Here is a 144,179-nt window from a genome sequence, read left to right on the forward strand (position 1 = left end):
ATTGGCCTATTAGGTAACTTAGGCAAGTGTGGAGGACGCACTGGAAGGGAAGGAGACTAGAGTCAAGGGGACCAGCAAAAAGGCTATTCTGGTGCAATAGCCTCAGACAGAATTGATGAGAACCTGAGCAAAGGCAGTTCTAGTGGGAAGAAAAAAAAGATGGGAATACATATTTACTTAGTATCCATTCATTGAGCAATTTATTTGTTTTTACATATCAAAAAATTCTGTTTTATTTAAGACTTCTAATTATAGAAATAAGTACACAGTAGAGCAAATAATAAAAAGAACTCCCTCTGTACATTAACCAGCTTAAACAATGATACAACTGGGCTGTTGTTGTTTCATCTATTCCTCACTGTTTTTCTGTAGTACTTGAAAACAAATCACAGACACCTTATCATTTTACCCTTACATGCCTCCCTACGGCTCTCTAACAGATAAGGGCTTATTCATTGTAACAAAACCACCATGCTATGATCACAACTGTTTTAGTTTTCCTTGGCCGCTTGAGCAAATCCCATGCATTGGGTTGGCTTAAACAATAGGAGTTTATTGGCTCATGGTTTTGAGCTTAAGAAAAGTCCAAATCAAGGCATCAAAAAGGTGATGCTTTATCCCCAAAGACTCTGGCCTTCTGGGGCTGGCTGCTGGTGATCACTGGTCTTGACTCCTCTTATCACACGGTAATGCACATGGCAGCCTCTCCTGGCCTCTCCCTTCTCTTCTGGGTTCTCTTGACCTTCAGCTTCTTGCTTCCCATAGCTTTCTCACTGTCTGAATTTCATTCTGCTTGTAAAGGACTCACTGTAATAGGATTAGACTCATACTGATTGAGTTGGGCCACACCTCAACTGAAATAACCTCATCAAAAGGTCCTACTTACAATAGGTTCAAACCCACAGGAATGGATTAAGTTTAAGGGCATGTTCTTCTGGGGGTACATACAGCTCCAAACTACCAAAACATTCAACAAAATTAATAACAGTTCTTTAATATTATCTAATGCCCAGTAATATTCAGTTTCCCTGATTGTTACAGCTGATTTTTTTCATATCAGATCAAAATAGGGTCCACATGCATGTTATTGATATGTCTCTTAAGTCTCTTTTAATCTACCATAGGTCTTAGGGGAGATAGTCGGGTGGGAGAATCAACAGGACTTGGTGATTATTTTGCCATTGGCAACAAGTTTTTCCTACTTGCTTCCTCCATTCTCATCCACTCTTCTCAGGAATTCAAGTGCTTTGCCCAAAATACATTGACGCTATTTTCAAGGAGTTTGAAAAGAAATCCTAGCAAAACCAATCCCTAAGACCTGTGCTAAGTTTAAGGAGAGAAGACATTTTCTCAGTGGTGAATTTGCAATGGCAGATTTGCTGCTCCTTCCTCTGGAAATTTCTTCCCATCTGCTTGTATCTGTCATACATAACAAAGTTTTTCATTTACTTAGAAAAAAAGCCTGAAATGCCAATATCTCCTGAGTATACTTAAGTTTATTCTAAGGTCTCAGGGTCAGAGGGCATGAGTGTCCCTGCACCTACGGTAAGAAGAAAGGGGAGCAATCCCGCAGCTAGAAACAGGAGTCTAGGTTGGTCAAAGACTGACTTGACCTGCTTTCCAGTTTTGCCACAGCTGGATCAGTCCAACAGTCATTTAGGGAAATTGCACTGGCAAATAAAAAGCCTAGACTTGTGGCTTGAGAATCACGAATATTTGAATTAGAATTACGAGTCAAGCATGTTAAAATGCAGATCCCTGGGCCTCACTCCAGACCTGCTCAAGCAAACTCCCCAGCTGGCTGTGTTGCACCACTGAGTTCGAAAACCACTGCCTTGAGACTTAGAACTCGGTCCTAAAAGACTGTTGTAGGACCAGTGATTTTATCAATTTGAAACTATGAAGATCAAAGTCATTCGATGAGGACTGGAACTCTGGGTTCCTTGAAAATGAGGTGTTCACATCAGGGTCTGGGGCTTGGAGATCAGTCAGCTTGTGGGCTTCCCCATTGCCCACCAAGGTGGAAAATGCATGAACGGTTTTTGTATTATTGCATGTGTCTGGGGTCACCAGAACACGGCTGTCAATTGGAGACTCTGCAAAGAAACTTCTCTCTGGCTCCTGCCAGCAGCAGCTTTAAAAGAAAGGTGTAGCTGGCCAAATCTCCCATAAGAGAGTAGTATTGAAGAAAGGAAGAGCTATAACTGGCTTGAAAAAGGACACAACAGGAGCAAAAAACTGAACAACGTTGAGGAAGCATGGGAGTGTCTACAAAGCCCCACGTGAACAGATGTTCAAGGACTTCACCTTGAAATAGTTCTTGATTTCTTTGATCAGCTTTACTTTGTCCACAGGTTTTGCCTCTGCCAAGCATACGGTGAAGTGTGTCCATTGTATTTGTTTTGTGGATTTCTCCTTTTTCTGCCACCCCAGGCGCACCTCTGTTTGCAGCCTTCCTTTGCACTCCAGCAAGCTGCTCTCTGTTTTCCTTCCTCCAGGAGTCTTGTTCGGGTGTCTCTAAACCAGTAATCAGAATCATTTTGGCGTATTTAATGTCACCATGAAACTATTTGTGATTGACTAGCTCAGCAGGGTGACTTGGAGTAAAGTTCTTTGATTTTCTCAATTAGGGAAAAGAATTTTGTTTCTGGAAGCAATCTTGTGGAAAAGATACTGTGATCAGAAAGAATGAGGAAATGTTTTTTCAAGTATACAGGAGGTCAGATAGTGCCTGTGTGTATATATATATAACTATATACATATTTTTAAAAATATTTTTTCTATCAATTATAGCTTCCCACACTCCTAGACAGCAATTCTCAAGGTATCAATCTGAGATCCTGGGGAAGAATATTATCTGATATGTCTCCAAGAATTCAGGAGGTAAGTGGCCTGATGATGATAATTATCATTTCATTACATATTTTCCAACCATGTTACCACATTTGTTATGTCAAATAATGAAATGTACTTCAAACCTGTTCAAGGAGAAATACATTTGATCTTTATGTCTAACAATTTCAAAGCACACGGTCATATCTTAAATTATCTGTGCTTCTGCATGGAGGGCAAAAAGAAAGGAACCATGCTGCTGAAATTCCACCACAAGTAAGCAACTTGCAAATGTGGCACAAAGTATCAGTGGACTTACAATCAGATCTAAGTCTTTCCAGTGCTTAGGTGGTCCTTTATTCTGCTATGCTCTTAAAATACACATAAATATATGCCACTAATAATAATAGCGTGTATTTATATAGTGCTTACAGGCACTATTCAAAGTGTTTTACATACATCAACTAATTTCATCACAAAGAAAATAATTGACATTTTGGTGGTGGTCTGTAAAAGATACACATTTTAATTAACATCTGGCTGCACGAACATTCTCCCAGATAGAAATTTACTCTTCCACTCGGTGGAAGAGAGGCCTTGGGGATATGATGACAAACAAGGCAGACACGGTCACCTCCCTGGTGGAACTTACAGTCCATTGGGGAAGAAAGGTGTGAACTAAGCAATACCTTAAAGTGTGATGCGGCCATGAAATGGAGTGATGTGATGAAACATCATGTTCCCCAAGCTTTTATCCCTGCAGTATTTTCTGCTAATGTGGGCTTAGCTAACTTGGAAAAACATGTTGTTGAAACAAGTCCTTATAAGACTTAGCTCAACCAGGGCAGAGAAGGAGCACTACTGTGCAGGGCAAGTCGTACTCATGTTCACCTGCTGCAGCGAGGGTCTCTGTTTAGCATTCTTCCCTTCATCAGCATTTTGAAAATTCATAAGTAAATGTATAAGAGGATTGAAGTTGGTAGAGAATGTGAAAAGATCCCCATAGCCTGTCAACACTCTTAATTCTGCGTGGCAGTTCCAGAAAGTTCCTCGCCTATCTAGATGACAAGTCTAAGCCTTTGTGAATGAGGTTGAAGCAGATGGCCCAGTTTATATTAATTGATACTGGGCCATTTGATCCTGGAATGGCCCCCTTCATCTCCGAGTGCTTTGATTAAATGAACAACATAATAATGGTAATAACCCCTTACAAGACTGTCATAAGGCTCACTGTTGTTGAAGCACTTGGAGAATCTGACTTTATTATTGAAGCATGGACTGTGATTATAGGCTTGACTCACTGTGTGGATTCTGCATGGTGCTCATCAGTTTCAGAGGGCAAGTAATGCCATGTGGACAAAGAGAGGGGTGACAGGTAAACACCCCTGACTGCAGAAGGAGAACTGATTTTAGTCTCACCTGCTTGAATCCTGATGGTTTATAAAATTCCAAAGTGCTTCTGAAAATGAGTAATAAGGTATGTTTGGGGAATAAAAGTAGCATTGTTTTTTTTTTTTTTTATTTTCCCCCAAAGTAAAGCCAAATGATTTTATGGGAGCTGAGATACTGGCTGCTCTGGCACCTCTAAACTTATTTCTCAGTGTTACAGATATGCCTTCAAAGAACGGGGCCAGTGAGTGTCAGAGGCACCATGTGGAGAAGAAAGACCACCAGCCTCTTCACAGACTGGCACAGAACTTGAAGTATTTTTCCAAGAATGGAGATTTCATCTGTTCTATATTTGCTTGAATCTTAAAGTACACACACACACAAACACACACACACAGAGAAACCACAAACCATACATTTCAGGGAAATGGAGGAGTTCACATTTAGTAAAATTAATAAAATAAAAAGATACTTTTCCAAATATAAGAAGATAAATTCTAAACTATTTGGCCAAAGTAATTTGCTCTGACCTTGTCTTTCTTGGACAGAGCCATTCCCCATCAATTTAATTCCCAGTTCCTTCCAGTATCTCCATCTTGGTGAGATAACAGAACCCAAGAACTTGCTTCTAACAAAATATTCTCTGGATTTCCCCAAGGATACATTCCCAAGGAATTCGAATAAAGGGAAATGGAAGAAGAGAAGTGGAAGTAAAATGTTTTGAGGTTCACTTTTTAATTTTCTTTAAGGTGCATCTGGGTTTTCTCATAAGCCCTGAATAGATGGCAGCAGGTTTATTTTCAAACTGGATTAAGGATTGCTGAAAAAATGGATATTTTCTTTTAAATGTGGTAGTCAAACATATATATGGAGGTCTTCCCAGACTTTGGAGCTTTGACTTGACTGCAGATTATGATTCTGGATGCCTTAAATTAATCCAAAGCCTTTGTCTTGCCCTAGTTTGTCCATCGGCCGAGTGTTCAAGACTTGCTGTGGGTGACCAGGCCTCTCATGCAAAATGGCGGCCCACAGTCCTTCACACAGCTGATGGGTATCCTTTCGGACCTCGTGTGTGGCTACCCAGAGGGAGGAGGCTCTCGAGTGTTCTCCTTCAACTGGTATGAAGATAATAACTACAAGGCGTTCCTGGGGATTGACTCCACAAGGAAAGAGCCTCTCTCTTCTTATGACAAAACAACAAGTACGTTCTCTGAGTCGCACGTAAACCGCCTCTGATGAGCTCAGGGTTAACACTTCAGGTTAAACCAACCCTGGGGTTGACTCTACTTTGATTTTGTTGAGTGGCCTTGGGCAAAGGGGCTTTTTCTCCCAGAAAGTCCATTTCCTCTTCTAGAAAGGGGGCAGCACTCATAAAGAATTTTGGATGTAAGCCATGGAAAAATTGAGTCCCACTTGGAAAGGGAACAGAGGGGACTTTTCCCACGGATCTAATTGAACTAGGGTTAAGTTCTAGAGGAAGAGAAGAAAGATAAATGAGGAGGCAACCTAGAGCTGCAAGCAAAGCTCAGGTCAGAAAGGCCCTGGCAAGTAAACAAGACTATGGGATGTTTTTACAAACACAACACAGTGAAAATTGTGTGTGTGTGGTACTGAATTACTTTCTAAATGGCAAGTCCCTGGCAAGTAATGTTTCCCAGCTTTTGCCTCTTTTTTTCTTTTTGCTCCTGTTGGGCGAAGGGGGTGGGCTGGGGAAGAAATGCAAGTGGGAGACCCTATAGTTAAAAAAAAAAAAAATGAAAAGAGGCTCACCAAAAGTGGTTGGGTTGTGAGACAGCCACACACAACAGAGAAGTTAAGCAGCTAATTGAAGAGAAATTATATCGAGGTTAAAGCTGAGATTCCAACGGGAGGCCTTATTTGGCCTCTCCATCCCTTTCATCTGCAAATGACCTCTGTTCCATGCAATAATTACCAGTAGGCTTCACCAGCCCTCTTCTTCTAAAGCAGAAAAAAACACAGGGCAAGCCCCCTCCTTTGTTTCCTCGATGAAGCCATTATTGAGATGCACTGTGGCATTTTGTTACTTACTAATGACGAGCTCGTTATTGGTGGGGTACAGCCTCTTAATTTAGGTTATTCGTTAAATCTTCCAGGGTGGAGTTGAATGAGACATGTGATTTGGGCACGCTAATGACTATGTTTAGCTGTGAGCAGTCAGGGAGTTTCTATAAAACCTGTCCCTTCTCTCCTGGCAGCACCATTTTGTAATGCATTGATCCAGAGCCTGGAGTCAAATCCTTTAACGAAAATAGCCTGGAGGGCAGCGAAGCCTCTGCTGATGGGAAAAATCCTCTTTACTCCTGATTCCCCTGCAGCTCGCAGGATAGTGAAGAACGTAAGATCCCTGCTGCTCTTGTCCCTTAGACCTCGGACCTCCCAGAAGTGTGAATGTGTGTGTGCATGTGTGTGTGTGTATTTTAATGTGCCCTCCAGGTAGCAAGACTTGCGTTTGTGTTTTGCTAAGTGGACTCGTTTCCTCCCCATCCAGTCATCACTGGAATGCATTGCCCAGTGCCCTTGCCTGGGCCCTCCCCTCCACCGCAGCCTACACTGAAGTTTTCACCCCACTGCTTGAATTAGATCCCTGATGGAAGGGCTCACAGTTCTCTGAATCTTGGCTCCATGGAATGGATACAGATAGGGAGGAAGGGAAGAAGAGTATTTGTTCCCAGGGAGTCCAAATCTAGCTTTAATGAAGCCCTCAGACAATAGCATCATCAATATCGCATGCACTTCTAGAGATATTAAGAAATTGGATTATGTTGATCCAGGAGGCTTGGAAATGACAGTTTGTTCTGGGAAATATCAATAGACTGAGACTGTTGATAAACACTTCCTTGAGAAGCCTTTCCCAAATATTGAGGGTGTGTGACGGGCGCAGGAAAGATATAACCAAAGGTTCTCTCTCACTTTTGTCTCTGTTCTTGCCTCTGGTTTCAGGCCAACTCGACTTTTGAAGAACTGGAGCGCTTTAGGAAGTTGGTCAAAGCCTGGGAAGAAGTAGGGCCCCAGCTCTGGTACTTCTTTGACAAGAGCACCCAGATGGCCATGATCAGGGTACGGAGGCCTTAGAAGATGTCTGGGCAGGGGAAGAAGGTCCAGGAAAGCTCCTCTGGTTTCCTTTTCCCAGGAAAGGGTTAATCATTCAGTGTTAGATCAAAACGTAACAAGTGAAGCCCAAAGGCACTGGTCTTGGAAGGTGTCACAAAGAGGAGTCACTGACTCTGGGTGGGAAATTTGCTTCTTGAATTCTGGAGGGAAATCTAAAAGATGTACCAGTGGCTTCTTGAGGTTTCTTTCTTTTATGAATTCACTTGAGAGCCTCAGATTCTTTGCAGAGGCATCTCCCAGAGGTGCAAGCTCTGTAATTGCAAAGATGAATGAGACTGGATGGCTGGTCTCATTTCCAGCTTTGCAAAACTGGGAGACAAGAATCTTATATAACAGGAATAATTAAGAAAGAGAAAAAATCCATAAGAAAAAGAAAGCTTCATATATACCAACAGACCCTCCTGTACCCAATGCACACATGTATACATCTCCCTCCATTGGAGAGATTCCTGTATTTGGTGAAATGGGATATGTACAGGTCTGCCTTGTAACAGAACAAAACCCACTAGCATTTTAGGGAGCCTTAGAGCGTCTGTCTGTAATCATTAGAAATGAGGAATGCCCTAGAACAAAACCAAAGATCCTGTGGAATTTCTAAATGCTGTGACTATACTGTTTCTTTCTAAGGACACCCTGGAGAACCCAACAGTGAAAGGTTTTATAAATAGTCAGCTTGGTGAAGAAGGTATTACTGCTGAAGCTGTGCTGAACTTCGTCTATAAGGGTCCTCGAGAGAGCCAGGCTGATGACGTGGCCAGCTTGGACTGGAGGGACGTGTTGAACTTCACTGATCGCACCCTACACCTGGTTAATCAATACCTGGAGGTAAGGAGCAGCAAGTCACCTGAAGGCCACAGTGGGCCCCTTGGAGACAGCCCAGGGGTGGAACCAGAGGTGCCTTCCAAGTCAAGTGGTCTTAGGTTTAAGCTGTCATTTTCCGCACTAAAGAAACAAGGCTCCAAAACAGAGAGGGATCCTGTCCTATAACAGCTCATCCACAGTTAAAATAGTCTGCTCCTCACATCTCCTGCTCTCGCCTGCTCCCTCACTTCTCCTTGGCTGGTTCCTCTTCCCTTGTAGCCCATAAAATATCAGTGTCTGTTATCAGCCCGCTCCTGTCTGCCATTGCTTCAGGGACCATATATCGACCTATATCCGCCCAACCTCTAGTTCTGAGACCCACTGCTTCCTGGACATCCCACTCCCAGGTTTTACAGGTACATGAGACTCAAACATGTCCAAAAAACAAATTTATGTTCTCCCTCCCCATAAAACCTATCCTCCTCAGCATTTCTTTCTTTTTATTTCTTTTCTTTTGTTTATTTTTTATTAGAGCAGTTGTAGGTTTATAGAAAAGTAATGCAGAAAGTATAAAGTTCCCATATAATGCACAGTTTTCTCAGTTATTAGCATTTTGCATTAGTGTCCTACCTTTGTTACAATTGATGAAACAATATTATTATTGTTATACTATTAACTATAGCCCATCGTTTATAGTAGGGGTGACACTTTGTATTATACAATTCAATGGATTTTTTTTCCTGGTAACTTATATGCAACGTAATATTTCCAATTTTATCCACTTTCAAATATACAATTCAACGGTGTTAAGTACTTTCACAAAATTGTGCCTCCATCACTATCATCCATTGCCATAAATTTTCATCATCCCAAATAAAAACTCTACCAATTGCACATTAACTTTCCATTCCCCACTCCTACCCATCCCCTGGAAATCTGTATTCTAGTTTCTGACTCTCTGAATTTACATATTCTGCTTATTTCCTGTAAGTGAGATCATACAATATTCGTCCTTGCATGTCTTGCTTTTTTCAGTCAATATGATGTCTTCAAGGGTCATCCATGTTGCCACATGCATCAAAATGTTATTCCTTTTCGCAGCCAAATAATATTCCATTGTATATATACCACATTTTGTTTATCCACTCATCTGTTGATGGACACTTGGGTTAGTTACACCTTTTGGCAATTGCAAGTAATGCCACTATGAACATCGGTGTGCAAATATCTGTTCAATCCCTTCTTTCAATTATTTTGAAATAATTGCTGGGTCATATGGTAATTTTATAATGAACTTTCTGCAGAACTGCCAAACCGTTTTCCACAATGGCTGCCCCACTTTACATTCCTACCGACAGTCAACAAATGTTCTTATGTCTCCATATCCTCTCCATTACTTGTTCTTTTCCTTCTTTTTTTTTTTTTTAAGGGTAGACATTCTAGTGGGTATCAAATGGCATCTCATTGCAGTTTTGATTTCCACTTCCCTGATAGCTAATGACATAGGACATCTGTCCATGTGTTTATTGGCCATCTGTATATCTACTGAACAAATGTCTGTTAAAATTTTTTGCTCATTTCTTAATTGGATTGTTTGTCCTTTTTTTGCTAAGTTGTAGGATTTCTTTATATATTCTGGATATTAAACATTTATCAGCTATATATGATCTCCAAATGTTTTCTCCCATTCTGTAGGTTGTCTTTTTACTTTCTTGATAAAGTCCTTTGATGCACAAAAGTTTTTAATTTTGATGAAGTCCAATTTATCTTTTTTAAATTCTGTCAATTATGCTTTCAGTGTAAAGTATAAGAAACCATGCCTAACACAAGGTCCTGAAGATGTTTCCCTACAGTTTTTTTCTAGGAGTTTTATAGTTTCGGTTCTTATATTTAGGTCTTCGATCCATTTTCGGTGTGAAGTAGGGGTTTACCTTCATTCTTTTGCATATGGCTATCCAGTTCTCCCAGCACCATTTGTTGAACAGACTATTCTTTCCCCACTGAATGGACTTGGCATCCTTATCAAAAATCAGTTGGCCATAGATGTGAGGGTTTATTTCTGAACTCTTAAGTCCATTGGTCTATATGTCTGTCTTTGAGTCAGTACCACACTGTTTTGCTTACTGTAGCTTTGAAATAAGTTTTAAAATCAGTAAATGTGAGTCTTCCAACTTCATTCTTCTTTTTCAAGATGGTTTTGGTTATTCAGGGCCCCTTACCCTTCCATATGAATTTGATGGTTGGCCTTTCCATTTCTTCGAAGAAGGCTGTTGGAATTTTGGTTGGGATTGCATTGAATCTGTAAATCACTTTGTGTAGAATTGACAACAATATTTATTCTTCCAATCTGTAAACATGGAATGTCTTCCCATCTCTTTAGGTCTTCTTTAATTTCTTACCAGCAATGTTTTATAGTTTTCCATGAACAAGTCCTTTAAATCCTTGGTTAAGTTTATTTCTAGATATTTGATTGTTTTAGTTGCTATTGTAAATAAAATTTTTTAATTGATTTACTCTTTGGATTGTTCATAACTAGTGTATAGAAACACCACTGATTTTTGCATGTTTATCTTGTACCCCATCACTTTGCTAAATTTATTTATTAGCTCTAGGAGCTCTGTTGTGAATTTTTTGGGATTTTCCATACATAGAATCATGTCATCTACAAATAGGGAAAGCTTTATTTCTTCCTGACCAATGTAGATGCCCATTATTTCTTTTCCTTGTCTAACTGCTCTGGCTAGAACTTCAAGTATGATGTTGAATAAGAGTGGTGAGAGTGGATATTCTTTTCTTGTTCCTAATCTTAGGCAGAAAGCTGCCAGTCTTTCACCATTGAGTATGATGTTAGCTGTGGGTTTTTTATATATGCCCTTTATCATGTTACAGAAGCTTCCTTCTATTCCTAGTTTTCTGAGTGTTTTTATCAGAAAGGAGTGTTAGATTTTGCCAAATGCTTTTCTACATCAATTGAGATGATCATGAAGTATGAATTATCATTCCCATTTTACAGATCCATAAGCTAAGGCTTAAAGCGTTTAAATAAGCTCACATTCCACACCTCTTAGGTACAGCAGACAGGATTCAAATCTGGGTCTGCCTGAATTCCGAGCCTGCCCTTCTGATCTCTATACTGCCTCTGTCACATCCGGTCACTGAGATTTATCAACTTTATCTCCTAATTAACCTTCAACTCTGCCCCTTGCTTTCTGGTCGCCTGAAAATAGAGAGCTTATCTCTCAACTAGTTTAACATTTGTCCCTGATGACTCAGGCATTTCTCCAGACTGACACCAGAGTTACATTCCCAAACACACACCTGCTACATCACTCTCATGTTTAAAACATAATGACTCAATCCCCAAAGAACATAGGTCCCTTCAAAATCTGCCCCAGCCCACCTTTCCAGCCACTGCTTGCTCATACTCCTTGCACCCTTGCTGCCCTTTCACATCCTCCAGACATACCCTGATCCCTCATAATCCCATTCCTTTGCTCTTTTCTCTGCCCATGTATTAGAGCCTTTTGGTCACCGATCTCATGCTTTAACATAAAAGGGAATTTATTGATTGACATAACCTTGAAGTTCAGCTGGATCTGGACGTGAATGCCAGCACCATGAGACTCTCTTGTGCCTCCATCTCACCTTTCTGCTTGCCTCTCCTTGGCTTCATTCTTGGTCTGGTCTCTCCATTTGGTGATGAGACAGCTGCTCACAGCCCTCAGCAATACCCACAAGGACTTCTCCTATTGCCCTGGCTCATATACTGTTCCCCAAATCCCCCATGCTCAGAGTGATGGTGTACTCTGATTGGTCAGGCCTGGGTCCTGTGCCCACCAGGAAGGGTAAGGGAAGCAAAGTTATCTTCCTGTGAACCTCATGGACTGAGCAGGATTACTGAGAAATGGGAGACGAGGTTTCCCCAAGTGAAGAAATGCCAAGCAGAAAAATATGTGGCCACTGAAGCCTGAAATGATTTTTCCTTTCCCCAACTTTTTTTTTTTTTTTTAAATTCAGTTTTATTGAAATACATTCACACATCATACAATCATCCATGATATGCAATCCACTGTCCACAGTATGATAACATAGTTATGCGTTCATCACCACAATCTATCTCTGAACATTTTCCTTACATCAGAAAGAACCAGAACAAGAATAAAAAATAAAAGTGAAAAAAAAACACCCAAATCATCCCCCCATCCCACCCCATTTGTCCTTTAGTTTTTATCCCCATTCCTCCACTCATCCATACACTAGATAAAGGGGGTGTGATCCACAAGGTCTTCAAAATCACACTGTCACCCCTTGTAATCTACATTATTATATAATTGTCTTCAGGAGTCCAGGCTGCTGGGTTGGAGTTTGGTAGTGTCAGGTATTTACTTCTAGCTATTCCAATACATTAAAACCTAAAAAGGGTTATCTATATAGTGCATAAGAATGTCCACCAGAGTGACCTCTCGACTCCATTTGGAATCTCTCAGCCACTGAAACCATTTTGTCTCATTTTGCATCCCCCTTTTGGTCAAGAAGATACTCTCAGTCCCACGATGCCGGGTCTACATTTATCCCCGGGAGTCATACTCTGCGTTGCCAGGGAGATTTACACCCCTGGGAGTTGGGTCCCACGTAGGGCCTTTCCCCAACTTTTGATTCTCTACTTATTCAGCCTTTGAGACTGAGCTCTCAAGTGTCACCCTTCTTCTTCAAAATTAGTTACTCCCTCCTCAGTACGTTGCTGGCCCTCTTTTGACACCTCTCTTATGCCCCTGACCAAGTTATAGTAGAGTTAGCTGCTGATGTGTCCATCTCTGACTGAACTGCTAGACTGGGGTTATTCAGGGTCAGGGTACACGTCTTAGTCATTTTTTAATTCTCTGTCTTAAACCTCTAGGGAATATCTCCATCTAAGGGCTTATCACACCCACTAATGGTTCAGGTCGGGGCCTCATTATTTCATTTAGAACCATTAGAAGGTAGATGAGACACTCTAGGCAATAGGAGAGGGAATTAAGCCAGGGACCGCAGGAACTAGCCCCTGCCCCAGATTGACTAGTGAGGAAAGCCTGGCTCTGACGGTCACTTGGATGCTCCTGGTGTCTCCTGCTACCCCTGGCACCACCAGGATTTCCCCAGCGTGTGTGACCCTCCCTCTCCAGAACTATGGAAATGGCAGCACAGGTCCCCGAGGTGGGCTTTCAGCAGTGCTCGGTGTGGCGGCAGCAGCACCAAGGCTCAGGCAATTCTGATTCCCAAGTGTCAAGAAGACAAGATGAGCCGGGTGCTTGTTACAAAGCAGATTCCTGGGCACCAACCCAGATGGACCAACTCAAAATATACCTGGTATATCTGTGTATTTACTGCGACCTATTAGATGTATAGGGTCTGGGAATCCCCTTGTGCAATTACTCAGTTGACATTGCCATCTTCCCACGGTGCTTCTACCAGCTGACTCCACGTCCCAGGCCATGCCCAACACCATTCACCCAGCTATCGTTATAATATAAGCAAAACCCTTGGAAGGGATGTGGATCAGGAGAAGGACTTTATCCCTTTGTTCTTGCAGAACAGATTTCAGTGCTTCTCACAATGTTTTTGTGAGGTCCTATCAGTGAGTATTCTTTATATTGTCTTTTGTTTGAGATGACATTCACATCATGTACATAAAGTTTTTGTTGGTTATTTTTACTATGCGGCTTGTTCTTAATACAGTACCGTGCATCCAACAGGTAGTTAATATATATCAACTGCTTAAATGGTTAAGAATTCAGCCTCTGGAGCCAGACTTCCTGGGTTCAAGTCCTTACCAGTTTTGCCTCCATTTCCTCAACTGCAAAATGGAGATTTTAATTGTACTTATCTAATAGGCTTATTATGAAATGTAAGTAAATTATGCAAAGCACATGGATTAGTGTCTGACATGTACTAAGTACTTAATAAACATTAGCTTTTTAACCAAAAAAAAAAAAAAAAAAATTCTGTTTAGTTGGAGGAGGGTGGCACCTCATATAAATCAGGCCCAGTCACTGAGCCACTCACCTGAAGCTCCTCTAGGGATTATGAATCTGCTAATCACATCCTGCCTGAGCCACCAAGACTTCCCCAGGGCCTTGCAATTGCATTAGATGAGCTGTGTGTTCCCAAGTAAAGAAGATGGTAGCCACAGGTCAGTTTTCTCTCCCAGGGGTACCTAGGAGGGAATTTGATGGTGGTAGAAGCCTTGCAGATAATAAATGTGCAATTTCTGATCTTCCTGCCCTGGGCAGGGAGGAAAGCAAGGGAGTAGAAATGAAAGGAGAAGATAGCAGGGGGGAATGTGCTATAAGAAAGAAACAAATCTCAGGCAATTTGTCCTGAAATTTCCCACCTTTGTTCTTGTATTTTGGGATGTTTTGAAGACCCCATCCTGAGGACTTCTCAGGAGCAGACAGAGCATGAAAAACTCTCCAGATGGCTTTAAGGGTGTCCCCAAGACAGGGAAACATGGATGATATTTCAGAGACTGTTTAAGACCAGCCTCAGGCTCTCTATTTCAATAACATGACTTGTGAAGAAGTTTGACTACATCCTCCTTGGCCAACCTCTACGTCTTTTTCCCTGCCTATTCCAAAACCAGAAAAAATAAAATAAAATAAGGAAAATTAAGCAAAAACACTTTTTAATATGTAAATTATGTCTATCTGGGTCAGTGTAGCACCTAGACGTGAAACTGGACAATGACAGAAGCTCCAAGAACTAAAAGCAAAGCTTTAAGCCTTTTGCCATTCTAGGAAATGGGAGTGATTCTGTAGGTTTTCTCTTCATTCAATAGAAAAGCTAAAATCAATTCCTCTCTGCTTAGGACGAGGCCCTAGTGACCTCATGTTCCATTGAGTAACGAGGAGTGAGAGGATCCTGTTCCCCTGGATCTGCCTTGCTGGGTCACTTGGGTGCAATATCCCCCTGCTGCTCAGGGAACCTTTTCACCTGCCCTTTGAGGAAAAATGGGCCTGGGTCTCGCTACTTATTAGCTGTGTGACTCTGAGAAAGTTGCTACACCCCTCTAAGACTCCATTTTCTCATCTGTAAAATCAAAATAATAATACAACTGACCTTATAGGGCAGTTGTGAGGGCAAAGTGAGACAGGTGTGCAAAACACTTAGCAGATGCATGCCATTTCTCTGCCCTCGGCCTCTCTTCTGTTAGATGGAGGGGGGAATGTCCTCCTTCCAGGAGGTTGTGAGGATGGAATCAGGAAGTGCTGGGTTCATAGGAGAGCCGCTGGATTAATGATGGCCATTACTAAGAGCAACGTGGTTGTCTGTCCCTGAACCACAGACCCAGTGAAGAATGTACATTTTTCTCAGATTCAAAACCTCTGTATAAACGTTAAGTGGGAACCCTTAGCCTGAGTGAGTTAGCTTAGAATCAGGACTGTGCAGGATCATTCCTGAGACCCTGGATGATCATTCTGGGGCCGTCCTGGCACATCTTGGTCTAGTGGCTCTGGAACTTTCCTTGTCCTCAGAGCACCTCCTCAGTAAGGGGCTTCCACCTCATGCAGCCCATAACCACCTTCTGCCTTTCCCCCAGCGCCCTGCCCCAAGCCAGGAAAAATAAAGAAATAAATAAAAGCTAGACTTCCTGGGTAGTGGGGTGGGCAGCAGCGAGCTAAAGGGGTGATGGTCAGAGAGCTGCAGATCTCCTAATGTGGGGAGGGTTTCTTTTTACAGGCCTTCTGATCACCTTCTCTCCAAATCTAAGGAGAGTGAGGGCAAATGAGTTCTCCTATAGGTAAATGTATTTTTATGTATATATCCTGGTATGTATATACCTTTATGGTCATGATTTACATGGGTCTTTATTCACATATATTTTTGCTTTTGGAAAAAAGCACAATTGGGGATATTAATAAATTATTCCTCTGATTACCGTTTAGTTAAAACAAACACAAACACACTCCTTCCTTTCGATGTCTTTGTTTAGTTAAAGGTTGTGCCTGGCATAGATGAAATACTATTAGAATTCACAGTGTATTTGAATTTCGTAGTATATTTATTTATTTATTTATTTATTTTATTTTTAATATAAATTGTTTTTATTAGAGAAGTTGTAGGTTTACAGGAAAATCATGCAGAAAATATAAGTTCCCATATACCCCCCACACCCCCCAAATTAGCACCTTGCATTTTAGTGTGGTATCCTTGGGTACTTCTTTTTTTTTTTTTTTTTTTTTTTTAAATTCAGTTTTATTGAAATATATTCACAAACCATACAGTCATCCATGGTATACAATCAACTGTTCACAGTATGATCATATAGTTATGCGTTCATCACCACAATCTATTTCTGAACATTTTCCTTACATCAGAAAGAATCAGAATAAGAATAAAAAATAAAAGTGAAAAGAGAATACCCAAACCATCCCCCCATCCCACCCTATTTGTCATTTAGTTTTTACTCCCATTTTTCTACTGATTTTTTTTCAATTTTTTAACTTGGTTTATCAAAAAATTAAAAACAAACAGGCAAACAACAACCAATAAAACCCCACAAAATTTCAAACAAAGCAATGGATTAAGGAAAACAAATAACCTAAAATAACTACTTTGCTTCCAATATGTTCCTATCATACCCCAAGAAAATTAATAAACCATGTCCAAACAGAGGAGTAAGAAAAACAAATAATCTAAAATAACTACATTGCTTCCAACATGTTCCTACCATACCCCAAGAAAATTGACAACCCCTAAGAAAACAAAGCAATAAGAGAAAAAAAAAAACCTAAAATAACTCTATTGCTTCCAACATGATCTTACTATATCCAAGAAAGTTTACAAACCATAATCATTCCTGAGCATTCCCATAACATTGAGATTACCCTCCATAGTTTATCTGTTCTTATTAGATTATCATTCCCCCTCCACTAATTGGTATCTCTAGGTCCCATACATTCTACAGTATAAAACATTGTACATTTTTCACAGAATTCACATTAGTGGTAACATACAATATCTCTCTTTTTGTGCTTGGCTTATTTTGCACAGCATTATGTCTTTTTTTTTTTTTTTTTTTTTAATCTTCATTTTATTGAGATATATTCATATACCACGCAGTCATACAAAACAAATCGTACTTTCGATTGTTCACAGTACCATTACATAGTTGTACATTCATCACCCAAATCAATCCCTGACACCTTCATTAGCACACACACAAGAATAACAAGAATAATAATTAGAGTGAAAAAGAGCAATTGAAGTAAAAAAGAACACTGGGTACCTTTGTCTGTTTGTTTCCTTCCCCTATTTTTCTACTCATCCATCCATAAACTAGACAAAGTGGAGTGTAGTCCTTATGGCTTTCCCAATCCCCTTCTCACCCCTCATAAGCTACATTTTTATACAACTGTCTTCGAGATTCATGGGTTCTGGGTTGTAGTTTGATAGTTTCAGGTATCCACCACCAGCTACCCCAATTCTTTAGAACCTAAAAAGGGTTGTCTAAAGTGTGCGTAAGAGTGCCCACCAAAGTGACCTCTCGGCTCCTTTTGGATTCTCTCTGCCACTGAAGCTTATTTCATTTCCTTTCACATCCCCCTTTTGGTCAAGAAGGTGTTCTCCGTCCCACGATGCCGGGTCTACATTCCTCCCCGGGAGTCATATTCCACGTTGCCAGGGAGATTCACTCCCCTGGGTGTCTGATCCCACGTAGGGGGGAGGGCAGTGATTTCACCTTTCAAGTTGGCTTAGCTAGAGAAACAGGGCCACATCTGAGCAACAAAGAGGCATTCGGGAGGAGGCTCTTAGGCACAACCATAGGGAGGCCTAGCCTCTCCTTTGCAGCAACCGTCTTCCCAAGGGTAAAACCTGTGGTAGAGGGCTCAACCCATCAAACCACCAGTCCCCTATGTCTGTGGTCATGTTAGCAACCATGGAGGTGGGGTAGGCGAATACCCCTGCATTCTCCACAGGCTCCTCAAGGGAGCACTACATCTTTTTTTTTTCCTTGTTTTTCTTTTCTTTTTTTTTTTTTTTAACTTTTCCTTCTTTTTTAAATCAACTGTATGAAAAAAAAAAGTTAAAAAGAAAACAAACATACAATAAAAGAACATTTCAAAGAGACCATAACAAGGGAGTAAGAAAAAGACAACTAACCTAAGATAACTGCTTAACTTCCAACATGTTCCTACTTTACCCCAAGAAAGTTACCTAATATAGCAACATTTCTGTGAACTTGCTCCTACTATATCCATCAGAAATTAACAGACCATAGTCATTCCTGGGCATCCCCAGAACGTTAAATAGCTTATCTGTTCTTCTTGGATTATTGTTCCCCCTTCCTTAATTGCTCCCTACTGCTAGTTCCCCTACATTCTACAATATAAACCATTTGTTCTACATTTTTCAAAGTTCACATTAGTGGTAGCATATAATATTTCTCTTTTTGTGCCTGGCTTATTTCGCTCAGCATTATGTCTTCAAGGTTCATCCATGTTGTCATATGTTTCACGAGATCGTTCCTTCTTACTGCCGTGTAGTATTCCATCGTGTGTATATACCACATTTTATTTATCCACTCATCTGTTGAAGGACATTTGGGTTGTTTCCATCTTTTGGCAATTGTGAATAATGCTGCTATGAACATTGGCGTGCAGATATCTGTTCGTGTCACTGCTTTCCGATCTTCCGGGTATATACCGAGAAGTGCAATCGCTGGATCGAATGGTAGCTCTATATCTAGTTTTCTAAGGAACTGCCAGACTGACTTCCAGAGTGGCTGAACCATTATACAGTCCCACCAATAGTGAATAAGAGTTCCAATTTCTCCACATCCCCTCCAGCATTTGTAGTTTCCTGTTTGTTTAATGGCAGCCATTCTAATCGGTGTTAGATGGTATCTCATTGTGGTCTTAATTTGCATCTCTCTAATAGCTAGTGAAGCTGAACATTTTTTCATGTGTTTCTTGGCCATTTGTATTTCCTCTTCAGAGAACTGTCTTTTCATATCTTTTGCCCATTTTATAATTGGGCCAACTGTACTATTGTCATTGAGTTGTAGGATTTCTTTATATATGCAAGATATCAGTCTTTTGTCAGATACATGATTTCCAAAAATTTTTTCCCATTGAGTTGGCTGCCTCTTTACCTTTTTGAGAAATTCCTTTGAGGTGCAGAAACTTATAAGCTTGAGGAGTTCCCATTTATCTATTTTCTCTTTTGTTGCTTGTGCTTTGGGTGTAAAATCTAGGAAGTGGCTGCCTAATACAAGGTCTTGAAGATGTTTTCCTACATTATCTTCTAGGAGTTTTATGGTACTTTCTTTTATATTGAGATCTTTCGTCCATTTTGAGTTAATTTTTGTGTAGGGGGTGAGGTAGGGGTCCTCTTTCATTCTTTTGGATATGGATATCCAACTCTCCCAGCCCCATTTGTTGAAACGACCATTATGACTCAGTTCAGTGACTTTGGGGGCCTTATCAAAGATCAGTCGGCCATAGATCTGAGGGTCTATCTCCGAATTCTCAATTCAATTCCATTGATCTATATGTCTATCTTTGTGCCAGTACCATGCTGTTTTGGCAACTGTGGCTTTATAATAAGCTTCAAAGTCAGGAAGTGTAAGTCCTCCCACTTCGTTTTTCTTTTTTAGAGTGTCTTTAGCAATTCGAGGCATCTTCCCTTTCCAAATAAATTTGATAACTAGCTTTTCCAGTCTGCAAAGTAGGTTGTTGGAATTTTGATTGGGATTGCATTGAATCTGTAGATGAGTTTGGGTAGAATTGACATCTTAATGACATTTAGTCTTCCTATCCATGAACATGGAATATTTTTCCATCTTTTAAGGTCCCCTTCTATTTCTTTTAGTAGAGTTATGTAGTTTTCTTTGTATAGGTCTTTTACATCTTTGGTTAAGTTTATTCCTAGGTACTTGATTTTTTAGTTGCTATTGAAAATGGTATCTTTTTCTTGAGTGTCTCTTCAGTTTGTTCATTTCTAGCATATAGAAACATTACTGACTTATGTGCATTAACCTTGTATCCCGCTACTTTGCTAAATTTGTTTATTAGCTCTAGTAGCTGTATCGTCGATTTCTCAGGGTTTTCTAGATATAAGATCATATCATCTGCAAACAATGACAGTTTTACTTCTTCTTTTCCAATTTGGATGCCTTTTATTTCTTTGTCTTGCCGGATTGCCCTGGCTAGCACTTCCAGCACAATGTTGAATAACAGTGGTGATAGCGGGCATCCTTGTCTTGTTCCTGATCTTAGAGGGAAGGCTTTCAGTCTCTCACCATTGAGTACTATGCTGGCTGTGGGTTTTTCATATATGCTCTTTATCATGTTGAGGAAGTTTCCTTCAATTCCTACCTTTTGAAGTGTTTTTATCAAAAAGGGATGTTGGATTTTGTCAAATGCTTTTTCAGCATCTATTGAGATGATCAATTGATTTTTCCCTTTTGACTTGTTAATGTGTTGTAATACATTGATTGATTTTCTTATGTTGAACCATCCTTGCATGCCTGGAATAAACCCCACTTGGTCATGGTGTATGATTTTTTTAATGTGTCTTTGGATTCAATTTGCAAGTATTTTGTTGAGGATTTTTGCATCTATATTCATTAGGGAGATTGGCCGGTAGTTTTCATTTTATGTAACATCTTTGCCTGGTTTTGGTATTAGATTGATGTTAGCTTCATAAAATGAGTTAGGTAGTGTTCCATTTTCTTCAATGTTTTGAAAGAGTTTGAGTAAGATTGGTGTCAGTTCTTTCTGGAAAGTTTGGTAGAATTCCCCTGTGAAGCCATCTGGCCCTGGACATTTATTTGTGGGAAGATTTTTGATGACTGATTGGATCTCTTTGCTTGTGATGGGTTGGTTGAGGTCTTCTATTTCTTCTCTGGTCAGTCTAGGTTGTTCATATGTTTCCAGGAAATTGTCCATTTCCTCTACATTATCCAGTTTGTTGCCATACAGTTGTTCATAGTATCCTCTTATAATTTTTTTAATTTCTTCAGGATCTGCAGTTATGTCACCTTTTTCATTCATTATTTTGTTTATATGGGTCTTCTCTCTTTTTGATTTTGTCAGCCTAGCTAGGGGCTTGTCAATCTTGTTGATCTTCTCAAAGAACCAAGTTTTGGTGATATTTATCCTCTCTATTGTTTTTTTGTTCTCTATGTCATTTATTTCTGCTTTAATCCTTGTTATTTCTTTTCTTGTACTTGGTTTAGGATTGGTTTGCTGTTCATTTTCTAGCTTCTTCAGTTGATCCATTAGTTCTTTGATTTTGGCTCTTTCTTCCTTTTTAATATATGCGTTTAGTGCTATAAATTTCCCCCTTAGCACTGCTTTTGCTGCATCCCATAGGTTTTGGTATGTTGTGTTCTCATTTTCATTCGTCTCTATATATTTAGCAATTTCTCTTGCTATTTCTTCTTTAACCCACTGATTGTTTAGGAGTGTGTTGTTTAACCTCCAGGTATTTGTGAATTTTCTAAGTCTCTGATGGTTATTGACTTCTAATTGTATTCCATTGTGGTCAGAGAATGTGCTTTGAATAATTTCAATCTTTTTAAATTTATTGAGGCTTGTTTTATGTCCCAGCATATGATCTATTCAGGAGAAAGTTCCATGAGCACTAGAAAAGTATGTGTATCCTGGTGATTTGGGATGTAATGTCCTGTATATGTCTGTTAAATCTAATTCATTTATCAGATTGTTTAGGTTTTCAATTTCCTTATTGGTCTTTTGTCTGGTTGATCTATCTATAGGAGAGAGTGATGTGTTGAAGTCTCCCAGAATTATTGTGGAAACATCAATTGCTTCCTTTAGTTTTGCCAGTGTTTCTCTCATGTATTTTGTGGCACCTTGGTTGGGTGCATAGACATTTACGATTGTTATTTCTTCTTGCTGAATTGCCCCTTTTATTAGTACGTAGTGGCCTTCTTTGTCTCTCAAAACATCCCTGCATTTGAAGTCTATTTTATCTGAGATTAATATTGCTACACCTGCTTTCTTTTGGCTGTAGCTTGCATGAAATATTTTTTTCCATCCTTTCACTTTCAGTTTCTTTGTGTCCCTGTGTCTAAGATGAGTCTCTTGTATGCAACATATTGATGGTTCATTTTTTTTGATCCATTCTGAGAATCTATATCTTTTAATTGGGGAGTTTAATCCATTTACATTCAACGTTATAACCGTGAAGGCATTTCTTGAATCGGCCATCTTATCCTTTGGTTTATGTTTGTCATATTTTTCCCCTCTCTCTATTAATATCCTTTATTGTACCCATACCGAATCTCTTTAGTACTGAACCTTTCTCCAAGTCTCTCTGTCCTTTCTTTGTTTCTCTGTCTGTAGGGCTGCCTTGAGTATCTCCAGTAGGGCAGGTCTCTTGTTAGCAAATTCTCTCAACATTTGTTTGTCTGTGAAAAATTTAAGCTCTCCCTCAAATTTGAAGGAGAGCTTTGCTGGATAAAGTATTCTTGGCTGGAAATTTTTCTCACTCAGAATTTTAAATATATCGTGCCACTGCCTTCTTGCCTCCATGGTGGCTGCTGAGTAGTCACTACTTACTCTTATGCTGTTTCCTTTGTATGTGGTGAATTGCTTTTCTCTTGCTGCTTTCAGAACTTGCTCCTTCTCTTCTGTGTTTGATAGTGTGATCAGTATATGTCTCGGAGTGGGTTTATTTGGATTTATTCTATTTGGAGTTCGCTGAGCATTTATGATTTGTGTATTTATGTTGTTTAGAAGATTTGGGAAGTTTTCCCCAACAATTTCTTTGAATACTCTTCCTAGACCTTTACCCTTTTCTTCCCCTTCTGGGACACCAATGAGTCTTATATTTGGACGTTTCATATTATCTATCATATCCCTGAGGTCCATTTCGATTTTTTCAATTTTTTTCCCCATTCTTTCTTTTATGCTTTCATTTTCCATTCTGTCATCTTCGAGGTCACTGATTCATTGTTCAACTTCCTCTAGTCTTGTGCTATGAGTGTCCAGAATCTTTTTAATTTGGTCAACAGTTTTTTTAATTTCCATAAGATCATCCATTTTTTTATTTAGTCTTGCAATGTCTGCTTTATGCTCTTCTAGGGTCTTCTTGATTTCCTTTATCTCTCGTACTATGGTCTCATTGTTCATCTTTAGTTCTTTGAGTAGCTGCTCTAGGTGCTGTGTCTCTTCTGGTCTTTTGATTTGGGTGCTTGGGCTTGGGTTATCCATATCGTCTCGTTTTTTCATATGCTTTATAATTTTCTGTTGTTTTTGGCCTTGTGGCATTTGCTGAACTTGATAGGGTTCTTTTAGGATTTGTAGACCAATTGAAGTCCTTATCTCTAATTTATCAGATCTACAGCTCCGTGGAGTACACTTTCTCTAACTAACCAGCAGGTGGCATCCACGAGCCACCTGTTCTCCACAAGCCAGTTCTCTCCTGCTTACCCTTTTTGGTGAGTGGGGGAGTGAGTCTTGTGGGGTCCAATTGGTGTACCAAGCTTGCGTGTGTAGTTGGTGTTGCCTGCCCTGTATATGGGGCGTGTTTCTGGGCAGTCAGGGAGGGGGGGGTGGCTCTAACAATCAAATCTCCCTGGTGATCCTAGAGTTTTAAAGCTGCTGCAATAGTCTAATCCTTCAGTTCAGTCCTGCCACAGTTTGTCTCTGCCGCTGACCCACAAGTCCTTGGTATTGGCGTATGGCTCCTGAGACTTGCAAGTGGGCCCCTCTTCCAGGCCATGCACCCCAGGTCCTCTGTTGAGGGATGACTGTGCTATGTCACAGGTGAGTGCCGTCCCCCCAGGGCAGTTCTGGGCTGCTGGGCTGTGTAGGGAGGCTCCCAGTCTGCTCAAATGATGGCTGAATGGGGCTTTGTTAATTCACACTGCTCTACCTTCCCAACTCTGGGACAATCAGCTGAGGTTGCAGGGAAGGCTAATGTCCACGCCCAGTTTTGTGGTGTGTGCCTGTTATTTGAAGCACTTCCGTCACACTGGGTTGTCTGGGGCAGCTCTGGGCTATGGGGCTGGCGATGGGCAGGAGTGTTTCCTGTCCACCAGGATGATGGCTGTGAGCGGACACCCCCCTTTTCTTGGGAAGTTGTGGTGTTTAGTGAATTTTCTCAGCCACTGGATTATTGCGTTTTGTCTCAGAGCTCTCCTAGTTCTGGTCTTGACTTGACCTGCCCAAATAGTAAGTCTTTGAAGCTTTCTGTATTGGGCTTCTTAGAGTAATTGTTTTAGAAAAAGAAAAAAGGATTAAAAACAAACAAACCAAAAAAAAAAAAAAAACAAAAAACGGGCCCTCCTCAGAGATCTAATGGGTTATTGAAATGCTAAGAGACAAAGCAACCAGGGCCATTAAGGAAAGGTCCACAGGGCAGAGAGATCAGCTTTTCTTCGGGATTTGCATATGCGCCTCAGGGCCCTTCCCCTTTCTATGTTCACCAGAACTCCAAAAATCCTCCGCTTTTATTTTGGAGTTTTTCGTGTTGTTTTTTTTCTATGTCTGTCTTCTCTCTGCTGGGCTGGCTGCTCTCAGATTCTCTGGTGTCTGGTCTCAGTCTATCTATGTTTGGAGTTTGGATCAGTAGAATGAGTTTCCAATAAGGGCTGCCACTGCAGTTCTCCCTTCTCCTTCCCGGAGCTGACAGCCCCTCCTCCCCCGGGACTGAGCCTGGCAGGGAGGGGCGCGGGTCCCCTGGCCGCAAAAACTTACAGATTTCGCTGATCTCAGCAGTTCCACGTTTTCATGAGTGTTGTATGAAGTATGCCCAAAGTCAGATTGCTCTGTGGTGTCCAGTCCACGCAGTTCCTGGCTTTGTACCTACTTTCCTGGAGGAGTAACTAAAACATACAGCTCACCAGTCTGCCATCTTCTCGTAGTATATTTAAATCTCAGGTCTTGAATTTCATATCAGGAGGCTGAATTCAGCCAAACTTTAATATGAAAATACCCCCAATCAAGGCACAAAATTGTACTTTAACTAGTAACACCTACCTTTCACTGAGTTGTTTTAAAACATGTATGCATTAACTGCTTTTCCCTCTGCTATCAATACAGTCAATATATGTGCATAACTCTTTATTATCTACATGGTGATTTTCTTGTTGAATAATGATCAGTAGCAGGATTTTTTGAACTACTTTCCCTCTCTACCTTGTCTGCTCTTGGCCACATGCCACCACCACCCAACTGAAATGTGCTCAGGGAGTATATTTTTAAGGTCAGCCTAAGAAAAAATAGGATTAGGAAGACAAAGCTACTGACCATGTAATATACTTTAGAGTCAGATATATAGGCATTTATGGATTATCTGTCCTTTTGCTTTCTTCTGTTATTTCATTGACTCAAGATATGCATTGAGAGGCTAGGGAGAAAAGGGGAGAGAGATAGGAAGGGTACAATCTAAACCACTAGAGCTAGTATTCATTGCAAGGGCCATGAGCTAGATCATAAGCAACTCATGGACAATGGCCTTATTTTACGCCTCTTCCATGTCTTAGAAAAATAGAACTGGTCTGAGGAAGGTGAATCCAGGTAGGGGGTGGGCTGGGGATCATGAGTGGAGGGAAGGGACTTACATTGGTTGGTATCTTGTGCAGACTGAGCTCTGCCCTCCCCACTCCTTGACTGCCTGGCCAACACCTGCGTTCATCCTTCAGGACTCAGCTCCTGTGTTTCAAGTCTTCTTCTATACGCCACATTCCCTTCATCATGGCCCTTGATCAATGTGTGTTCATATACCTCCCCATCCCCACAGGCTATGAACCTCTTAGAGACCAAAACCCTTTTTGATCTCCTGTCTTACCCCAGTGGAGTGTCAGTGGCATAAAATAGATAGCGAAAAATGCCAAATTAAAACTGAAAATAACATTTGTGCTGGACCTTGAAGACTAAGTAGCGTTTGCTAGCTAAGCAAGGCAGAAAGGCATTTTCAGGCAGAAAGAAAGAGGTGTGAATGTGCAAGACAAGTTCAAGTGAAGCAGATAGTCTGGGTAGAGGTGTGGCTGTAGCCTCTGGGAGGAATAGCGGTGTCCAGATGAGAAATGTCAACCAGGCAAGGCCCCTGAGAGACTTTTTGAGCTTCATCCTATAGGTGAGGGGACAGTAGCACTGATTTATGGTCTCTGTGGTTTGGGGCAGTATCACTGTTCCATTATAAATGAGGATGATAACTCAAGTTGCAGTTCGGGTTGTGTTCACCAGCACGGCTGAACCAAGTGTTTTGGCCAGAATCTGTTTCTATTGGTCAGTGCCCAGCTCTATTGATTTTTAAATATTTTGAGTATAATAAATACTACCTCCTGGAGCTGTTGGAATGATTAAACAAGAAAGGTTTGAGAACTAAAGTCCTCTGCAGTCATCAACAAGGTTTCTATACCTTCCATTGCACTCAACTAGACAGCAAGTATTTGGTCCAATGTGAATCTTTGTGCTCTAGCTTGACCTTTTTATTTGTTTCATTATTGTATTTGGTTTATTTATTGTAGAAACAGACAGGGCATTTTTTAGCAGCTGTGCATTTCCTGTCCCTTTGTCTTCCAGTTGCAGGGCATTTCCTTACCCTTTCTGGTTGAACCTTTCAGATGTCAGTTCACAGCACCCAACATGCAAGACAAAATTTATTGCAGTGCCTCAACCAACTCAAATAGCCCAAAGCTATTCAATCCAGGGGCTTTTTCCATATAGTGGGAAATGAATCGCATGTGTTATCTTCTAGATCTGCCAGGAAAATCCTTCTGGGATGTTTGCCCACTCCATTGGCATTTTTCAAAAGGAGCCCCAGTTGTCTACATTAACACCAGCAGGACCACTTCAGGCCTCCATTGTCATCCATCAGCCTCTTTGTTCTCTGCCTGAACTTGGAAGTTAAAGATGTGGGAGGCAGGATTATAAAGCCAACGTCTCCAAGGGCACGGGGCTGCCTTTATCCCTGAAGACCTCACCCCTGACACATCCTGGGTGAATTAGCCAAACTATGGCTGCTTACGCCGTGGCATCAGCAGAGGATGCCAGGCCTGTTTGATTATCAAGTTCAAGCAAAAAGAGAGCTTTAGAGATTTCTTTCTTTGGTTGCCGCCACTGGGCAGCATTTCCCACTTAATAGACAGTTTAATTTATCTATTAGTTAATGTGTTTGAATTAGAGTTGGAAAGGTCACAGTTTGAAGAAGGAAGCCTGCTGCTACTGCGGCTTCTCCTCCCAAGTGGTGTTTGATTTAGCTGTGTAAACAAATGACTCCATTCCCGAGAGGTCTTGGAACACAGCTGCCTGCCCTGGATTGAGTTCTAACCCCCTCCACCAGGGCAAACTCTGCTTCCTGGTGAGTATCAGCAAAACAACTGACAAGGAACCAGGACTTCAGACAAATGGTGGTGGCCCAGCCACACAGGTTAAGCTGCAGCAGTTGGAGACTGAAGAGGACAAAGAAATCCCTTTCCTTTTATTACTGCCATTAGCTGTCATAGAGTATTCTGAAATCTGGTTGCAGCATTTGCCCCAAATCTACCTCTGAGGACATAAGGCACTGTCATTTTCTTCGCTGAAGATGCCCTTTAAATTATTTCCCCAATAGTGGTGATATTTTTATGTCAAGCCGGATCTTGTCTACCTACATTCTTCCTCAACATCTCTGATCAGTATAGTTTCTCTCCATATAGAGCCATATGGCGTTTATGGTCTCAGCCTCATTAGAATCTGTGTTCCAACTTGAGTTAATCAGATGAGACCAAAGATATAAAAATCAAGGACCTTTGCTTCCCAAACACATAAACACATGCGTGCACAGACACACACATGGCATGTGCGCACACACACACACACACACACACATCCATCTTCATGCCCATTAGCCAAGATTCTAACTTCAGGGACCAAAGCAAATACCAATAGGAAATGAGGCCACTGGCTGTGAGGCAGGTGGCATTCTTATGAGAATTCAAGGGTGCATCATGAGTCATACCTTAGATGATGACCCAGGGAGCTCTGACTTGTGTCCAAGTGCTCTGCTTTGAACTTGGGGAGATTTGGTGAAGATGACATTCTGGATTAGCTTTAGGAGACCTTCTGGATAGAGGTTGTCTGATTTTCACCTCAAATAATGATCGGCCAGTGAACACCAGTGAGTGGGTTAGGATCCTCCCCATCCCAGGTGGGGCTTTGGCCTCTGTCCATCACATTGTTTTAATCAGATGAGTTGCTATAGATAAGCTGAGGACAGTTTTGTTCCCAGATGTATTGTTTAAAGAAAATAACTGCCCCCCCCCCATGATAAACAGCTGTCATGAACGAAAGGTGGCCTGGCAGCGATTTAAAAGTCAATAAACTCTATTGTCTTTTAAGATATTTTGCAAAATCACTAATAATACTGGCATTTATTGAGTCTTCATTATTTAGGAGACAGTAACTTAGTATACAGAGTGGTTAATAACAGACTCTGGAGCCAGATTGCCTGGGTTATGGTTGAAGACCTTAAACAAGTGACTAACTTGCTATGCCTCATAAATGAATTTGGAGTGACAAAATAATGACCTCATTAGGTGGTCATGAGGATTAGATGGGTTAATATGAGTAAAGCCCTTGGACCAATTTTGGGCACACTGTAAGCCTTTAATAGACATTGGCTTTTATTCTTACTGTGAGGCACTGGTTGAGCCCTATGCAAACCCTGTTTCATGTGATCCTGAGAACAAACCTATGAGATAGGTCCTATTTCCATTTTACAGATAGGAAAGTAGAGGCCACACAGGAAATGGCAGAGCTGAGCTGGCATTCGGGACCGTTTGATTCTTAAACACTATGCTATACCATTTTCCAAGAAGGGAATGATAAACCAACTTTTAAAATGGGTCATAAGGTCCAAGGTAGAACAGGAGTGTTTGACAACCTTTTAAGTTTTGTTTTTCCAGAGAGTATCAGAGTCCCAGTCTAGAGGGACACCGCAGGAAACATGACTGTGAATCAGCTGCCTGTTTAAACAGCCAGGATGGAGCCCACGTCACTACAGGAGTCAACAATGTCACTGAAAGCATCAGCTGTTTATTCCAAGATAGATTTCCCTTTAAGACATGAAAGGAGCGTTCAAAGAGAATGAGCTAGATTGCTCTGAAAGCCACATTATTAACATGTATTTTTTAAAAAATTTTTATTGTGGTAACAAATATACAACATAAAACATGCCATTTTAGAGCAAAGTCATGGAGTTAAACTCTAGAGTATAGCTTACCAGGAGATAGAATGAGGGTAGAGAATGGGGAGCTGATGCTTAATTTTGCAAAATTTTTAATAAGGGTGATTGTGAATGTTTGGAAATGGATAGAGGTGATGGTAGTACATTATTTTGAGTGTAATTAACAGCACTGAAATATGGGGGTGATTGTGGTTGAAAGGGAAAGTTTAGTGTCATTTATGTTACTAGAAGGAAAGTTAGAGGATAAACCATGGACTGTATTTATAGTGAACCCTGTGGTGGACGATGACTGTGGTTAATAGTGCAAATATAAGAACGTTCTTCCATGAACTAGAACAAACGTATGTCACTATTACAAGGTGATAATAACTGGGTGGTATATGGGGAAAATACAACTAATGCAAACTATGGAGTACAGTTAACAGTAATATTGTAATATTCTTTCATCAGTTGTAACAAAGATACCATACCAAAGCTAAGTGTCAATAACAGGGGGTATAAGGGGTATGGGATTTTTCTTTTTGGAGCAGTGAGAATGTTCTCTAATTGATAGTGGTGATGAAAGTACAACTCTGTGATCATACTGAAAGCCACTGATTGTACACTTTGGATGGATTGTATGGTAGGTGAATAAAACTGTTTAAATATATATATGCCATTTTAACCATTTTTGAGTGTATGATTCAGTAGCATCAGTGTACAATGTTGTGCTACCATCAACACCATCCATCACCAAAACTTTTTCATCACCCCAAACGGACTCTCTGTACCCATTAAGCAATAATTCCCCATTCCCCTCTCCCACTGGTCCCTGGTAAAAATGTATTTGTTTTTATTAGTTTTTTTTTATTTCAATGTATAATCAGTTATACTCTGATTAGCATCATAACACAAATTCATTTTACACTGATTTTTCCTAGTTTATTGTCTTAATGCAGGGCACACAGGATTATGTTCAAACCACACGGTAGTAAAGGGATTCTTCATGTGGCATTCAGGACTTAAATTTAAATCAATTCGACTCAATAAACACTCATTGAGTCCCTGTCATGGGCAAATACTATTCCAGAGACCACAACAAACAAGACATGGCTCCTGAGCTCGAGGAATTTACAATCTCTAGAGCTGTTCTGTCCAACACAGCAACCAGTAGGCACATGTGGCTATTTCAATTTAAATTAATGAAAATAAAAAAGTCAGTGCCTCAATTTTGCTACCCACCAGAGCTCAATAGCCACATGTGACTCCTAGCTAATATATTGGACAGGGCAGATATAGAATATTCCCATCATTGCATAAAGTTCTCCTGGACAGTACAACTCCAGGACCAGAAAAGTTCTAGTCCAGGACAACCTGCTTTGTGGTTGGAGTGTGCCTTATCTTATAGAATAATGTGTGGGGAACACCACTGCCCTTTAGGCTTGACGCTTATGCCGGTTTGGATATATTATGTCCCCCTGAAAAGCCATATTCTTTAATGCAATCTTGTGGCGGCAGACATTAATCTTTTTGATTAGTGTGTGACCTCTTGCTTAAATGTTTCCATGGAGATTTGACCCTGCCCGTTCAGGGTGGGTCTTGATTTGTTCACTGGAGTATTTAAGAGAGAAGCTAAGAACCAACACATACCCAGATGCTTGCTGATGCTTGGAGATGTTTGGAGATGCAGACAGAAGGACATTTGGATATGCTAAGAGATGAAGCCCAGCGTTTGCCCCAGAGAATCTAAGACAGGGCTCACAGATGCTTAGAGAGAAAGCCACTGGAATCAGAAGCTGAAAGCAATGCAGCCTGGGAGAAAGGACCACCAGACCCCAGCCACATGCCTTCCCAGCTAACAGAGGTGTTCCAGATATCATCGGCCATTCTTCAGTGAAGGTATCCTCTTGTTGATGCCTTAGTCTGGACACTTTTATGGCCTTAGAACTGTTACTTTGTAACCTAATAAATCCCCTTTATAAAAGCCAATCCATTTCTGGTATTTTGCCTAATGGCTGCCTTAGAAAACAGGAATAACGCTTGAAGACATAGATCAGATTCTGCTTCTGCATCTGTTGACCTTGGATAAGGGCCCTTTGCCCTCTGATCCCAGTTGCCTCACCAGTAAAGCAAGGACATCAGACCATCAACCTCTAAGATTCCTTCCATTCAAATGTCCTGTGAATTTTTGAGTGAATTGGTATAACATTCTTTGTGTGTCACAACGTACCACTAAGAAGAAACTGCTAAGAACTTTCATCTCCCAACATAATTTTGTTTTTCATTTTAGAAATTTATTTTCAGAGTTACAGTAGTGTTCAATATTAAAACTCTGTATATGCAGTTCTTATCTTGCCGAACTGACAATGTAAAATTATTACTCATTTTTATAGAATGTTGAGATCCCCTGGAAGAAAACATTTTATATCTATGAAATATATGTATGTATGACAAGGAGGCATCAGAACTAAACTGCTAGAGTACATGAATATATATATATATCAAATAAATATATTTAAGACTATCTCTTCCCTGCCCAAGCAGCAGACTGGCAATTCTGTGTCCCCTTAGAACTATTGCTGGATTAAGTACTGTCAAACATGGGATGCAGGTGTTTGGTTTCTGGCTGTGGTGAAAGTCTACATATGAAATTTACACCATTTATATAGCAAACCATACATTATTTCTGTCCAGGGGAAATGAAAATGAACATTTATTGAGAACTTTCAGTGTATGAGGGGCTTATATCCTTCACCTCATTTAAGGACGGGCCAATGTTTGCCTGGGCAATGCCTGTGAGAGAATGGCTGACTAAAGAAAATTCCGTTTCTCTTAACTTCATGATGTCTAACTATGCTTACTGCTGTTTCTTAAAGAAAAACCAGTTCAATTTTCTTTAAAAATAACTGTCTTCTCAGTATGACGTCACTTAAGCCTTGGTCTCTAGGTCTTCTCGTGCACCTGTGTTTCTCTTTCCCACGTGAGCTGGAAAGTTCAGTCTCCCTTTGTTTCCTTTCTTTTCATGGAGCAGACTGAGAAAATTACATGGGGCCCACTCCCAGGCCATGGGGTATGGCCTGGACAGTTTCGTTTGGGAGGCTGTGTGGGACAGGTCTGTAACACCGTGTTCAAACACAGCTACTGGGTGATAAGCAGCTTCTGCTCTCGGTGAGGGGCTCTCATGCCCCTGGAGTGGGATTCATGGGGAGCAAGCAAAAGGGTTCCGGTGAATGAGCTGGTTTACCTGTCTCGGTGGTGGCTTGTCTCTCCGGTCAGGTCCTTAGGTTTAGGTCATCTTTCTTGTTTTTTTTTATTTCTCCTGATAATAATTGTGGAATCAGATGAACTCGGACTTGATATCTAACCTGCTACCTTGGGGGATTTCCTCAGCCACTTTGAGCCTAAGTTTCCTGGGCTGCAAAATGAGGATAAATAAATAAACAGTTATAATTCCTGCTCTGCCTACTTTATGAAACAGTGCTGCACACGTGAAAGGGCTTTGTGTTACCGTACAATTCTGGGCACGTGAAGGGGGCTAGGCCTGCTCTTCTGAGTGGGAGGAACTCTGGGCTAGAAGTTGGGAAACGGGAAAAGAACCCAGGTCTGCCACTTTCTAGCTGCGTGACCTCAGCCAGTTTCCTCTTCCGGAAAGTTAGGATTCTGGGTAACTCACAGGCTCTCTGTCAGGATTCATTTTTTTTCCTTTGAGCCCACCTTGCATCAATTGCTAACTTCCAACCAGCCTTCCTGCTTTCCCCTTTGCCTGCTCCACCCCTTCCTGCCCGTCCCCCACCAGTGATCTTTCTAAAACATAATCAGATTCCATAAGCCCATATCCCTGCTTAAAACCCCACTGTAGCTCCTTATGGCTTTTTAAGAGTTTGTGTAGGACTCTACTGGTTTTTGCTCTGCATCCTGGGAAAACTCTTAGTCAGTTTGTCACCCTACAAAATCCAGAAGGGCAAACACAATCTGCTTCCCATTCGTCTTTCTAGTGCTCATCTCTGACCACTCAACTCCACCCACCCTAAGCCCGTCCTACTCAGGAGTCTCTCCCTCCAGGCAGCCTTCCCTGATCTCTCCAGGTAGACTTAGGTGTGTCCTTCCCCTGGGATTCCAGAGCATCCTGGGCTTACTTTCATCAGAACTGGATCATTCTTTATAACAATTGTTGATTTACTCCAAACCTCTCCCTCATTAGGTCTTGAGTTCCTTTCAGGAAAAGATTTTTATCTCTCCTTCCATGTATCCCTGGAGCCAAGCAGCCTCTGGCACACTGCAGACTCTCCCTAAGTATTTAGTGAACAAATTAATCAGGACAAGGCTATCTGACCTCTTATGAGTTACATTCTAAGAAAGAAACATCGACGCAAATGCCTGTCATGTATTACAGGAATGAGAGGTTAAGGAAAAACCAAGTACAAGGATAATATAGTGCTTTAATAAATCAACAAAAGTGGACTACCTCTAACGTTCAAATTAAAATAAATTCTTAGGTTTATTTTATAATAAATTGGATAATGTTTTGACTCTTCTGAGGTAGCAAGTGACATTTCAGGAAATTCCTCCTCCACCAGCATTACCTGTCAAAAAATTGGGACTGGACATTATTCCTCTGAGTAAATAAGTTTGGCTCTATTATTATTCTCTTTCTTCCTCCTTGTTCTTCCCTGTGTTAGTGTGTGTGGAGGCAGGAAGGTTCACCACTAGGAATGTTTCTCTCTCTTTTTAAAATTGTTTTATCATCAGGCTTTCTGATCTTCAAAGCCGCCTCTATGCAACGTGACCCCACTCCTTCACCTCCCCATGCTGAGGAGTGAGAGCAGGGAGTATTTTTGTCATTTTGAGGGATTGCATATTTAAAAGTCTTGGACAGCTGGATAGTGCGGTTCTTACTAAATCTGTTGGGCTAAGAGCAAGTCAGCATTTCCAAGCCCCCTTTCACCCTTAAATCTGGAGACATTGAAAAATTGGCACCAGACTCTGGAGTTAAGCAAACATGAAGTTTATAGGTCTTCTTACATTTGACCCACCTTCTGGCACAGCAGCCCTTATCCTCGGCCATCTTTGCAGTTGAAGCTTTGCTGTTGGTGCTCCTCAATATCTCTCAATCTTTGTGATTATCTGCAGTGCTTGATCCTGGATAAGTTTGAAAGTTATGATGATGAATTTCAGCTTACTCAACGAGCCCTGTCACTGTTGGAGGAAAACAGGTTCTGGGCTGGCGTGGTCTTCCCCGACATGTATCCCTGGACCAGCTCCCTGCCACCCCACGTGAAGTACAAGATCCGGATGGATATAGATGTGGTGGAGAAAACCAATAAGATCAAAGACAGGTGATGTCTCAGGCAGCCTCAGAAAGTCCTGTTCATCTAGGAATGTATAAAGCAAAGAGAGGGGCTCCTCTGGGCTCAGGCCACCTGTCTCCTGCTGGGGCACGAGGTTTCCCTGGAAAGGCATAAAACACTTGGATCAAAGAACTAAGCTAACCAGTTGGCACTATTAGCTGTTGGGACCAGGCGTGTTCACCTGCCATCTCCACACCCCTTGACTTAGCACTTGTCCCAGGCTGGCCTTTGTGCAATTTGGTGATAGAGCCTGTAGATATTGAATTGACTCTATACAGAGATGCTGCAAATGGGGTTTCTCCAAAATCAGTGGGAAATTACCTTTGGTACAGAGTAAGGAATTGAGCCCAGGCTCAACCTACAAATCAATAAAATTAAGTTAAATAAGAAGATGTAAGAAAATTTGTAAAACTGAGAGTAGAGTCCTTGAATGAAAGAAAGTAGAGTCACAATGAACTATAAAGTCGAATGGGATAGTTCGGAAAAGTTTAAGAGAAAGCTTTCAAGAGCGTGAGCTCCGAGTTCTGAATCAACTTATACCTGTGAAGTGCGAGCCATTCATTCCTGTAGGCATCCTTTTATCTTTCCCTCTGGTTTCTTTTTAGGTACTGGGATTCTGGTCCCAGAGCTGATCCTGTGGAAGATTTCCGTTACATCTGGGGAGGGTTTGCCTATCTGCAGGACATGATTGAACATGGGATCACAAGGAGCCAGGTCCAGGCTAAGGTTCCAGTGGGAATCTATCTCCAGCAGATGCCTTACCCCTGCTTCGTGGACGACTCGTGAGTCCCAGGGTCCTGACCCTCCTCTCTGACAAGCTAATCGGGACCCAGTGCTGTGGTGGGATGGGTGCTCCCCAGGGTTCAACCTCTTTGGAGAGAAACGTGGGGACTGGGGCCAAATTAGGGAGAATGGTGCTCTGGCTGAGGAGCCTGCTCCTCCCAGGCTCCAGGCAGGAGGAGATAAGAAACTGAAGTAGCAGGCAGAGAGAAAGGAGTTGGCAGTGTGGGCGAAAAGGAAAGGTGAAAATTAACGCAAGGGAAGTGAGATGGGGGAGGGGACAAAGGCTTTTTAAACTTGCCACTACGTAGTATGTTTGGTATGTAGAAGGGTCTGGTCAGAGTGTTTGCCCAATGATTGAGAAATCAGCAAATTAGGACTCTGCATTGCAAGTAGGCTCGGTTCCTAGGAGCCTTGGAATAATGTGGCTCTTTCCCTAATTAACATTCCCATGATGCATGCTTAATTAAGAAAAGGTAGAGGAATGTGTTAGATGAGCTTGAGCTCTCCCTTCCTGCCCACCCCCATCCAGACATGTACATTTGTTGGCCAGTAGCAAGCTAAGCACGGAGGCTACTGTTTTGCTGAGCGTGGATTTGGGAGGTGGTAGAAAGAGGGACAGTGAGGGAGAAGAGGACTGAGAGGGCTCATTTACCATGGCAGATGGGATCAGAAACATCTCAGGACAGCCGCAGAGACCTACAATTGGCTTAGAGATTGAAGTCTTAGAAGAAAACTGGGAAGTCCACCACAGTGGACACGTGTGCTTTCACAGAGTTTGGGGAGGAAGGAAACATGCACACCCTGGAGAATGGAAGAGTCAAACTTCCAGTTGGGAAACAGTAAAATAAAACCCAGAGAGACAAAGGAAAACCATCTCTCAACATTCTAGTCTACTCCATATCCATTCTGAGATCTATAGAAGACCAAAGGATATAACTCAAAACACCAGTGGCCTTTCTGCAGTCATTTTTGGTTTGGATAATAGGCAAAGATAGGATGTGAACTTGGGCAAAAGCCCAGTTCCACTTTGGGGATCAAAATGTGAGTGGTTGGAAGGGAAGTGGGGTGAATATGGGAAGCCAGTAGGGATTTGGGTCATTCAGTGTGGGAGAGACCTCTGGTGGCCAGTCTCAAAAATGCAGGCTTAATGGATTTATGGTTCTCACCCTAGGGCCATCTTGAGTGAAGCCCTCCCACATTGGAATTGGGCCCTTCCTGTGACAACACCGAACAGTTTTCAGTAGATAATAATCCCAAGGGCTTTGAAGCACATGAAGCTCAGGGGAAACATGTAAATATCACAATAAAATAATTACAGAATATCAAATCTACCCTGCTTACTGGAGTGGATATATACATGGATCTACTCCACTTGCACATGGCTTGGTGGAGGCAATGGCTATTGGAGCCCTGGATCAGGTTGATTTATCATGAGTCCTTTTGTTTTCTGAAAGTGCCTCGCTGTTCAGTTATTTTGTGCCTTTTCCTGCATAACTAGGGTTTGATCCTCCAGGGCAGACACTGCTGGGCTCTCTGACCTCCTTGGGGAGCCCAGTTATTGATCCTCTTGTTTGTGGTTGACCTTCTTGGGCTTCAGTCCCAGTCAGCATGTACCTATCTATTCCATTCATATCCCACATCACCAAAGCTCCTGTCCTTCCTAGTAAGGACTTACAGGAATATCCACATATGTAAATACATTGTATGATTTTATTTACACATTTTATTTACAGAGCCTTCATCTGGGCTAACCAGAAAACTACCACTTGCTCTAAAGAAAAAGGAACATTTTAGGACAAAAGTACAATGGATTAAAATATCCAAGCCCATTGAGGGCCCAGTGGGGATTTTTCTGCTTTCCTTTCCCTTCATCTGGGCTTTGTTCTCAACATATTCATTCAACAAAAGTTTGCTTCTCTTCTGAAGGTACAGGGCACTCTAATATTCTGCTTCTCTCCTTTTACTTCAGCTTTATGATCATCCTGAACCGCTGTTTCCCTTTCTTCATGGTGCTGGCCTGGATCTATTCTGTCTCCATGACTGTAAAGAGCATTGTCTTGGAGAAGGAGTTGAGATTGAAGGAGACCTTGAAAAATCAGGGTGTCTCTAACATAGTGATTTGGTGCACCTGGTTCCTGGACAGCTTCTCTATCATGTCAATGAGCATCTTCCTCCTGACGATATTTATCATGGTAAGCCAGATAGAGAAGGCCCAGAAAATCTTGAATAGTTTTGTTCTCCCCCTTCTTCCCCCTATTAAGGAACTTTGCCTAGAATCAGTCATCTGGCCACTCAGGGGAACATGACATCTAGCTGCCTGGTCCCTTCAGTCCAGTGGGAAGACACTCAGAGAAACAAACAATCTGGAGCCCAAGGAGCCACTGTATCATAGCACCCTCCCCCCACCACTTCCTGCCCTTGGAGCCACTCAGTCTGTATAGATTATCCAGCCCCCTTCCCTGGGCTATCTGGAGAAGCTGCTGTCAGCAGAGCCCACTACAAGGTGATCATATTTGCAGAGGGGTCCTCTTTTCCCAAACACATAAGAAATGAGTATAAAGAGTGTTTTGGGGGGGATTACCATCCCAACTGCTGCCTGGGGTTGGAATGTGAAGAGAGTTTTCAGTGGTATTAGGGGAAGAAACTTGGACTATTCATTAATCATTATCATGGTCACACCATTCTTTTGGTGTGACCATTCTTTTGGCTTCACCAGACATTCTCCTGCCTGCAGAATCTCCCAGACCTCTGTTTTAAAAGACGGAATTTGGAGTCCACCCTTTTTCAGTGATAAGGAGTTTTTATAGCTACAAATAGCAGGCATGGGTCTATCCTCTGCAAACTTGCAACTCCCTTACAAGATAGACTTGGAAATAAAATATTGTTTCACATATATACCACAGTCCCTCATTTTTAGCTCTCCCACAGTCAGTGATTTATTGTACTTGTTTGAATGATAAGGACATAAATTTAGGTAGTTTTTGATAGTTTATTTGATAGAATTTGATTTAAGCTTTAGACTTCAGGTTTAGCAAGCTCCTGATATAGTCTCATTAAGCTTGTTCTCACTCTTTACCATTATCATATTAAATACCTCTCTACACTATGCAGTATGTGTGGTGACCCTCAGACCCTGGTTAAGTGTCTCCCATCCCATGCTGGACCATACCTAGTGCTAATCTGGTCTAAGAAGGTTCCATCACATATCCAGTCAATCCAAGTCCTGCCCCCTCTCTTTGTAGTAAAATGTCCTAAATCTGAAAAGTTTTGTTTTTTAGTGCTACCTTGAGATTCCATGAGCTGTGGCCAGAGCCCTATCAAAACCAATGCTGAGCTAGAGGTTGTTCTGCTTCAACAACCCAACCCCATCTGGATGTGGCTTTAAATTTTCAAATGGTGCCAGGGCACTACAGAGATGAGGGGAGAAGCTAAGTTCCTTCTCTTCCTCTAGGGGTTCCAGGTTTCTTCCCATTCCTCAGTCTGCTTCTTTCCTCTGCAGCAAGATATTCCTTATCCTAAATATTCAAGGAGTCATAATGCATAAACATCTGACTAGGAATGGCCATGAAACCTTGCCTGATTTGTTGCTGATAAGTGACCTTGAGATCTGCCTTCACAAGAATGGGGCATTAGGACTTCAAAGCTTTTAGGACGTGAGGTAAAGCAAGTTCACTGAGAGTTTCTTGTACAAAGGGATTTCTCCTTGTGGGAACCAGAACACTGTTGCAGTAAGGACGGAAACAGAGCTTTCCACACCAAAACAGTGTTTTCCTTTGAATGACTCTCCCATCTTCCCTCCCCACCTCAACTGTGCAGAAAAGAAGCTGGAAACAAGGACAATGGGAAGGTTCCATTGTTATTCGAGCCACTAGGAACAACAAAGAAAAGTGACCATTAGAGGAAGACCAGGCCAGTGAAACTGTTGGGCCAGCCAAGTAACTTACATGTCTGTCGTTAGTCAGTCAGAATCATATGGCCCTAGAACTTGCAGGACTTTACTTTGAGGAGGAATTGGGATAAATTGATTTTGTTCTTCTGAGAAGAACAGCCACTATCTTAGTGTTTTTCCAGGCAAAAGCCACATGATCGGCCATGGGTGACTTGCTTTAGTTGAGTTCCCAGGTGATGAAGAAAAGGAGGGGACTTTGCAGGGTGTTGTGGAGCACCCTTTGTCACATAAAGGCTCCTTATCTTGACTTTTATTTAGATTTCCTCAGACTTTGGTTCTTGAGCAAGTCTCTCTTCTACCTCCCTCTCCCTTTGATATTTGCTTTTTTCTGTTTTCAGTCTGTTCTGTCAGTGCCTGGCAGGCATGAGAGCATGAAGGAGAAAAAGTGGCAGTAGCAGATAACTGGCACATTTACTGCCAGGCAGCTCTCACATACCCATGACAGACATTGCTAACTGATCTCTCTTTTCCTACTGAGAGGAACTCACTGTTCAGGGAGGTGCTACCAATTGGTCAGAACCCATTCATGAGGTGAACTTATTTACACCTTTAAGCTCCTAAGAAAAGCACAGGATGATTTACATGGATTTGGCGATATGTTCAAAGGGTAAAAATCCTCATAGGATGCCTATAGTAAAGGAGAACGAAGAAGGCCTAATAAATTTGAACATCTCAATTTATCCTAATAGTGTAATTGGGCAGCAGCTCACTTATCAAAAGTAGCTAGTTCAGTCCTATTTTCTACACATAGCGACTGACTCAGTTCATGGGGAACACACAGGTTCTGCAAAATATATTTGTATGATGTATGTGAATGGGGAGGATCAACCCACTTTAAAGTGATGGGGATTAATTACTGACATTTTCACCCGTGTGAATGGCAAAGCTCAGAAAACAAATACAAATGATCCAGTCAGCAGGTCAGGCCCCAGGCACAATGTTCAAGCTTATTTCAAGTGGTCTCCCACCTCCCTGTTTTGTACCTCATCTACTCAGTATATCCAGTGCTCTGTTGATGCTCCAAGACCTACCCACCCCCACTCCAGCCAGGTTTTCCTTCCCTGCTCTAGACTTAATTTCTCCACACTATCTCCAACCCACCAAGGACTGACTGACTTAACATCTGATAATTACTAGCCTAGTATGTTACCTCTCCCCGGGAAAACGACATTTGCATGATTAAGGGACTCAAAACATTGAGACTCTACATGTGGAAATTTAGGCAGCAACAACAGGCTGATGGGAGACCTCCCCCTGGGGCAGAGGGCTTCAGGGGGCCCTGGGGTCACTGCACAGAGGTTGCCCTCTGCATAGGACAGTGGCCCTGGGTGTGGGTGGGAATCCCTAACTCCCAGCCTCTTTGATTTCAGCATGGAAGAATCCTACATTACAGCAATCCGTTCATCCTCTTCCTGTTCCTGTTGACTTTCTCCACTGCTACAATCATGCAGTGCTGCCTGCTCAGCACCTTCTTCTCCAAGGCCAGTCTGGCAGCAGCCTGCAGTGGCATCATCTACTTCACCCTCTACCTGCCACACGTCCTCTGCTTCGCCTGGCAGGACCGAATGACAGCCGACCTGAAAATGGCCGTGGTGAGGGGCCTTGGGCTCACCCCTAGCACATGATGCAATTCCCCTGAAGGATCTGTAGCCCATCCCGCCTCAAGGAGGTCCACTTTGCTGTTTGGCTTAAAGGGACGAGGGGGTTAAAAGCCAAAGGGGCAGAAAGTGGGAGCAGTCTTTACCCTGAGCCTGAATGACCTAACATTTACTCTTTTTATCCAACCTGCTTGATTAACCTGCCCTAGGAAGTAACTGAAAAAATCCATTCAACTCTTGGATCCCTTTGTTTATCCAGCCAGGCCCACCCTAGCATTTGAGAAGATTCAGAAGGGAGGAGAGTTTGCACCCTAAGTGTTCTGTCCAGGAAGATGTGCATTAATTAAAAGTATTTATTTCTCTCCAAAATAACTTGAATTAGAGTAGCTCTACAAGTGTCTTTAGAATGTTCTACCAGAAAGAGGTACAGGAATGACCCATCAGGCCTGCTTGTCAGCAGAGGACTCCAGAAATTGGCTTTTGATTGTCTGACAGACCTCTTAGTTTAAGATTCCCAAACTAACAGCACTGTCACTTCTCTAATTGGTTTTAAATGAACCTTTTGCATCTCTCATTAACGCTGGCTAAACAACCTTTGGGCTCTTCTGGACTCTTCCAGGTGCAGTTTTTCTGCCCTTCCTTTCCTCAAGAATCTCCCTGTCTGGAGTTCTCTGTATGGTGGAGTCAAGAAAGGACTGCCACCTGCCTCTGGTTTGGGAAGGATCTAAGGTCTGAGTTATTCTCACAACTCAAACTTAAGTGACTCTAGAGCTGCTGGAGCATCTGCCTTTTATTTCTCATGTGAAATGAGAAATTAATTACTGCCATTTATATAGCATCCAATTTTCTAAAATAATCACAATGGGCTAGTAGTAGGAAATCCTTATGACTCAGCCCGTGGGCAGAGCTGAGCTGTTGGAGCAATTTTGGTAATCACTGGGTAGACAGTCAGTACTCTGAGGCCAGAGCTAACTTCTTCGGTGTGTGGGTCCACCAAGAAGCTACAAGTCTGTTAACTGCATGCACTAGGGCTGGGCTGAGATTTCAAAAAAGGTTTTGGTGAAAATATAGCTAGAGAATTCCTTCCTCCAGCAGACAGATGCTCTGAACCCCACCCTGGGTTCTCCAAACTGTGGGAGACCTCTGAGAGAAGTGAGAACAGCTTATCCCTCTCTATATGCTTCCGTGCTTTCTGCCCAGTTGGGAGCCACCCATGGAGAAGCGGCTGGGAAATTTCCTCTTCAGACTTCCTTCTGGAGAAAGCAAGTTGACTTGTTTTCTGCACAGAGAACTTCAAAAAATGATCATCCCTAGTCTGTAGGTGGGAAAGGGTGATAGCGTAATCTGAGGTTTTTCTGCCTCTTGGACAGACCTCAGGGGACCATCCCCTGCTTTACCACCTAGGCTGCCCCAGAAAACTGATGACTTTTGATGACTCTTCATATGGGATTTTCCCAAAACATCTCAACTTGGCATCTTGGTTCTGCCAAGAACTGTGTGTTCTGAAGAAAGAGGTAGGAGGAAGGGGAAAGAGGCAGGAAGGAGAACATGCAGACCTTTTGTCCTTTGACATGTTATTACGTGTAGCCCTTGTCTTTCCCATTACACTACAACTCAACTGTGTTCCATTGAACAGGTGAGAGGTGGCCTGGTCCATAAGCAGGGATCCCTGAGGCCTGAGAGGCATTCCCAGAATTCTCTTGCTGTGGGGAGACTGCCTTAACCCCTCCCTAGGACGGCTTATGCTCAGATGCAACACAGACCCTCTTTTGGTTCTCTGGGTGCTGTTGTTTTGGGTGAACACCCCTCTGATCATCTTCTGTGCCCTATCTGCTCCCATGCAGAGCCTGCTGTCTCCTGTGGCATTTGGGTTTGGCACTGAGTACCTGGCTCGCTTCGAAGAGCAAGGCCTGGGGCTGCAGTGGGGCAACATTGGGAACAGTCCCATGGAAGGGGATGAATTCAGCTTCCTGCTGTCCATAAAGATGATGCTCCTTGATGCTGCTCTATATGGCTTGCTTGCCTGGTACCTTGACCAGGTGTTTCCAGGTAAGGGGCCACCTCCATAGCATAAAAGTTATTGAATTCTTCAGATCCAGGAACTCCCCCTTTCCATCTTGTTTAAATTTCATTTGTAAGCTCTTTGAATTTGGGCTCAAAGATTTTGGGCTCTCAGAACGAGCATTTGAAACATCCATGTTGGCTCTACTTTAGCAAATCCAGGTTGGCTCTACTTTAGAAATATATCCAGAATATGACCCCTGTCACCACCTCTGTCACTGCCTTCCCAGTTCAGGCTGCCTTCTTCCACCATCACCTCCCACTTGCATTCAAAAAGAGTCTTCCAGAAAAAGGTCAGATCTCATTAACCCTCCATTCAAATCCCTCCAATGGCTTTCCATCTTGTTCAGAGTAAAATACAATATCCCAACTCTGGCCTATGAAACGCTACACTATCTGGCCTCCAGTTGTCTTCCTCATCTCATGTCCTTCCCTGCTCACCCATGTTCCTGTGCTCGAGCCACACTCTCCTGCTTACTGTTCTCCAACACACTGAGTGCGTTTCCTCCTCGGGGCCTTTGCACACGCTCTTTCTACTGCCAGGACAGCATCCTTTGCCCCCTCCCCGCCTCACACCTGCAGCCTTGCTTCCCTGCTTCATTTGGGTGTCTGTTCAAATGCCACCTTACCACAGGGATTTTTCCAGACTAAAATTATCTAAATATCTATTCCTATATAAATAGCACTCCTTCAGTGCTCCTGCCCCCTTACCCTACTTTATTTTTAAAAACACTGCTCACCACCAGACATGATACGACCTTGTCTCTGTTTATGGATGTCTACCCTCAGGAGAATATGATCTCCACGAAAACAGGCACCTGGTCATTTTATTCACTATTAAAGTCACAGTGCTCAGAATAGTGCCTGACATTTGATGGACAATGAATAAATAGCTAATTAATCAGAAGCATGGGAAATCATCTCCTAAATCAAAATTGGCTGTTTGCACAGTTTTGTAGAAAATCACATATTCCTTAAAATTAGCTTTTCTTGGCAGCTAGAGAGGTCCCACTGCCATTTGCAAAATTTCCAGGTCACCCAAAGGCCCCCTTGCACTGTGCAGTTGTGACCTGGCTCTTGATCCTGTGGCCAGAGGCAGGCAGGGGAGAGAAAGGCCAGGCCTGGTCCCTGGGTGGGGACAAACTCATGCTCCCAGATCATCTCAGGGCAGCCTTTGTTGATAAAAATATGGGGGTAGAAACACTGGGATAGGAGAAAGGATGCTAGACTGAGGGTCAGGAGGCTTGGGTTTGTAATTCAGTTGTGTGACTGTAAGCAACACACTTGACCTTGTTCAGCTTCAGTTTCTTTTGTCTCACTGGGCCACTGGAAGAAGATATTGTGAGTAAAAATTAATTGTATTGAAATCAAAATGTATGCATAATCCAAGAGATTTGTTTTAACCAAAAGCTTTAAATTGTCCTACAAGCACAGCAGCACTCTGTGTTGGGCTCAGCAAGACCAGGTTCTTGGAATTAAAGTGTGGACAAGACAGTCCCAGACTTGCCCTTGAGGAGCTTGCAGTCCACAAAACGGGTGATGACTCTCAAAAAAACAAAGACAGTGTTCTCACAAAATTTTGCAAGGAGCAAAACTTGCTAGGACAACTAGACTAGAAATGTGGAGTCTGGTTCTTGAAACCCAGGTGGAGCGAGAATAGTGGGTGATGAAGAACAGAGGTGTTAGAAGCAGTTCGCTCACATGCACATCCTTGAATCTCTATTAGCTGTGACCTCAGGCAGATTATTCGACCTCCTTGAGCCTCAGTTTCCTTATCTGTACCACAATAATAGCTATTTCATAGGGTTCTTTGGAGGATTAAATTATTTAATACATGGAAAGCTCTTACAGCAATGCCTGGCACAGAGAGCATCCAATGAATGTTAGTGATGTCATCATTATTATTATCTGGTAACTGTTTAAAAAGGGTATGACTTAATGAGATGATTTCAAAAAACAAATGTCAAAAACATCATCAGTTTTAGTTTTGCTGGCCCCACCCCAAAACGTAACCTTTGGTATGAAGACATTTTGGAAGAGCAGTCTTCTTGGGTAGCTGTGTTACGGCTAATGAACTGTGAATATTTAGTTATAGTTTGAGGTTCAGAGAGATAAATTCTAGAACTTATAGAACTGTGATAAGATGGGAGAGGGAGACTATTTAGGCTTTCCCTCTTTATTTGTCTGTCTATTTTTAGGGGATTATGGAACCCCACTTCCCTGGTACTTCCTTCTGCAAGAGTCCTATTGGCTTGGCGGTGAAGGTGAGTTATTTAAAAACAAAAATGAAACTTTGCTATTTAGAACTAGCACCTTTGGCCTACTGAGTGAGAAGTGGCCTGATTATTTGAGCAGTTGAAGAGATCGGAGGGAGAATCACAGCAGCTGGCTTTGAACCCCAAGTGCCCCTTTTATGTCAAGGGTGTGATTCTGGCCGGCTCAGCCAGCTGCCTGGGGGCTCCCCCACCATGGGGGTGGGGACTTGGGGTGGGCTGGGGACAGCATCACAACCTCTGGGAGCCCACCCATCCTTTTCCCTGAGAGACACCAGGCCAAGGGGAGTATCGGAGCACTGATAAACCCTGTATGCCATGCAATTTGTGCCTAATGGATTAAGTTACCCTGTTGAAAGAAAGCCACATCACTTCAGGGTATAAATGACTCTTGAAACTTGTCATTTGGCGGCAAAGAGAACTGGAGAATCATGAAGGAATCATCGCATTCATCCTCTGCTGCCTCCCCTCCTGCTTTTTTATTCCTCTCCTCCTTTTCAAATATAAATGATTAATTTTCCCAAGGTGAGGGACCATCCAGAGTCTGGGTCATGGCTGTCGATCTTCAAAGAAAACACTCCCCGGCTCTCCTGTGACGATCTTTCTTGTGGTCTGGGGAAGAGGGATAAAAGGGATTTACCCAGATGCATCTTAAGACAAAAATTACCTTTCCTACTGATCGAGGCAGTAGGTGCAGGGAGAGTTCCAGAATTGGGGAAAACCAGGGCTCTTTTGGTGATGTATGAAAAGGCAGAGAAATTCCACAGCTGTGAGCAGGAGACTCCCCTGGAGCTGGGAGGTTCTGGAAGCAAAGGAAATACTTTCCAATCTGTTTTGTTCCTCACCTACCTGGTCTTTACTTTGTATTATTGGGTCAGGGCCAGGATTTCTAAATGTTTGTTTTCTCTCAGGGATTAGTCTGGTGCCTTTAAAGGGTTTGGATATGTTTGTTGGTTTTTTTAATGATCCAAACAAACTTCGACAGCTCAGTATTTTTCCATTATGTCAGTTGTCTCTATATGCTTTTAAATTTCTATACATCAATAAGGTTGTAATCCCATTATAGGTGGGAATTTTCAGCACACTTGTATATTCCTGGAATGTTTCTTATGTCAGAGAATATCAGGACTTGTGCACGTTTTTTTCCTACAATCTCAGCAGATACTCTACCTCTCAGAAAAGAAAAATTCTTAAGACAAACATGTCCTCCTGAAAAGGTGAATCACGTATATTTTTGCCTGATAGCAGCCAAATATTTTTCACTTGTCTAGACTGAAATAGAGTCCTAAAACTCTAAAATCAGAAAAGAGTTTGAGTTTCTGTACCTATAACCCCTTCCATTTAAAAATGAAACGGAGCCCAAGAGACATCCCGTGACATGTCCAAGTTCCCGTTGATTATTTGAGAGAAAAATCTGGGACACAGATTTCCTGGTGAAGGACTCACTCTAATGACTGAACTCTTTAGAAAGTCATTTCCCCTCTGCTGCTTTATTACGTATTAGTACGGTATGTTAGCTCTTAAAGTGATCAAAGGGATTATGAGAAATAGGTTTAAAAATCCTTTAGGAGGTAGAAATACAAGTACTGACGGTGGAGCATCCCTAGGCCCATTATTTGCTGCTCCTCCACACGTCCTCCAAACCTACAGAGGCCCCCGCTGGTTACAGCATTAAAAACTCGCCCTGCTCACATGTGTGCACTTGAGGCTGAGTAGCTTTAGATGCCTGGCGACAGCCGTTTCCTCCAGCCCCTGCTTTCCACTTTGGCTGACTGGCTCTTCTGCTTCTCTTCCCCTTCCAGGATGTCCTGGATGTCCTTTTAAACTAAATGCCAAGATTACAAAAAAGTGCCTGTGTGTGTGTGTGTGTGTCTGTGTGTGTGTGTGTGTGTGTGTGTGCCAAACTTCACATTTTGTCCATGCCTGTCTCGACTGGGCTCAACCCTAGTGTTAAAAATCAGACCAACACTCTCGGGTGCCTGTGTAGGTTAACTTTTCAGGTAAGCCCTTTCTCAAGCTGTCATTTCAGCTGGCCGCCCATCAGCTCATCTTGAATGGACTTTTATTCAAGGTTCACCAGGACTTTGACATGTTCTGGACTGGGGTGAAAAGTACTGCTGGGGAGCTAAAGAACATTAAGCCGTTTCAAATCCAATCCTGGTTTTGTAATTTTTTTTTTTTTTTATCACCGTTTCTGACATTGTGGGCCCCTCCTGGCATGAAAGGAGGATGAGGTGAGACTCTAAATCTGAAGCTCATGTTACAAAACTCCCTCAGGACTCGGCAGAGATTGCACAGTCTGACTCACTGGGAGGCCCGCCACCTGGTTTCAGTACTTCAGGGGCCCACGGCAGGTCCCAGGCTGACAGGCCACGCTCGGGGCTGGTCTCCAGGAGTGCTGACCTAGCCTTCTAGGGGAACTGCGTTTTCCCATTTTAGTAGGAAACTCATTTGCTCCCCCCACTGCTTCCCTCCTTTCCTGCCTTTGCTGATTCTCAGCTCTCACATTGGCTTTTGGTTGGTACAGGATGTTCAACTAGAGAAGAAAGGGCCCTGGAAAAGACCGAACCCATAACAGAAGAAATGGAGGATCCAGAACACCCAGAGGGAATAAACAGTAAATAATAATAATGATAACAATTTTTTAAATCCCAAAAAAAGAACACGGAGCAGGGGCAAGGAGAAGACTTGAAGCTTGCAAAGGGCCAGAGCAAAATATCTCATGCCTAGGATGAAATGAAACCCAGGAAACCGACTCTCTCTGTTGACAAGTGTTAAACCTGATACCTTCTCAAGGGTCTAGCCCAGACATTAATGCATATTTCCTGGAGAAAGCAATCCCAAGTAGGTAGTGTGCTTATGCCCTTGTTAGGCAAATCCCAAGTGAGTTGCACAAATGTGCTGACTTCCGAGGATTTAAGAAGAACAATAACTTGGGTCACTGGGACTTAAAGCGGATATGAGCTATAAGGAAAGACAAAAATAAATGCTATGCCCTCCTTCCGTGCCCAGGGGGAAAGCGAGCCCTAGTGGAGCTGACTGCCTTTCACTCGTGTGGTTTACAAATCTAGAAGTCCATTCATTCAAGCCATCAAAAGCCTTTCCTGACAGTGGAAGTTACCCTAATAATTCCTGAATTAATGGACTGATGGGCCAGGCTTACAAGCATTGTTTCCCCAGCCTTTGCTGCTCTTATCTCCCCTCTTAAACTGGTTCTGTACTTCTCCCAAGGTTTTCCATTCCCTAAGCTCCCATAAGCCGCATATAACTTCTCTAGGGATGCTAAAATGCTCTGGCTTTAGTCACCCTTGTTGTGGAGAGGCGACGTGGCCTCTGGCCCTTGCCTGACTCTGCGTGAGTGAGCACAACCTCCATGCCCTCAACCCTATCCCGGGTGCCATTCATAGCGCCACTGAGGCCAATGGCCCACAGCTCTTCGCGGAGCTTGCTGGGGGGATCAACAGGGCCTCTAGGAAGACACTGCTCCCAGAGTGGAGCTCCAAGGCTAAAATGAGGGGTCTGGAGTCTGGTCCACCTCAATCACATGAGAGGCCAGGAGGCAAAGAGAGAAGGCGCAGTAGAATGTGTTTTTTGTTTGTTTTTGCACTGGAGTAAATGCTCAGAGTTACAATATTAAGACAATAAATTAAGTAGTGCTGTGTAAGGTAGACTGAAGCAGGGAGAGACTGGAAGTCTGTATTGGAGGGGGGCAGCTTGAGGGACAGTAGTGAGGAAGAGAAAACTGCTCTACCCAGTGAGTTGGAGAAACTCTGGAGTTCTCAGGAGCAAGAAGCCAACTTTAGTCAAAGTTGACTCAATGATTTGAGCCAAAATGGCCAGGGGAATGGTGGCTCCAGGAACGGACGTGAGAGAGTCTGAAGGGAAACTTTGGGGATCAAGGTGAGGGCTTGAGCTGTTACCAGAAATCCATGAGGAAATGCCCCACAGACTGTTGGAAATGAGGGCGTGGCACTGAGGGCTGATTTGGGCTAACTTGCTGTAAAAGCAGCAAGTAGACCGTGATGAGTGCAGAGGCTGGAGCAAGACAGACTCGGTTCATATCCCAGCTTTGCCACACCTAGGCCGTGTGAGTTTCATGGGACATTTGATGCCTTTGCGTCTTAGGTATCTTTCATCTATAGAAATGGGCTTAATAATGCCTACCCTATACGGCCCTTATAAGGGTAAAATGAGATAATCCACATAAAGCACTTGAAGCGGTGCCTGGCACATAGTAAGTGTGTGATAATTGTAAGAGAGTGTTTTTCATTATTATTCTATAGATTTGGCAGTTGCCCTTACAAAGGTCATAGCTGAAGTCACAAGAGCCAGTGAAATTGTAGGCAGAAGGCAATGGTCTAAGGAATGTCTAAAGAATGGGGAATGTGCACATTAAGGTGTTACATTTACATCAGGTTCATTTGTTTTCCCTCCAAGACTCCTTCTTTGAGCGTGAGCTTCCAGGGTTGGTTCCTGGGGTATGTGTGAAGAATCTGGTAAAGACTTTTAAGCCCTATGGCAAGCCAGCTGTGGACCGTCTTAACATCACCTTCTACGAGGATCAGATCACCGCGTTCCTTGGTCACAATGGAGCAGGGAAAACCACCACGTTGTAAGTCTTTGGCTAAAGAAGCTTTGGGATTTTCCATTCTATCCTGTCATTTCTTGGCTTTAGATGCAGTCTACTCTTTCACAATGACTTTTATTGACAAAACTGTCCTATTTGTGGTCTCAAGAATATGTAAGATGCACTGTAGAATTTAAAGCTCACTCACATATTGTTTTATTTATTCCTCACAAAAAGCCTGAGAGGGAGGTGGAGTAAGTTTATTTTGCCCTTTGTTTCTGAGGAAGAGGAGACTCAGCAAGTTAAAGTGACTTTCCTGAGCTGCCTGAGTTCCAACGTTCAGTGGAGGCAAGAAACAGGCCCTCCCACCCCAGGGCTCTTCTCTTCCACAACTGCCCCTGGATCTGATGGCTGAGAGTCCTTTTCCCCCCACATCCATCCCACAGGGTGACAATCATGGATGGTGATGAAGTCATCTCCGTTACTTGCTCTGCTTTTGTAGCATGCTACTTGTTTTCAAGCAGCATTCCATTTCCTACCTTTTATTCAGCAGACTTCTACAAAAAAGGGGCCCCTGATAGGGATTGACAGTAGTTCTAGAGAAAGTAAAAAGGATGCACTCTCAAGAGCAGCTTGTAAGATAACAGCCTGGCAATAGAAAGCCAAGTCGAGGGAGGATCAAGGGCTCTGTACAGACCTCAGTTTGGACAGTTCTCCAGCTTTTCCAAGGGGCCTGAGTGCCATCTGCTGAGATGGAGAACACGGCTAGCTAAGGTTTCCCAGGGAGCAGCAGAGGCAGACCTCTCAGGAGGCAGTGAAGCTGTGTGATGCACAGTCCTAGAATCCCTTGGCTTCTTGCAAAGCCCCAGGAAGGAACAGCAAAGTGTACACCCTGTGTTGGAATGTTCTCTGAGGGCGGATCAGTGTGAATGGAATGTGGGGCTAGTGCCATTATATTTGGTTCTGTTTCCCTCTAGTGGTTGATCAACAGACTTCAGTTTCTAAGCACAAGTTCAGATAACCTAAGATGCTATCTGAACTCAGGAACAGAGCTGGGCACGTCAGCACTAGCTCTATCTCGTTTCTCTCCTTGTTAACTAATAGGGTCAGAGAGCCCAGAGTTTCCTCAAGGAACCCAGGCCTTCTCAAAGGCAAACAGATTACTTCATCGACAGCTGAAATGCAACCTCACTTGGGAATTGAAACACAATATTTAGTAATGATAGTAATAATATTTTTGAGCTTCTCTTTATGCTAGCTCCCCTTCTAAGTGCTTATCATGTATTAATTCATTTAATTCTCACAACAACCCAAAAAGGTGGGAGTCCTTTTTTTCCATTTTACAAAACATTTATTAGTGGCTGTTGGGCTTTTTGCTTTTGGATCCAAAGATGACACTGTTGGTGGTAATTCCCATGCCTGGCTTCAATCAAGCAATCAACAAATACACATTGACTACCTCCTGTTGCCTGGGCTTCTCACCATCATTTAGACTTTACTCTGGGCTTGGTAGTGGTGATGTCTAGCTTTTCAACATCCAACAGGCAAACCACTTACCCATGTACTGAACACCTTCTACTGAGCCCCTACAGTGCTGGGCATGCTGATGGCTGATTTGAGAGGGTCCTGAGGCTGCAAGTGAACCGCTAAAGCTGGGAACCCCTGAGGCCCATCATTGAGGGCCTGGGAGCATTCAGGAAATCAACAGAAGCAGAGGAGGGAGCCAGATGTGGTCGCCTGCCTTAGGATCTGGATGCACACCCTGGTGATAACCCCTCTACGTGAAACTGCAGGTCCCCACAGCTCTATTTGGGTTCAGTTTAGAGTCATGGGCAGGAATCACTGGAAGAGCCCTCAATGACCCTGGTGAGGGGCTGCCCTCCCAGAGTGTGTCCTGAACACCGTCGCTTCTGCCCACTGGTGCCCGTGTTTGGCAGGTCCATCCTGACGGGTCTGTTGCCGCCAACGTCGGGGACTGTGCTCATTGGGGGAAAGGACATTGAAACCAGCCTCCATGCAATCCGGCAGAGCCTCGGCATGTGTCCCCAGCACAACATCCTGTTCCGCCAGTGAGTAAAACAGGAATTGAGACCCTCCCATTCCCGATCCTCACCCCTGCCCTTCAATACACACATTCTCAAGAGCCCGGCTCAGGGATGCCAGGTCTGGAACCAGTGGGGGTGCTTTCGTTTGGCTTCCCCCATGTTCAAGGTCCTCAGTTCCTGCTTGCAAGGGGAGGTGACCCTCAGAGAACGGACTGTGCCTCTGGGGTAGGGAGCTGAGGTCCCTCTTAGGGGAATGATGCCACCTTCCCTTTCACAGAGTGGCTGATCCCTAGGCACCTTGCTGAGCCCTGAAATACTTCCTGCTGGGGAGTAAAGAAAGGAGAACCATCATTCTTTTTCCCTTTTTAAGCCTTGGCACTAAAGACAGAGTTTTCAAAGGGTTTTCAATTATTTTTTCTTCAATTAAAATATATTTTATTTCTTATCTAAAAAGCTATATATAGTCATTATTAAGACAGAAACGGGTGGGGGGGAGAGAGAGAGAGAGAGAAATAAAAACGAGAAAATAAGTCCTTTAATTTCACCACCCAGAGATCCAGAGATAACCACTATTCCACCCTGGCATATAATTTTTCAGAATTTTCTCCTATGATATATAGATATGCATAAAAACTTAAGAAAACTATAATAGAGAATAAATCTATGCATAGAATTTTATAATCAGCAGCATAGAATTTTATAATCAGCAGATTAAAACGTGTTGCTTTTTTTAACCTAAGACATCATGAACATCTTTTCATGTCATTAAATATTCTTCCAAAAATAAATTTTAACGTGCACATATTATTCCATTGTACAAATGTACTGTTTAAACAGTCCTCTCTTGTTAGATATTTAGGCATGGTTTGTCTGTTTTATTTGCGTTTGTAAACCACCACCACAATGGGCATCTTGATTGCTAAATCTCTGTATCCATCCTTAATTATTTCCATTATGATCAAAGCCCCAGAAGTGGAATTGTTGAGCCCCTTGCCTTTCCCCTTGTCGCATCCCCATAGCCTCACGGTGGCTGAACACATCCTCTTCTACGCCCAGCTGAAAGGCAAGTCCTGGGAGGAGGCCCAGCTGCAGATGGAAGCCATGTTAGAAGACACGGGCCTCCACCACAAGAGGAACGAAGAAGCTCAGGATCTATCAGGTGCTTGTGTCAGGACAGGACAGACGCCATTGTTTCCCAGTGCACCTCAGAGGGGATGGGAGCTTGTAACAGGAAAGCTCCTGAGAGTTGAAACACTTCTATAGTCTTTCTGGGAATCTAAGAGCAGCCCACTTCTGTATAATTTCCCACGTAGAACACCATCTTTCAGCAGCCTGGGCTTTCTTTGTCCTGATATCTACATGTTTGAACTAAAATGTGGGGACAGTCTTCAAAAGGGTCTGATCCTAGGAGACAGGGGTTGCCTTTTCTGCATTCAGGAGGCCTGCACATCACTAGGGTTTTAAACACTGTGTAAACATCTAAGGAGACAGCAGCAAACCATTGTCAGATTTGAGGTGCACTCCTTATGCTGCCAGCCTTGAGTCTCTCTCTCCCCCGTCCTCCACAGGCCCTGTGAACACCCTCCCTGCCTCTTACCTCTAGGTGGTATGCAGAGGAAGCTGTCTGTGGCGATTGCCTTCGTGGGAGATGCCAAAGTGGTTGTTCTGGATGAGCCCACCTCTGGGGTGGACCCCTACTCAAGACGCTCCATCTGGGACCTACTCCTGAAGTATCGCTCAGGTAACGGCCTCTCCTCAGTGCCCTGTGCCCTCACAGAGGCTTTGCCCGTGGTCCCACTCGCTCACATCTGGCATTTCACAACTGAGTGTACTAACAGCAGCAACGACACTCAGATGGGGCTTTAACAGTGACTTGGGTGAACCTAAGTTTCAGTTGAAGCCTCCTGAGATTTTTATACCAATATAAGCAGAAGTCACTGACAGAGCAGCCCACTTCCCAGAAATATTCTGGATATGCCCAGAATATTCTAGAAAGTTCTCTCAACCAGTGGCCCTTCTGTAGAATAATGGGTACAGCTCTAGGTGACATTCTCCTTTGATAAGGGGGCCCAGGTCACCTACAAAAATCCCAGTAAGTTCCATGTCTGTGAGATGACCAGACAGGATCAGGAATGAGGGCTACATGCTGGGAATTCAGTTCGATAGAGGACTGTCACAGATGGGAATGTCTCAAAATTGGGATGTTTTCTCCTCTGTTATGGCATCTTCCAACCAGAAGGTGCAGATCCAAAAGAGACAGCAAATGGAGCTCTTAATGGTTGTAAAAGTGACAGTGTGGTTAACATGGAGATTCCCCCCCTCCATCTCTCTATTCACCCAGTATTAACCCATTTCTTTCACTGATGGTTTGCCATCCCAGAATCTTCATTACCTTTTACTTTTAATGACTTTTCCAGTTATATAAGAGAGAGAGAGAGAGAGAGAGAGAGAGAGAGAGAGAGAGAGAGAGAGAGAGAGAGAGTGTGTGTGTGTGTGTGTGTGTGTGTGTGTGTGTGTGCTCTTTGCAAAGATTATGCATGCTGTTTTAGTTTCCTAGGCTGCTCAAAGCATGTATCATGAAATGGGTTGGATTAAACAATGGGAATTTATTCATTCAAAATTTTGAGGGCAGGAAAATATCCAAATCTAGGCATCATCAAGGCAATGCTTTCTTCCCGAAGACTGGCTGCAGGTGATACTTGGCTCCTCTGTCACAACAAAGCACATGGTGGCATCTGCTGGTCTCTCCCTTCTGGTCTCTTTCTTCTCTTCCTAGTTCTGTTTTAGCTCCTTGCTTCCATGGCTTTCTCTGTGTGTGTCTGAATTTCATTCTCTTATAAAGGACTCCAGTAATAGGATTAAGACCCATCCTAACTGAAGTCTTAGATTACTTACAATGGGTTCATACCCACAAGAATGGATTAGGTTTATGAACATGTATTTCTGGGGTACATAGAGCTTCAAACCACCACACATGCAGTGCTTAAGGATCCAGAGAATACACATATGGAGCTTAATCGATGCTGACTGACATATATATAAAGTGTCCCATAGGTGGCAATTTTTTTGAATCCAGTCCTATACCTGATGAAGAGATACTGTATGAGACAGTGCTTTACAATGAATAGAGTGGTGTACAAATGTTGGATGTTGTCATTATTATTCTAATATCCTGGAATTCGCTGCAGAATTACCCCACACACACACACACACCTTGTTTTTATTTAACACCTAGTTTTTGTGAACGTGTAACTGGGGGATTGCTGCATGCAGAGCACATGCTCTACCAGCGCGCCCCAGCCCAGGGCCAGCCTGGTGACCCTCCCACCCTGGCCCCTTCCCTTGCAGGAAGAACCATCATCATGTCTACTCACCACATGGACGAGGCGGACCTCCTAGGAGACCGCATCGCCATCATTTCCCAGGGAAGGCTCTACTGCTCGGGCACCCCGCTCTTCCTGAAGAACTGCTTTGGCACAGGCTTCTACTTAACCCTGGTGCGCAAGATGAAAACCACCCAAAGCCAGAGAAGAGGCTGTGAGGTATGTGTCGGCCCAGGGAAAAAGGCCGTCCTAAGACAGCTGCCACAGCATGCTGCTGCCATTCCGGACATTTCCACCCAAATCAGGCACTGGCCATCAGAATTGGCCTCTTGGCTTCTGAGGCCATTTGTGGGAGATTTTGAAAAATTGGCATTCTGGACACTCCCGCAGAGATGCTTAGCCCAAATGAAACAACTCTTTTTAAATGACCTGAGATAATTACACTCCAGTATTCTAAAACACGTATTTGCCTTGGTGCAACATGGAAGTGAATGTCTTACTCTGCCAGACTATGCTGTTTTAAGAAGAGTAGTTATTTAATCTTCCTTTTTTCATTCCAGTATTTATGTTCCCTAATTAAACCTCAGTTCTACTGGTAACTGAAAGCTAAGAAAAGGCCTCCTTGTGAACTATAAACCAAAAAATGATGAAGTTCTTCCCCAAAGAATACCAACTAGTAGAGATCGCCTCAGCGTGTCATTAGACCCAGAATCCAATCTCCACCATGGAGACAAACTGTGTGATCCTAGGCAAATTATTTTTCTTTTCTCATATGGAAAAATGAAACTGATAATCTCTGCTTTTGTTTCCCAGGAATGTGGGGAGGATGAATGAGATAATGTGTTATGAATGTGCTCTGGGCTCCTTGAGAAAAGACATTACACACGTTCAAATTGTCACGATTGTTGTATTGTTATATTATTTATGCCTCCGGCCCCTCTAGTTTAAGGGTCCAGCTATTGCTGGATTTTCCTGTCCTGAGTAGATTTCCACAGCCCACCAGCAGAGCACCTTGGCAGGCAGATCTCCAACTGCCACATAATTAACGACAAGCCAAAGGGATCCTTTGAGGTTCTGCTTCTCTCTGTGCCTAATTCACACACTCTCCAGGATAAAATCAAATGGCCACACCCTCAAAATGTTCAGATGAATTAATAGATTAAAATGGTGATGAAAAGAATGTGCTGACCATGCTTGGCTATGAGAAACAAATAAAGTGTGGTGATGACAGTACTTGGTGTCAGGTGATGCTGTCATTGACTTGATTTGTGTCTGGTCAGTCATGCCTGTCCATCTGTTGTAGGGGACCTGCAGCTGTGCATCTAAGGGTTTCTCCATCAGGTGTCCAGCCCACATTGATGAGATAACTCCAGAACAAGTCTTGGATGGTAAGGGCTGGGACATGCCATACCTCAGTTTTTACCTGGCTATAATCTCTCAGTATCATGGGTGTGCTCTGTCGTGATGCATTTTAATGGCAGCAAAGAAAACACTGTAAACTTCTCGGCCCAAGATCATGTGATTGCTTATCTTTTTCTTTGAGCTTCTTTCTCTTCTTCCTCCCTCCTGCATTCTCAAAAGGATTTTCAGAGCATGGCCCTAAGGACCCTCTCTCCTTAATGAGGAGACCAGTCTTAGTTTACTCCACACCCTTGCCCATATGAAGCCTCCATTCCTGAGTCCTCTTGACCTCCTGATTGCAGGTGGCATTCCTTAGTGTCCAGAAAGAACAGCTTCTAAAGGTGCCCCATGGAGTCCTCTGGTGGAGACAGGTGCCACACAGCTCTTACAGTGAACTCTTCTAGTGACAAGTCTATGGAACATCACACACTTCTGTGTTTAATTTCCTAGGACAAAGTATGGCAAAATGGGAGGCTTAAAACAATGGAAATTTATTGTCTCACAGTTCTGGAAGCTAGAAGTCCCAGTCAAGGTGTCAGCAGGGCCATGCTCCTTCTGAAACCTACAGGGAAGAATCCTATTTTCCCTGTTTTAGCTTCTGGTGGTGACAGCAATCCTTGGTGTTCTTTGGCTTGTAGATGCATCACTCCAATCTCTGCTGTGTCTTCATCGGGCCTTCTCTCTGTGTCTGCCTGTGTGTGCAAATTCCTCTCTTCTTATTAGGGTACCAGCCATGCTGGATTAGACCTTATTCTAATGCAGTTTGGCCTCATCTTACCGAATTCCACCCACAATGACCCTATTTCAAAAAAAGGTCACTTTGAGGTACTGGGGGTTAAGACTTCAACATATCTTTTGGGGGAACACAATTCAAGCCATAACACCCTGATACACTTCTAACTCCCCCGTCGGCTTCCCCATTTTCCACAGAACCTCCTTTGAATCAAGAAGCATTAAACCTCCTAAGCAGCACCCCAACATCCAGGGAGATGCAGTCGAGAGGCTGTCACTCTAGAAGTGACCACGTGCCCCACAGGATCTGAGCTCCAGGACCCCATGTACTTGCCAGCAACTCTTTCCATTTTCCATCAATGTCCACTCCTTGCCCCTCCCATGGGAGTGACTGTGCAAAGGGAATAACCATGTACTCCATATTCCCAAGGAGGAGCAAAACTTAAAATATGCACTGACCCAAGTTAATGGATGGGGGGTGGGGAGAGTACCTGCTCATCAAAAGAAAACAGTTCCTTATGTAGCACACAGTTTTTCAAAATCTAGGTGAAACAAGAAAACTAGATGGCATTTTTATACTATGCTTAAAATTTGAAGGAAAATGCCCAGAGTTTGCATAATCGGTATTTGCTCTCTCACCCTCTCTTGGCACTGACAGAACCTGTGGTGAAAACGAAAACATCTTTTAAGATGACGCTTCTGGTCTTTTTCCCAGCCTGCTTTGCTGAGGATCTCTCCCTGCTTTCTGAATGCTTCTGCTGGGAAATTTATAATTTTATAAATGTAATTTACATTTATATAAATATAAATATATTTTATTAAAAATGTTATTATTTTATAAATTTTTATTTTTACAAAAAATTTATAAATAAACTCATAAAAAATTTATAAATAAATTTTATAAAAGAAATTTATAATTTTAAAAAATGAATACAAATATGTTTAATGATTCTGGTCTACCACAGGGCCTGCTTGGCTGGAGTGACTTTTTTTTTTAATCTTCCTTTATTTCTAAATAACAATCTATTTTCTATGTATGGAATATGGCGGGAAGCACAATAATTAGGTATGCCCCACATAAAGGAGGGAGGATCATGAGAACCCCCAGTTAGCTCTTTGGATGGCATTTCACTCCCACACTCCCACATACCACACATACTCACAGACCTCCCCGCCAGTTGCTTAAAACCCTGCTGACCTAAAAGCCTACTTCTGGAAAGGCTGACACACATCTAAGACACAATTCCTGGGAATGCAGCAGCTTCAAGTTCAATTTCCTTCCTAAGAGAACAATGAACTTAACCCCTGGAGAGCTGTTAGGTCAGAGCTGCTTCCTCGGGTAAAGCACTCTCCAGTCTCTGTATGAAGTCATCCCAGAACTAAAAACAATGGAGTCCCATTCGGAAGTTTGACATTAAACAAGCCTTCCAACCAGCTAAGCAGAAGGATTTTACTTGAAAGCCACAAATCTCTCCATACCGGCCATTTTAAAAACAAAGAAGGAAAAAAAAACCCTTCTGGGTGAGTCCAACTTTTTCCCTAAGAGAACTGCTTATGGAAGAAAGAGCACCTGCGAGTTGTTCCGAAGTTTCTAGAATCCCTTTCCTTTTGACCTGCCTTTCAAGAGAATGTGCTAGGGAACACTCTCCTTGAATACGTGTCTTTTAAGATTTCTTAAATTATATTTTTAATTTTTCAGTGTTGCATGCTTGGGCATAAAGTTCAATTTATACCTGTACAAGGGGATCAGGTAAATACTTGGTACCTGGCACTTCTGCACCCCGTGTCCCATCCCCCTGGCCTCTCTCTCCATGGCTTCTCAGCCCCTCCTGGGTTTTCTGTGATCTGGATGCTGAGGTTTGTTTTGTTTGAGGAGGCAGGTGCAATCACAAGGAACATGGTACAGTCCTCCAACAAGACAGAGCAGGCATGGGTAAGCAGTTAGGGAGGGCAGTTCTCACCAGTTCTTGAACAAGTCTCTATAGCTTGGGCCAACCAGAAAAAGGGAGACAACTTTGAGAATCCCCTCAGGTCTATGGTGAATGAGAATGAGCAACAATAATGATGAAGTGCTTTCTTACCTGAGGTGGTAACAACAGTAAACACTCACCTACCCACCAGGCTCCCTTGTCCATGCTTTATGTTAACTCATGCGATCCTCACATGCAACAACAAACTGGGGACTATTCTTTTCCCCTTTTCTCAGATGAAGAAACTTGGTGTTACCTGCCCAGTGTAACACTGCTCATAAATGACAGGACAAGTGATTGAACAAATGAGGACCCTAGCACAGGGATATTCCATGGCCCCCACAAGACTGCACAGCCAGTTGTGGGGTGGGGTGAGCGGGGTGCTTTTACTTCCATTTCCATCTACCTCTCAGTACCCATAACAGTCCCAACTGAAACAGACTTGAAGACATGTCAGCCATACAGAAGAGTCGCTGCTGAGTAATAAACTGCGCCTTCCCCAACTGAGAGGCAGAAGAAAGAAGGGGACCTGGGCAATCTCACAAGCTAGACAGATAGCTTGGTGTCAGTCTTTTTTCTTATTCTAGGGGATGTGAATGAACTGATGGAAATGGTCCGCCACCATGTTCCAGAGGCAAAGCTGGTGGAATGCATTGGTCAAGAACTTATCTTCCTTCTTCCAAATAAGAATTTCAAGCAGAGGGCATACGCCAGTCTTTTCAGGGAGCTGGAGGAGACACTGCCTGAACTGGGGCTCAGCAGTTTCGGAATTTCTGACACTCCCCTGGAAGAGGTAAGGCAGAGACTACAGCTGGTTTCCGTCAGGTGCCATAAGAGACAGTTCTTTTTTAAAAGGCAAACACTAAAGAGAAGTTCCGTAAAAGCAAAAAAAAAAAAAAAAAAGTCTTAATTCCCCAACCCAAGCATAGCAACTACCTTCATTTTTTGGCATTCGTCCCTCCTGCCTTTGTCCATATGCATGCATATGTAGTTGTGGTTACAGCATGTGTACACTGTTGTATTTATAGAAGACTATATTCTTAGATAAAGAATCATAATGCATTTTCTTCCCATTGTGAATTCCCAACAAATTTGAACTTCGCTTAGATGTTTCTGAGTATGGGGGTGCCTAAACCAAATTCTGTATTTCTTTCTCTTCTTGACAGATTTTTCTGAAGGTCACGGAGGATTCTGATTCAGGATCACTGTTTGCTGGTATGCGGCTGGAGTACGTAGCTTTTCCCCCCATCACACCCTGCAAGCTCTCATTTTGAAAGTCTAAGGAACCACTCATGAAACAACCAAGCAGATTAATATTCCTTCATAGTATTTATCTGACCCCAAATAGCAGGCATTTTTGCATTCTTGGATCCTTTGAATGACAAAGGGATGACAAACCTCTTTAGATCTGGGTGGGAACATTCTGAATGAATCAGGATTCTTATGGAGGTGAGGTTGGTAGCATCCCATCCCTGAACTTTTCATCCTACTTCCCTGGTCTCTTGTTCCAACCACACCCTCATCTTCATCTCTTCCTCTCATCACCACCAGATCCTCTGATTCATTCCTGTGTACCTTTGAAGAGGGTCTGGATAAGTGACAGCTGGAGGAGTCCATAAAGATAATGGTGACAGTAAATACAATCCAGATGCCAACTACAGTCCCTTGGCCCATTGATATCTACATAAAGTCATCTGAACCCCATTTAGTGCCTTGTGGAGCTTTGAAACCTTGGGAACCAAGATTCCTATGGATTCTAGAGCTCTTTTCTACATGTGTCAGCATGGGCACTAACTTGCCTCTTCCATGATTTCTATCAAAACCCCTCAGCCCCAAAAAGCATTCATGAGCACAGTAGACTTTATTGTGGAGGATGGGAAGACGGAAGTGCAGGAGGGGTTACCTACAGCAATAAAAACCATTTCTGATAGAACAATAGGCATCCACTCACTCCATTAAAATCCTCTCCCTGGCTTTTCTCTCCCCTCTCTGTTCTCTCTCCTGTTGAGCATGACCAAAACTCACAGGCAAAGCCATCTGGCAATTCTCCTTCACTGCCTTGGGCTCCTGACACCACTAGTACCCACAGGGTGTCTTCTACCCAGAGTGGCATATCATGGTGTTTTCCTGAGCCAGCTGTTAAGATAATATAGCTTATATATTGCTACATAAGTAATCCCAGAAGTTTATCAGCTATGCCTAGAATAACCAATGGTCAAATACACCAGCTCAAATGTTCTCCAGCCCACCCATGCAGGTCGTGTGATGGCCACCCCATGGGCAGGGAGTGGGGGTGGGGGTGGGAGCAGCTCAACAAAGGACCCTGGTTTTCTTCTCAGCTTTGCAGACACAGAAATTGAATTCTCACAGTTCATCCGAAGGTAAAAACTTAGGCTAACCAAGACCAGAATAAAAATACGCTAATTGATATCAAAAGCTATGTGGGACTCAAGAGTTGGAGCCTTTTATCTGCAAATACACCTTCTTAGTAATTAAGTCCACTCAGGAGAATGAATTTTACACCAGAAGACTGTGTGCTCAGCATGGGCATAGAATATGATGTTCCAAAGAGGCAGTCAAGGGTGGAGGTTAACAGTGCAGCCTCTAGAGTGAGGCAGACCAAATATAAAGCCTGAGCTGCATAATTTGCTGAGTGACTTTGAATAAATTACTTAAGTCTGTGGGCCTCAGTTTCCTCATCTGCAAAATGGGAATAATAATAGCATATGCCTTTTAGAGTTGTTGTGAGAATTAAATGAGTTAATAAAAGCCAGGCTCTTAACAGAGTATCCGATCTCTGATCAAGACTTAACACCCTAACCTCAACTTTTACAAATCATCTCTCACCTCAAACTTGTATAGCCCTTTATATTTTACAAATCACTTAATACCTACTGCTTTATTTGATCATCACTATAATCTCAAGAGGCAAGTAGGTCAGGGATCTGTCCCATCTGGGGGAAAGTGAAGCTCACAGAAGTTGGATGACTTTTCTACAAGTCACATAGGCTGCTGGATCTTATTCTAAGGTCTTAGCTCTCAAATCGAAGATCCTAGAATCCACATCCTCTCTGCCTCTCTTGGGATAGTCAACTTCTTCAGACGGCTGAGTCTATTTGGTTTTGTCCAGAATGAATTTCTTTTTTTAAAAAAATTATTGTGATAACATATATAAGATGCCATTTTAACTATTTTTAAGTGTGACAGTCAATGGCATTAATTACATTTACAACATTGTGCCCCCATCACCATCATCCATTACCAAAATTTTTTATCACCCCAAACAGAAACTCTGTACCCGTTAAGCAATTACTCCCCATTACCCCCTCCTCCCAGCCACAAACAACCTCTAAGCTATTTTCTGTATCTATAAGTTTGCTTATTCTAGATAGTTCACATATGTGGATCATACAATATTTGTCCTTTAGTGCCTGGCTTATTTCATTTAGCATGTTTTCAAGGTTCATCCATGTGGTAGCAGGTATCAAAACTTCATTCTTTTTACAGCTGAACAACCTATTATACACCACAGTTTGTTTATCCATTGATCTGTCCACAGACACTTAGGTTGTTTCCACTTCTTGGCTATTGTGAGTAATGCTGATTGGACACTGGCATACAAGCATCTGTCTGAGTCCCTGTTTTCAGTTCTTTTGGGTATATACCTAGGAGTAGAATCGCCAGGTTACATGGTAATTTGATGTTGAACTTTTTGAGGAACCCCATTTGTTTTTTATTGCTTCAGATTTAGAGAATGGCATTTTCTGATCTTGTCTCCAAACTCTAAGGAAATTTATAGCTGTCCTTGGAGTCACGCATTGCCTGGCACCAAGGGGGTCAACACCACTTCTGCAGGGGTAGGGGTAGCTCACACCAGTGACCACTAGAGAACAGCAGCAAAGTCAAGGGCAAACTGGTGATGCTGACAGGCCTGGAGCACTCAGCTCTGGCTGGGATGGTGGGCTCCAGTCTGGACGGTGCATCCAGGGAGAGAGCAAAGCTAAGAGGACAGAGATGAGGTCCACCAGCGGAGAGGAGAGGCAGCAGGCATCCTACCAGAGTGGGGCTGACCACAGCAGAGATCGACCGAGCCAGGAAAGAAAGGTTGGAGAACTGGGACCCTGGCACCAGGTGGTCAGCGATCTGCAGAACTTCTCCACCCCTCTGAGTGCAGTCGCTGGGGCTGGGCCTATGTATCACCTGGGCCTTGCATGACACACCTGTCATATCATAGGTGACCGTGAATGTTAGTTGAAAGGATGATGACTGAGCTGACTCGACTCCCTTTGCAGCTGTGCCTCCCCAGGGTGACTTGAGCTGGGGACTTACCAAGGGTCCTCTAGGCTCTCCCTCTATGTCAATGATAGATGTTCTCCAAATGAACATTAATCAGTGACAGTAAACTAATGACAAATACAGTGGTTTATAAAACACATTCATATGCGTTATTGCATTTGATATTCATGATGATTCTGTGAAATGTTCTCATTTTCACTTTACAAATAAGAAAACGCAGATTTAGACAGGTTGAATCACTCTCCCAGGTATGCATCTAGTAAGAACCAGAATCCAAACCCAGGCCTCCTAATTCCTAGTTCATTAGTCTATCATTTCTCAGTGGCCTCTAGAAACTCAGAAGGCACCCAGTCAACTCTGATTTTTTGTTTTTTTTTAAGTACACAGTTAATACATGAGTATACTTTGTTGTAAAAAATTTTTTTTTCTTTGAAATTTTTGAATAATACCAAAAAGGCTAAAATCCCTCTCTGCGCTTCAATTCCCTTTATCCAGTTCTGCCTCCCCAGTGGTAACCTGTTAATGTTGGTGGACATTCTTTCAGAGCTTTGCAGTTACATATGTGTGTATGTACTTAAAATATTGTTTTTCTGTGTATATGATACATGTGTTTTCTAACATAAATGTGATCTTATTATACCTATGATCTGCAAGTTAGTTTTTTTTTTACTTAATGTTCAAGACCTCTTTCTGTGTCAACGCATTTAAATCTATCTTGTTCTCTTTAACTGCTATAGAGAATTTTTAAGTGATTTTAGGTGAGTCTGTCTATAGTTTATTTACACAGGAAAAAAAAACTAAAAAGTTTATTGACCTACCTGGCCTGGTGTTTTGTTGATTTAATTGAGGGGAGAACCAATGCTCTAAAGAAAAAAAAAAAAAACAAAAACAAAAGATTACATGAGCTTGTGGGCATTTGTCTAAGTTATTAATTCCGTCTCCCAAACCAGGTGGCACTCAGCAGAAACGAGAAAACATCAGTTTCCGACACCAGGGTTTGGGTCCTAGCGAGAAGGCGGGGCAGACACCCCAGAACTCCAACCACTGGTCTTGGTCGGCGGGGCCGATTCCTGGCGCGGAGGGTCAGCGCTCCCGGGAGCCGGAGGACGGCGCCCAGCTCAACACGGGAGCGCGGCTGCGCCTCCAGCACGTGCAGGCCCTGCTCGCCAAACGGCTCCACCACGCCCTCCGCAGCCGCAAGGACTTCCTGGCTCAGGTGTTGCTTCCCCGGCGTGTTGTGCCCCTCCCTCCCGGGCGTTTTCATTTCCATGCACGTGGGTTTAAAGGCAGCGGCGTGCACTCTCCGCAGGGTCTGTCGGCCGTGCTTCCTCCTTGCCAAACCTTTATTTTGATTCCTGGTAATACAATTCTTTGTGGAAATTAGACCTCACATGTCAGAGAAAATAGAATAATAGTGAATGTGTCAGTACTGTTGCTTTTCTCTTTACATTCATTTTTGCAATGACCTTACATATCAAGGTTGTTGTCCTCCTTTTTCTTTTTTATGTTTTTTATTTAGAAAAAGAAACTAATTCAGAAAGCAGTGGGGTGATATGTTCTTTGAACTGCCCTTTAAACTCTGGCTGCACATAAGCCTACATGCAGGTTCTTCAGTGGTGACCAGAACATTCTGTCTTCTGCACCTTTTGCCTTTGTGCACACTATTTCCCCACCTCTAATGTTGCCCAGGAGCCAGATCTTCTACACCAGGGCCCAGTTGTGAGGCTGCGGATAAATGTGCATGTGTGTGTGTGTGTGTGTGTGTGTGTGTGTGTGTGTGTGTGTGCGCGCGCGCGCGCGCGCACGTGAGACAGAGTTCTCACACATCACAGCCCACGGTTCCATGTTTATTTTCTGACAGATTGTGCTCCCAGCCACTTTTGTGTTTGGGGCTCTGATGCTTTCTGTCATTGTCCCTCCTTTTGGTGAATATCCTGCTTTGGCACTTCATCCCTGGATGTATGGGCAGCAGTACACCTTCTTCAGGTATGCAGGCTCATCCCCAGAGGTCACCACTCACCTCTGTGGGCTGGGGGCCCCTGGGTCACATGTTGCTTGGTAGGGCCCTGGGATGCTGACCAAGTTGGTAGGAGTCCTTGGTCTGCCCTCAGAAAGGAAGTTAATGTATCTTCCACTGCCTGGAAAGGTGATCTCAAGTAGACAACCAAGAATGCTAAGGAAAGAGAGAGTAAAGTGAGGGTGAGTGGACTGAAGCCCCATCTTTATGAGGCACAGGCGTGATATGCCATTGGATCACTGGGCATGTTCTGGGCAGCTACCCCATTCCCAGGACAGCTGTAACCATTCCAAGGCAGCACTCTGTCTGCACAGCCTCAGAGCTGAGCCCCGGCCTTGGCAAATGCTTGTTGAATTGCATAGTGGCTGCTTCTGTCCACTCTGTCCCACTCACATGTCCACTGAGTAAGCCTTTCTCACCCTGTCTAGCATGGACGAGCCAGGCAGTGAGCAGCTCGCGGCTCTTGCAGATGTCCTCTTGAACAGGCCAGGCTTTGGCAACCGCTGCATGAAGGAAGAGTGGCTTCCGTAAGTCCCTGTGCACTCCTGCCCTGACACCAGTGGTTCCCTTGGGAGACCCAATGGCAGGATCCTAGAATGGTAGGATTGGGAGAGGCCCATCACAGTCCTGTCCCCAATTATATGAATCATCTCTGTGTCTCTGCCCAGCAATTGCCCAGCCTCTCCTTCAACACTTGTGGTGCAAGGACATTCACTACCTCTTAGGGAGCCCCTGCATTATTGGCCTACTCTATATTCCTGTATTTCTCAACATAAAAAATTCTATATTGAGTTGATATATCCTTCTGTGTAATTTTATGAAAGGAGTCTGAACAGAGGAGGGAGGTAGATTGGGGGGTGGTATGTGCTTTATATAATTAGGCCTAGAAAGCATTAATTACATATATGGCCAACTCTCAATTACTGTTATCTCTGTCTCTCTCTCTCTATATATATATATGTATATGTATATATATAATATAAACTATATCTCTATCATCTCTCTATATAGATATAGATATAGATGATATAAATATATAGATGTAGATATAGATATATAATGAGAAAGCAGGGAATTAGAGAAAGTAGTTTAAACATGCCAGAAATCCTAAAATTTCAATATAATTTTATCTTCTTCTGTTATCCAGTCTTTTTCAGAGCTATTAATAAGGACCAAAATAGACTAATTTCAGACTCCTCGTTTGTGTTCTTTTCTCAACAGCTAGAGCTGTGAGGAGAAAAGAGGGATCTGAGACAGTCCACAAACGAGTTCCCCATTCCCTTCCCCTCACCTAGTCTGTCAACAAATCCTGGCCATGCTTTTTCTTGAAAAGAAACTAACCTCCAAGTTTAGAAGAAGAAAACACACAGGTTTGATGAGAAGGAGGAAAGGCAAAGAAGTAGAGAGTTGGGCACCATCACTGCCACTCATTTCTAGGGATTCTTACCAACTTTGGGCTGATGGTGAACTGGTTTCTTGTCTTCCTTTAGGGAGTATCCCTGTGGCAATTCAACCTCCTGGAAGACTCCCTCTGTGTCTCCGAACGTCACCCACCTGCTCCAGAAGCAGAAATGGACACCAGACAACCCGTCACCTTCCTGCAAGTGCAGCACGAGAGAGAAGCTCACCATGCTGCCCGAGTGCCCCGAGGGCGCAGGGGGGCTCCCTCCCCCCCAGGTGCCTCCGTCTCCCCAGGGGAAACCATGTGAGCCCTGAATACGCTGGGTCAGCAGCGATTTGGGGACATATTTGATGCCTCCTCCGTCTCTAGCCAACTAACATTTAAAGCTAACAGTTGAGTGAGGGACTAAACCAGGCTCCCTGGAGTCCTCTCAGAGGGAACTTCCCAGAAGGCCCTGGAGGAAGTCACTGACCCAAAACTTCATTTTCCATCAAATGCTACCTATTCCATCTAATCAGAAAATTATTTTAAGCACTTAAAAATGACATAAGTAATACATATTCATTATAGAAAAACATCTTATCACTTGGAGATAACCACCAATAACATTTGGTTTTTATCTACCCACACAGTATTATATTCAAAATACTATTTTGTAAACTATTTTCACTTAATAATGCATCACAAACATAATTCCACATCAATAAATATACATCTGCATCATCAGTTTTAATGCCTGCATACTATTCTCATGGATTTACTTTCATTTAGTTAACTAATCTCTCATTGTTTGCACATTTAGACTTTCAATTTTTCACCATATAAACAATCCTTTTATGTACATGCAAACACATATGTCTTCACATACTTGTTAACAGAAATATTAGGAAGCTTTCCATGTGTTATGCATTTAACATTCACTGGCCTATGCAGCCAGCAGCCTATCTTTTGCAGGGACATCAACAGTCTTGTTTCTGAGCAGTATCCTTTCTTGGGAGTTTATAATGGACCTACCAGATGACTGGAACAGAGCTGAGCATTTAGATGGCTCTCTCTAATGATTTGTCAGTGAATGAATGATTCCCAGTAAAGCAGTGTGGCACTGTGGGTGGAGTGTGGGCACTGGAGTCAGAGAATCACACGATTATTTGGCCTCTCTGAACCTTAATTTCCTCACTTATGCATTGGGGATAACTGTATTATTTCATAGCATTATTACAAGGATTCAATGAAATAATGTGGGTAAAGAAACTGTATTATTTAGAATTAGATTCAACTCAAGTGATGACACACCCCAAACTAACAGTGGATAAAACAAGACATGTGAAGGTTAACGTGGGTGGGCCATGATGTTCTATTTTGTTTCTCCTCCATGCTAAGTAGGCCTCAGCCTCCTTGGCTGACATGGGAGCATGTACTTTCCAGACAGCAGAATGGAAGAAGGGATGAAGAGAAAGAAAGGGCAAGGTGTGAAAATGTGCCACCTTCTAAGGAAGAGTTCCAGAAGCTACCACATAGCATTTCCACTTATATAGCATTGGCCAGAACCTAGCTCTAATGGAGCCTGGGAACTATAGTCTTTATTCTGGGTGCCTTGTACCTAACAAAAAGGAGAGAAGGAAAGAGCTGATAATGGGGGACAACTAAATTTTTCCATAGCAACTATCATAGTTGTTGGCTTGTAAGCGATTCCAAGTTTATGAGTCTCTAGTCTTACTCTTTTTTATATTCTAAAGGCACATACCTTTATGTTTCTCAAGCAATATATTCTGTCTTTGAATCTGCAGCATCACAGGGACCCCAAAAGGAGGAGTCAATGAGCTGGTCGTAATTCTCTGTACCCCAAGAGGAAGTTTGCTTCTGTGTGGTTTGTAGGCAAGGGCTCAAGGGCCCAGGGGCTGCTTCTATTCAAATTCATCAAGTGTCAGGACACCTGAGCCATGACACTGTGCCCTGAATTCTTGGCCAAGGGAAGCGGGGAAGCCAAGCCTAGCTATGTGATGATTCATTTCCTAAATGAATCTTAACTTGCAGGCTGCCTGCTTAGTTTAGAAACTTATTTTCAGTAGTGTTAGTCCCTGGGAAAATATTTAGCAGTCCGCTAGAGCCAAGGTCCTAGAAAAACGCAAACCAGTTCCTGATACTCTCTTTCACTCCCGTGTTCACTCACTATTAACTCACTGTTATTCATGCCTCTCTTTGGAACAAAATGGACTGTCACACATCTGCACAGGAGCTACTCTGTCACACACATGCATGCTTACACCCACATTCACACCGATTGATCCCACTCACTCAAACACGCTCTCCCATTCAGCCTGAAAAAAGTCTAGAGGGCATGGACTTAATTCGAAGGCAGTAAATTATCCCCATCTGGAAAATGAAGGTGGTGGGTGGGTCATTTCTAGGGTGCCATCCTGCTCAAACCTTCTTTGAATAGTGATGGATCCAGGGGTAGAAGTGCTTCTTCCCTAATATCTAGTAGCTATTGAAATATCGTATTTGTCTGATTTTTTAGAAGATAATTTATCATAAACTGTCCCAGGCGTCCGCAACTTTCCAGCCTGTGTTCCACCAGTGGAGCTTGGCAGTTCCCTGGGCACCATTTGCAGCTTGAGAAGCTGGGTGATAGAGTGACAAGACCAGGTTCTATGGAGTCGGACAGATGTAGATTCAAATTCTGGGTCATCCACTTACAAGCTCTGTAGCCCAGTGCAAGTTAGTCAGCTTTTCTGACCCCAGTTTCTTTGCCTATACAATTAAAGTAATAATTCCTCTTTCAAAAAGGCATTAGGATTAATGAGATAACGTGTGCAGAGCATTTAACATAATACCTTGCACATGGTAGGCATTCAATAAATGCTTGTTCTCCTTCTAGTATAAAGGAAAGGAACAAAGTGAAGAAAGTGAATACAAGAGGGAAAGTAAAATGGGAAATGGGAGGGGGAGATAGAAAGGGTATAAACATGAAAACAGAGGTGTATGATAGTAGTGTAAAATTCCCCGAGCGACCTCTGGGTGGCACTCACGCCGAAGTGAGCACTTTTGCCCAAAAAATGAAGTTTGGACCTGTGAAATACAAGCTGTCTAGTACTAGAAACTAAACAAACCTGTGTGTTCCCAAATTTAAAGTAATATTGCCACCTGGTGGCCAGACTCATGCACCTCTGAATTCTCCAAAGTTATTTTTTTTTTACTGTTTTTTTTTAATTAGAGAAGTTATCGTTTACAGAACAATCATGTATCCAAAGTCTTTTAACATCCTAGACGTATTTTGAAAGTGATTTGCAAACTGTAAAGCACTGCTCGAATTCTTCTATTCATGTCACAAGTATTTATTGTGTGCCAACCGCATGCCAGATACGGTTCTGGGTGCTGGGGACACAACAGCCAAAAAGCCAGGGAAGGTTGGTGCTCTCATGGAGCTTATATTATACAGGGGTGCAGTTAAAAACAAGAAAACAGATACATCAGAAATCACTTTCAGGTGGAGATGAGTGCTGTAAAGATAATAAAACAGTATGCTATGATAGGCAGGGAATGGAAATAGTAGAAAATGCCTCTGAGGAGTCAAGTTTGGGCTGAGACATGAATGATAAGGAGATGACCAGGGGAAGTTCACCAGGTGGAGCAAACAGCAAGTGCAAAGCAAAGGGGGGAATCAGCGGTACCCATCCAGAAATGGGAGAATGATGGGGAGGATGGAGAATGAAGGCAGGGGCTGCAGGTGAGCAGGAGGCTGGGCCAGATCCTCCCCACACCTCCCTGCCCCCATAGACCCGTTTGGAATTGTTCTTAGGGTTCGTTGGAATGTTTTAAGCATGGGGCCTGGGTGTTCTGCTTTACATTTTTATAGCTCTATCTGGCTTCTGGGTGGAGAAAGGATTTTGGACAGCCAAGAGGGAAATTAAGAGACCAGTTTGGAAGTTTCTGTAGTGGTCTAGACTACAGTGGTAGTAGTGGAGATGGAGAGAAGAGGATGGGTTGGAGATTTCTTCTGTAGTTAGAGAAATCATATCTTGATGGATTGAAGAAAATAGAGAGATCATAGATGATCCTGTACTGTTGACAAGGCAATTAGGATAACAGTGCTTTAATTAGTATTTTTCAAGCAACTGGGTCCATAAATACATATTTTTTATTTTGTAACTTATTTTACAGAATTTTTTTATTAGAACTGTTTTAGATTTTTAGAAAAATAGTGCTGAAAATACAGAATTCCCATATACAACCCAGTTTTCCCTATTATTATCATTTTGCATTAGTGTGGTAACTATGTTACAATTGAAGTCATATTATTGTAATTATATTATTAACTATGGTCCATAATTTACATTAGGGTTCATTCTTTGTGTTGTACAGTTCTATGGTGGTTTTTTTTTTTTTTTTTTAATTCTGGTAACATATATACAACCTAAAATTTCACATTTTACCTCTTGCAAGAATACGATTCAGTGGTGTTAATTACATTTACAATGTTCTGCAACCATCACTGTCTGTAAATAATTTTTGGAGAACAAGCAGTTTCTCAAATTGTAAGGCCTCAAATTTCAAAATAATTACCATGGATGTCTCATTGCCTCAGAGACTACAGCGCAGCACTGACATTCTCCAAGACCTTACGAACAGGAATATCTCCGACTTCTTGGTAAAAACGTATCCTGCTCTAATTAGAAGCAGGTAAGAAGAAACCCTTTCATACTTTTCATCCTGCCTCCCTGTAGAAAATACCAACTAGGGAAAGAAGATAATTTACTTTTAGCTATGGCCAAGGAAGTGGACAATTTTTTTTTAATTTGACAGCCTCATCTAGCAGAAAAAGCAGTTAAAAGTCATATACATGTAAAATGTAACTTAAGATTAATTTTGTGTGTTGTTTAAGGCAAGCAGTCTTACTGTTTAATCCATACACCATTAAAAGTAAAAGCAAGGGCACCTATGAAAAACCCACAGATAACATCATACTAAATAGTGAAAGACTGAAAGTTTTCCCTCTAAGATTAGGACCAGGACAAGTTGCCCACTGTCTCCACCACTACTCAACATTGTACTGGAAATTATATTCAGAGCAATTGGGCAAGAAAAAAAAATAAAAGTCATGCAAAAAAAAAAAAAAAAAAAAAAAAAAAAGAAAATTAAAAACAAAGAGCATAGAATGCCGTCAATAATGCTGCCTCACATTTAAATAGTTAAGGAAGAGAGATGTGTGAAAGGGGGAGGGAGAGTAAAGGGGAAAGGGTAGAGGAAGAAGAGAGAATAAAGAGGGAAAAGCAGGAAGCAGAAAGGAGAAAATAAAAAAAAAAAAAAAGACAAGGGACAAGTTAGTAGAAAGGCAGTGAGATAATTTCCCGGTGTGCCCACAGGGATGGAGTTAGCCAGATTAACCACACTTGTCACACTTGAACTGTAAATTATCATATGCTATCACTGTCCATTAAAATTCCAGTGAACTCTTCAATAAGTAGCTACTAGTCTCAGCTCTTCAGCTGTTCCCATCAAGCCTCATCCCTGAGTGGAACAGCTTTAGCAGCTTCTATCCCAGAAAGTAGCTTTACAAGAGTATGCTTCCAAGAGAAGACTAATCCAGTCCCCAAATGTACTGTCTAATTTTAGCAGTAGTTTCAGTTGCTTTCCCTACCAAGAGCCCTAAGCAAGGGATACAATGACTCAATTAACTAGAATACACTGCAGATGGTGAAAGCAGCTGCTGAGAAGGCAGGGCCAAGCCAGCAGTTAGCAAAACGAAGAACACCATCCAAGCATAAAAATAAAAGCAGAGCACGTAGTTTATTCAATAATGCAGTGAGAGAACAACAACTGTCATCCAAAACTTTGTTCTCAGCAGTGAATTTGCATTATGTAATTTTGGATTTTGTGCTTGATGGTCCATAACAATAATTGTTGGTGGGCTTAAACTCGGAGTTCTAGAGTTGATATCTTCTCATTTCCTATCTTATAGTTTTATCCCTAATGGGCTGGAAGTCGGTCTCTTAACTTTGGGCTGTGGAGTAAACCAGAACTGCCCCCAAATGAGCACGTGATCATTCGAGTCTCGTTTGTGCAGGGGGAAAGAGGGGAGAGCTGCAGCCTTCATCCACACTGGCGTGGTCGTTGCAGTTTTGGGGCTCCACATAGGGCACACGGGTCTAACGTGACCTGACAACAGGGCCATCCCAGAAGATCCAGCGTAGAGGGTTTGAGTTGGAAAGCCAACAGTAGAAAGCATCTAGTCCTTTTTCCGCATGTATATTCTGGCTCAGCACTGGACTGGGGGGCTTCCACATTGCTTGCATGTCAGGAAAAAGCAAAAACTCCACTGAAGCCCGAGACACCCCACTGAGAGTTTGGGAAGGAAAGTTAACACTACTCCTGTACTTGTGGTATTCATTGTATAATTTTATTTTGGTTTTCAGCTTAAAGAGCAAATTCTGGGTCAATGAACAGAGGTAAGAAACTATTTTTATAAGAAATTAAAATCTCAGATTGATCCATTTTAATTAAGTCCACATAAATAAGCCACACCTCAAGGCCCTGTGATAGGCTGTTCTGTATATGCTCATGAATTCACAAGACATGTCCTGAAGGATGTGTGATTAGGGACACCCTGGACTCAGAAAACAGTCAGTCATAAAAGGGAGGACATCAACAGGAAGTGGCATTCCCTGAAGAGGAGTTCCAGAATAGTCTCACCCAAAGGGAGGTTTTAAAACCTTCAACCATATACAATTTACAATGCTCCAAGGAGAGAGCTCGTAACTTAAGCCCTATGCACTCCTTGGCTCATTCCTTCTAAGCCTAAGGGAGGGAAGTCTGGCCCAGCCCCCATCTCATCCCCATCCTGGAGGCTCAAGTGGTTGCAGAGGCTTGGAGATGCCTCAAGGACTCCCTTGGGAGCTAAGCCTCTAGAATGGACACAGAGTTGGTGTCAACTTCATTTCCTGAGTAAATTCTAGACCTTAGTAGAACCCCCTAAGTGAAATCCAGCTTTTAGAATTATCCCCAGGAGGGAACTGTGGAGCCTCAACTTCAGCAGAAAGTGGGGAGTTGGGGGGTGATGATAAAATTTGAGGTCCTGAGAAAGATCTCCTCTGCTTTGCCTAATCTGCAAATTAATTTTGTACAGTTGAGGAGTTTGGCTTTTATCCTGCCATCAAAGGGTTTTTAAGTCAGAGAATGACATGCTTAGATCTGTGTTTTACCAAGATTACTTTAGATTTCCATATCAGTGTGGAAGATCTAATAGAAGGAGAGAGACCCAATGCAAGGATCCCAGTTAAGAAGCCAAGTGAGAGGCAAGGCAGCAGATGCTGAGAGCCTGCCCATGGTGGGAGTGAGAGGTACTGAGAGAGAAGGACGGCAGGATTTGGTCCTGATCAGATGTGAAGGAGAGTCAAATGATGCCTGAAGTGCCTGCAGAAAAGGAATCATTGGTAGGGGTGGGAGTAGGTAGTCAAAGAGAAGATGACATATGAACGATGAGTTGGAGTTGGCCAGATGCTCAAGAAAGGGAAAGGCACCCAGGGAAGTCCTGCAAAGGCAGAGGAACAAGGAGGCAACATGGACAATTTGAAACTCTGGAAGGGATTCGATAGGGCCAAAATATGCTATTCTGGCATGAAGAGGGCTGAAGCTGGAAAGGAAGGCAATGTTGGGCAGCATCCAGATTCAGACGGGCCTTGTATGCCAAGATACAGAGTCTGAACTTCATCCTGGAGGCAACGGGGAAGAGATTAAGGTTGCCTTATAAAGTGGAACAGTGTCGCTTGCTAGCTCAGAGGATTCCCCCAAAAGTACACGTTTCTCTACAGTACCAGAGCTCCTGGTAGGCATGGAGCATCACAGATGCGGTTCATGCCACCAATCTGAGGATTTCTTGTTTCCTTGTCAGGTATGGAGGAATTTCCATTGGAGGAAAGCTTCCAGTTCTCCCCATCACTGGGGAAGCAGTTGTTGGTTTTTTAAGTGACCTTGGCCAGATAATGAATGTGAGCGGGGTAAGTAAACAGACTGGAGATTTGGATGGGAATTTTGACTTGCTCAGTTACCATGAAAGATAAATTATGAGTGCTACAGACAAAAATAATAATAATAAATACCCTCTCAATTGTTTATTATGGTTTTCTAGGGCCCTATCACCAGAGAGGCCTCTAAAGAAATGTCTGAGTTCCTTCAACATCTAGAAACTGAAGACAACATTAAGGTACTCGACCTGCATAATCTGCCCTAGAGCTAAAAAATCATGAGCTGCTCATGTTATTTTTATTCTCCCAGCTTAATTAAATTCCATCCCTCCTCTTGTTGAAATCTAGAGAGGAATGTCTTCTGGCTGCAAAACCCTTCCTCCTCCTCACATTCTTTTTCCTGTTACTAATTTTTTCTTTAAGCAGCTGTTGTTACTACTATAGCTTCTCAGATGTCACATCACAGCGCTGTCTAACAAAGCCACCTTCTCCTAGGTGTGGTTTAACAACAAAGGCTGGCATGCCATGGTCAGCTTTCTCAACGTGGCCCACAGTGCCATCCTACGAGCCAGCCTCCCTGAGGACAAGAACCCCGAGGAGTTTGGCATCACCATCATCAGTCAACCCCTGAACCTGACCAAAGAGCAGCTCTCAGAGATTACAGTGTAAGCTGCCTCGGCCCCCATACCTCACAGCTCTCTTCTCACCTCTCTCTGCTCTTTGGAAACCCCGGGAGGATTTTCACTGACTGATGTGAGGTGCTGGGCTCCATGGGATCATTGTCTAGTCAGGCCCATATGAACATTAGACTTTCAAATACTTCATGTACCAGACAGTTTGGCCATTCTTTCTCCCTCATGTTTATTTGGAAAGCAAGCTTATATTTGGTTCCATTCCCTTCTGGCTCCTGATAGCACATTGTTCCTGGAGCTTACACAAATATTTTCCTTGCCAATATGCAAAATGACTGCCTGGGAACTGGGGAAGTTCAGTAAATGTCTCATCTCCCTAGTAGTAATTATCTTAGATTCTGGTAATTTCCCTCAGATGGTCAGGATTTGGAGATGCCTGATGGATCCTTGCCTTCCTCAAGCTTAGGCCCTTAGTGCACAGCTTCAGGCAGTGAAAACATCCATCTTCTGCATTTTGTGGTATGTTTGTTGCATTCAAGGTCTATGTTGAAGAGAGCTTGCCTTTGTTAGTGCAGACTTCTTCTGGAAGGCTGTTAGGCTCCTCCTCTTACTATTCCCAGTATACTCTGATTGAAACCGAATATAACTAGTGTCATCTGGTAAAATTTGGACTCTGGCCCTTGTGCTTTCCTCCGGACACCTCCAGGGCCCTAATCTGGGGAAAAAGAGTCCATCCTAGGGTAATTCTGACTCAGTCCAAGTTTCTGTACCTCATGCCAAGCCTTTTTAGGAAATATGAAATGTAGAGTATTTTTGTGATTATGAAATACTATGTATTCATTAAATAAAGTTTATAAAGCAGAGTAGAGTTTTAAGAACTTATTATCTGTAACCCTCCAGAGGTTAGGGGCATTTCCTCTAAACTTTTTTGTATGTTTCCATTCAGTCATTTGTTCTGTGCTTACGTATGTGTGTGGATCATGCTATTTGTAGTTTTATCAGGACATTTATAGCACATTGGGTGCCTCATGCAAATTAGTAAAAGGTGCTCCTTTCTCCAGGTGAGCACTGCACCCCACTAAGCACACCACTTATATGCAGAGTACAATCTGGATTTCAGCCCCTACCTATTCCGTTAACCAGGCCCCCTCTATTTAATCCAGGAAAGGGTGAATAGTCAAGCTCTTATATAACCTGCTACTTCTCTTTCACTTAAATTTGCACTTTGAACATTTCCCCATATTATGGTGTATTTCTTGAAAACATGATTTAGCAGACCACTTTATTTCATTTAACAAAAGAAAGATACTTCACAGACCATATGGTATCTGCCTAGAAAACTGAAGAGAATCTATAGACAAATTGTTATGCCTAATAAGAGCATTGTGACATATAATTATGATCAATATAAGAATATTTTTCTACACACCATCCTCAAATAATTAGAAAATGTAATAAAAAGAAGGCCGTCTAGAAATATTAGCATGAAACAGAAAGGCAACCCATAATTATCTCTTAACCTTGATTCAGATTAAGACTATTTATTAGTGGAATGGCATGCTTCAGACCAGAGAAGGAGGTTCTGGAAGCCCATTACCTAGGGTTTTTAAAGTCAGGTTGATATCTGACTCCTGCTCCTCCTTCTTCATATCTCTCCCCCTGTGTCTTCTGGTTCTGCTGCAGACTGACCACTTCAGTGGATGCTGTGGTTGCCATCTGCGTGATTTTAGCCATGTCGTTCGTCCCGGCCAGCTTTGTCCTCTATTTGATCCAGGAGAGGGTGACCAAGGCCAAGCACCTCCAGTTTGTTAGCGGAGTGAGCCCCACCACCTACTGGCTGACCAATTTCCTCTGGGACATTGTAAGTGTCAGTTCATGGCACCGCCTTCATTCCATGGCCCCAAGGTGGGCTTTCATTCTCACCCTGCTGGGCTGCTGGGAGGTGTGGTGCCGAGAGCCTTGTGTGGCTGCTGTCCCGGAACATCTTAGAAAGGCACAGGACTGATGGCCCAAAACTGGGGAGGGATGCATGGTGTGGCTTACCGCCTGCTGAGTGGGGCACTCAGTGTCCTGCCCCAAGGGGACTTCTGCCCACTGAATAATCACTGCCCCACGGGGCACAAGGCTGGCCTTCCTGGGAATAGCCTGGAGCTTTAGGGGTAATACCAAGGGGTCCTTCACCCCACGGCCCCTTCTTAAGTCCTGCCCTACCCACAAACAGGTAAGGGAGGAACTCTCCCAGTTGTAGGGTTGCTGTCTAAATATGGAACACATGGGTAAATTTGAATTTCAGATAAGCAATGAATAATTTTTTCATATATGTATGTCCCACCCTGAATATTACAAGGGACATACTAACATTAGAAAACTATCTGTTTATCTGAAATTCAAATATAACAGTGCATCCTCTATTTTTATTTGCTAAATCTGGCAACCGTACCTTGTTTTGCTTTCCCAAACTGATCAGCTCTCCACTATATCTTACATACATTTAGCCACACTTTAGGGACAATGAAGAAAACATTGTTTGTCAAATCAAGAGCAGACTACCACCTCTCTCACAGCCACCACCAGGGCTGGTTGCAAAGGAGGAGTAAGGATGAGGTACTTTATTAACAGGCCACAGGGTCAAAATGAACTGAGAGCAAAGGCTCAGTTATGACGCAGCAGGTTCACTATGACACCAACCCCAATCTCTTCTGGGTGACCTGGGGAACAAGAGCCTTTGTTTTATCACAACATTCAAAGACCAATGTGAGCCCGCAAGTGATGATGAGATACATCCACTGATGGAGACTAATGTCAACAACTTTCTCCATTATGGCTTTTAAGAATGATGGTGAATATGAGGATTCCTGGAGACAAGATTTTTGTTTTTAATCTCACTCAACTCACTAAGCAGCCATCCCTTAATAATACAAAATCAGAAATTATCAGTAGCAACTAAGCTTTTCCCCTCTCGTCTGTCTCCATGAAAAACCACTCATGTGCACATGAGAAGGAGGTCAGAACCTGCAAGCCTCATTTTGGACATGAATGTCGCTCGTGGGTGCCCATATGGGCCCTATGTTTTACATGTGAAAGGAGCTAGGCTCATCTGCACTGAAAAGCTCCTTGTTAAAGTGCTGATTTATTATTATTTTTTGCATTTTTTGCATTTTTAAAAGACTAGGAATATAATTTGCATAATAGTTAAATGGCTGCTTGGGTTAGCAGACTTGTGGCTGCTGTGCTGACAGGCTACCTGATGTTCTAGAATTTTAAAGCTGGTGGAATCTGAACTCTAGGATCTATAGTGTTGGAGCTTAGCATCCTTGTTAGTCGGTGACAAAATACAACACGCCCCTGGAGGTCACTGTTGAATGAATGAATGAACACATTGCTTATATCATTCACTTAGCACATATACAATATTTTAAACTCCTCTATTTTTATATGCCATCTATTTTTCTCTGTTTTAAATTTTGAAACAATCACAACTTTACAGAAAAGTTGTAAGTATAGTTGGAAATTTTTTTTTCTGAACTGTTTGCAAGTAACCTCTCGACAAGATGCTCCTTCACCCCTCAGCACTCTAAGGTTTACTTCCTACAAACAAGGACACACCCATACAACCATGACACAGCCACAAACATCAGGAAATAAACACTGATACTTTACTACCATCTAATCCTCAGACCCACTCAGGTTTCACCAATTGCCCCATGAATGTCTTTTCTAGAAAAAAGAGCTCGTTCAGAATTATACATTGCATTTAGTTCTGTCTTTTTAGTCTCCTGCAGCCTGAAACAATTCCACAGCCTTGCCTTGATGCTCATGACTTAGATACATTTGAAGATTACAGGCCAGTTATTTTGAAGAATGACCCTCAATTTGGGTTTGCTTCATGTTTCCTCATGATCAGATTCAGGTTACACATCTTTAGAAGTGATGCTGTGCTCTCATTGCATCCTACCCGGTAGCTTGTGATTTTAATTCATCCTCTTACTGGTGATATTCACCTTGGTCACTTGATTAAAGCAATGTCTACCAGTCTTCACTGTAAAGTTGCTCTTTTCCCTTTGTACGTAATAAGTATTTTGGGGAGAAGTACTTTGATACTATGTAAATATCCTGTTCATTATCAAATTTTCCATTTATTGATTATATCTGTATGACTCATGGTTCCTAAGTTATTCAATGGGTTACAATCCAATATCATCATTGCTTATTTTGATTCTCAATTGTCCCCAGTCTGGCCAGTGGGAGCCCCTTCAAACTGTCTTCTGTCTGCTCTTGACTTGTGCCCCCCTTCTTTCTCAAGCACCCCTTTGCTTTCTGGCACAGCAAGGTGTTCCAGGCTCCTGTTGCGTCCTCCCTCACCCCAAAACTGAAATCAGCAATCTCTCCAAGGAGTGCTGTTTCCTTTCCAAGGAAAATGGCCCTTAGAAACCATGATCTTGGCACTAGATGCATTTCTTACCGCTGGGGTGTTGATGGTCCCAGGCCCTCTCAGTTAACAGAACTAGGGAAACCAGGAGTGTATATACATAGATTTGCACACATTTTCATCTATATTTCTGTATCTGTTCATAAACTGAACACTATGAGTTCACACTAAAATCCCAATTTCCAATCCAACACCACAGGGCTCATTCTAGTTTTCTGTCTTTCCATATTCGTAGCCCCCTTTCCCAAGAGCAGGTGACCAGGCTTCCATCACCCCAAATTTACTTGCCCATCTGATCAGTACTCTTGTATGTAGTGAGTCCCCCATCTCCCCCACATCCCTCTCCCACGAAGATGCCCTCTTTGCCCTGCGTGGACTTCGACACACCCCAGCAGGCTGCCCCTCTGCAGGATGCCCTCCTCACCCTACTGGAGCTCTCGTCCTGCTCTGGACCCCTGGGGCTCTTCCCCTAACCCTCCCGCAGCTCTCCCATATCACTCTTCCCCATCTAATGGCTTTAGGACTGAATTGTTCAGGAAAGGTAGACAAAGGAGAAAGAGCTAAAGGGTTGTCATTGACCTGTGCTCAGTGAGGCCAAGGACTATATTTTACATTTTTTTCTGAATTCTGGAGAGATGAGTAGGAAGTAGAATCAATAGGACCAATTAGAAAGAGAGGGTGAGAGATCAGAGGGAATTTTGTAATTCATTCCTTAAAAGATACCTGCTGTAGATTCCCTGAGCAGAGAGGTGGGGAGAGAGGGGAAGACCAGTTTACCTTATGTTTGCTTACCAAGAACTGCTTAGACAAATAGAATCAGAGTCCCTGACCACAACCTGGAGGAGACTGGTCCCATCTGCTCATTTTACAGAAGGTAAAACAGAGACCCAAAGAGGTTATACAACTTGTGTCCCTTCTTTGTCTCTTCAAGATGAATTATGCTGTGAGTGCCAGCCTGGTGGTGGGCATCTTTGTTGGGTTCCAGAAGAAAGCATACACTTCTCCCAGCAATCTTCCCGCCCTTGTTGCCCTGCTCATGATGTATGGGTAAGTTGTTTGGGCCATTCACTAATACCACCAAAAGGGAAGCCAAGTGAGAGGGTTTTATCTTCTGACAGCAAACCTGGGGCACACGGGAGTTTAGCTTCCAGCCCCAGGCGGGGTCTGCAGCTGCTATACAGGAATCACCTGACCTGGCTTCTGTTTCTGACTACAAGGACCGAGGTGTTTCTGAGGTCTGGTCCATTCAGGTACAACGGGAGAAGCACCACATGGCCTGAATCTTCTTCCACTCAAACGGTGGCCTGACCCCAGTCTGGGTACCAGTCATATTCCCATTCCTCCCCCAGCGTGAATTCCAATTCCTCTGTGGCTCATCTGTCCATCTCAGCATCTGCATCTGCACTTCACCAAGAGTTGTTTGCACATAGTTAGAGATTCCTGCCAAAAAGCTGCCCTTGAGTCAGGGCCAGGGTATGACTTGGGGATCAAGTCCAGTCAAATTATAGAGCAATGCATGCAACTTTATAATCCAGACCCACCACTTACTATATGTGTAATGGTGAGCCAGTAACTCATCCTCTCTGGGCCTCAGTTTCCTCATCCACCAAATGGACGTAATGATACCTGGCCCTTCCTATGAGGTCCAGTAGAGTCTTGCTGGAGCAATGGTCTCCTTTCATACCTCTTGGAAATAGAGGATTCAGGACCCGGCATGACAGTGGCATGTCAGTTCCAGTGAACTATGAAGATGAGCAGTGGCCTTCAGCTCTGCTTTGCTGACCCAGACTAGGATGGGAAGAATTGCAGGGTGGAGAATTATCCTATGCAATGTATAAATCTTCATAATGTACATTCTACTTTCATAGCTACTGTCTATTTGCTCCTCACAGAATCCAAGGAGGTGTTCAGGGCAGACATTATTATCTCCATTTTTAATCGAGGCACAGAGACTATGGGATGGAGTATGTCTTTCATCTCACTGGGACTCTGGCCATTTCAAGTATTTCACCTCATATGTGAGGAAGTCCATTATATCTGGAGGTACAACAGATGCAGTGAAAATTGGAACTCTATGCCAGTGTGTTGTGTCATTTCAAACAGATGGGCAGTCATTCCCATGATGTACCCAGCATCCTTCCTGTTTGACGTCCCCAGCACAGCCTATGTGGCCTTGTCTTGTGCTAATCTGTTCATCGGCATCAACAGCAGTGCCATCACCTTCATCTTGGAATTGTTTGAGAATAACAGGGTGAGCATGACTTTCTTGGCTTCCTTGCTTAGTTGGTGGGATACTAGGGAGGATGTGCTGATAAGCAGAGCACTGGGGAAGTTTAGTGCTCGGTGAGCTCCCCTCCCTCCCTCCCTCCCTCCCTTCCTTCCTTCTGTTCTCCCTTCCCCCGTCTCTTCCTCCTTCTCTCTCCCTCTCCCTTTCTCTCTCTCTCTCTCTCTCTCTCTCTCTCTCTCTCTCTCTCTCTCTCACACACACACACACACACACACACACACACACAGATAATCCATTCATGTGATTTCGAAATTTTAAAGGGATAAAAGGGCATATGGTGAAAAGTTTCCTTTCTGTCTCTTCTCTGCAGTCACCTGTTCCCCTCTCTAGAGGCAACAATAGTTCCAGTTTCTTATTTGTTCTTCTGGAGATGTACATGTAAATATATATACAGTCTTTCTCCCACTTTCTTACACAAATTGTAGCATATACTAACACATACTATTCTATATGCAAATTAATCCTGAGGATAGGATTAGGAATTTATGATGCTGAAAGACTCATATTTTATGAACCGTAAAATACAGTTATCCCCAGACTTTTCACTGCCCAGAAAGAGGTGGCCAGATCTAAATCCTAAAAAAATAAAATAAAATGCCAGTGACTGCAGGGCTGTCCGCTCCCGTAGCCCACCCTGCTGTATCTGATTGACTCCTGGCCATGGCTGCCCTTGGAACTTTCCCAAGGATTGGCGTCTCTCCCACGTGCCTGTGGCCCAGCAGCCTTTCTAGCCTTCCCCTCCCTCGTTAGCTCTTCGCAGTTCCACCACATCTGCACTGCTGCCCCGTGGCCCCCATCCCCACCGCGGCCTCTGAGCCCTCCTGGGAGAAGAGAAGGCAAATCTGGGTCAGAGGTCCACAGCCAACCACCTAGTCCCATGGCTTCTTGAAATCAGTTGTTTCCCAGATCTTGTTAGGCTTTCTGTGGCCACTGAGCAAGAAGTGAAACCCCATCTGTCCCCTGTCACAGAACATGTCACAGTCAGATCATGTCACAGTCAGACTCCGGAAAGGGGATGGATGAGAGCACAGATCCAAGCAATGGCCGGAGTGTCTGGTAGACTGAAAATGCTATGCTCTGGAACTGTTTCTTTCTCATAGACTCACAGCTCACTAAGTCTTAAGAGAGTGTGTTACTTCAGAATAATTAAATAGCAAGCCTAAAGCAACTTCAGAACATTCTCCCTACTGTAGCTACACTTATTTAGCCAACATTTACACAGAATACCATCAACCCCCATAAAAGTAAATTCTCAGATAGATAACTGAAGAAAGTCTCACTACCCCACAGGAGGCTCCCCAAATCCTAGTAGGTGCCACTCCTGCTCAGTCAAAAGATATTTCCTAGGTGTACAGCATATAATGGATGTGCCAGAATAAACAAGTGTAACCCATTTGCCCTGCCCTCAAGAAGCTCCTAGTCCAGTTGCTACACTCCAGGTTAGCAACTGATATAGACCATGGTACATGAGATTGCATAAGACAGTATGTGACTGAACATCAAAGGAGCAAAACAGACAAGTGCTACATACAGATCAAAGCAGACCAAAAAAGCCAGGCTGCAGAATCAGGAGAATCTTTGCCTAGAATAAATAGAATTTTATTAGCTGATTGAATAAATACAGATGTGCCCACTACAAGCCAATCAGTGTGCAGGATGTTTAGGAAGGGCACAAAAATGATTAGGACCCAGTTCCTGCCTTCCTGGGGGTCACTGATTAGTAGAGAAAATAGGCAGCTAAAGAAAATGAATCATTGTGATGTGATTAGTACAGTAAGAGAGGAATGGATATTTTACCAGGGGAATCTGGGAAGGTTTATGAGAAAAAGAACTATTTGAGCTAATTTTCCAAAGAAAAGTAGGAATCTGCCAGGGAACAGAAGAAAAAGAGCATTCTTTGCTGCTAATAGCAACAGATAAAAGAAATGCCAGTGCAAAGACTTAGAGGCCAGGGGCCTAGTGCATTCCAGAAGGATGTGTGCAGGGGAAGATAGAGAGGGAGCAGGCAGCGTGAGCAGGGCTGAGGAGGCTGCAGAGGAAAGAGCTGCGGTGGGGATGGGCCACATGAGCTCGATGGAGTAAGCAACAGCAGCCTAGCCAGGGACCTTGTCAGCCTTATCCACTCAGGGTCCCTTTTGCCCTCTTGGGGGAGGCTCTGCCCAACACTCCACATCTGGGGCAGAACAGAGTCTGGCCCTTGTAAACAAATCCCCTCAACCTAACACAGACTCAAAAGCAAGGCTCCCGCCCTCTTTTCTGCTGGCGACAGCCCCAGACAATGTTAGCTGCCCCTTGTGAGGAGATGCTAAGAGCATTCCCAGGAGAGGGGCACTCAGTAGCTCCCTCCAGTACAAACTGGGCTGGGATAGAGCTGATGGGAGAGACTGAGTCCCCCATGAGGGCTCACAGCTGTACCAAAGGGAAGAGACCCCAGCTGGGATCCCCGCAGCTGCTGCGTCTCCCGGAGACAAATGCCTTGGAGGGCTGCCTCATGGGCAGCTACCAAGTGATTCTGCAGGGAGAGTTTCCCGAGGAGACCACGGGAAGGCTGCACTCTACAGATTCCTGCTGTTGCTCACAGTCACCTGCAGTTTTATGGAAAATAACTGGGTAGTTCCTCATAGTTATCTCCAGTGCCCAGTATTGATCATAGTCAGGGTTTAAAAAATGCTGCTTGTGTTATTGTGAGAATAACTAACAGTGCTGAATGGTGCGTGAATGTGGTGGAAAGGGGAAGCTTAGAGTCACGCATGTCACCAGAAGGAAAGTTGGAGGTTAAAATGTGGGAATGTATAAAACAGTGAATCTTGTGGTGGACAGTGTCTGTGATTAACTGTACAAATATTAGAAATCTCTTTCATGAACTAGAGCAAATGTATGACACTACAACTAGTAGTTAATAATAGAGGGGTATATAGGGAAAAATACACCTATTGCAAACTATGTACTACAGTTAGTAGTATTTTAACATTCTTTCATCAACAGTAACAAATGTACTGTACCAATACTATGAGTCAATAATGGAGGGGGGTTGGTTAGGGGTATGGGAGGATTTGAGTTTCCTTTTTTGTCTTTCTTTCTTTTCTGGAGTAATGAAAATGTCCTAAAAATTGAAAAAAAAAATTTTTTGGTGATGGATGCACAGCTGTATGATGGTACCATGGGCAATTGATTGTTCACTTTGGATCTTTGGATAATTGTATGGTATGTGAACAATCTCAATAAAATTGAATTAAAAAAAAATATAGCAGGAGCAAGATGAAAAAGTACCAAAAAAAGAAAAAATTGCTGCTTGGCTGGCTAAGGGGAACAGCCCCCTGCCCACCAGAAGCTTGCAGGAAGCCCCAGTCACCTCCGCGAGTACTTCAGATGTGCACATCCACCCCTGCCAGCCCCCGTCCGGCCACTCTTCCCCCAGGCCCTGCCAACCCCGTACGTTCCCTCCTGTGGCCAGTCTGGCTGCAAGGACGGCTCTATCTGCAGCCTTCCCCTGGTCGTGCCCCCTGAGGGCATCCAGACCCCACTCTGGTCAGGCAGGTGAGCAGACAGGCTTCTCCCTGTTACTAACGAGCCCGGTTCCCTGTGTTTCAGGCGCTACTCAGGCTCAACGCCATGCTGCGGAAGCTGCTCATTGTCTTCCCCCACTTCTGCCTGGGCCGGGGCCTCATCGACCTGGCACTGAGCCAAGCTGTGACAGATGTCTATGCCCGGTTTGGTGGGTGGCAGGTGATGCCGTGGAGGGTGGGCCCTGCATCTGTGCGGCTACAGCAGGATTCCCACGCAGAGCTGCAGTGTGGGCTGGGAGTGGGAGCTCCGTGTTGGGCTAGGATGGTCCTGCCTCTTTGAAGGGGTGAGAATGCCTCTGTTTCCAGGGCTGAGGAGCCACGGGAGGGGCTGAGGGTAGCTATTACTCTTTCCTACTCTGACTTCAAGAGCTCAAGATGAAACCATCCTTGGGGCTCTGCCTGGCAGTCCCTTTGCCTGGTCTAGCCGGGCCGAGTGTTGTTGCCAGTTTTCCAGTTAGCTGGGGCAGCTGATGTGGACTCAACTCCTGTCGCCCTCAACCACAGGCGAGGAGCATGCTTTAAATCCGTTCCAGTGGGACCTGATTGGGAAGAACCTGGCTGCCCTGGCGGCAGAAGGGGTGCTGTACTTCCTCCTGACCCTCCTCATCCAGCACCACTTCTTCCTCACCCGATGGTAAGGAGGTTTATGTCCCTGGCCTGAGGGTGCCAGCTGCCAGCTTGTTGCCTCCAGGCGTCGGTTTCAAGCTGATGGGGCCTTTTCTTTCCTCACGAGCCCAGCTCCCTAATGGCTTTGCACTTTACCAAAGCTTGGCTTGTTCAGAATAAGACAGGGAGGTGAGAAGGGCTAATGTAGGCATGTTAGAATTTGTGAGGAGTCTAAGCTTTAAAATATTTTAAATGCAATGCTGTTACTTTCAATTACTAATATTTCATCCTTCTCATGTAATTAACAGGTAGTCAGTTTAATTTGGATGATATCATTGCGAATGGCAATGGTTAAGAGGTGTCCAAAGCACTAGGAAATAGATTGATGTATTATTCATCAGGAAATGAACAAAATTGGCCCCTAGACTAATTAGAGACTGGGGGGGGGTGTCAGGGAAGGGGCAGAGGGGAGTAATTGGGGTGCCGTGTGTGAGGACAGTGCCACCAGGAGCCCAGCTTCTCCACCTCCATTCCAGTCCGGCCATCCTTCCCCCAGGCACTGCCAGCCCCAGCCTTATTCTGAGTCTGGCCTTACGTAAATAAAGGTTCTGCGGACTTGTTTTCAGGTTTTGATCCACAGGGAATTCATTCCCTGGAAATGAATCCACCCTCCTCCTCTCACAGCTCTGTGGCGAGGATTAAATGAGATAATGGGTGTCAGCAGGCTTTGGATAAAACAGCGTGATCCAGAAGTGGTTCTAGTTATGGGAGTCGGTGTGAGGAACTGTCCTTGGAGTCCCCTCTGCAGTTTTGTCCACATCTTTAAGAGGGCTGGGGGGAGGGGGTACCCAAACAGACTCACTCTCTTCAAACTGATGTGAACACGGTTGAATAGTCCTGCCCTGTGTTAAGCTCTAAAGAGGACTAGAGAAGCACAGAGCAGTTTCTGGGTTCAAGAAGCCCACTGCCAGGGGAGGGGGTAGTGGGTGAGGGGTGGGGGGCAAGCCATGCCCATACAGAGAGGTAACCAGGCAAAGAGAGGGGACGGGAAGAAGAAGGGATAATTTGGTAAGACTGATGCATGGGATGTGAGGAGTGCAGTATAGCGTGAAAGGTGAGGGTGAGGGGTAACAAGAGGGACCCAGAGAGGTAAGCAGAGCCAGGTAAGCAGAGCTCTATCACCACAAAGAGGATGTGGGATTTAAGCCAGGGCCACACAGGATCCCCCAGTGCTGGAAGCAGGGAGACCAAACAGGAGGCTATTTGGGTGCCCAGGTAAGAGACAATAGTGGTCTGGATAGGGACAGGGTATTGGGAGACAGGGAATAAATAAGTCCGTCAGATAAATAGTAGGAGGTTTGTTAGAAAAGATGTGGCCAGTGTGTGAGAAAGGAAAGCCTGTAGCCCACAGTGGTCAAGGAGTGGTGGCGGAGAAGAGAATTCCTTTTGGCAGAGCATGAGGAAGAGAAGATTGAGGGACTGGAAACATGGGCCCAGAGGCTGGGAGGTGGGGATGACCAACATGGGCTGGGAACCAGGTGTAGATGCAAACAGTTGGTGGAGCAGTTTGTGCAAGAGGAAAAGTGGAAGAGAATGTGGGAAAGGCAGCTGGGCCCTGATTGCAGGGATCTGGGATTCCAGCTGTGGAGTTAGGGCTTTACCCCACACCTGATAGAGTACCATTAAAGATTTGGGGACATGAGTGTGTCCTGATGACAGCACTATTTGGAAGGGACAGGAGGAAGTAGGAAGCTTGGTTGATAGTTTACTAATGTTACTGAGTGCTTGCCATAGATGAAGGGTTTCAGTAATGGTAACCACTACCAGGTTTTGGGTCTTTACTCTGTGCCAGGCACTGAGCTGGGTGCTGTCCATGGATTACCTGCTTTCATCTTTACCACCATCCTATGAGATAGTGACTATTATTCCCCCTGCCCCATTTTCTGATTGAAGGAACTGAGGTTTAGAGAGGTTCCGTGATGTGCCCAAGGCCCCATCTGGGGAAGCTGGGTTTGGATCCCAGGGCTGACCCCAGAGGCAAGCCTTGACTTCTCTCCCTAATGCTTCTCCTGGTGGCAGCCTTATTTAGAACCCAAGCCTTAGAGAGCAGAAGCCCAGATTGGGGCAGAGGCATGAGAAGTGTAAGAAAGGTAAGATGGGAAGGACAATCCCAAGGACACAGTCCACCAGCCAAGTCCTCTCTCCTTTTCCTCCCCTAGGATTACCCAGCCGGCTAAGGAGCCCATTAGTGATGCAGACGATGATGTGGCTGAAGAAAGACAAAGAATCATTAGTGGGGGGAATAAAACTGATATCTTAAGACTAAATGAACTAACCAAGGTAAGGGTGGAGCTATAGGCAGGTTAGTTTGGAGATAGATGCTTGTGCCACCCACAAATGGCACAACTTTGTAATTCGCCTTCTGTAGAACAAGCTCTATGTGTAGGCAAGTAATTAATTTTCCTTACGTTAGGTGGGGGCTTCATCTCTGTTTTATAACTTGACTTCCCATGCATTTTCCCTGCTATTTATCCCGGGTGCTGACACAGGGCCTCACTGGGAGCCCCCCACTGAACGTCACTCATCTTCCTCTGCTCCATTTCTGCACCGGGTGGGTCAGCTTCGAGCCTCAGCTCCTGGGTGATGGGACACCCTATGTTTCTTTCTTGGTGCTCACGGCACCTCTCTGGATGACTGTGTCAATATTTAACTTCCTGGTGTTGCACGTTTGTACCTAAACCATCCTTTGCACTTTGCTCCCTCTTCCCCTCCCTGCTCTAATCCAGTCTCAGCTCTAAGTTTGGCTTCTCTGCATCCTGCAGATTTATTCAGGCACCTCCAGCCCAGCGGTGGACAGGCTGTGTGTCGGAGTCCGCCCTGGAGAGGTGGGTACCCTGCAGAGAGGTATACGTCTCTTCTTCCCTCTAAAGCAGCATTGTCCAATAGAAATGTAACACAAGCCATGTTGGTAATTTTTTGGTAGCCACATGAAAACAGGTGAAATTAATTTAAATTGATCTAAATAATATATTTTATCTTACCCACTATATCCACCATATTATCATCTCAAAATGTAATCAATATAAAACATTATAAATGAGGTATTTTATATTCTTTTTTTCATTCTCGGTCCTCAAAATCCAATGTGTGTTTTACACTTACAGCACATTTCAATTCAGACTGGATGCATTTCAAGTGGTCAGTAGCCACGCGTGGCTGACGCCTCCGTGATGACAGCACAGGTCTACAGTGCCTCTCTCCAACCCACACACTTGCCCTAGGGCCTGGCATCCCAGGCCTTCTTGGTCCTTGTTAAAATGTCCAGACATGCTGATGCTGCCTCTTTATCTTTTTCTGTAGCATTCCTTAGCTTTGCAAAACACTTACATATATTATTTCATTTAACCCTCAAAACAGCCTTCTCGTTTGGGTCTTATCACCAAATTATAGTTAAGGAAACTGAGACCTGGTAAGGAAACTGTGGCTTTTCAGGATCATACAGCAGGCAACTCAAATCCAAATCTTTTGACACCTTGTTCAGGCCTTATACTATAGAGTGAGTCATGATCCTGGGCAGTCATCGACACAGCAAGAATTCAATGAAAAAAGAAGAGGATCTTGAGCGAAGGACATTGGGAATTGTTTTGGTTTGGGAAATAGGGTTTGAAGCTTTGCACACACCTAAGAAGGAGGAGTAGGAAGCAAAATCAGGGGAGTCAGCTCAAAGAGGGCCTAGATGAGAAAATAAAGCCGTTGAGAGTATCCCATGAATAGATGTTTTGCTAGGTGGCTTAGATGATTTTCATATGTTATCCTACATCCTATCAAGAGAAAAAAGGAAGGCTGAATTTTGCCTCAATTGTGTTATGTTTTATCCAAACCTTAAACCCTCTTTCATTCTCCAAGTGAACTGTGTGTAGAGATTGTGCTATGTCTTCCTCTATTTCTAACTACCATTAAATCTATCCCCCTGCTCACCACCCTGCAGTTGCTTCTTCCATTCAGCCCCCAATTCCTTTTCTCTAAGACAATTAACCATAGTATCCCAACTTTTCTTGAAGCTAACAGCCTTGATCCCTTCCAGGCCATCCTACACACTACAGCTGAGGTCTTTCTAAAACCTAGTTCTGAACCAGTCACTGCTTAAAGCCCATCAGTGCTCTGTGTTGCCTCAGAGTGAAGTCACAGCTCCTTGCCTTGGCCTGCGAGGCCCCTGCAGTCTGTTCCTCCCCAGTCCTCCAGCCTCAGCTCTTGCTCCAGCTCACCTCCCACATTCCCATCAAACCAAACTGCCTGCAGTTCTGATTCATTATAGCTTCTTCATCCTTGCTTACCTTGCCCCTCTGCCTAGAACACCCTTTTCCAAATGGATCACCTGTACAATATCTCATCTTTCAAAACCCAAGAGAAAATCATGTTCTCTTTGAAGCTTTTCCTAGCCCTCCCTTGTAGAGTCAACCTCAATGAATGCTGTTCATAGAGTTCCTACTGTCTGTTATGCTTTCATTTGTTCCCTGATAGACTGTAAGTTCTTTAGGGGCAGAACCATGGCTTATTTGCTTTTGTCCAGTACCATCCCTGGTATGTTGCAGAGCTGAATAAATGAATGCATGAGTGGAAGGAAAGAAGGGAAGGAGGAAGGGGGGGAGGGGAGAAGAAGAAAACTCCACCTTGCTAGGATGGGGCCAATTCTGGTTTTCCCCCTTAGTGCTTTGGCCTCCTGGGAGTGAATGGTGCCGGCAAAACAACCACATTAAAGATGCTCACTGGGGACACCACCGTGACCTCAGGTGATGCCACTGTAGCAGGCAAGAGGTGAGTGTCCTGCTCTTCCTCTCGCAGGGCCTGGGCCATCGCCCTGTCCCAGCACAGGGAGGGTGAGCACCAACCCCATATCTGAAGACACCCTGAAAGATCTGTGCAGAGAAGTGTACCTCCTGGAAAGCATGATCCCAAAAGCCCAAGACGTACACCCTCTGGAAAAAATGAATTGAACTGTGGCTGTTCAGAGTGGCCTCCTTTCTTAGAAAGTTCTGGGGAACACTAAGTCAGTAGTTCTTAATCTTTTACTCCTTTGAGTGTCTGAAGAACATTTGCATCCTCTTCCATAAAAATATACTGTTGCTCCCCATTACCCACTTCCACCCAAATTTGCAAGCAGTTACAGAGAATTTACTGACCCTGGAAACACATTTATGTTCCTGCAGCAATCCCTGGGTTCCAGGTTAACAACCCCTGTGATGAAGCATCTTTCCTTTGGGTCAAATTTCTAGATGGAAACATTTCAAGGGCCTCTGTGGACCTTTATCTGCATGGGCTCCTTCTGTGCTGATGCCTGGCATTGCCAGGCCAAGGAGTGTAAAGGGAAAACGGGCGTGTACTCTTGGATTAGGGAGGGTACCTGCTGCTCTGTGTGATAAGGCCTGTTTTACCAACTGGTCCCCTGAGACAGGACAGAGAGGACAAACTCTCACTTGTTTGCCTCTTTCCTGGTTCCTTCTTGAACAGCAATGATTGCACACATTAGATGTGCCCAGAGAAAGCCCCAGACCTAGTTTTTAAGTGAGTCAAGCACTGCTGACATGTGCCTGGCATCTGCTTGACTGGACCTCCTTCCCTCATTTGAGAGCTATCATTAGCATGGCCCAATGTCCCTGGTGCACGGGAAGTCCGAAGCACTCTTCCCTGGTTCCAACAGGATGGAATCGGTACCCTGGTCAAAGAGATTGGCACAGGTAGAAGCAGGCCATGGCTGGGTTTGTCTCACCTGCAGATCCAGCTTAGACTGCAACCCAGTGGGTAACTCCACGATGAGAACAAAATGAGTCATGGAGGCAGGGGTGAGATGCAACAGGAGTTTACCCTGAGATGACAAGCCATAGTTCAGATGAGACACAAGTCTGATGTCCAGAAGGTAAAACTGAGCTGGACTCTAGAAAGAAACTATAGGTTTTAGTCACAGGACTGGGGGTGCCTAGTGGGGTAGCTCTTGTGAATTTGGCTAAGTAACCTCCTTACTTCTCTGGGTGGGGTGGCTCAGTCATATGAGAGGTGGCTTTTGTCACAGTGGGGGACTGGTCTGGCCTCTCTCTTCCCTGACCTATTGCATCCAGCCTTTAGTCATAAGGCTATGGGGAGGTGAGAGGGGAGGTTAGACCAAATAGTCTACAGACAGTTTTTTTTTTTTTTTTTCCCTCTAAAGCACTATATCTTCCAGTTGGGGAGAATGTCTTAGTCAAAGGAAATTGAAAGCACTCAACGCTACTCCATCCCTGCTCCCCAACTGAATCTTATTCTGGGTGGTGATCTGATTAATTCCCCTTTCATCCACTGTTTCTCTGCCAGCATTTAAGGATGGAGATGTCTACTTCCATTGGGAGGCACCCATCTTCTCTAACTACTCCCTAAATGTCTGAATGGAATCAAAACCATTGGTTGTTTTCATAAACCTGATCTACCCTTTGTTTTTAAACTTCCATATGAAGTGATCGAATTAAAAAAAAAAAACAAAGCTAACTTCTGGATAACAGGTTTTCAGTTTATCCTAGTCTTGGAAACTGGGAAGGATCTGACTGGATTCAAAGCTCAGGACTCCTGAAGCTCATCAGTTTCTAACCAGAGGGTTCCTGCTTTGATTCTCAAATGTAGTGCACATTTCTGAAGCAAAGCAGGAAAAGGGGCAACATCCTTATTCTGTCAGCAGACACTTCTTCTGCCCCGGCTCTTTATAACCCCCTCTATGGAGGAGACTCATTGTTTTTCCTTCTTGCAGTATTTTAACCAATATTTCTGACGTCCATCAAAATATGGGCTACTGTCCTCAGTTTGATGCAATCGATGACCTGCTCACAGGGCGAGAACATCTTTACCTTTATGCCCGGCTTCGAGGTGTACCAGCAGAGGAAATTGAGAGGGTAAACAATGGTTTGTTTCATCCAATTTAGAATTTGGTAAACCATAAACCTGTTTCATGAGAGTGAATTCATTTAGACATGGGAAAGCTGTAGCACCACTATCCATTCATTCGTTCATTCAACAAATACTTACTGAGTCTCTACTATGTGCCAAGTACCGTTCTAGGCACTAGGGATATAGCAGTGAACAAAACAGACAAAAAATCCCTGCTCTCATATCTAGCAAAACTATGTATGCATTTACCTTTAGAACCAGCAATACCATTTCTTGGAATTTACCCTGAAGATACACTTCCAACATTACAAGATGTATATGTATAAGGTTTCTGTTTGCAATTGCAAAATACTAGAAACTACCTAAATGTTTAAGCATAGTATATTGGTTGAATAATTTATGGTTTAGACAAACAATGAAGTCTTATGCAGCTGTAAAAAAAGAATGAGGAAGATTCCTATGAACTGATACAGAGTTACTTCCAAGATATATTGTTAAGGGAAAAAAGCAAAGCAGAAACAAGTATATGTGGAATGCTACTTTTTATTTAAGAAAGAAGGAAAAATAAGAAAGAATACATATACTTGTATCTGCTTGTCTTTACAAATAGAAATGCAGGAAGAATAAACCAGAAAACAATGAATTTGGTGATTTGTAAGAGGGAGTGAGACAAAAGGGAGACAGGAGAAGATACTTCTCTGTGGATATCTTTTTGTATACTTCAGACTTTTGGAAGCATGTTAATGTTCTACATATTCAAAAAATAAAATCAAATCATTAAGTATGGGAAGGAAGTAAACACAAGAACAAACACAAAACCTAACACTTCAAGCAAACTGAAATTAACCCAGTCATATTTCAAATGAATACCACGATCACACTGAAAGAGACAGAAAAGAAAGAACTAATACAAATAAGTGATGGACACAGTATTTGATTATATACCTTCAGTCTTGCACAGGGTGGGATACGCAGAAAGAACTACAGACAAATTCTGAGATCTTTTTAGTATATTTGTTTTTCACAGTGTTATGGGCAAAGCAATTCTGAAACAACTTTACATGTGCTATAAGATTGAGCAAATAAGTAAATGTATTGATGTTGTTGGAAGCCAGAGTTTTCACTGTGGGAGAAACGACAGGCAAATATGGAAAAGTGAAGAAGCAAGAAAGAATCCTGTGGAGATGGCTTAGCATGGGAAATACCACTGTGAACTGTTTCTAAAATATTTATACATATGTGTCTTTGTGCACGATGTATATGTGCTCATGTATATGGCACATAGCATGTATATGTATAAGCATGTATGTACGTTGTATAATACATACATTCAAATGCATGTATATATTTCTTAGCTAGGTCCTCTGAAAGGGCCAAAAAGCAAAAATACCCCAGTAGCAATGAGCACACTTAGTGCCCAGATTTTGGTCTCCAAGACCATTCCCCACTAAAAGAAACCATGGCTCATCAGATAAATGACTGGTTCCAGGGCTGGGTCAGCATATAAATAAAATGAGCTGGAACATCTTATTATGCCAGAAAGTTAGGAGGTGCTTATACATATATATATATATATATATATATATATATATGACACAAGAACACAAGGAACATCTGAAGAAGCTCCTAGTGGCCAAATTCACACATCATAATAAATACAGTGATAAATTATAAATTATTGGAAAAAAGTAGGAATTCATAAGTCCATTCAGTTCATAAATAGGTGAATAAATGGACAAGAAGGAAGTGCTCTAGCATAAAGTTAAATGCTGAGAGCCAATTTATAGTGTAAAGGAAGTTTTGGAGTTGGTAAATCAGGTAAAGATTGAATTGTACAAGAATCATCGAGTACCAAATTGAAGGGATTTTTTTTTTTCTTATCGTGGTTTTTATATGCATTTTTGTTTTTTCTTTTTTTTTTAATTAAATTCAGTTTTATTGAAATACATTCACACACCATACAATCATCCATGGTATACAATCCACTGTCCACAGTATGATCACATACTTATGCGTTCATCACCACAATCTATCTCTGAACATTTTCCTTACATCAGAAAGAACCACAACAAGAATAAAAAATAAAAGTGAAAAAAGAACACCCAAATCATCCCCCCATCCCACCCCATTTGTCCTTTAGTTTTTATCCCCATTCCTCCACTCATCCATACACTAGATAAAAGGGGTGTGATCCACAAGGTCTTCACAATCACACTGTCACCCCCTGTAATCTACATTATTATATAATTGTCTTCAGGAGTTCAGACTGCTGGGTTGGAGTTTGGTAGTTTCAGGTATTTACTTCTAGCTATTCCAATACATTAAAGCCTAAGAGGTGTTATCTATATAGTGCATAAGAATGTCCACCAGAGTGACCTCTCAACTCCATTTGGAATCTCTCAACCACTGAAACTATTTCGTCTCATTTTGCATCCCCCTTTTGGTCAAGAAGATACTCTCAGTCCCACGATGCCGGGTCCACATTCATCCCCAGGAGTCATACTCTGCGTTGCCAGGGAGATTTACACCCCTGGGAGTCGGGTCCCACGTAGAGGGGAGGGCAGCGAGTTCACCTGTCGAGATGGCTCAGTTAGAGAGAGAGAGGGCCACATCTGAGCAACAAAGAGGTACTCAGGGGGAGACTCTTAGGCACCATTACACACAACTTTAGACTCTCCTTTGTGGTAATGAGCTTCATAAGGGCAAGTCCCATGCTCGAGGGCTCAGCACATCGAACCGCCAGTCCCAATGTTTGTGACAACATACGCTAGGGGATCAGCATCTCAAAGTTTAGAGATAGGCCTTACAATTCAGGGATAGAGTTAACTGCTGTAACAGCTTACAATCTAGGGACTATTACAATTATTGTGTCCACGTTAGGCTATGTTCTAAGATTCAATTCTGAGTTTACACATTGTAGTTAGTCCATATTGGTAAGGCATCATCCCTCTCACCATGTTTTCTCCAACACTTTTACTCCTATATATATATTTTCCTACAATTTTATAGAGTTATATTCACATACCATACATTTATCCACAGTGTACAATCAGTTATTCATGGTATCATCATAAAGTTGTACATTTATCACCACAATCAGCATTTGAGCATACTGATTACTACAAGAAAAATTGTTTTGTTTTTTTTTAGCAATAAGAAAAAATGATAAAAAGAAAAATAACATGTCATACAATACAATATACTACTAAGGACAGCAAATAACACCACTACCAAGAATCCCATATTACTCCCCTATATCCCCTTCTCATATACATTTAGCATTGGCGTATTGCCTTTGTTACATTTAATGGAGGTTTATTACAATGTTACTGTTGACCATAGACTCCAATTTGCTTTGATTATGTTTTTTCCTGAATACCATCCCTTTTTCAAATTTCTACATGGTTGACATTCATTTGCTTTCCCACATGCAAAAACATTTTTATATTTGTATATTTAGTAACAGTCATTGGCCACTCCAGTTTTTGCCACGTTATACAGTCCCAGTCTTTATCATCTATCTTTTCCTCTGGTGTCATACATTCTCCTATCCCACCTCTTTCAGCTTTACTCACAGACATGTTGAAGGGATATTTTTATGAGCAGCAGGATATTTATATGGTCTAAAAGTGTCTCCCCACAGATGTTAGTTGCAAGGGGAAGACATAATACAGTGGAAAAATTAGATGACAACTTGACTGGGTTATCAAAATTAACATCACCAGTGAGGAGCAGATGGATATCTCATGCCTCCAGATGTGATACCCTGAGAAGGACACAATTTCACCTATATAGTATTCTGACTGGAGACATGTGACCTGAATCTCATCATTAGGAAACAACTCCAAATGAGGAACATTCCATTTAAAAAGAAAAAAAAAAAAGCTGGGACTGTATTGTTCAAAAATATCAAAGGCATAAAAGACAAAGAGATATTATGGAAATGTCCCTGATTACACAAGACTAAATAAACATAATGACTGAACAGTACCTGATACTAAACTACATCCTGTGATGGAGAGAAAAAAGTTATGAAGGACATTATTGGGCCAAATGGCAAAACCGAATCATGAATGGTAGATTAAAGTCTCATAACAATGAATTACTGATGTATTGATAACTGTATCATGATTATGTAAGACAATAGCTCTATTCTTAGGAAATACACACTGAAGTATTTAGGAGTGAAGGGCCATGATGTATCCTCAAACGGATCAGAAAGAAAAGTGTGTGCGACAGAGAGAGAGAGAGAGAGAGAGAGAGAGAGAGAGAGAGAGAAGACGAGAGGAGAAAGAGTAAAGGGTTTATGAAAGTTCTTTGTGCTTCCTACTGTTCTTACTGTTTCTGTAGGTTTGAAACTATTTCCAACAAAAAATTTTTTTAAATAATAAAATCCTTACCTTTGTGGAGTTACATTCTAGTGGGAGAGATAGACAATAAATAGATAAATAAGTAAAATATATAGTATATTAGAGAGTGAAAAGTCCTTAGGTGAAAAATAAAGCAGGGAAGAATTGTGGGGTGGAGTTTGCACTTCTAGGTAAGTGGCCCAGGGAAAGCCTCATGGAGGAGGCAGTTTTTGAGTGAAGGCCTAAAGGAGGTGAGAGAGTGAGCCATATGGAGATCTAGGAAGGAGCATTCCCTGCAGAGGGTACAAGTACAGAAGCATGGCGGGTGTGTCTCCATTGATTTCATTCATACACACACACAGACACACACACACACCTGTACTTCTCTATCATAGTTCCCTGTTGAGTTCTTTCGAGCACTCTATAATCTACTTATTCTGTTTATTTCAATTCTCCGTCACTGTGCCCTCCCCAAGTGTGAGTACAGAGGCAATGGCTATGCTTGCCTTTACTCTCCAGCACCGTGCACAGTGCCTGGCTCATACTAGGTACTCAACATGTATTTATTAGATGCACAAATGACAATGGGAACCTCCCACAAAGAGTGATGCTTACTGATTACAACAGCCGACTTTTGTCCCTCCGCCCCAGGTTCCAGTGAATTGGCTTAGGTTTTGCTGTTTAAGAAAGTACGGGAAGGGCAGCTGCCCTCTTGACCCCTTGTCCCTCCATCAGTCCCAAATACCACACCTCTGGTGTGCCCATGATGAGGGGTGGAATTAACATGGGACCCACCATCTTCTCAAACAGGGCTTAGTACTCTTCTTCTGCCCCTAGCCATAGTTTGGGACTTTGGTGAGAAGCACTGTTGCACTCTGCAAGGCTGAAAGACATCTCCCAGGGGGCTGCACCAAATGGGTACTGAGCTGACTGAGCCCCACTGGGGTCCAAGGCACAGAGTGGAAAGGAGCATGAGGTAGAGGACGTGAGCCTACAGGTGGCCCAGTTTCAGCCCACCTGAATCTGTTATCCTGGCAGTGTGAGAGCTGAGAAGCTGAGGCTTTGGCTTGGTGGAGGTTTGGGTTTGTTTGCTTGTTTGTCTTCCCCAAACAGGATTTCTTTTTCTCCTCCAGGTTGCAAACTGGAGTATTCAGAGCCTGGGCCTCTCACTCTACGCAGACTGCTTGGCTGGCACATACAGTGGGGGCAATAAGCGGAAACTCTCCACGGCCATTGCACTGATTGGCTGCCCACCACTGGTGCTGCTGGTGAGGGACCCCAAGACCTGTGGGCACCGGAAGCCTCAAAAGCTCAAACCAAGATTAGTGTCTGTTTGGTTGGGGAAATACGTTCTGCACCAGCAGATGTAGAAAATGCAGTGGTTTGTTTCTACTGCTCAGTTTTTGGATCATAGCTTGTCTCTTTCCTGGGGCTGCCACAATGAAATACCACAAACTGGGTGGCTTTAAAAAAATAATACAGGAATTTATTGTCTCATAGTTCTGGAAGCTAGAAGTCCGACATGAAGGTGTCAGCAGGGCCATGCATCAATCAAAGTCCATAGGATAGAATCTGTTCCCTACCTTTTCTAGCTTCTGGTGGCTTGTCAGCAATTCACAGTGTTTGCTGCCTAGTTGTCACATGGCGCTCTCCCCTCTGTCTGTCTGTCTCTGTGTCCAATTTTCTCTTCTTTTAAGAGATAGGATTAGGGTTCACCCTCATCCGGTTTGGTCTCATCTCAACTAACAACATATTCAAAGATCCTATTTCCAAACAGGATCACATCCCGGGACTGGGGGATAAGACTCAAACGTATCTTTTGGGAGGACACAGTTCAATCCATAACTCAGTTCTTGGGTGACACTGGAGCCACAACACACTCCCACTGTGACAGCACAGGACCGGAAGTCTAGAAGTGTGCATCGTGTCTCCTCACTCTTCTCATCCAGCCTCCTGCCTTCCCTACCCTGCACCTGGGGATCCCATGTCTCACCCCACTGGGGAGTGGCTGTGTATATTGTCTGTCAGTTCATGTTCCTCAAAGACCAGAGCTGCTCAGAGAGGTTCAGCTGAGGGGCAATGCAGGCACCAGGAGAGGCCAGTCCAGCCCCATAGCCCATTTGCCCTCTCTCCCACCCCATAGGATGAGCCCACCACAGGGATGGACCCCCAGGCACGCCGCATGCTGTGGAGCACCATCATGAGCATCATCAAGGAAGGGAGAGCCGTGGTGCTCACATCCCACAGGCAAGAGCTTCCCGGGGGCTCGGGTGGGGGGGGGGAGTCCTCCCCCACTCCCTCACCTCCTCTTCTTGCCCATAGCATGGAAGAATGCGAGGCCCTGTGTACCCGGCTGGCCATCATGGTGAAGGGCACCTTCCAGTGCCTGGGCACCATTCAGCACCTCAAGTACAGGTAAGGGGATGGTGAGGGGTATGCCTTTACCACCTTCAGTGGGGTTCAACCAGGCCCTGTGCTCTCTGCTGACACCCGGGAGGGCCTGCTGCCCCCCATCCCATGGGCAGAGGTGGGTGGAGGCTGGGAACTCCTCCAGCAGAAGTTGGAGAAAGCCCTATGCTGATAAGAAACACCTTTAAATTGAGCTAATTGCCTGTGGTTAAAGGCTTGCTGAGTCTCTGAATGAGGGGTGTGTGAGGGGATTCCAACCAGGACGGGTGCAGAGCCCAGCTGCGGTGAGGGAGGGTCCTGTCCCTGTCACTGCTTCATTGTCCCACCACTTAGCACGACAGATCCAGGACTGAATAACCTATTTAAAGAGAGTCCACAACCAATGCAGGAGTGATTAGGAGCCCAAGTGGCTTGAGAACCAGTTTTCCTCTCTAGCTTGTTGTAGGCTGGTGACTTTGAGAAATGACCATGTGCTCTACCGACAAACCAGCAATGCCAGTGATCTTGAGTAGGACTGTCCTATACCCATAAGCTATAAACAGTTATGAATAACTTGTTATTAACAGTTTATGTGCCAAAGTTGGCAGTCAGTTAAAATAAGATTATCATAGTAATGCCTTGCACTCTTGCATTCTGATATGCTTTGTAAACTAGGAGAGGGTGGATTTATAGTTATCACTCATCTATTTAACAAACATTCGTTGAGAGCCCAGAAAAGGAATGTCACCATGCTGGTTGCTGAAAGAACATCATATAACCCACCTTTTCTCTGCCAAGGATCTTAATCTTGATGTGCCACTAGAAGTGCGTTGCCCAGTAAATGTCCTCTTCACGTGCAGCAGGGCAGATAAATGATTGAGAGGAAGGTCTAGTCAATGAGCTGCATTTGGCAAATGGATATTTGACCCCTGATTTCTTGAACTGCAACTTGGACACTGCATAGATGTTGCAAGGACATCAGCATGTGAGGTCACCAGGCCTGTCTCGGCAGCTTCCTGTGGCCGACTGCTGGGGAAGCGGAGGTCCTCCCCTCCTTTCCCTCCAACTCCTCAGTATCCCTGTGGTAGAGCAGGTGAGAGATGAGTGCTCCAGTGGGGAGTGACAGTCACTTTCCTGGAGCTAAAAGGTGAAAGGTACCTTATTGTAAAGGAGGACAATGCTAGATATTGGAGGGCATTGAAATAAATTATAACTGACGTAGTTTACCCTGAAATGTAAGTGTGCACTGGTGCCAGGTGGCTGTGCACACCCACCCTCTCTGCTGGACCATTCTTCATGCTGAGGGAAGAACCTATAGCCCTGACCCTGGCAGCTCCATTTGCTTCTGGAAGCTTCCTCCAGGAAGTGCTGCTCTCCCAAGCCTCTGCTCCCACCTGGGATCATCTCATGAAGTCCCAGTTCGCAGTTGCGACCACTGGCCCCACAAGTCTTTACCGGTGAGCCTGTGGTCACTCCATGGGGCTCACATCAACTTTGACTTCAGCAGGCGCGTCTGCCACTTCACCACACAGATATTTAGACCCCAAAAACTGGTATCAAACAATTTCCCCAGGGATTATTGTGGGTTTTATTTTCTCCCAGTTTTAAACATACACATACACACAGGCTTTGATCCCTTACATTTCCAATGAGTGTATTCCTTCTTTTGGGATTGCCTTAGACCCAACCACTAACAGAGGCCTGTGCCACGCTGTGTGCATCCCCTAGGTTTGGAGATGGCTACATCGTCACCATGAAAATCAGATCCCCAAAGGACCTGCTTCCCGACCTGAATCCTGTGGAGCAGTTCTTCCAGGGGAACTTCCCAGGCAGTGTGCAGAGGGAGAGGCACTACAACATGCTCCAGTTCCAGGTCTCCTCCTCCTCCCTGGCCAGGATCTTCCAGCTGCTCATCTCCCACAAGGACAGCCTGCTCATTGAGGAGTACTCGGTCACGCAGACCACGCTGGACCAGGCAGGTGCACGCCACGTGCAGAGTGGGGCCGTGGCACAGGCAGGCCAGAACGCTCAACGTGGGCCGGAATTGACACAAGAGGGAGGCACAGCAGTCCTCATTTTTAACACACGCTAGTCCTTCTGTCCGTTAGGGTAGTGGTTGGTAGATCAGAGATTGTTTTTTAACAATTTTAATCATCAGCAAACTTTGTTGACTTTTACCCGTCTTCCTTCCTGACTATACCCTATCACGTGTGATTTCATCCTTGATGGTTTGTGTGGGTGGCATTTTTTCCAAATCAAACTAATAAATGTGTCAGATTTACATACAATAAAATGCACCCATTTTAAGTGTATATTCAGAGAATTTTGATAAACATGTAGCTCTTTTTTTTTTAAATAAACACTCCTAAAGACAGTCCAGTCAAGCAGGTGGAAACAGGCAGATCTCCATTTACCCCCTTGAGGAGCTTGGTCATCAGCAGCTTTTTGTCATTCTCAAGCAGGTGGAGTCACAGCCACATTGAACACTCTGAATGAAGAACAGTAAAGAGATGAACTACCTTTTATTTTTTTTTAAGTTTTTTTTCTGTAGAGGATTAGAAGGCCCTGCTAGATGAGAATCCACTTTGCCTTGGTGACTCCAAGCTCTGGTGCCCCAAATCCTTTGACTCCTTTGTGGGGACTCTCCTGGCTTAGCTCAGGATTTTGAGAAACAAGCCCCTTGTGCGCAGGCCACAAGCTCTCCAGCTGGGTTGTGGCTAACTGTGGAAGGCGGGGTGGATTTTCAGGAAGGCCCTACCTACTCTTGCTCTTCTCTGGTCTCCAGGTATTTGTGAACTTTGCTAAACAGCAGACTGAAACTCATGACCTTCCTTTGCACCCGCGGGCTGCCGGAGCCAGCCGACAAACCAAGGTACCCTGCTCCTCCTCCACCACCCATTCCATGAGGCAGATGCTCAGCTCAGGGGACCCAGCAGGTCCACTGTGCTCAAGAGGCCCCAAGGCCCAGAGAGCACCCACTGTCCTGCAGGGAGCACCCACCAGCACCATGTCCCCAGCACACTACGTCCCCACGTCCCCACCATGCCTCACTGGCTGTGTGCTGAAGGACTTTTCCATCAGTAGCTGTGTGGGTTCCTTCTGTAATCAACAAACTATTTGGGTGGTATGGGAGAGCAGTTTTTTATAATAACTTACCCACATGTTTTTGCTTTCAGTGAAAAGACTTGGATTTTGAAGAGGCAAGGAAGGTAGGAAAGAATATAAAACATTTTGGTGTTGGGATACTTGACATCTATGTCTGGTCATATTGTTTAGTTTTTTAAATAAACAGTTTAATGGGAACCAAATGCATGACACTACTGACAAATGGAATACAAAGTGTCATAAAATGTTTGGCTACCTTTTGATTTGCAGACATATTGCACAAGTTTGAATAATTTGAGGATTCAAAACATTTTGAATTAATTGTGTGGTTGTTAACATATTTAAATTTTTTATTTTGGCAACATATATAACATAAAATTTGCCATTTTAACCATTTTTAAGTGTACAATTCAGTGGCCTTAATTACTGTAATATTGTGTTACCATCACCACCTTCCATTACTAAAATTTTGCATCACCCCAAAGAGAATGTGTTTATGTTTTAAGGGAAGGAAATTCACTAGTCCCTGTGCTCCCACTTCCAATGGTGGACACATTTGATTAGAGCAAGGATTATTGTCTGTTGTAGGGAGGGGGCTTTTTGGTCCTTATAAAAATGTCAAGATGATGGAGGAGGAATCAATAAAAAGCTCTGTGCCCTGGCCTGTGAAAACTGGGATGACTTGGAATAGGTGCTTCCAAGTTCCTGCCCTGGCACAGTACCCCATGTAAGGAGTGTGCCCACCCCATCCCAGTTTCCAACAGAGAGAGAGGGCGGGGGGGCGGGGAGAGGGAGAGAGAGAGAGAGAGAGAAGGTACTGGAGGAGGCTCCAGGATCCAGGTGCCTTGGCTTAAGCCAAGGATTTTTTTTTTTTATTTCAGTTTAATTGAGATATAGTCACATACCATATAATCATCCATGGTGTACAATCTACTGTTCACAGTACTATCATATAGTTGTGCCTTCATCACCCCAATCCATTTTTGAACATTTTCTTTACACCAGAAAGAATAAAAATAAGAATAAACAACAAAAGTAAAAAAGAACACCCAAATCATCCCCCCTCCATTCCACCCCAATCTTTATTTAGTCCCTGTCCCCATTTATCTACTCATCCATCCATACACTGGGTAAAGGGAGTATGATCCACAGGGCTTTCACCATCACACTATCACCTCTTGTAAGCCACATTGTTATACAATCATCTTTAAGAGTCAAGGCCAGTGGGTTGGAGTTTGATAGTTTCAGGTATTTACTTCTAGTTATTCCAATTACTAACACCTAGAAAGGGATATCTGCATAGTGCATAAGAATGCCCACCAGAGTGACCTCTCAACTCCATTTGAAATCTCTCAGCCACTGAAACTTTATTTTGTTTCATTCTGCTTCCCCCTTTTGGTCAAGAAGATGTTCTCAATCCCATGATGTCGGGTCCAGGTTCATCCCCAGGAGTATCATATCCTGTGTTGCCAGGGACATTTACACCCCAAGCCAAGGATTTTAACACATTACCTCCTCCATTCTTTCTAATTTCCCCACCTTCCATTTCTCAAATCAAGGCATTTTTGCAATAAGCAAAGACATGCAAAACCCTTTTTTCCCATAAAATTCCTATTCCTTCCAACAAATTTCTTGACATCAAGAGAAAACAGATACATCTAACAATTGAAACACTCTCTTCCAAGGCAGTGCTAGTAATGAGTTTTCCCCCTTCCTCTTGATCAGTGGAGACATAATGCCTCCTTGGCAAGGCTGATTTTGCCTCCCAGAGTGCCTAAGTAAAGGCGCCTGTCCTGGAAACATGAGCCTTGCTGAGATTTTCTAGCACCATTTCTCATTTATGGATATTGCTGTTCTTTTAATGCCAAGAGAAAATTATTATTTGAAAGACATTTGCAGTTATGTATCCCCTTTACAACTCAGCATACATAATTGGGTAGCAAAAGTGTTCCTAGAAATACCATTGGTCTCCCTATTCCCACCCTAGTATATTCCTTCTTAAAGTACTAATATCACATCGTCTCTGGGCCAGGCCAGGGCACTGATGATCTGCGATTTGCAGCAGTTAATTCCACACTTTACCCACTTATTGGATATAACCATTTTTCAATTTTGTTTTGGCACTTTAACATACAAATATTAGAGAAGCTGCTGCAAAATAGAAGCTTTTTACATTTTATAATAAATTTGTGATTTTAAAACCTATATCTGAGTTTATGATATATTATCTTTACCAAGGTTGGTAAAAATCCTGTACAGTATTGTACATAAATAAACCTGTCACAACACAGTGATTGCGTTCTTGTTTACATTATACTACTTTAAAATTGTGTCCTTAAAATTTCCTACAAACAAGAAAATGGCCATTTCTTGCAAGGAATTCTAGAAAACATTCATAACTCACCCCTGAACAAACATGAGAGCTCAGCTTCAGGAAGTTCAGCAGGCTGGTGGTTTCATAGCCCCAGATTGTGAGCCAGAACCAAGTTGACATTTCATTATCTAGAGATCAGTGTATCTACTTACCAAGAACATTTTAAAATTCTTCAAGGGACTCAGGACTGGAAAACATCTTTGGAGATAAGGTCTTGTGGAATGTCACAATCTGTTATATGAAATCAGGTAAAGGTCAAGAGTGTGATAGATGACTAGGCATCTGATCAGTCAACTTAGAAACATCCTAAATGGGTTAATAATTAAGTGACCATCTCATGTGCTTTCCAAAATCAGGAACAACTCAGATCAGTTTCTGAGCATCGTTCTTAAATGTTGTTATGGCGTTTCCACATATAGCTTAAATCCTATCAATTAATTTCAGAAGTGCCTGCAGCCTTGATTACTCCTGTCCCATCTCAAAGCATGTTCTCAGCCCTAAGTACTGTACTTAGTCCTCTTTTTAAGAGTTGTGTGAATTTAAGCCAGATAATTGGAAAAACCATGTTTTGTCTAAATTGAGAGGGCCTACTTCTAACCTCCTCCTTGCCAACACCCCACCCTGACATTTGGGTATTGGTTCAGGAAATGAACATGCATTTACTAACTGAGACTTTGTCCAGTTGGAAAAGTCACCTTGGTGTCCGCTTCTCAGGGAGCATGACTTTAGTGCCAGAGTTTTGATCTGGAGCCTGCTATCCCTAGTTCCAGCTCAAATCTCTCCCTACTCATTCATTCCCCACACCCTACCCTCATCAAGTTTTCATGCTTCCCAGGGGTTACCTTTATAGGAAGTGGTCAAAGAGAACTGTGTACCTCAAAAATGACTTGAATTATGGTATCTCCTTGGCTTTTAAGAGAGCAGGGAGTTGGCAACTTTCTTGGGCTAAAAACAAACCCAGTGACCCTACAACAACTTTTGGAAACAGCACAGTGTGTAGCTTCCCTCTAAGATGCATGTATGTATACATGCACGGGGCATGTGTCTTTATAAGCAGAAGTTCAGAGAACACCTGGATCTAGAGCCATAGGGGCCCAAGAGATTATCTGACCATTTCACATATAAGGAAACAAGCTACCCATAACCTTGGTGACCCAATAGAACCCCAGTGCTTTGGCTGAGCTTCATTCAGAGATTGCCAACTGTTTAACTTTTACAAATCCAAAAGCAGTTGTACCATCTCTTCAGAAAACCTAGATGATGAGTGTCCATCTGCTCTCCTCCCACAGGTCTGCTGAATGCCCCACACTGCTCGTTCCCTAAGCGGCTGGAGGTGCGGGCCTTGGCCCATATGGTCCTCTGAATGAAGCAGTCAGCAAACATAATCTGCCTGCAGCAGAAACAAATGCATGAGGATGGTGCAGTGAATGCAAAATGGCTCTTTTGGACCGAAACCAAAACTGACAGGCTTGCCCGGAGCATCCTGAGTCATGGTGGTGAAACTGACCCAACCAGTCCAAAACCCTTTCCATGCAGACCACAGAAGAAGAAATCCCAGTCCATCCCCACCAGTAGGTTTGGTGTCCACATCTCTCTCATTTCAGGTGGAGCTGCTTTTCTGTGTGTGTGTTTTATTTTTAAGGAGCAAGTAAAATACTAATGTACTTGTCACAAACTATCTTAATTCACTGATGTCCTTGGTTTGCACCTTCTGGCATAGGTTTTAGGTGTTCTGTGTGCTCATGTACAACTCCCTGACATTTCCGTAAGCATCTGGGAGATTTATGACCATAGGTGCTAGTCATGGCAAGATTCTGCAACAATGGGTGGAAGCAAATGACCTATGCTTGATATTCCCATGCGAAGTCTGCTTTATAAGGTTTGAAGAAAATAACCAACTGACAATGGAGGTAAATGTTATCTGTTGTCAGTTGGGTATTATCTTAATCTAGGTTTCACATCTGTTTGCCCAGTTTATTTGTGTACCCACCTCATAGGTATAATTAGGACAGCAGGCAAAGAAAAAAGAACATATAAAAGTGGATTCTTGGTTGGAGAAGAGATCCAACGTGTCTTTGTAACTATTTAAAGAAGTCAAGTCCTCACTCATACAATAGTGGGCCATTCGTACACAGCAAACGTGTGTGCCTTCTGCAGTGACAGTAGAAGGGAAAGGGTCACAGGACATCTAGTTGTACACATAAAAGCTCACCAAGAATCAGAAAAAAAATAGTTTTAACTAAACCACTTTAAGAGAATTATGGATGAAGAGAGCAAATGGACTTCCTTCCCAAGGCCATCTCCTCTCCATGACCTAGAACAGTGCTGCTCAAATCACATTACACTATGGATGGACCCCAGTCCCCGAAGGTGAGGGAAGGAGGGAAGGGGGAGAGAAAGGAGGTGAGTCCCAATAACTCTTACTGAGAAGAGGACATGATATGGCGGTAAAGTTTTATCTCTTCAGTGAGGATGCTGTGCTTCTCCAGGGGGCAGATGGCTAAATGACTGTAAATCCTACACAGCTTCTGGCTTGCAGATTTGCACATAATAGACACGTGGCAACTAACTGCTAATCAAGATTACACAACCACTCTGGTAGTCTCAAAGCTTACTCTGGCTTTGACTTTTTTTTTTAATCTACCAATTGACCGAAAACATAAAACTATTTTAACTTGGGTCAGAATTAAAGGTTGGGAAAGCCCAGGAGTATGCTGCTGATAGTTACATCACACTATTGCATGCTGTGTGGTTTTGTAATTTAAGTTAGCAACTACAATGTCATGGGGAAGAAGGCTGAGCAGGAAGGAGGGCACGAGCAGTCATTCGTGGTAGGTCGTGCTGGTTATTAGAGAGACCTCCTGACGGGAAATAGTTAGGTATAGCCAAACCGGCCAGAATTGAGCCAGAAGATCTACTGACAGCTCAAAAGAGCAACAAGAGAGAAGAACAAGAGAAAAGAAATTAGTCAGTTGGTATGTTGAGAGCTGGGGAAGGTGCTGCAGCCCATTTCCCTCACCCTGCACCTTCAGGTCGAAGGGCCTCAGGCTGACCAAAGTCAACTTTCTTTCTCTCAGTACTCTCAATAGTTTTTCTGCCCTTTGACCTCACCCTGTTAATCACCAAGAGGATCCCGATCTAAACTCCTGTGATTAAAGGTCGAATTTACTGTGCAATACTCTTCCCCACAATTTTTAGCACAGCCTTTCCAGAAGAGATTGAGCACATTCCCACCACATTGAATGTCCAGCAGTGGTGCCCCACCCAAGGCCCTTCCCCTTGAAGGAATGAGAAAAAGAAAAAAACATACAGGCCACCTCCAAGGTCACAGGTAAACAACTCCTTGCCCTCTGGTCTAGGATGGTTGTCCACCTCAGCTGCCAAGAGACTTAAATAAAAAGGGAGGCAGAAAGAATTGCTACCCAGGGGAACTGAGAGCTTCTGGGAATACCCTTCACTGACCAAGAGCATTTAAGATCTGAAGACTGCCTAGTTGTTCCCCTGAGATGATATAAACTGAAATAAAATAGAAGGACTGGTCTGCTTTCACCAGTTTAATATGAGAAGTGGGAATGCCAGTCCTGAGTGCTTTTAGGCACTCACCATCTGAGGAAAGGGGTAAATCCCACAGAAAGCCATGAAAAATTGTGCCCCAGTTGGACCACAGCAGATAACCTGCCTTTAAGAAAGAGTGATATTCCTCCCAACTTGAAAACTTAGACAGCACCAAGACTTAAGTGTGATTAGGCATTTTGGGTGTGGTTAAGATATAAGGTGACTAGAGATGATGGGAATGGAAAATATGTAATGATCCCTTTCCTTTCCAAAACTCAATCTGAGATAGCCAAGGGCAGTCCTTAAGCAAACAAATGGCTCACTTTTTTTTAATGTTTGCTATTGCTGTGGTTCTTGCTGCTGCTACACCAATAATATCTTAAAATCCAGACTTCAGACTTGCTGGGGCCGAAGGAAGATGCCCACATGTCCTTGGCCACCATGATCCCAGCGCTCAGTGACTGCAAGACCAGAAATGAAGGCAGGAGGGAGCTATTCAGAGCTAACAAAGGCCAGCTGAAACAGGCTTTTCATACTAACACCCATCAACCAATAGTCTCAGTCCATCAATCTGTCGCTCCTTTGGTCTTCAAAATGTTAACAATAGAAGGACAGTAACTACTAGGTCTAATTTGAGACCCCAGGAGGCTTCATGTCTTTAAACTCTCAAAAGTAAACAAAATACACAAGCACAATGCCCTTGGGGTAAGCTCAGTGTACCTGTCTCCATGACATCTGAGCTCTCAAAGGGCAAGATCTGTGTCTTTTTCATCTTAGTTTCCCCAGCTCCTAGCAGACAGGAAACTGTCAACAAATAGTTGCTGAAATGAACACTATGAAAACCAGTAAAATACACAAAAGACGTTGTTCCAAGAAAATGATGCCTCTGAAAAGCTGAAGATAGCAGCAAAGGACAAGTAAAGCAACAGGGATTCTGTGCTTTGAAAAAACGCCAATCATAAAAAATAAGCAGGAAAAAAGTGGAGGAGGGCCTGGTCATCTCGCACAGGGCAACATGGTTCCAGAGTCTGGGATGGAAGTAAACAGCCTACATGCAGAGCAAAAAGGCATAGACCAAAACCACCAAGAAGTGCCCTCAGCGCACAACATCCTACGTGTTTGCCGTGATTGGCCAGTCACAGATTCAGGTGTTCAAAGAGGCCTTCAGCATGATCAGTCAGAACAGGGATGGATTCATCGACAAGGAAGATTTGCAGGATATGCTTGCTTCTCTCGGGAAGAATCCAACTGGTGCATACCTTGGTGCTATGAGGAATGAGGCTATGGGTCCTATAAATTTCACCATGTCCCTCACTATGTTTGGTGAGAAGATAAACGGCACAGACCCAGAAGATGTTATCAGAAATGCTTTGGCTTTCTTCAATGCAGAAGCAATAGTCACCATGCAGCTAAGAGCTGCTTACAACCCATGGGGGATCGGTTTACAGACGAGGAGGTGGACGAGCTATACAGAAAAGCACTTACAGAGGACAAAAAAAGGGAGGGGGACATTGAGTTCATGTGCAAAGGACAAGGATGACTGAAAGAACTTTAGCTAAAACCTTCCAGTTACTTTGTCATTATTTTATTTCTAGTCTCTTTTCCCCACCCTCATAGAATCTGTTGCAAGCACTTAGCTCTACAGCTTTGTCTTTTTTTTTTCTTTTTATTCTATTTATTCCAGCTCTTTCTGCCATTTAGCACTTGTATAATCAGACCAGAAATGAGAATGAGGTTGTCAACTGTATTGAAAAAAGAGATTATGAATAAAAATCAACTCTGGCCCTCCCCTGCTTGCTCTCCTTCCACAGAGTGGAACAGATTCCCTGCCCAAATGGTTTAAAGCCGGCTTCTAGGACGTGTGTGGGCCTCTTTCCTGGGTCAAGGATGGTCCTTGAACATGCAGACTAGTGTCTACACATGGTGCACGAGACCTCTTGGAGAAATGGGAAAGGGAAGAAGAAAAGTGGGGTGAGCCATGAGGCAGCTGACTCGGCACCACCATAGTCCAATGTTGAACTCCAAGGAATCCAAGAAGTCTAAATTTGTACTTAGGTCACTATGAAAGGTCATTATTTAGCAGTTTGTTAGCTTGGTTTATTACTTTAAGTATTGAGATATTTATCAGGACCCCTTAATGGCACTCTCTTCAGAGCTTCTCCCAAGGCTCACCAGGATACATGCTCAGCTTTCTGAGCAGTTGCCTGACACAAAGGCATAGAGGCACATGTCCATGACTCAAGGTTTAAGCAGACTAGAGCTATCCTCTTGGTTTTGTACTTCGGTAGCTTCCATAAGTAATCACAACCTGTTGTAGCCAAATTCCATAGTTTTGGGTCCTATTGAGTTTCAGAGGGCACATTTCATCCACAAAGCACTGCACAGACATCACTTTGTCAGATAACATTCCAGGCATGCAGCTTAGCAGTGATACTATTCTCATTTTCCAATGGAGCTCGGCAATCTCTTTGTCCTGAACAATACTGACAGCTGAGACAATCCTCTTACAGCTACAAGAGAAGCAAAGGAGTAAGAGAGAAGGGAGACGAGAGGAAATTGAAGTCAGAAGAGAGAAAACAAGGAGGGTCAAGGAACACTCAAGTCTCCGTGTTTTGGGAGTAGAGTGGTGAACAAAACCCAGCCCTTGTCTTCATGGTGCTGACATCAGCAAACTTTTTCTGCAAAGGATCAGATAGTAAATATTTCAGTTTTGCAATCTCTGGCCACAACTACTCAACTCCACTGTTGAAGTGCAGAACAATGGTCATGGAGGGGTTTGGCCCACAAGCCATACTTTGTTGACCCATATTCTAGTGAGTAACTGAACCTGGGTTTTTATTGCCTCTAACATCCACCGCACCTCACACAAGATGTCCTACAGTGTGTTGTGTTGACACTCTGTGTCGTACCTCCAGGGTGCCACTTCAACCTATGAGTGTCTGAAGGCCAGGCTCCAAACATCCATGCTTGTTCCCATGGTTCACTATATAAGAAGTTTTACAGACACAAAGTTACATGGTCAGTAAGTTGATTGATTTTTAAATTTGGGCCACTGGGCAAAAATGTTATGGAAGAACCAGGAAAATCTCTATTTTTAGCCCTCCTTTTGGAGAGAGGCTCCCTTTTTTGGAGTACCCGGTAGTATTTTGCTCTATAAAAATGATGAGCTTTGAGAACTGCAGAATGCTGTATAATTATAAGGTAAATTTATGCTTTTTCCTATTTAATTGGTGTCACTCTCTGGAATTTAGAACTGATTCATTTTCTTATTTCTGTTAAAGCATGACTCTTCTCCCTGTTCTAGAGGCTCAATATCTCAGAACCCTACTCTGCCTTCTTCACCCTCTGCATTCTGCCAGTTGCCAAGGCACAGTTTCCAATGCCATGAGGTCTTTCCCAACTGCCCCCCTTGCTTTGCTTTATCACAGCCCTTTCTCTGATACAGGCTTTTATGACTTCTTGCCTGAACACTGTTCCAGCTCCCAACTGGGCTAGTCTGTCCCCTCCTACATCCAGCTATACTGCTCTCTGCTTCCTAAAATTCAGCTCCTGAGTCCTGTTCAGAATCCATTATTGGGCACCTACCATGAGCCAGGCACTGTGATGACTGCCAGGATGCAAGAACCAGGCCCCAGCACCACTCTGCTTAGGAAACTGTCTCAGAAATAGATCAGATCAGTAGAGTACGGAAGCAGGGGAGGCAGGGGGAGAAGAGAGAGAATGAATAATAGGAGCCCAGAGGAAGCAGAAGCACACCCAAACCTGACTGGCCAGAAATGGGTGGAAGCAGGAATTCTTCCCAAAAGGATCACTCACTCAAGTTTTCAGTGGTTCTCATAACCTACAGAATTAAGAACAAAACCCTTACCTTGGCATTAAGGACCTTTCATAATATGGCCCCAACCTACCTTTCCAGCTTCATCCCTTGTCAGTCCCTATACAAAAACTGCAATCAGTCCAGTCAAACTGAACCCTCGTTTCCTGTCTCCCTGTCTTTGATCTTACTCTGCCCTCTGCCTAGAATATCTTTCTAATATTCACTTTTTAACTTCGTTATATACATAAAAAAAATACAAAATTAAAATTAGTTCTCTCTCCCTCATAACATACACAAAGATAAATTCCAAATGTATGAAAACTGCTTTTTAAAAAAATAGTCATTTTTGTTTAATTTTTTAAGAATTTTTCAAGTTACATATTTACAGTAGAAATTTTTTTCTGAACCATTTGAGAGAAAACTAACAACCTGATACCTCATTACTCCTGAATATTGTTTGTCTCTTTCTGACAACTAAGAATATTCTCCTACACAATCACAATTCAACAATTAGCATCACTAATTAACATTGGTACATCACAACCATCTAATCCTCAGACTCCATTCATGTCTCAGCCATTTTCCCAATTATGTCCTTTATAGCTAAAGGATACAATTCAGAGTCCTATATTGCAAAATTGAATGCCCTTTTAGTCTCCTTCAGTTTGGAGCAGTCCCTCAATCTTCTGAGGATTACAGGCTAGTTATTTTGTTCTGTTCTTCAATGTGGGCTTGTCTGCTATATTCTCATGATTAGATTCAGATTATGCATATTTGGTGGAATATCTCAGCAATTATGCTGTGTTCCTCATATTGCATCCTATAGATGGCATACAATTTCAGTTTGACCCATTACCAATAATACTAACTTATGGAAGTGTCTGCCAGGTTTCTCCACTATAAAGTTACTCTTTTCCCTTTGTAATTAAAAAGTTTTTTTTTTGTGGGGAGGTACTTTGAGACTATCTGAATTTCCCATTTCTCATCAAACTCTTTTAATAATATTCATTTATTTATTTATATCTGTATGGATTCATGATTTCCTATTTTATTCAATGAATTTAATGCTTCACTACTGTTATTCATTTGGATGCTCAATTTGTCCCCAATTTACCCAGTGCAAACCCATTCAAGCTGGCTTCTGTGTTTGTTTTAAGTTTGTATAGTTTTAGTAATACTCTGGTGAAAACTCTGCACAATCACTGATCAAGTCCCTGCAGAACCTTTTACTCTTTCTTTTTGCCAATACCAGCATTGGCCTTTTCAGTCCCCCTAACTTTCTTCATTCTGTGCTTGCATTTTTTCACTGTTTTCTTGAGGTCTTTTTCTTCTCATACAGGCTGTGTCTTGCAAGTCTGTGTTTGGGTTCATTTTTCTCTGCAAAATCCAAGGAATCATAAATCATGCTGAAGCCAGTTGTCCTGCCACCACCAAAATGGTGAATCTAAATACAAAGATGACATCTGGTGTAGTCTTGTATATTTGGGCTAGTTTTTCCTGAATTTCTGCCTTAGGTACTGTTGTCTTCCCTGGGTGAAGGACATTGATGACCATTTATTTCTACTGAACTATGTAGTCAGTTGATCATGAACTTCCTGGTCCAGATAGTTACTGTGGCATTTGTGATCCTCAGGCAGCCAGGAGGAAAAGATCTGGCTTCTGTGTCCTTTTGACACATCTCCATTATTCTTTGATGCCTCCTTGCTTTTTGGCATAACAAGATTTTCAAGGTTCATATTGTCTTTTCCCAATCTGAAATCAGCAATTTCACCGAGGAACTCTGATTCCTTTCAGGGATATGCCATTCAGAAGTCAACATCTAGGCTCTCTCAGTAGACAATTTGGGCATATGAGTATATCTATATGGAAATAGATGGGATCCATTTACATCTATATTTATTTCACTACATATTTACAATCATGAGTGCACAATGATCCCTCCAACTCCAATCCAACACCACAGGATTCACTTTAGTTTTCTATCTTTCTGTAATTTTAACTTCTTTCCCTGATAGTGAGAAGTTTGGCTCCCATTATCTTAGATATATTCACTTATTTGTTTGATCCCCTAGATGAAACCCACCTCTCCTTCTCATCACTACCCTACCCCTCCCATGGATGCCCACACCTTCTGACTCCTTATTCTAGGCCACTCCACCACATAGATACCCTTCTCAGCCTGCTCAGCATCTGACACTCCACACCAGGTCAGCGTCCCACACAGACATCCTTCTCACTCACTGGGGCTCTGACATCTGGGCCACTGAGGCTCCCCTCTCAGCCCCACATGGAGCTTGGCCTGCAGCACCTCACCTAACAGCCTAAAGAATGATCTGTTCAGTCAGGGAAGGGAACAGAAGAGTAACTAAACGACTACTTTTTGAAAAAACAAACTTGAAAAATTTAGGAAGCAAAATAAGATCTTCATCAGGTTGGGATAGGACATTTCTTAAGGAATAATATTGGTTGCTAACATTTACTGAGCACTAATTATGTGCCAGGACTGTTAAGCACTTTACATATTTAATCATATAATCCTTACAACCACCTAATAAGCAGGAACTGTGGTTATCTCTATTTAACAGATGAAAGAACTAAGGCTTGACCTAAATTGCCCATGAAGTGATGGGACTAGGAATTAAACCCATATTGCCTGACTCCAGAGCCCATATTCTTTTTTTTTTCCCCCTTTTCTGAAGTTCTCAAGGTACAAAGCAACAACAAAAGGTTTTATCAAAATTGTGACCTGGCAGAGGGGGCCCGAGAGATGAGGACCAGCTGGCCACCCCAGCAAATGCTGTTGGCCTCCCTGAGAACAGTATCCACAGCCAAGGGGGTCAGAAGACAGGAAACTCCAAGGTGGCTTAGAGTCAGAGGACTAAGGAACTGGCAACTCCAAGGGGAAGAAAAAGTAGAGGGGACAAGAAAGCTGGGAGCAGTAGAGCAGAGGCTGCAACATGGAGACACCTAGGAAAGGAGGAAAGAGCACTTAATGAGAGCCCTTGGGGAGGGTGGGTTTTGGTGGAAGGGAGCAATAAAGGCCACGTGGCCAGTGGGGGCCATGGGAGGAGAGGCGGTGGAAGGAAAGCAGGAAACAGAATGAGAATGGAAGAAGGCTCACCTGCTAACTTCTGCTCTGAGCAACTACGCATTCACGTCCCCAATTCTGCACCAAGATCAAGTCCAGTTCATCTCAGACTGCCCCAGAAGACTCGCCCATTGCCCGCCTCTAAAAACTAGGATGGCTGCCAGTCCAAGGGCTGTCATGGAAATGTCTAGGAAAGCTAGACAAGCATCCAGGGAGGGAGCCTCCATGAGCCACAGCACGGACCCTACCACCAAAAACTTGGTCTCAGATTTGATTATTGCAGAGCTTGTTCAAAGGGAATCCAAGACAGCTGTGGGGAAGAACCAGGTAAAGTTTGGCAGACTGCTCTCTCGTGCTCCAGAGTGGAAGTCGGAAGAAATTCTCAACAGTGTTATAGGAGGTGACGGTGGGGCTTAGAGGTGCTCCCCTCCCACTACCTCAATTGCCCACCCCTCATCCTCTGCCCTGTCCCCCTGCACTCCAGTTTCTGTTATGGCCTCCTGGAAAGACTTCTGGGCCATGATGTTGTCTTCCAGGACATCCCTGTCTTTCCACCACCAGCGAAATTACACTGGGTCCCAGTTCCAGTCCCAAGTTGGCCAGTGAATTGTAGAATGACATGGGGAAGCCTGTGTTCACCTTCATGGTGGTGCTGAAGTTGGGCACAATGTCATTTCCCTTGGGGTCAAATTTACAGTGAAAGATGCAACTGGGCCCAATATACAAAAACTAGTAGCAAGCCTTCCTGCCATGGACATACAAGATGCTGTGCTAAGATACATCCACTAGAACTAGTTCTCCCACCAGCAGGACACTGTTTCCCTGGGTGAGCTGTGAGGCCCCAGGACCCAGGCAGTTGCATCCTCTACACCAGCTTATTCTAGAGGGCACTGTCATAGTATATGTGGCTCACTTTTGTGACCACCCTGCACACGGGAGTCCTGGCAGATGGAGCCAGCACATGGAGTGGAGAGCCCATACTCTTGATCACTCTTCCATACAGCCTTGCAAAAGATGCACAAGACAAACACATACATATACATGTACTCCATAGAGAAAAAGATTTATTAGAGTACATTAAAATGAAAATTTTCCTTAAAACCCACTATAAAAAAAAACACAGGGAGACATTATTTTCAATCACATAGCCAACAAGGAATTAGTATCTAGATATAAAGAAGTTCTAGGAGGAGGCGGGGCAAGATGGCGGACTGGTGAGCTGTATGTTTTAGTTACTCCTCCAGGAAAGTAGGTGAAAGCCAGGAACTGCGTGGACTGGACACCACAGAGCAATCTGACTTTGGGCATACTTCATACAACACTCATGAAAATGTGGAACTGCTGAGATCGGCGAAATCTGTAAGTTTTTGTGGCCAGGGGACCCGCACCCCTCCCTGCCAGGCTCAGTCCCGTGGGAGGAGGGGCTGTCAGCTCCGGGAAGGAGAAGGGAGAACTGCAGTGGCAGCCCTTATCAGAAACTCATTCTACTGATCCAAACTCTAACCACAGATAGACTGAGACCAGACACCAGAGAATCTGAGAGCAGCCAGCCCAGCAGAGAGGAGACAGGCATAGAAAAAAACAACACGAAAAACTCCAAAATAAAAGCGGAGGATTTTTGGAGTTCTGGTGAACATAGAAAGGGGAAGGACAGAGCTCAGGCCCTGAGGCTCATATGCAAATCCCAAAGAAAAGCTGATCTCTCTGCCCTGTGGACCTTTCCTTAATGGCCCTAATTGCTTTGTCTCTTAGCATTTCAATAACCCATTAGATCTCTGAGGAGGGCCCTTTTTTTTAATCCTTTTTTCTTTTTCTAAAACAATTACTCTAAGAAGCCCAATACAGAAAGCTTCAAAGACTTGCAATTTGGGCAGGTCAAGACAAGAGCAGAACTAAGAGAGCTCTGAGACAAAAGGCAATAATCCAGTGGCTGAGAAAATTCACTAAACACCACAACTTCCCAAGAAAAGGGGGGTGTCTGCTCACAGCCATCATCCTGGTGGACAGGAAACACTCCTGCCCGTCGCCAGCCCCATAGCCCAGAGCTGCCCCAGACAACCCAGTGTGACGGAAGTGCTTCAAATAACAGGCACACACCACAAAACTGGGTGTGGACATTAGCCTTCCCTGCAACCTCAGCTGATTGTCCCAGAGTTCGGAAGGTGGAGCAGTGTGAATTAACAAAGCCCCATTCAGCCATCATTTCAGCAGACTGGGAGCCTCCCTACACAGCCCAGCAGCCCAGAACTGCCCTGGGGGGATGGCACTCACCTGTGACATAGCACAGTCATCCCTCAACAGAGGACCCGGGGTGCACAGCCTGGAAGAGGGGCCCACTTGCAAGTCTCAGGAGCCATACGCCAATACCAAGGACTTGTGGGTCAGTGGCAGAGACAAACTGTGGCAGGACTGAACTGAAGGATTAGACTATTGCAGCAGCTTTAAAACTCTAGGATCACCAGGGAGATTTGATTGTTAGAGCCACCCCCCCTCTCTGACTGCCCAGAAACACGCCCCATATACAGGGCAGGCAACACCAACTACACACGCAAGCTTGGTACACCAATTGGACCCCACAAGACTCACTCCCCCACTCACCAAAAAGGGTAAGCAGGGGAGAACTGGCTTGTGGAGAACAGGTGGCTCGTGGACGCCACCTGCTGGTTAGTTAGAGAAAGTGTACTCCACAAAGCTGTAGATCTGATAAATTAGAGATAAGGACTTCAATTGGTCTACAAATCCTAAAAGAACCCTATCAAGTTCAGCAAATGCCAAGAGGCCAAAAACAACAGAAAATTATAAAGCATATGAAAAAAACAGACGATATGGATAACCCAAGCCCAAGCACCCAAATCAAAAGACCAGAAGAGACACAGCACCTAGAGCAGCTACTCAAAGAACTAAAGATGAACAATCAGACCATAGTGCGGGATACAAAGTATATCAAGAAGACCCTAGAAGAGCATAAAGAAGACATTGCAAGACTAAATAAAAAAATAGATGATCTTATGGAAATTAAAGAAACTGTTGACCAAATTAAAAAGATTCTGGACACTCATAGTACAAGACTAGAGGAAGCTGAACAATGAATCAGTGACCTGGAAGATGACAGAATGGAAAATGAAAGCATAAAAGAAAGAATGGGGAAAAAAATTGACAAAATCGAAATGGACCTCAGGGATATGATAGATAATATGAAACATCCAAATATAAGACTCATTGGTGTTCCAGAAGGGGAAGAAAAGGGTAAAGGTCTACGAAGAGTATTCAAAGAAATTGTTGGGGAAAACTTCCCAAATCTTCTAAACAACATAAATACACAAATCATAAATGCTCAGCAAACTCCAAATAGAATAAATCCAAATAAATCCACTGCGAGACATATTCTGATCACACTGTCAAACACGGAAGAGAAGGAGCAAATTCTGAAAGCAGCAAGAGAGAAGCAATTCACCACATACAAAGGAAACAGCATAAGACTAAGTAGTGACTACTCAGCAGCCACCATGGAGGCAAGAAGGCAGTGGCACGATATATTTAAAATTCTGAGTGAGAAAAATTTCCAACCAAGAATGCTTTATTCAGCAAAGCTCTCCTTCAAATTTCAGGGAGAGCTTAAATTTTTCACAGACAAACAAATGCTGAGAGAATTTGCTAACAAGAGACCTGCCCTACTGGAGATACTAAAGGGAGCACTACAGACAGAGAAACAAAGAAAGGACAGAGAGACCTGGAGAAAGGTTCAGTACTAAAGAGATTCGGTATGGGTACAATAAAGGATATTAATAGAGAGAGGGGAAAATATATATGACAAACATAAACCAAAGGATATGATGGCTGATTCAACAAATGCCTTCACGGTTATAACGTTGAATGTAAATGGATTAAACTCCCCAATTAAAAGATACAGATTCACAGAATGGATCAAAAAAAAAAAATGAACCATCAATATGTTGCATACAAGAGACTCATCTTAGACACAGGGACACAAAGAAACTGAAAGTGAAAGGATGGAAAAAAATATTTCATGCAAGCTACAGCCAAAAGAAAGCAGGTGTAGCAATATTAATCTCAGATAAAATAGACTTTAAATGCAGGGATGTTTTGAGAGACAAAGAAGGCCACTACATACTTATAAAAGGGGCAATTCAACAAGAAGAAATAACAATCGTAAATGTCTATGCACACAATCAAGGTGCCACAAAATACATGAGAGAAACACTGGCAAAACTAAAGGAAGCAATTGATGTTTCCACAATAATTGTGGGAGACTTCAACACATCACTCTCTCCTATAGATAGATCAACCAGACAGAAGACCAATAAGGAAATTGAAAACCTAAACAATCTGATAAATGAATTAGATTTAACAGATATATACAGGACATTACATCCCAAATCACCGGGATACACATACTTTTCTAGTGCTCATGGAACTTTCTCCAGAATAGATCACATGCTGGGACATAAAACAAGCCTCAATAAATTTAAAAAGATTGAAATTATTCAAAGCACATTCTCTGACCACAATGGAATACAATTAGAAGTCAATAACCATCAGAGACTTAGAAAATTCACAAATACCTGGAGGTTAAACAACACACTCCTAAACAATCAGTGGGTTAACGAAGAAATAGCAAGAGAAATTGCTAAATATATAGAGACGAATGAAAATGAGAACACAACATACCAAAACCTATAGGATGCAGCAAAAGCAGTGCTAAGGGGGAAATTTATAGCACCAAACGCATATATTAAAAAGGAAGAAAGAGCCAAAATCAAAGAACTAATGGATCAACTGAAGAAGCTAGAAAATGAACAGCAAACCAATCCTAAACCAAGTACAAGAAAAGAAATAACAAGGATTAAAGCAGAAATAAATGACATAGAGAACAAAAAAACAAGAGAGGATAAATATCACCAAAAGTTGGTTCTTTGAGAAGATCAACAAGATTGACAAGCCCCTAGCTAGACTGACAAAATCAAAAAGAGAGAAGACCCATATAAACAAAATAATGAATGAAAAAGGTGACATAACTGCAGATCCTGAAGAAATTAAAAAAATTATAAGAGGATAGTATGAACAACTGTATGGCAACAAACTGGATAATGTAGAGGAAATGGACAATTTCCTGGAAACATATGAACAACCTAGACTGACCAGAGAAGAAATAGAAGATCTCAACCAACCCATCACAAGCAAAGAGATCCAATCAGTCATCAAAAATCTTCCCACAAATAAATGCCCAGGGCCAGATGGCTTCACAGGGGAATTCTACCAAACTTTCCAGAAAGAACTGACACCAATCTTACTCAAACTCTTTCCAAACATTGAAGAAAATGGAACACTACCTAACTCATTTTATGAGGCTAACATCAATCTAATACCAAAACCAGGCAAAGATGCTACAAAAAAGGAAAACTACCAGCCAATCTCCCTAATGAATATAGATGCAAGAATCCTCAGCAAAATACTAGCAAATCAAATCCAAAAACACATTAAAAAAATCATACACCATGACCAAGTGGGGTTCATTCCAGGCATGTAAGGATGGTTCAACATAAGACAATCAATCAATGTATTACAACACATTAACAAGTCAAAAGGGAAAAATCAATTGATCATCTCAATAGATGCTGAAAAAGCATTTGACAAAATCCAACATCCCTTTTTGATAAAAACACTTCAAAAGGTAGGAATTGAAGGAAACTTCCTCAACATGATAAAGAGCATATATGAAAAACCCACAGCCAGCATAGTACTCAACGGTGAGAGACTGAAAGCCTTCCCTCTAAGATCAGGAACAAGACAAGGATGCCCGCTGTCACCACTGTTATTCAACATTGTGCTGGAAGTGCTAGCCAGGGCAATCCGGCAAGACAAAGAAATAAAAGGCATCCAAATTGGAAAAGAAGAAGTAAAACTGTCATTGTTTGCAGATGATATGATCTTATATCTAGAAAACCCTGAGAAATCAACGATACAGCTGCTAGAGCTAATAAACAAATTTAGCAAAGTAGCGGGATACAAGGTTAATGCACATTAAGTCAGTAATGTTTCTATATGCTAGAAATGAACAAACTGCAGAGACACTCAAGAAAAAGATATCATTTTCAATAGCAACTAAAAAAATCAAGTACCTAGGAATAAACTTAACCAAAGATGTAAAAGACCTATACAAAGAAAACTACATAATTCTACTAAAAGAAATAGAAGGGGACCTTAAAAGATGGAAAAATATTCCATGTTCATGGATAGGAAGACTAAATGTCATTAAGATGTCAATTCTACCCAAACTCATCTACAGATTCAATGCAATCCCAATCAAAATTCCAACAACCTACTTTGCAGACTTGGAAAAGCTAGTTATCAAATTTATTTGGAAAGGGAAGATGCCTCGAATTGCTAAAGACACTCTAAAAAAGAAAAACGAAGTGGGAGGACTTATACTCCCTGACTTTGAAGCTTATTATAAAGCCACAGTTGCCAAAACAGCATGGTACTGGCACAAAGATAGACATATAGATCAATGGAATCGAATTGAGAATTCAGAGATAGACCCTCAGATCTATGGCCGACTGATCTTTGATAAGGCCCCCAAAGTCACTGAACTGAGTCATAATGGTCGTTTCAACAAATGGGGCTGGGAGAGTTGGATATCCATATCCAAAAGAATGAAAGAGGACCCCTACCTCACCCCCTACACAAAAATTAACTCAAAATGGACCAAAGATCTCAATGTAAAAGAAAGTACCATAAAACTCCTAGAAGATAATGTAGGAAAACATCTTCAAGACCTTGTATTAGGCGGCCACTTCCTAGACTTTACACCCAAAGCACAAGCAACAAAAGAAAAAATAGATAAATGGGAACTCCTCAAGCTTAGAAGTTTCTGCACCTCAAAGGAATTTCTCAAAAAGGTAAAGAGGCAGCCAACTCAATGGGAAAAAATTTTTGGAAACCATGTATCTGACAAAAGACTGATATCTTGCATATATAAAGAAATCCTACAACTCAATGACAATAGTACAGACAGCCCAATTATAAAATGGGCAAAGGATATGAAAAGACAGTTCTCTGAAGAGGAAATACAAATGGCCAAGAAACACATGAAAAAATGTTCAGCTTCACTAGCTATTAGAGAGATGCAAATTAAGACCACAATGAGATACCATCTAACACCGGTTAGAATGGCTGCCATTAAACAAACAGGAAACTACAAATGCTGGAGGGGATGTGGAGAAATTGGAACTCTTATTCATTGTTGGTGGGACTGTATAATGGTTCAGCCACTCTGGAAGTCAGTCTGGCAGTTCCTTAGAAAACTAGATATAGAGTTACCATTCGATCCAGCGATTGCACTTCTCGGTATATACCAGGAAGGTCGGAAAGCAGTGACACGAACAGATATCTGCACGCCAATGTTCACAGCAGCATTATTCACAATTGCCAAGAGATGGAAACAACCCAAATGTCCTTCAACAGATGAGTGGATAAATAAAATGTGGTATATACACACGATGGAATACTACACGGCAGTAAGAAGGAACGATCTCGTGAAACATATGACAACATGGATGAACCTTGAAGACATAATGCTGAGCGAAATAAGCCAGGCACAGAAAGAGAAATATTATATGCTACCACTAATGTGAACTTTGAAAAATGTAAAACAAATGGTTTATAATGTAGAGTGTAGGGGAACTAGCAATAGAGAGCAATTAAGGAAGGGGGAACAATAATCCAAGAAGAACAGATAAGCTATTTAACGTTCTGGGGATGCCCAGGAATGACTATGGTCTGTAGGAACAAGTTCACAGAAATGTTGCTATATTAGGTAACTTCCTTGGGGTAAAGTAGGAACAGGTTGGAAGTTAAGCAGTTATCTTAGGTTAGTTGTCTTTTTCTTACTCCCTTGTTATGGTCTCTTTGAAATGTTCTTTTATTGTATGTTTGTTTTCTTTTTAACTTTTTTTTCATACAGTTGATTTAAAAAAGAAGGGGAAGTTAAAAAAAGAAAAACAAGGAAAAAAAGATGTAGTGTCCCCTTGAGGAGCCTGTGGAGAATGCAGGGGTATTTGCCTACCCCACCTTAATGGTTGCTAACATGACCACAGATATAGGGGACTGGTGGTTTGATGGGTTGAGCCCTCTATCATAGGTTTTACCCTTGGGAAGACGGTTGCTGTAAAGGAGAGGCTAGGCCTCCCTATAATTGTGCCTATGAGCCTCCTCCCGAATGCCTCTTTGTTGCTCAGATGTGGCCCTCTCTCTCTACCTGAGCCAACTTGAAAGGTGAAATCACTGCCCTCCCCCCTACGTGGGATCAGACACCCAGGGGAGTGAATCTCCCTGGCAACGTGGAATATGACTCCCGGGGAGGAATGTAGACCTGGCATCGTGGGACGGAGAACATCTTCTTGACCAAAAGGGGGATGTGAAAGGAAATGAAATAAGCTTCAGTAGCACAGAGATTCCAAAAGGAGCCGAGAGGTCACTCTGGTGGGCACTCTTACGCACACTTTAGACAACCCTTTTTAGGTTCTAAAGAATTGGGGTAGCTGGTGGTGGATACCTGAAACTATCAAACTACAACCCAGAATCCATGAATCTTGAAGACAGTTGTATAAAAATGTAGCTTATGAGGGGTGACAATGGGATTGGGAAAGCCATAAGGACCACACTCCACTTTGTCTAGTTTATGGATGGATGAGTAGAAAAATAGGGGAAGGAAACAAACAGACAAAGGTACCCAGTGTTCTTTTTTACTTCAATTGCTCTTTTTCACTCTAATTATTTTTCTTGTTATTTTTGTGTGTGTGCTAATGAAGGTGTCAGGGATTGATTTAGGTGATGAATGTACAACTATGTAATGGTACTGTGAACAATCGAAAGTGCGATTTGTTTTGTATGACTGCGTGGTATGTGAATATATCTCAATAAAATGAAGATAAAAAAATAAATAAAGGCAAAACCAAAAAAAAAAAAAAAAAAAAAGCATGGCTTTTTGGGGGACATAATATACATAATATATCCAAACCAGCACACTTAGTAAATCTTAAAAAATCACATCCTAAACATGATATGAGAATTTAATCCTCACCTTTGGTATTTGTCCTTTTCAATATTTTTTGACAAATAAAATGACATGCTTAAATTTGAAAAAAAAAAAAAAAGAAAGAAAAAAAAAAGATTGGGGTGATGAATGCACAACTGTAAGAAGGTACTGTGAACAGTTGATTGTACACCATGGATGAGTGTATGGTATGTGAATATATCTCAATAAAACTGAATTTAAAAAAAAAAAAAAGCTCTATAATTTCATAAGATAAGGTAAGTAAACCAAAAGAAAAATTAGCAAAGAATATGAATAGGTAGTTCATAAAGAGGAAACTCAAATAGTCACTAAATACAAGAAAAGATGCTCAACCTCACTAGTAATCAAGGAAATACAAATCCAAATAACAATGGAATACTTACACCTATCCAGCTGGCAAAAACTAAAAAGTGGAACAATATCAAATCTGTCAAGGTCATGCGGCAATGCGGACTCACTGCTAGTGAGAGTATGTGTTGAGGATCCCCAAGACAAGCACTGTGATGGTTTGGATGCATTATGTCCCCCAAAATGCCATGTTCTTTGATACAATCTTGTGGGGGCCAACATTTTAGTGTTGATTAGATTGGAATATTTTGATTGTTTCCATGGAGATGTGACTCGTAACACCTTTGATTAGGGTGTGACCTGTTGATGGGATTGTTTCCATGGAGGTATGGATCCACCCATTCAGCTTGGGTCTTGATTTAATCACTGGAGCCCTAGAAAAGCTCAGAAACAGAAGGACTTCAGAGCAGCTGCAGCTTACAGAGACATTTTGGAGACGGCCATTGAAAACAGACTTCTGCTGACACTTTGGAGATACTACCCCAGAATTTGCCCTGAGAAGCTAAGCCCAGAGACATTTTGGAGAATGCCATTTTGAAATGCAACCTGGGAGCAAGCAGACGCCAGCCACATGCCTTCCAAGCTAACAGAGGTTTTCAAGACACCATTGGCCATCCTTCAGTGAAGGTACCCTATTGTTGATGCCTTACCTTAGACACTTTATGGCCTCAGGACTGTAACTTTGTAACCAAATAAACCCCCTTTATAAAAGCCAATCCATTTCTGGTGTTTTGCAAAATGGCAGCATTAGCAAACTGGAACAACCACCATGTTTAGAAATTCCCCAAAGGTAAAAGTCACAGGTGGAATTTGAGGAATCCATGTGCACACTCCTATGCTCTCTCTTGCCCATGACTGGTTACACGGAGTGCACTCATCCCCCAGCAATGAAATACAACAACATATGTGCCATGCTTCTGCCTGGGGAAGCCCATTAAAGACTCAGAGCCAAGGGTTTTACTGCATGCTGTACATAGGCACCCTCTGCCTAACACATTCCAAAATTCCAGACTCCCAGAAAGAAAGCAAGCGTTCATCAAAAACTACATTATTTGCACATAATAATGTCTTGGCACAGTAAACCACCCTTAGGTTAAGGAATGGTGGGGACACTTTTGAAATCCAAGTTCCCAGACTCCAGCCAAGGGATTACCTTGCAAGCAAGCCCTTCTAAAGACAGTAGCCTCAGGACTGCTGCATTAACCCTTTTCTGCAGAGTGTACATTGATATGACCAGACTGATGAGCAATTTGACAACATCTAATAAATTTGAAGATGTGCATGGCTATTGGCACAAACAAGTCTACTCCTAGATCTAGTCCTTCTTAGAGAAATTGTGCATATATAGATATGGTTAGGTATGTTCCTTGTAGCCTGATTCAAGTAGAAAAATACTAGAAACAACCAAAATATTAATCAACAGCAGAATGAATAAATAAATTGTGACACATTCATGCAATGGATATGCATTCTGTAGCAATGGAAATGGACTAGAAATATAGTTTACAAAATAGATAGATTTCAGAGAGGATGTGGGAAGATGGCAGAATATGAAGCTCCAGGAATCAGTCTCTCCACCAGAACAACTTATTAACAGGCAGAAACTATTGAATCAACTATTTTGAAACTCCAGACTCCAGTAGAACACTGTTCAGCATCCAAGGAATAGCTGGAGGAAGGGGCTGGTAAATTGCAGTAAGTAAGTACCAGTGAATTGCATTTGCTGGGCAACAACTACCACCTCTTATCCCTCAGCCTCACATCAAGTAGCAGTGAGATCCTCAACCCTGCCCTGTGGTACAGCTTGCTGATGCCAGGGTGGGACATAAAAGACAGTTCCTCAAGATCCAGGGGTGTGCTGTCTGATTGCTGACCTCTGCTTCTGATTAGCTACTTCAGATCACTAGGAGCCCAGCTCTGAGGACAGATATTATTCCAACCCACCCCAGGCAAAAGTGGCAGAGGAGTCTTCAAGATAGTACCCTTCCTCAAAACTGCAGAAAACAGCTAAAGAGCTGTGTTTACTGGGCAAGTGCCAAATCAAGAATATGCAGCTTCAAAGAGGCATAGGAAAAGCTCCTGGCTTCCTTTCTGACTCCTCCCTTACCCCTCCCCAGGGCAGTGTGGAGCCAGCCAGCTCTCCCTTTGTGGGTCCCTGGCCTCCTTCTGGCTGGGAAAGACTGACCTAGGAAAATCCTCTCCAGCTTGCTGCCCCCCACCCCACCCCCCATCCATCCAGAATTTGCCCTCCTGGCCAAAGCAGCTTCAGACAGTGGAAGTGGGGTAAGAAAAAATTGAGTCAGGTGGCCTGGGGCAAAGGCTTTAAGTCCTGTAGGGGAGCACCCAGGACAGGAAAAATTTCTCTTTCCTAGGGAGTAGAGGGGGCATTCAAACCCTGTAAACAGGGAACTCCAAAGGCCACCATCAAGCACAAACCCAAGACAAGAAACACAGAAAAGACAGGGAGGACTCTGCACTTTGCCTTTGCCTTGGGCTGACTTCTTGATGGAAGGGCTGAACTCTGAAGGACAGCACCAGCCAATGCAGAGGCAATTTGTCAGGACGGTGAAAGGTGTTTTGTTAGCTCCTGCCACTCAAGAAAACCTCTGTCATATCACTAGCTGGATACAAATTCAAGAAATAGACAGCTCAGAGACTAAATCCTAGAGCAAAGATTTTAAAATATTAAAATAGGTTACAAAAGATTATAAGACAAACAAAGAAACAAGAAATGATGGCCCATCCAAAGACAGAGGATAAAAATCCAGAAAGCATCAATAAAGAAGACCAGACTGTGGGCATACTGGACAAAGACTGTTAAAAATAGTCTTCAGTATGTTCAAGGAGATGAAGGAAAATACAGAGAAAGAATGAAATGATATCAGGAAAACAGTGAATGAGCAATATAGAAATCTCTATAAAGAGATAGAAATTTTTTAAAAGAACAAAGCAAACTACTGGAGTTGAAGACCACAAGAACTGAAATTTAAAAAATTCCCAGGAAGGTTTCAATAGCAGACTGGAGCTGGCAGAAGAAAGAAACAGTGAACTCAAAGACAAGACAATTGAAATGAGTCATGCTGAGGAGAAGAAAGAAAAAAGAATTAGAAAAAGCAAAAATAGCCTAAGAAACCTGTGGGACACCATCAAATACACCAATATAGGCATTATAGGACTTCCCAGAAGACAGAAAGGAGCAGAAGAAATAATGACAGAAAATTTCCCAAACTTAGTAAAAAGATGTGAATATGCACATACAAGAAGCCCAATGAACACCAAACAGGATAAACTTGAAGAGAATATGCCTGGACACATGGTAGTCAAACTGTCAAATGCAAAGGACAAGGAGAGAGTTTTGAAAGCTACAAGAGAAAAGCAACATGTTATGTTCAAAGGAGTCCCAATTAGACTAAGTTCTGATTTCTCATTAGAAACCTTGGAGGCAAGAAGGTAGTGGTACAAAATACTTAAAGTGCTGAGAGAAAACAATTGTCAGCAAAGAATTTTATATCTGGCAAGACTTTCTTTCAAAAATGAGGGAGAGTTTAAGACATTCTCAGATAAACAAAAGCTGAGAGAGTTAATTACTGCTAGACTTGCCTTGCAAGGAATGCTAAAGGAGATTCTTTATACTGAAAGGAAAGTATGCTAGATAGTGGATCAAAGCAATGTAAAAAATGAAGACCTTCAGTAAAGGTAACCATAAGGGTAATTACAAATGCCACTATTGCATTGTATTTTTTAGTATTCAACTCTACTTCTTACTTCATATAGGTGCTAAAATGTAAATGCACAAAAAAGTAATAATATATCTACAGTTTTGGAATACAATGTAAAAAGATATAATTTGTAACAAGTACACCAAAAAGGTGGGAGGATGGAGAGCTATAGGAAAAGTGCATGTGTATGCTATTGAAGTTAAATTGGTATCAAAATAAAAATGATTGTTATATACTTAGGATGTTTAATTTTAACCCCATGGTAACCACAAAAAATATTAAAAAGATATCCAGAGAAAATGAGAAGGGATTCAATATGGTATAGTACAAAAAGTCAAATAAATATGAAACTAGGCATTAATGGAAGAATTAAGGGGCAAAAAGACATAAATCTTACAAAAACTAAGTAGTGAAATGGCAGAAAAAGTCCTGCATTAGCAGCAGTTGTTTTAAATGTAAATAGACTAAATTCTCCAGTCAAAAGGCAGAGATTGACAGAATGGATTAAAAAGCATGACCCAATTCTATGCTGTTTACAAGAGACTCAAATTCAAAGACATATGTAGGTTGAAAATGCAAGGATGGGGAAAAAATATATCATGCAAGTAGTAGCCACAGGAGAGCTTGGATAGGGGTACTAATAAGAGATAAAATAGACTTTTAGTCAAAAATTCTTACAAGGGACAAAGAAGGTCATTTTATACTGATAAAAGGGTCAATTCAACAAGAGGACATAAAAATTTGAAGGGAGAAATAGATGGTTCCACATTAATAGTAGGAGACTTTAATATACCACTTTCAATAGTAGTTAGGATATCTAGACAGAAGACCAAGAAGGAAATGGAAGACCCAGACAATACTGTAAACCAACTAGACTTAACAGATGTATATAGAACATTTCACCCAACAGCAGCAGAATATACATTCTTCTCTAGTATACATGGATAATTCTCCAGGGCAGAACATATGTTACATCACTAAACAAGTCTCAGTAAGTTAAAAATATTTAAATCATACAGTGTATCTTTTCCTACCAAAATAGAAAGAAACTAGAAATAAATAACAGAGGGAGAAATGGAAAATTCACAAATATGGGGAAATTAAACAAAATGCTCTTAAACAATCACAAGGAAAATTAGGAAATAGCTTGAGGCAATTGAAAATGAAAACACAATATACCAAAACTTTTGAGATGCAGCAAAGGCAGTGCTGAGAGGGAAATTTATAGCTCTAAAGGCTTACATTAAAAAGAAAGAAAGAGCTTAAATCAGAGATCTACCCTCAAAACAGAGAATCTAGAAAAAGAAGAGTAAACTAAACACAAAGTGAACAGAGGAAAGGAAATAACATAGATTGGAGTGGAGATAAATGAAATAGAGAACAAAAAATCAATAGAGAGAATCAACAAAACCAAAAGTTGGTTCTTTGAAAAGATCAATAAAATCAACAAATCTTTAGCTAGAATGACAAACTAAAAAAAGAGAGGAGACAAACAACTAAAATCAGAAATGAAAAGGGGGGGTGGATATTACTACCAACCCTACAGGTATAATCCTCCTGTAAGAGGATAATATGAACAACTGCACACCAACAAATTAGATAACCTGGCTGAAATGGATAAATTCATGGAAATACTCAAACTACCTAAACTGACTCAAGAAGACTTAGAAGATCTCAACAAACCAAAAACTATTAAGGAGATTAAATTGGTAATCAAAAACCTACCAACAAAGAAAAGCCCAGGACCAGCTGGCTTTACAGGGAAATTTTACAAAATATTCCAAGAAGAATTAATACCAATCCTGCTCAAACTCTTCCAAAACATTGAAAAGGAGGGAAAACTCCCTAACTCATTCTATGAGGTCAATATTACCCACCTATCAAAGCTAGAAAAGATACCACAAGTAAAGAAAATTATAGACCAATATCTCTTATAATCGTAGATGCAGAAAACCTCAACAAAATATTAGCAAAGCAAATCCAACAGCACATTAAAATAATTATACACCATGATCAAGTGGAATTTATTCAGAAATGCAAGGGTGGTTCAACAAAAGGAAATCAATTAATGTAATACACCACATTAACAGAATGAAGGAAAAAACACCTTGATTGATGCAGAAAAGGCATTTGACAAAATCCAGCCCCTCTTCAAGATAAAAAAAAAAACACTTAAGAAAACTGGGAATAGAAGGAAACTTCCTCAGCATGATAAAGGGCCTATATGAAAAACCTACAGCTAACACCATGCTTCATGGTGAAAGACTGAGAGCTTTCCCCCTAAGATCAGGAACAAGACAAGGGTGCCCACTGTCACCACTGTTATTCAACATTGTACTGGAAGTTCCTGCCAGAGTAATTAGGCAAGAGAAAGAAATAAAAGGCATCCAGATCAGAAAGGAAGAAGTAAAACTTTCCTTATTTGTAGATGATGACCCTATAGACAGAAAATCCTGAAAAATCCACAACAAAGCTCCTAGAGTTAATCAATGAATTCGACAACATGGCAGGATATAAGATTGACACCTAAAAATCAGTAGCGTGTCTATACATTAGTAATGAACATACAGAAGAAATCAAGAAAAGAATTCCATTTACATAGCAACTAAAATAATCAAATATTTAGAAATGAATCTAGCAAAGGATGAAGACCTTATACACAGAAAGTATTAAACAATGTGAAAAGAAATCCTAAATAAATGCAAGGACATTCCATGTTCATAGATTGGAAGACAAAGTATTGTTATGATGTCAGTTTTCCCTGTGATGGTTAAGTATATGTGTCAACTTGGCCAGGTTATGGTGTCCAGTTGTTTGGTCAACCAAGCACTGGCCTGATTGTTACTGTGAGGGTATTTTGTGGGCTTAAATCATCAGTCAGTTAATTTCATCTATGGCTAGTTGTATCTACAATTAACTGAGATTGCCTTCCACAATGAGAGAAGTATCATCCTATTAAAGTTAAAGGCTTTAAAAGGAGAAGTGATGATTTCTGTAATTAGAAGAAAGAATTTCCATCTCTACTTCAGTCAGCCAGCTTCTCTTGGAGAATTCATCGAAAACCATCAGAGTTCACAGCTTGCAGCCTGCCCCAACAGTTCTGTTTCTCTAGGTTACCCTGACTAGTACACTACCCAAAGTGATGTAAAGATTCAAAGCAATCCCAATCAAAATTCCAAAAGCCTTCTTTTCAGAAATAGAAAAGCCAAACACTACATTTATATGGAAGAGTAAGTGGACCTGAATAGCAAAAGCCATCTTGAAGAAAAAGTTGGAGGATTCACACTTAAAACTTTTTTTTACAAAACCACAATAATTAAAATAGCATAGTACTCACTTTGGATGATTGTGTGGTATGTGAACAATCTCAATAAAATTGAATTTAAAAAAATAGCATAGTACTGGCACAGAGATAGACATACAGACCAGTGGAATCGAGTGTTCAGAAATCAACCCTCGCATTTATGATTTTTGATAAGAGTATCGAATACACTCAGTGGGAAAAGGGTGGTCTCTTCAACAAATGGTGCAGTGAAAACTGAAGTTCCATATGCAAGAAAATGAAGGTGGCCTCCTATCTCACACCGTATACAAAAATCAACTCAAAATGGATCAAAAACCTAAATATAAGAACCAGAACCAGAACACCCCATAAGACTGTACAACACAGTGAACACTAAATTATGGACAACAGTTAATAGCACAATTATAAACATTGTCTTTCAACAACTGCAACAAATGTACAACACTAATGCCAGATGGTAATAATAGGGTGGTATATGGGAACTCTATTTTATGCATGATTTTTCTGTAAACCTACAACTTCTCCAATAAAAGAAAAAAAGATAAACAAAAAAAGAGATAGCTTTCAAAACACATCTAACGACAGACTGATAATTGCAGCAAGACCTTCTCTGGCAACTCTATCTATAATTTGTTACCCCTACCCTCATGCTAACACCATACACCTTTCTCTGTTTTTTCCTGATATACCTAGAAGTCATCAATATCTAACATACTATATAGTTACTTACTTTATCTTGTTCCATGTCTCTCTGCCTCTATACAATATAAATGCCATGAGGGCAGTCATTTTTGTCTATTTTGTTAATCACTTTATCCCCAATGCCTCAACAGTGACTGGCCATATTAGGTACTCAATAAGTTTTTGCTGAATGAATGAATACTTCATTCATTGAATGAGTGAACAAAGTAAGATGCCATTGTTATAAAGTTTGAAACACGTAAAAAACACCAAAGCTTATTTATAGGGACATGTACACATATTTCTAAAAGTGATTTTTTTAAAATATGACATGCCTAGAAATTATAAACATGAAATTTGGGAAATTATTGTTTTTAGATGGGGACGAAGGAGAGTGAGACCAGGGAGAGATTAAAAAAAAAAGAGGTTTCAACTGTATCTGTAATACTGTAATTTCTTAAAAATACTGAAGCAAATAAAGCAACAAGTTAGGAATTGACAAAATTAGGAGGTAGGTACATGGATATTCACAATATCATTCTCTATATTTTCTGTAGGCTTGAAATAGTTTATTTTTAAAACATCCTGTCTGAGGCTAATCTCTTACACCACAAACCACCAATCCCTGCTGTTCCAATTTGCTAATGCTGCCATTAAACAAAACACCAGAAATGGACTTGCTTTTATAAAGGGGGTTTATTTGGTTGCACAGTTAGTCTCAAGGTCATAAAGTATCTAAGGTAAGGCATCAACAATCAGGTACCTTCACTGGAGGATGGCCAATGACATCTGGAAAACCTCTGTTAGCTGGGAAGGCACGTGGCTGGCGCCTGCTCCGAAGTTCTGGTTTCCAAATGGCTTTCTCCCAAGATGTTCCTCTCTAGGCTGCAGCTTCTCAAGGCAAACTCTGGGCTAGTACCTCCAAAGAGTCAGCAAAACTCTGCTTTCAACAGCCATCTTCAAACTGTCTCTTACCTGCAGCTCCTCTCTCAGCTCCTGTGCATTCTTCAAAGTGTCCCTCTTGGCTGTAGCAAGCTTGCTCCTTCTGTCTGAGCTTATATAGGGCTCCAGTAAACTAATCAAGGCCCACGCTGAATGGGTGAGGCCACACCTCCATGGAAATTATCTAATCAGAGTTATCACCTACAGTTGGGTGGGGCACATCTCCATGGAAACGCTCAAAGAATTACAATCCAATCAACACAAATACATCTGCCCACACAAGACTGCATCAAAGATAATGGTGTTTTGGGGGACATAATACATGCAAACCAGTACACCTGCCAACACTACCGGCAATCACAGGCTACCTCCCAACCCTCTGTAACTCACAGTAGTGTGTGAGCTACTCTTCCAAATGGCAACTTACTCCACTTCTCCCATCCTCCTACTAGAAGGTAAGATCCCTGATGTTGAATCTTCTTTGCTTCCTTCATATGGCCTTTAATGGTGCCTTACTACAAAGTGGGTTTTCTGTAAATATTGAATTGAGGGAAATGAAAATGCTACTCTGAGAAACGGCAGGCAGGACCAGCTACATATTTGTGAGGCACCGTGCAAAATAAAAATGCAGAGCTCTTGTTAAAAAATTATTAAGAATTTCAAGATGGCAACAGCAGAGCATTAAATCAAGCACAGGGCCCTTCTCAGCCTGTGCCCTGAGTGACTGCACGCCTGATGCCAGCCCTGGTAGCAGACCTTCAACACAGAACTCATAAGGTACCTGAATGATTTAAAAGGATAGAATGTGGTGCAGCTGCTATGTGTATGTGGCTGCACAGCTAGGGACTGCATTTCTTGAGCCTTGCAGTCACATGTGGCCTTGTCACTAAGTTCTGTCCTGCATAACAGAAAAGAAGGGATGTGGGCACTATTCATGCTCTCTTCCCCCACCCTGCCATCTGAAACTTGGATTTGTGGTAACCCAACTTCAACCATAAAAACAACCTTAAGGACCCAGAGGTTAGCAGAGCCACAGATGGAAGGGCTCTGGGTCCCTGCAAGTGTGCAGGGAGCAGAGCTGCCCAGGAATGCTGCCCACTCCCCTCAGACCACTGGGAGGCCCAGAGTAGCGCAGGTCTCTGGTTATAGGAGCTTAGTTTGGTTGACTTAAGTGATATGATGGAAATATCATTTTCCAACAGCCAAAAACAGGACCTTCCAGACCAAATGAATGCTATTAGAGGTCCCTTCATCCTGTAGGAATGGAATCTGGACCAGCCCCAAAGAAGGAGCTTGTCTTAGAGAACTGTGCTCTCTGCCCAAGTGGGAAGCACACTCACAAGCTCCCTCCAGGGGAATTCAAGCAGCTGCTTAGGACATTAAAGTTCCTCAACAGAGCAAGCCTGGAACCCAACATAGAAGTACATGTGTCCTCAGGAGTACTAGAACCCTTTTTGTAAGTCTTGATCAGGCTGCAGTGAGCTCAGCAGCCAGACTCCTCATGGACTGTTCAGAACTCTTCCAAAAACTCAAGAGCTAATGGACCCAGCAGTCCACTAGGCTGTGTCAGACAGATCAGAGGAAGAGAATATTTACAAAGCAAGGTTGAAACTCCATGGAGTCATCTAGCTCCCAGCAAGGTTTCAAGCAGCAACCAAGGCATGTTAGGGGATCAAAGATCAGATGTTACATAACATAGCACATGGCCCTCAGCAGGAAAACCCCACACACAGAGGCCTTGGCTTTTATAACCACATTTTACTTGGATTTGCTTGTGCATTTTTTAAATAGCTCCAATTAATGAATGTCCATGTGTGATAGTCCTATTTTCATGCTCAGGCAGAGGGAAAACAGGGTATCTGAGCCTGGGCCCTGGGAAGCCAGAGGAAGACTGAAAGGAATTTGGATGCCAAAGGATGCAGCTGTGCAACTGAGAAGATATTTTCAATGATATTTAGCATTTTCAACAATATTTAGCATGTCCCCCAGAACAACCCAGACTATTCATCAGAGCCAATAAAAAGGGGGAGATTGAAGAACTTGCCCCAGGCCGGAGGGAGAATGCATGTCAGAGCCATGATCAGCTCAAGTCTTGACCGACCTAGTCCTGTCTTTAGCCCACAGTCACACCTCTCTCCCTTTTATTACAAAGAACAACAGGGAAGCAGACAGTTATTAAACAAAGGCCAAAACTACACGTATATACTTGTCAGGCTCTTTTTTTAAAAAGCACAATATTCCTATAATTATAGCCAAAGAACTGGAAGGAAGGAGTGGGAGATGTTGCTGTGCTTAGACTAATGAAGAGCAAACCTCAGGACTGGGGCAGCAAGGGAGGATAGAGAAGGAAGGCAGAGCTAGCAGGACCTAGAACTGTTTGCAGAAATACCAGGGATGGATGTATACCACCTGCAGGCAGGCACACAGGTTATGTGGACACACCTAGGGACCTGTGCACACACCCTGAGATCATGCATATGTGACAGAGGATGGGGGAGTGGGAGGGACAACTTGCCTTCACAGTGCTCCCCAATGTTATGGTTCCATGGGAAATCCAGTCAACACACATCACTGCATTCAACCTTCTGATGAGGAGAAAAGAATGGCAGATACATGCCAAGCTAGAAATAATAAGACAAAGGATTTAAGAAAGCTGAAGAAACATGAGTGGTGAGATCTTTGGAATAAACACCCTGGTGATGACTCTCCCCAGAGCTCTGGGAACAGGCTCAATTAATGCAGGGAGGTTAGGCCTGAGCTTCGTCAGGTTCAAGTTGAAAGGTACGCAGAGGTAGAGCAGGCAGTAGGTGTTTAGAAAGTCTGCATCTTCTATCAGACACACCTGTAAAAAGGAAAAAAGTTCACAGCCTTGGCAGTGCTAATAAAGTTTCAAACATGCAAACTCACAGATCCACCATTTCATGATGTGGCTTCATTTGGGGAGGGCAAGAGGTAAAGAAGGGGCCATTTATCGTGGTCAGAGCGGAAAGACAGATGGTGGTCTTTTTATATATGACAAAAGCCTTAATCAATAGCAGAGTCAGAGAGGGGAAGCTGGTGAGAATTGTGTATGTATCTAGGGATTCCTGACCACCGTGTCCAGATGCCCTCCTCCCCTAGGTGTCATGTTGTCATAAACACACTCACCCAGGGCCCCCAACTGTCCTGCAGTGTGACAGCCTGAAACAAGGCCTTCAGATCCTCAATGGTATCAAGCCAGACAGTCAATGAGGCTTAATCCCAGAAAGTGCTAAACAGGATTCAGCAGGCAAAGGGCAAATCCTATTAAGCAAAACACCCTCCCCCCACAAACTATGTGGGAAGTCTTCAGAAAACAAATGGCCCCAGTATAAAACCTGGTGACTGGATTGCTGCAGAACTGAGTTTGCGAGCATGTTGGCTGGGGAACTGAAAGTGAGTCCCAGTCCACCCGCATAGAAGCTTCCAGCTCATTTTAGATTGCTCAGATGTGTTGCTGCTTGGTGCAGGGGGCCATAAAAAGGACCCTTTGAGAGCATGCAATATGAAAAAAAAATCCACTTTCTGTAGTATTGTCCAACTTTGAGAGAGATGACAATTTACTTGCTCATGGTTTTTAGGCTAAGAGAAGGTCCAACTTAAGGCATCATCAAGGCAATGCTTTCTCCCCAAAGACTGTGGCATTTTGGGGCTGGCTGCCAGTGATTCTTGGTCCTTTACTTGTCACATGGAAAGCATATGGTGACATCTGTTCTCTCTCTTCTCTTCTTGGTTCTATTGATGTTCAGTTTCTGGCTGCTCCCTCTGTGGCTTTCTCTTTCTCTTTGAATTTCATTCTCTTATAAAGGGCTCCAGTAACAGGATTAAGACCCCTTCTGATTGCGGTGGAACACACCTTAACTGAAGTAACATCATCAAAAGGCCCTATTTACAATGGGTCCACACCCACAGGAATGGATTAACTTTAAGAACGTTTCTCTGGGGTGCATACAGCTCCAAACCACCACAGAGGTGGATCCGGGAATCTGCATTTTAATAACTATCCCCTTTCTGGATGATTTTGAGGCAGAGGTTGGTTGGACAACATTTTTCCAAACAAAGCTGTAGGAGCCATGCTGCCATAGAGAGCTGACCGGATCAGACCTGTTTTAGAAAAATCACTCTGGCAGAAAGCACCCCATTCATGCTCACTCAGCAAAGCCCCTAATCCTTTGCTGATCCTCCAATAACCTTCTGTTTGTTTCCCAGGAGCCTCAAAGCTCATAAATGGCTCTGAAAGTGCCAGATACCTGAGAACAAAGGCCATTGGGAAGGTCATGCCTGAAGGCTCCTTGACTGTCCCTTTTTTAATCTAAAAACCCAGGGTAAGGAGGGATGCTGGTTGCTAAGGCCTTGGCTCTCCAAGACCACTAATGGACTTCTAGATTCTGGAAGATGCAGGCTCTGTTGCAGACTAAAGCCTGGAACATACCATGGGTCTAGTGTGGTTAGGGGCACAGGAGCTATTGACAGGACAGAACCTGTGCTTGTTTGGTTAACAAATGCCCAGGGGATATTTGGGTGCAGGCCATGTCAGTTATTCACCCCTGAAATGCTAATTACATGCTCTCAGAGAGCTGAACCCACCCTGATTAATGTAGTATAGTTCCCTGAAGCCACTGGTGGTAAATACATTGACAAATATTCTGTTGTGGCTACAGCAATGACATTCCTACCAAAGGCCTCCACATACATTCCCTAATCCATTGAGCTGGATTTCTATAGAAATTGCCTCCTTGGAACCTGGTGATTCTGAGCATGGTGAAGAAACTCAGCCAACTGACACTAGTTGGCAGTACGAAGGCCAGGTGATGTTCATCCTGGCTTGGTGCTCACCACTCACATCCAACCCAGGTTCCAGGCCCTACTGAGCCTTTACGGCCTAGCACCTGTCCCTTCCCCTCCTCATGCCCCTTCCACAGCAAAAGTCTCATCTCTCCCCAAATTGGACAATGCTACAGAAAGTAATTTTATTTTTCATATCATATGCTCTCAGAGGGCCCTTTAAGTGCCCCACTGCACCAAGCAGCTACTCAGATAAAAAATCTGAAGTGAGCTAGAAGCTTCTGTACAGGTGGGCTGGAATTCACTTTCAGCTCCCCAGCCAACATGCTCACAAACTCAGTTTGCAGCAGCCCAGTCACCAGGCTCTATACTGGGACCATTTGTTTTCTGAAGAGTTCCCACATAGTTTGGGGTGGGCGGTGAGGGGGTTGCTTAATAGGATTTCCCCTTTGCCTGCTGAATTCTGATTGGCACTTGGTGGATTAAGCCTTGTCAACTGTCTCACTTGATATACCATTGAAGATCTGGAAGAGAAAATGGAAAACTAATGGTATTAGGTCCTTTAAACAACCGTAAAGAAATGGCTCAATTTTAATCAGCTACAGGGGACCCAAATCAAGCAATTGGCTTTTCGATGCTAAATCGCCAGTTTCTAGGCCAAGAATGTCCATAATCTAAATATCATTATTTTGTATGTATAATCCAATGGCATTTGTAAGTGTGTGGTACAAGATACTTAAAAAATTTAAGAAATATCAGCCTGATACCATTGACTGAAGGATAAGATTCAACATAGGTATAGAAAGTATAATTAACAAAGACATTCTAGAGAGTTGATCATTTGGAACCAACTTTCAATACCAGAATAAAAACTTGAAGAAATGGCTATTTCTATTCTAAAACACTATTCTACTCTAAAAAACTAAAGTTATGAAATAATTACAATTCATTAACATGAGGAATTGAGTGGTTTGCCTTAGTGAACCTTAAGTACCCACTAGTGTTAGCACAGAGGCCAAGAGGCCCGTGGGTCAGGACAATTCAATGGCTATTTTATTTCTGCTGCCTGTGACACCTTAGGAACAGGGATTTGGACCTGCCCCAAATGGTGGGTGCTGTCACCATCCATTCTGATCTGGGATAAGGATACCTGAAATCTCAAGAAAATGCTAAGATCTGGGAATTGGTTTTAATTAAAATAAACCATTTAAGTAGTCTTCCAAATGCTATGCTTGTGTAATTTTATAGCTATTTTGTTTTTTTAAAAAAAGTAAAATCATATAGGTCAGACATTTTCACATACATTAAACTCATTTCTTACCATTTAATTCTAGATATTATTATCCTAGCTTTAATTAAGAGGAAAGCAGGGCTCAAAGAGATTCAATAATATATATAGCTGGCAAGGGTTGGAGTTGGGATCCATCAAGATCTTCCTGTCCCCAGGTCCCATATTCTTTCCACCACACCATACCTATAATAATTGGGCTTGCTGTCTTGTCCAGAAAACACAGCCATTTCTAATCCAATTTACACTAGGAATTTCCACCTAGTGTAAACAAAAACTACAAAAAAACACCTCTACTTATCGGTCATGTGTGGCTACGGGCCTGGGATCTCTCCCAATGCATTTATACCAATGCCATCAAGGCCAGAAGTAAAGGTCAGGGATCCCCATTCCAGAGCCTCCACCCTTCCCAAAGTGCCCTCAGCTCAGCAACCCCATTCAGGATAACAGGATGAGGTTTCAGACACCAAATAGTAAAGGTGAATTTCAGGAGATCAGTATTTACACACACACACAAACACACACACACAGCTGGGCTGCTCACCTTAATGACCACACAAAGGGCTTTATGTGCACCTGGCTGGTTCCTCTCAGAGACTGTATTTCAGATGAGTTGGGCTGAGTCCTCCCCATTCTCAAATTGTCATCTCGGTTTATAAATTCTGACTGCCCCAAGCTGTCATAATAATGAGGTGAAGGCAGGGACTCTGGAACCCACCCCTGGGAAACAGAGCAGGCTTAAAAAGACACAATAGGAATGGGAGGAACACTAACATTTGTCAAAGTTCCTATTGTGAGCCAGAGGCTTTCAAAATAATCCTGTGCAACAGTTATCCTTACCCCCACTTTTGGATGAAGCCACCCAAGCTCCAGGAGGTGGAGTGATCTGCCAGGTTCATACAGCTAATGAGAGTTAGAGCTGGGGTGTGAACCCTGGTCTGCCTCTCTTCATATTAACAGGTTACCTCATTTTATTTCATTTAATATAACTTCTCCTCACGTTATGATGAAGGTATCATGATCTCTACTTTACAGGTGAGGTTGCTCAGCAAAAAGGCAGCTCTGAATACGACCCTCTTGAGACTCTGACTCCTCGACTAAATCACAAAGGAAAGGGGGGCTCTAAAAACAGAGTTCATTGGTCATTCTCAGTAGGAAGCAGATTGGCCTAGAGCACAATCCTCTGCATTTTCAGCAAGACAGCTTCCCCCATAGGGGGCAGGCAAGAGCCAGAGGTGGCGAGAACCATCTCTTCTCTTGGCTTTTAGTTTCTAAGCCCACCCGTATGGGGAAGTTTAAAGACATTCTGTTTACCACACAACATTCACAAGAACAAATTCCAGATGAATTCAAGGTTAACTTAAATTTAAAACGACTGCATTACTAGAAGAGAGTATTTTTGTAATCTTTGGGGTGAAAGAGGCCTTTCTAAACAGAACAAAAAGCATGGAGGTCATAAAGAAAAAATTAAACAAATTTGACTAAGTAAAATTTTGAAACTTTTTAACAACAAAAAATACCACTAATGATGTCATGAACATATAAAAATATTGTCAATATTGATAAATAAAAAGTTGATAGAATATACGAAGAGATTCAACAAATTAAAATAAACTGTTTGAAGACAAAGGATAGAAAAGACTTTTTATTTGTGAAGGTTGGTCAGAGACAAAGAAAAGGGAAAAAGACAGAAGACATTGCTATTTAGAAAAACCAAGACCTGCCAAGACATGGAATCAGCTTTCAAGAATTGAGCCCTTTTCTGCGGCCTGTGCCTGGTGACACTCTGAGCCCACAATGCTGCCACCGAGTGTACGTCTGTGACCCGTGGCAGGGAATAAACCACAGAGCAGCAGGATGCATGGGAACGTCCCTGGCCCGGTGTCTTAAACAGAACGTGGTCCAAGGGCAAAGTCTGGTTTGGCGGCCAGTATGGAGTAGCAAGGCTAGTTATTATTCCTGGCATAAATCTCCTGAACTTGTTCTGTCTCCAGGGCTCTTTTAAAAATTCCTTTTTTTGTGGGCAATTACCACAGGATTCAAAGGGTTTCTCTCTCACACAGGCTTAGGTAGCAAGTGAGAGGTGGAACCATGCTCTCATGCCCCACTCCTCTCAGGGAAATGCCCAAGTCTTTGTAAAGACTGTGAGTGCTTGTCCTGCTTTCCTCATCAGCCTCACTTCCCCACTCTTGAAGCTCTGTGCTTAGCACTCCACTAAACTAGATGTCAGCTCTCCCTAACCTGGGACACTCTCACCCCTTACCCACCCATTCACCTATTCTCCTGTTCCCTGCTGAGTTATGAGCCCCTGCGGGGAGTCCTTCCTGTGCCCCCAGCTGGGTGGACACCAGCAGCTCTGCTTCCCCAAACACCTTGAGGTTATCCTTTGAAACATTCATCATTCTCTAGAATGGATGCCTGATTACAGTTGTGACCCTCACCAGACTGTTAGCTTCTGGTGGCAAGAGCTGTCACAGTAGCCTCCAGTCGTGGGCACAAGGCAGTAGCTCCATACATATCTGCTGACTGAGAAACATGTTGGCTTCGTCTAATCCTTCAGGAACACTCTTTATGTCAGGCCTGGAGCATCTGTGGGCTGTGCTCTCGCTTACTTCCTATACCACACACAGTTCCTGGGGGAAAGATGGTGGCAAGACTCCAACAAATAGCCACACTTATCGTCTCTTCCTGGAAGAATAATGTCAACACAAAAAGAGAGTTAAGTGCCAACAGAGGTGACTGGGACTGCAGACCTCTCATGCAAAGTTCTCGAGAAATCTCCTGGTGGATTTACTCAGGACAAAGAGGAGTTACAAGGCCCGGCAGGGCAAAGGAAAGAGCACCAGGGAATTGGAGTTCCAGTTCTGACTCTATGCCAACTGGTGTAACTTTGGGCAAGTCCCTTCATCTCTCAGGCCTGAATGCCCCCTGGGTCTGTACAGTGAAGGGCTGGGTTAGGTGCCGGCCAAGATCCTGGGAGGGGAGGGAGGGGAGAGGCTGACCAATGGGAGAAGCACACAAGTTGGGCTCCACCCTACCTTGACCTCAGCCCTGGAAACCACCCAATCCAAATCCTCCCACCTAAAACAAACTCTCCTTGCATCGGACATTTATCTTCTGGGTCACAGGGCACATATCTCAGGCAGCTCCCTGCAATTGGTGCTTTTTACAAAACAAGCAAATCTAGACTGGAGAAGCACCTTTCCACACTCCATTTCTCACAGTTCAGGTTTTCCACCAGCCTTGTCTCTACCAATTCTGGAGAAAACTGGCCCCAGAATGCTGGGGGTATCACCAGCCCCGAGCCTCCCTCCCTGTAGGAGGAAAATCCATGCCCCTCTTCTTTCCTTTTCTTTTTTTTTTAAATTAAATTCAGTTTTATTGAAATATATTCACATACCATACACTCATCCATGGTATACAATCGACTGTTCACAGTACGATCATATAGTTATGCATTCATCACCACAATCTATTTCTGAACATTTTCCTTAAATCAGAAAGAATCAGAATAAAAAATAAAAGTAAAAAAGAACACCCAAACCATCCCTCTCCCCATCCCACCCTATTTTTCATTTAGTTTTTGTCCCCATTTTTCTACTCATCCATCCATACACTAGATAAAGGGAGTGTAATCCACAAGGTTTTCACAATCACAATCACATTATTATACAATCGTCTTCAGGAGTCCAGACTACTGCCATGACCCCTTTCTAATGTGTTGGGAGTTGGGAAGCTGCTGACTATGTTATAAGGAAAATAGGAACATGTCTATTCCTACTGATTCCACTGAGCTAGAGGAAAAGGGAGACAGCTCTTACGATATATTCCTCTAGTCTACTAAATGCATAGG

The 144,179-nt window shown here is 42.8% G+C and overlaps 1 protein-coding gene and 1 long non-coding RNA gene across 3 annotated transcripts; one reads left to right on the forward strand and one right to left on the reverse strand.

Annotated features, from left to right (window-relative positions):
- The first annotated feature begins 5,208 nt into the window (after positions 1 to 5,208).
- On the forward strand, positions 5,209 to 107,353 carry ABCA4 (ATP binding cassette subfamily A member 4). 2 transcript variants are annotated; one of them, XM_037826600.1, is made up of 43 exons: positions 5,209 to 5,422; positions 6,438 to 6,577; positions 7,183 to 7,299; positions 7,981 to 8,178; positions 34,444 to 34,649; positions 35,267 to 35,443; positions 37,414 to 37,636; positions 40,764 to 40,985; positions 42,836 to 43,040; positions 45,251 to 45,316; positions 47,853 to 47,942; positions 49,763 to 49,937; positions 51,830 to 51,961; positions 52,957 to 53,096; positions 53,541 to 53,678; positions 55,286 to 55,479; positions 56,564 to 56,648; positions 59,951 to 60,156; positions 60,530 to 60,578; positions 64,610 to 64,875; positions 65,521 to 65,645; positions 66,105 to 66,203; positions 67,167 to 67,353; positions 71,664 to 71,758; positions 73,492 to 73,524; positions 74,967 to 75,072; positions 75,204 to 75,278; positions 75,535 to 75,704; positions 77,355 to 77,532; positions 81,032 to 81,147; positions 82,204 to 82,351; positions 85,979 to 86,102; positions 86,458 to 86,587; positions 88,779 to 88,899; positions 89,382 to 89,444; positions 91,268 to 91,374; positions 93,332 to 93,473; positions 98,951 to 99,085; positions 99,961 to 100,232; positions 101,934 to 102,184; positions 102,991 to 103,077; positions 103,382 to 103,414; positions 106,974 to 107,353. In XM_037826600.1, exons 1-41 carry the CDS (start codon positions 5,233 to 5,235, stop codon positions 103,008 to 103,010), a joined length of 5,916 nt encoding a protein of 1,971 aa, XP_037682528.1. In that variant the 5' UTR covers positions 5,209 to 5,232; the 3' UTR covers positions 103,011 to 103,077; positions 103,382 to 103,414; positions 106,974 to 107,353. The 2 variants fall into 2 exon arrangements, with proteins under 2 accessions (XP_037682528.1, XP_037682529.1); XM_037826601.1 differs by lacking the exons at positions 5,209 to 5,422; positions 6,438 to 6,577 and having other exon boundaries at positions 7,067 to 7,299; positions 101,934 to 102,180.
- On the reverse strand, positions 65,500 to 105,890 carry LOC119527012. The gene is made up of 5 exons (XR_005215299.1): positions 105,837 to 105,890; positions 100,989 to 101,345; positions 67,124 to 67,274; positions 66,096 to 66,267; positions 65,500 to 65,832 (listed from the first exon to the last, which is right to left on the reverse strand). It is a non-coding gene; the product is annotated as an uncharacterized LOC119527012 (long non-coding RNA).
- Positions 107,354 to 144,179: the final 36,826 nt, after the last annotated feature.

Source organism: Choloepus didactylus, chromosome 2, assembly GCF_015220235.1.
Source record: "Choloepus didactylus isolate mChoDid1 chromosome 2, mChoDid1.pri, whole genome shotgun sequence".
In the NCBI taxonomy this organism is placed as follows: Eukaryota; Metazoa; Chordata; class Mammalia; order Pilosa; family Megalonychidae; genus Choloepus; species Choloepus didactylus.

Bases quoted from the DNA above. Each gene is read 5' to 3' on its own strand.
- ABCA4 (XM_037826600.1), top strand. From the start codon at position 5,233: ATGCAAAATGGCGGCCCACAGTCCTTCACACAGCTGATGGGTATCCTT. The intron at 73,525-74,966 runs GTAAGAAACTAT...TTTCCTTGTCAG, and splicing joins TTCTGGGTCAATGAACAGAG to GTATGGAGGAATTTCCATTG. The intron at 99,086-99,960 runs GTGAGGGACCCC...CCCACCCCATAG, and splicing joins GCCCACCACTGGTGCTGCTG to GATGAGCCCACCACAGGGAT.